At 34.7% G+C, this 141921-nt stretch overlaps 16 protein-coding genes, 1 long non-coding RNA gene and 1 other non-coding gene across 20 annotated transcripts in view; 9 read left to right on the forward strand and 9 right to left on the reverse strand.

Annotated features, from left to right (window-relative positions):
* Positions 1-1333: 1333 nt before the first annotated feature.
* Positions 1334-15422, forward strand: LOC113697435 (protein SEMI-ROLLED LEAF 2-like). Of its 2 annotated transcripts, none has more exons than XM_027217043.2 (20): positions 1334-1786; positions 1998-2363; positions 2687-2761; positions 3521-3636; positions 4760-4874; positions 4987-5115; positions 5974-6021; positions 6924-7111; positions 7235-7431; positions 7532-7824; positions 8084-8233; positions 8339-8746; positions 9084-9233; positions 10725-10800; positions 11431-11558; positions 11928-12128; positions 12219-12359; positions 12434-12559; positions 13675-13911; positions 14741-15422. In XM_027217043.2, exons 2-20 carry the CDS (start codon positions 2217-2219, stop codon positions 14897-14899), a joined length of 3084 nt encoding a protein of 1027 aa, XP_027072844.1. In that variant the 5' UTR covers positions 1334-1786; positions 1998-2216; the 3' UTR covers positions 14900-15422. The 2 variants fall into 2 exon arrangements, with proteins under 2 accessions (XP_027072844.1, XP_027072845.1); XM_027217044.2 differs by having other exon boundaries at positions 2044-2363.
* Positions 15423-16878: 1456 nt separating this feature from the next.
* Positions 16879-19215, forward strand: LOC113694837 (uncharacterized). 2 transcript variants are annotated; one of them, XM_027213730.2, is made up of 3 exons: positions 16879-17026; positions 18644-18753; positions 18834-19215. In XM_027213730.2, the coding sequence occupies exons 2-3, from the start codon at positions 18660-18662 to the stop codon at positions 18980-18982; spliced, it is 243 nt and encodes an 80-aa protein (XP_027069531.1). In that variant the 5' UTR covers positions 16879-17026; positions 18644-18659; the 3' UTR covers positions 18983-19215. The 2 variants fall into 2 exon arrangements, with proteins under 2 accessions (XP_027069531.1, XP_071911543.1); XM_072055442.1 differs by lacking the exon at positions 16879-17026 and adding an exon at positions 17155-17173.
* A 1401-nt stretch (positions 19216-20616) lies between these two features.
* LOC113695202 (uncharacterized) lies at positions 20617-24019 on the reverse strand. The gene is made up of 3 exons (XM_027214220.2): positions 23812-24019; positions 22821-23050; positions 20617-21246 (listed from the first exon to the last, which is right to left on the reverse strand). The coding sequence occupies exons 2-3, from the start codon at positions 23001-23003 to the stop codon at positions 20899-20901; spliced, it is 531 nt and encodes a 176-aa protein (XP_027070021.1). The 5' UTR covers positions 23004-23050; positions 23812-24019; the 3' UTR covers positions 20617-20898.
* A 478-nt stretch (positions 24020-24497) lies between these two features.
* Positions 24498-28561, reverse strand: LOC113695773 (leucine-rich repeat receptor-like tyrosine-protein kinase PXC3). The gene is made up of 2 exons (XM_027214918.2): positions 25504-28561; positions 24498-25396 (listed from the first exon to the last, which is right to left on the reverse strand). The coding sequence occupies exons 1-2, from the start codon at positions 27845-27847 to the stop codon at positions 25074-25076; spliced, it is 2667 nt and encodes an 888-aa protein (XP_027070719.1). The 5' UTR covers positions 27848-28561; the 3' UTR covers positions 24498-25073.
* A 20407-nt stretch (positions 28562-48968) lies between these two features.
* Positions 48969-54453, forward strand: LOC113696485 (uncharacterized). Its single transcript, XM_027215892.1, has 4 exons — positions 48969-49160; positions 53348-53468; positions 53585-54048; positions 54145-54453. The coding sequence occupies exons 1-4, from the start codon at positions 48969-48971 to the stop codon at positions 54451-54453; spliced, it is 1086 nt and encodes a 361-aa protein (XP_027071693.1).
* A 934-nt stretch (positions 54454-55387) lies between these two features.
* LOC113697399 (uncharacterized) lies at positions 55388-56423 on the forward strand. Its single transcript, XM_027216999.2, has 5 exons — positions 55388-55477; positions 55576-55623; positions 55792-55821; positions 55936-56046; positions 56146-56423. Exons 1-5 carry the CDS (start codon positions 55410-55412, stop codon positions 56339-56341), a joined length of 453 nt encoding a protein of 150 aa, XP_027072800.1. The 5' UTR covers positions 55388-55409; the 3' UTR covers positions 56342-56423.
* A 5478-nt stretch (positions 56424-61901) lies between these two features.
* Positions 61902-64073, forward strand: LOC113696484 (protein TEEBE-like). Its single transcript, XM_027215891.2, has 3 exons — positions 61902-62031; positions 62567-63064; positions 63553-64073. The coding sequence occupies exons 1-3, from the start codon at positions 61944-61946 to the stop codon at positions 64071-64073; spliced, it is 1107 nt and encodes a 368-aa protein (XP_027071692.1). The 5' UTR covers positions 61902-61943.
* A 7726-nt stretch (positions 64074-71799) lies between these two features.
* Positions 71800-75639, reverse strand: LOC140009744 (uncharacterized). Its single transcript, XM_072056039.1, has one exon. It carries the CDS (start codon positions 75637-75639, stop codon positions 71800-71802), a length of 3840 nt encoding a protein of 1279 aa, XP_071912140.1.
* Positions 75640-80544: 4905 nt separating this feature from the next.
* On the forward strand, positions 80545-82809 carry LOC113696481 (protein TEEBE-like). The gene is made up of 3 exons (XM_027215889.2): positions 80545-80632; positions 81169-81666; positions 82153-82809. The coding sequence occupies exons 1-3, from the start codon at positions 80545-80547 to the stop codon at positions 82671-82673; spliced, it is 1107 nt and encodes a 368-aa protein (XP_027071690.1). The 3' UTR covers positions 82674-82809.
* A 6365-nt stretch (positions 82810-89174) lies between these two features.
* On the reverse strand, positions 89175-90298 carry LOC140009745 (uncharacterized). The gene is made up of 2 exons (XM_072056040.1): positions 90219-90298; positions 89175-89820 (listed from the first exon to the last, which is right to left on the reverse strand). Exons 1-2 carry the CDS (start codon positions 90296-90298, stop codon positions 89175-89177), a joined length of 726 nt encoding a protein of 241 aa, XP_071912141.1.
* A 6015-nt stretch (positions 90299-96313) lies between these two features.
* Positions 96314-96420, forward strand: LOC113697676 (small nucleolar RNA R71). The gene has a single exon (XR_003449951.1). It is a non-coding gene; the product is annotated as a small nucleolar RNA R71 (small nucleolar RNA).
* Positions 96421-106527: 10107 nt separating this feature from the next.
* On the forward strand, positions 106528-107544 carry LOC113696449 (receptor-like protein EIX2). Its single transcript, XM_027215860.2, has one exon. The coding sequence runs from the start codon at positions 106528-106530 to the stop codon at positions 107542-107544; it is 1017 nt and encodes a 338-aa protein (XP_027071661.2).
* LOC113694985 (uncharacterized) lies at positions 106844-109927 on the reverse strand. Its single transcript, XM_027213928.2, has 2 exons — positions 109284-109927; positions 106844-107935 (listed from the first exon to the last, which is right to left on the reverse strand). Exons 1-2 carry the CDS (start codon positions 109925-109927, stop codon positions 107860-107862), a joined length of 720 nt encoding a protein of 239 aa, XP_027069729.2. The 3' UTR covers positions 106844-107859.
* Positions 109928-110117: 190 nt separating this feature from the next.
* On the reverse strand, positions 110118-112169 carry LOC140004107 (putative disease resistance protein RGA3). Its single transcript, XM_072056041.1, has one exon. It carries the CDS (start codon positions 112167-112169, stop codon positions 110118-110120), a length of 2052 nt encoding a protein of 683 aa, XP_071912142.1.
* A 2089-nt stretch (positions 112170-114258) lies between these two features.
* On the reverse strand, positions 114259-116575 carry LOC113696450 (zinc finger BED domain-containing protein RICESLEEPER 2-like). The gene is made up of 2 exons (XM_027215861.2): positions 114432-116575; positions 114259-114304 (listed from the first exon to the last, which is right to left on the reverse strand). Exons 1-2 carry the CDS (start codon positions 115833-115835, stop codon positions 114281-114283), a joined length of 1428 nt encoding a protein of 475 aa, XP_027071662.1. The 5' UTR covers positions 115836-116575; the 3' UTR covers positions 114259-114280.
* Positions 116576-119868: 3293 nt separating this feature from the next.
* Positions 119869-120790, reverse strand: LOC140009547 (uncharacterized). Its single transcript, XR_011816992.1, has 2 exons — positions 120060-120790; positions 119869-119979 (listed from the first exon to the last, which is right to left on the reverse strand). It is a non-coding gene; the product is annotated as an uncharacterized lncRNA (long non-coding RNA).
* A 3860-nt stretch (positions 120791-124650) lies between these two features.
* On the forward strand, positions 124651-126405 carry LOC140009746 (uncharacterized mitochondrial protein AtMg00810-like). The gene is made up of 3 exons (XM_072056043.1): positions 124651-124762; positions 124913-124978; positions 125474-126405. Exons 1-3 carry the CDS (start codon positions 124651-124653, stop codon positions 126403-126405), a joined length of 1110 nt encoding a protein of 369 aa, XP_071912144.1.
* Positions 126406-139375: 12970 nt separating this feature from the next.
* Positions 139376-141921, reverse strand: part of LOC113695032 (disease resistance protein RGA2) — a 3076-nt gene continuing 530 nt past the window's right edge. The window contains exon 1 of the mRNA XM_072055443.1: positions 139376-141921. This exon is cut by the window's right edge and continues 530 nt beyond it. Coding sequence (XP_071911544.1) covers positions 139792-141921 — 2130 coding nt within the window. The 3' untranslated portion in view covers positions 139376-139791.

The following is a 141921-nucleotide window of genomic DNA, read 5'->3' on the forward strand; positions in this document are numbered from 1 at the left end:
GGATTTTTTTTTTTTTTTTTTAAAAAAAAACCTAGTTACTCCCTATATCACTACAAATTCTAATTTGATGCAGCTTTCGGTTAATAGAAATTTAATTTAATTTCAATGATGAAAATTTTTTCAAAATAATTTAGCTATTCCCAATATTGCTATAAATTCTAATTTTGAGCAGCTTTTGGTTAATCATAATTGCATTTAATTTTTCTAATTATTAGCTTATGGCTACTGTTTTTTGTACCTTTTTTTATAATTACAAAACGTATAAAAAAATATAATTTTTAAGTAAATGCGCTCTATCTTTCATAATTTCAAAAGTTTTTACAATAAGTGTAATATTCACATTACGTCTTAATTTATTTTATTAGTTCAAGAATTTGTTTAAAACTTTTTTGTAAAACCTTATACAGCATGGGGAGGGTAGGTTAGCCAGTTCACAAAATCATAAACGTTACACATGCCAAATCCAAGTCGAAACTGGGATATTCAACCCAAAGGGACTTGATTGAGAAATTTTTAATATATGGCAGAGGAGGTGAATTGATTCACTTACATATTCAAGGGGACAATGTGAGAAAGAGGCAGTTTGTGAGGGGCCGGGGTTTATTAGAATCAACCCTTAACAAAATACTATATAACATAAAGATTAATTTTTCATTTACTCACAGTCACAATGCATACACTATATATGGGTTGGATGCATGAATATTAATTTCAATTTGAATTTAAATTTTAAATTTTACATATGTAACATGCATCTATAATTGCTAATGTATATATACAATATTAGGGTTATAAAAAGATTAATTCTTACATTATAGATTCTTTATTGGACCGATAACAAATCAAAAAGAAGAAAACCTTGGTTGGAACCTAGAACTAGAATTCCTCAGCCAATTGGAAAAATTAAACTCACAAATGTCAAACAACGATCTCTTTTATTTCTATTTTCAGTTAATTGCAATATGTCTTCTAAATTTCATCATCTCTTGGAATTATTCACTAGACTATTAATTATCATCATGCTTTAATACTTTAAAATATAAATTTCTAACAAATTACCTCGGGTCATTGAGACCAAATGAGTTTTGCTAGTTACCAATGTGTCACAAAGCGATTGATTTTCAGAGTTATTTATGCAAATTGAAAGCATGAACTCTATAAAGTACTCTAGTTTACGATAAATGGCTCAGGGGTCGAACTGCAAGTTGGTGATAGTTCAGGGAGCAAATTGCACTAACCAACTTATATTTCCTTTATAAAGAGTTTCTATTCGAACGAAACAAAAAAAGGACTGCATTTCGAAAGTCAGTTAAAAGCAACAGTCAAAGGACCTTTCCGGAATAATAATTCTGCTGATTCTGAATATGCTGTTGCATTGCTTCATAATCCTACATCCAGCTGTTTCAACGGCTCTAATTTAAAAAATTCCGATTAAAACATTCCACATTCCATTCCATGTTATGCTAGGCGTCCCACGTTTGTCATTATACAAGATAACATGTACCCAATTTTCAATATTTCCAATGATTAATTGTCCGGCCGGATGTATTTTATAAAGATCAATAGCTAAATACATATATAAAAGAAAATCTCATAAATTAGTTTGTAAGAGAGAGAAAAAAAAGGAAGGAAGGAAGGAAAAAATGGAAGGCAGTTATAGAAAGAGAAGGACACAAGTTTCGGGTTATAGGGGGACTGAAAGAATGCTGGAGATTCGGTACATTGTTGAAAATCTTTGATGGGCTACCAGCCTTCTGGTCTGCTCTTTTCTGGAATTGATCTGGAGGTAAAAATTTTTGGACCCTTTTAAGCTTTCTCGTTATAACTATCGTCACGTTTTAATAATCTTGATGCCTGTTTGATCTTAGTTTCTTGAGGAATTGAAGGAGCTTAGATTGGTTTTTTGGATAATTTGGAAGGAACCCTTCTGTTTGAATTGTTTGTTTTTGAGGTTTTGATGTAAGTTGGCCTTAAATTTTCTTGATAATGCAATGTAGGCTGGTACCAGAATTTTCTTGAAAGTACCCTCATTTGTTCCTGCAGAAAGAGCTTTGCTTTGATTTCCCTTCTGGAATCCTTTTTTGGGTTTTGAAGAATATTGAAATTTGGTTCACGATAAAGAAGGGAAAGAAAGCATTCACATTGTGGGGAAACAGGAATTTTGGAAGACAATTTCGTTCGTTTGATCTGGAAAGAGCTCCATTTAGGATCTAATAATGAGTGTTGTTTCTGGTGTAATCTCAAGGCAAGTATTGCCAGCATGTGGCAGCCTTTGTTTCTTTTGCCCAGCGATGCGGGCTAGGTCTCGCCAACCTGTTAAAAGATACAAGAAGTTGATTTCAGATATATTCCCGCGGTCCCAGGTGAGCTCTGTAGATCTTATCTTACTGCATCAGATTAATTCCATGATGTTGAGTGCCTAATCTTGACTTCTGCAACATTAATTCTGTGCTGCGTTTGAGATTGGTGCATTAGCGCTGTGATTTAATGATTACCAGTGGTGTGTGTGTATATGTGTAGAAGATCAGCTAAGTATATCTCCCCTTTCGCATAACTGTTGCTGAAATGTGATTTTGTTATTTTTTTCGCCTAGCATGATGTAGTTAAATTTGAAGTGCTACTTTGACATAGATAAATAGCTACATAACTTATGAGCATAGGAAATTTATCTCCTGTTACATTTCAGGAAGAAGAACCAAATGAGCGGAAGATTAGCAAACTGTGTGAGTATGCAGCAAAAAATCCTTTGCGCATCCCTAAGGTACTACTACTTTGTATAGTGATTTGAGGTGATATATGCAGTTTTGTTGACTTAACAACAATTCATATGTGTTAGGACTAGTACATTGATCTATTCATTCTAGTCAATCTCATAAATTGATTGCATTTCACCTCTCATGTTTTTTGGTAGCAAAAAATGAATTAGCTATGGTTAGAAGCTAATGCAATCATCATCATCACAAACCTCTCTCAGGATTTTACTGTTTACTAAAGAGTTTAGGAAAGGTCAAACAGACAACTTAATTCTGGTTGTTAAACAGCAAAACAATTTAGTAGGTAATAGGTCGCTTGTGTTCCCATCTAAACCAATTCATCATAAATCTCCATGAGGAGGACAAATGCAAATGGCTTCTTATACTCACTGTACTTTGACTTTGACATCTTATCGAGGGGAATCAGTTCATGTCAAGATCCTATGCCAACCCATCATAGGTTTCCATGAAACTCATCATTGTTCAATTGCTCTTTCTTCTTCTTTTCTAGCAAAAGTTCCTTCTTGTTTTGTCAGAAGAGTTGGTGACTGGTATCTGAGCTATTGATTCTTGTGAGATTTACTTAGCAAACGTGTTAATCTTGGATGATGTCTCAATAGACCACTCCTTTGTGTAGTCTATATCTTTTTAGGAAAAAGCTGGTTATAGATTACTTTCTGCTTTCAGAAGAAGTTCTCAAATTCAAGTATAGGTCTCTATAAAATAGCACAAATTTTGAAATTAGTTGTTTGATCTCTTATGACCAGATAACAACTTCGCTCGAGCAAAGATGTTACAAGGAAATAAGAAACGAGAATTTTCGGTCTGTGAAAATAGTCATGTCTATATACAGGAAGTTATTGATTTCCTGCAAGGAGCAAATGTAAGTAATTTGTACACTTTTACTTTTACGGGTTTGTCCTTGTAATATTTCTCTATGGTGATTGATAAACCTGTTCATTTCCTGTTGAAGAGTTGTTCCCTTGTAATTTGCCTTGATCTAAGTTAGTGCTCATTCTTTCTGTATGTAGAGTTGCTGCATCTAAAATTGCACTGAACTTCTCCTTGTTAAGTTGGACAGGGATTCAATGATGTTTTACTTAACTTGAACCTAAAGCATGGAACTTTTTGCATTTACATTCGTGCAAAACATTGTCAAGTTGGCTAACAATTTTTCTGGTCCTTTAATTCACCTGTATCTATAGCTAATTCCCTTAATAATCTGCAAGTTTCATGCATGCTGTTATTTCAACTTTAAAGTCATAGTGGAGTGCTTCATGTCGTTCATCTGAATAATCTCTATTGTCTCAATTGTATTCTGTTATAGTATATTAATCTTAGTTGTTCTAGAGGCATTCTTGTCATCTGAGCAGGTGAAACATGAAGGATATTTCACCTGATTGCAAGTAAAACCTGGGCAGTGGGTGATAACTGGAGAAAGGAGCGTGTAAGAACTGGGTTTTTGGAAGGGGGGGAGGGGGAAGACAAGATATTTATTTTGCTAGATATCAGATATTCACCTCCAGAAGTTAGAATATCTTATCAGATTGCTCTTTCTTGAGTGTTTTATTTTTGATAATGCCTTCTATAAAATTATACCATGATTACAAGAATCACTTTGTTTCATATTATTTGAGGCTTTTTTTCCCTTTTTTAAATTTCCATTGTCTATGCTACAGTTTAGTTTTGGCTTAATACATGAGCTATGAGTATAGCTTATTAAGAAACTTTGTCTATTCTTCAGGATTTAGAGGTCCTGGGTTCAAATCCTTTTGCCCCCTCCCTGCTTCTTAAATCCCAACCCTCCCCTGCCAGAAAAAAAAATTATAGAAGAAAGATGCTTTGAGCTATTTATGTTTGCTGAATTTAAAGAAAAGCTTCAATTTATGAATATGTAATCTTTTGACAGGCCTCTTTTTGCAAATAGAAGAAAGATGCTTTGACCTGTTTATGTTGGGTGAATTTAAAGAAAAGCTTCAATTTACGAATATGTAATCTTTTGACAGGCCTCTTTTTGCAAATAGTTTATTAAGCATAATTCACACTCTGCTGGAGCAGACACGCCAGGATGACATACTGATCACAGGATGCCAGTCTCTCTTTGATTTTGTAAATAACCAGGTTGTTTTTTTTTTATGAGTAAGCTTTTGTTATCACGACGATTATTAGATGACTCATGCCAAGTATCTTTTGGCCTAATAAAATTTGCATAATTTTTTGCTCTTTTTGACAGAAAGATGGGACTTACATGTTTAACTTAGAAGGGTTCATTCCTAAGCTTTGTCAATTTGCTCAAGAAGTTGGAGATGATGAGAGAGCAAAGCATCTCCGTGCAGCTGGGCTCCAATCACTTGCCGCCCTGGTATTCTATTGATATATCCATTATGTTGCTAATTCAGCTTTCAACTGACAGTCATAGCATTCCACATGTATGGGTTTTTGTAAAAATATTTCTGGGAACAATAACCTCAAGTTACTTTGGAAGAGGCAGATAATATTCATGGAAATAAGAGTTCTTGCATGTGATTGCCTCAACAATTCAAATGAGCCATCTATTCTGACCAGCATTAAGTGTTTATTACCCTTGTAGCAGGTGTTTCATAGAAAATTGATGGTGTTCTAGACAGTGGTAGAGCAGCAGCCTGTGCACTCTTTGGGTAGATAAATATGTCTACCAAATATACAGAGAATACTCAGCAATTTTCATTTTCTCTTTCTTCATGATTAATATACCTCTCACAAATTACTTCTCCATATTCATTAATTGTTAACTCTTGCTGTTTGAAATCTACTTTCGTTGTTTGAGATCACAAGATTAAATCATGGATTGGAGATATAATTATTTAACATAGTCTAAAGGAACAAGAAAAGTTCTCAAGGACTAACTTAAACTTTATCAGGTATAAAAACTTTAACTTGGTTTGTAAGTTACATTTGTGTTTAGCCAATCCCTAGATGATAGTTTTCATGTGATCAGGTTCCAATTCACTTGTACATTGTCTATTTCAAACACTTGACATCATCAGAATATTAATTTATGCCTTATAAAGTTACTTGAAATGAAGGAGTCCCATGTAGGAAAGCAGATCCTGCCCAAATTTTTCTGAGAACTGACATTTTTATGTATATGCATATTTGTGAGTTCTGATGAACACCCAAAGCTTAATATCTGCATCTAAGTTCTATTGTCTACCTTGTCACATCATTTGTTGTTGTACAGGTCTGGTTCATGGGTGAATATTGCCATATTTCAGCAGAGTTTGACAATGTAAGCAGATTCTTCTGACATACTTCTTACCTCTGTCTCTCACTCACTCAGAATTGTTGACTGTCAGGTTTTCAATTCTTCTAGCTCTCATGGTTGTTGAGAGTATAACATACTATCTTATGCCCCTAAAATAAGTTTTACAATTTTTTTGTTTATGTTTACAAAATAAAGCAAGAAAATTAGTTTGTGCTTATTTGCCTCCTCATTCCACAGATTAAATAAGAGCACCAGTAAGTTAAATCAGAAATCACACATTCTAACTTTTCAGAAAGCTTAATCTGATGTGACATTTTTGTTACTTTACGTATCTTAAGTTATGAGTATCCATTAACTGATGCTTGGCATATACCTATAAACTTCAGAGGGCTTTGGGTATTTTTATTATGTTTAACAGGCACTGCTACATACAAAACTATCCTTTAGAAAATTGGGTGATTTATCAATATGAATGGAAGAGGCAATTTAATAATTTTAGCTTTACAAAGATTAATTTGCATCCAGTAGTTCACTAGTTTAGTAAAGCTCTTCCCAAGAAAAAAAAAAAAAGGCTACTATGAGAGTCCTACTTCAATCTTGCTTTGGATTTCACCAATGGTGTGTGAAATTAGAAGTGTATGTGAGGCTATCATTCTCCTTCTACTATGAGAGGCCATCATTCTCCTGAAAGCTAGCTACCCATGTTTTCTTTTTTGCAGTTAGATTATCTTGTGTTTTCAACCATGTAAACAACATTTATATTACAGAATTCGCCAATTTGCAGCTAATATGAAGTCAAATTGTTATGTGAATTGTATCTTCTGTATTGCCTGATCCAGTTTACTAAACTTTTTACTGTAAAGTTGGAGCTGGACATTTTACTATTTTAATCTGCAATAGATATACTAACAACTTTTAGTAATCAGATTGTTTCAGTTGTCTTGGAAAATTATGGAGCACCATGTAAGGAGGAGCTGCAGGACCCTAACCAGAATAAGTGGGTGCAAGAAGTACGTAAGGGTGAGGGCCATGTTTCGCCTCCACTGGACCTTTTGACAAAGGTTCCGTCTTGGCGGATGATTGTGAATGACAAAGGCATAGCAAATGTCCCAATGTATATCTTTCAGATGACAAACTCTGCCTGAACTTACTCTCTTTCTGATAATTTTCTTAATTATGGTGGATATTTTCTGTTTTTCACGGTATCCTCACTGTGCTGGTTTGCCTTTTTATATAGGGAAGATGCACAGGATCCCTGCTTTTGGTCTCGGGTGTGCCTTCATAACATGGCCAAGATAGGCAAGGAGGCTACAACAATGCGACGTGTTCTTGAGTCTTTATTTCGCTATTTTGATAATGGAAATCTATGGGAATCTGGATATGGGATTGCTTTTCCTGTTTTAAAGGACATGCAGCTAATAATGGATGGTTCAGGTACTAATGTTTATTTTTAACCATTGTTCAGATAAATTATCACTTACCCGTGGCGAAAAAGACATTAATGAGCACTTTTTTCTGTATTTTTATAACACAGGGCAGAATACACACTTTCTCCTGTCGATATTAGTCAAGCATCTTGATCATAAAAATGTTCTTAAACAACCTGATATGCAGCTTGACATTGTTAAGGTTGCCACCTCCCTTGCTCAAGACACAAAGACTCTGGGTTCAGTAGCTATTATTGGGGCAGTAACTGATATTATGAGGCATCTTAGAAAAAGCATACATTATTCACTTGATGATGCAAATCTGGGCGCTGACTTAATCAAGTGGAACAGAGAATTTAGAGAGGCAGTAGATGAGTGCCTTGTACAGTTATCATGCAAGGTGAGACTACCATCAATAATGGATAAGTATCACTCACTACAGATATTCAACTGTTAAAAGATTTGTTTCTTTGCAAAAATAGCTTTTGATTTGTGAGAGAAGCGCCACACTGACACGCATAGTGTGAATATGCTCACAATTATTTGCTGAATTCAATTCTAACTTAATGGAGATTTTCAATGAAAAAAGCTCAATTGAGTTTTGTCGTTGAGCTGGACTTTCCAAAGTTTAACGTTTGTTTCCTACATCTGTAAAACAGGTTGGTGATGCAGGCCCTATCCTTGATGCCATGGCTGTCATGTTAGAAAACATCTCAACCATTACAGTCATAGCAAGAACTACTATTGCAGCAGTTTATCGGACAGCACAAGTTGTAGCTACAATGCCAAATTCGTCTTACCAAAATAAAGTAAGGAAAATATAAGGCAGAGTCTCTTCAAAATCAAAATTATATGTCTTCTTTTTCTTATTTTATTTTACAAAAAGCTCCATTCTGATATTTTTTTCTCCTCAGGCATTTCCTGAGTCTCTATTTCATCAGTTACTCCCTGCCATGGTTCATCCAGATCATGAAACACGGGTTGGAGCCCACCGAATCTTTTCAGTAGTGCTTGTGCCATCTTCAGTTTGCCCGTACACAGGCTCGGCAGAGCCTGAGTCAAAGAAGCCTACAGATCTTCAAAGAACACTTTCAAGAACTGTTTCTGTTTTTTCGTCTTCAGCTGCTCTTTTTGAAAAGCTGAAAACCAGAAGCTCTTCACGAGAAAGTGTGGTTCAGGAGGTCAAGGAGAAGCCTACTGGTGATGAAGTACAAAGTAGAGTCAACGAAGGAATGCTAAGCAGAATTAGATCAACATATAGTAGAGCCTATAGCTTCAAAAATCCACCTGCAGATGCAGATTCCAAAAACAAGACATCAGTGGTTAGCCTATCAGATATTTTTCCTATCTAATTATTCTGGACATCTTAATCTTTTGTAGCATGGTTGACCTAGGCTTTTATTTCCTCTGTTTTTCTCTTCAATTCAAGTTGGAAGGCCCAGTATTTGCTAGCTCTCTAAGTTCTTTACTGCATGAGATATGTTGAGTCACACACTCTTTATTTATATTTGGGAAACTGAAATTGGATCCCCTTATGCCAATAGCTCATTTGCATAGTAGCTTTAGTGTTAATTTGAGAAGTGACTCTCTTTATCCATTGACAAATCAATGTATTTGGTTCATCGAGTACTATGACTTACATCCTCCTTTGTATTTCAGGACCCTATTTCTCTTCGTTTAAGTAGCCACCAGATCAGTCTGTTGCTTTCATCAATATGGGCACAGTCCATATCTCCTGCAAATATGCCTGAAAACTATGAAGCTATTGCTCACACATATTGCCTAGTTTTGTTGTTCTCTCGTGCCAAGGTAATTTCTTTCCTTTGGCCTGTTGGTTTTGATTTTATTGTATTCATTATGATATTTTTATACTTTGAAAAATAAATGTTTTTCTCATACAATTTCTATCCTGTAAGTTCTGTTCAACTTAAAGTAACACCAATGACTGTGTCCTTGCCTCAACCTGATTCACACTTCTGTTAGCTTCTGTAACTTAAGTAGCTTGCCTTGCTTTGTACTTTTAAAATGAGTTCTCCTTTCCCCTTTGTTCGGATGTTGCTATTAATTATTCACTTCCAACTTCTGGAGAACAGTGGTCTCTCAAGTTTTGCTTGTTGAATTAACAGACTCTGGACACTTCTTTCTTATATTATTTTCTCTCTCATTTAATCTGGTATAATTAATATGGTGAAATTACAGGAATACATTAATCCTCAAAGCTATGATGATTTGCAATATAACAGATCTGATTTAAAGTTTGTATATGACACCACGGTTTCCTCAGAGTTGTTGCAAGTTAGGCTGGATCCAAACATTCTGGCTCTGCCTCTTTATTTATATGTACAAATTTTTAAGGATTGCTCTTGGAAAGAGAATTCCTTTTCAATTTTTTCCATCTTAAACATTGAACTTTACTACTCATATTTTTACTAGTAGTCTGATTTCACATTTTGATTTCTTCAATTAGTGAGTCTCTCTACTTCCTTTGTTTCACATGTTTGGACAACAATATTGCCTCCAAGGAGAAATGCCAATAATGCTTTTTAAATCATGCTTATCCTTAATAGGTAACAATGGAAGAGACATAATAGATTTTGAAATTAATCTTTCTTTAACCACTGGGAGAACTAGGACTCCAAGGTAAGGAAGGTGACTGCTTCAGTGTACATACATTATCACCAAAGGAAAAATCTAACTATGCAATAAATAATAGTATAGGAAATATGATAACTAGCACGATGATTGTTTCACATTTTCTAAACTATAAAAAGTTTCACAGACAAAAATAATGTGAAGCAATGATATGATCAATGATTTGTGCACTAGACAACTATCTTTCCTGGAAAATGAACTTAGATGAAGATCATTCATTAATTTTTACGTACCGAAAGTTCTAAAATACTTATTTTGTTTTCAACTAATGTCTTATTTATCATTTTGAATGTGTTCATGTTTAAAGTAGGGGATAAATATAATTACTATGTAAAGGTCAAAAGGAAATTTGAGAAATATCAGGGGTGTAAATGTAAGACAAAATTAAAATTTTTAATGTTTTTCAAGCCAACTTTAAGAATTTTTCAAAGTTAACGGGCCAATTGCCCATCCTCATTTCAGCATGGCTTCACCCTTGTGTTTAACTTTACATGTAGCTACACATCTGTAATGGGATGCTTTTTGTTTTGGCAGTTATTTATGTTACTAACTATTCAAAATGCAACAAAATAAATTCTTGCAGAATTTGCTGGTTATTGGTGTTCAGCTTTGAGTTACAAATCTTATTCCACTTGATGTTTCTTGCAGAATTCATCTCGAGACCATCTAGTTCAAAGCTTTCAACTCGCGTTCTCATTGCGTCACTATTCTCTGGCTCAAGGAGGTAAACCTGCAAGCTTAAATGTACCCACATCTGTTGACTAAGTAGGAAAGGATTGAATTTTCTAAACCACTTTTTTCAGATTACTGTTGTGGTGTATAGGAAGTCGGGATACTGACTACCTCAACTGCACTAGAACACAAATAGAATATCAAACATACATTTGCCATTTTTACATTAATTCTTCTGGAAGTTACTCACACTGGGGCCAAATCAAGTGTTTTCTGAATTAGCTGAGAAAGTTGTATCATTTGAATGACTGGAATGGTAGAAAATTTTGGTTTCAAGCTCTACTGAATTAATAGCTTTAGTCACGCATAAAATTCATTTGGAATTAACTATACTAGTTTGTCTGAGATCTTCTAACTTTGATGGATGGTAACTGATGATGATGTATAACCATCATAACCTTTCCATTCTGTATAGTACACAACACTCTTAGCAATTTAATTATTGCAATGATCTAAGTTGATTGAACGTGTATTGAAATTCATGGTGTTGAAAACAGCTCCTGGAAGTTGCCTAGATATGAACACAAGTGTAGGTTGATCATGTCTTTTGAACTTGATATGTTGCTTTGAGAAAAATTTGACATCCAAAGTTAAGCTCAGGTTTCATCCATTACGTTTTCAGGGCCTGTGCCACCATCAAGACGCAGATCTCTTTTTGTTTTGGCAACCTCTATGATTGTTTTTTCATCAAAAGCTTACAGCATTATTCCCCTTGTTCCATGTGCCAAGGCTGTATTTTCAAAGAAAGTGGTATGTGACTTACTGCTAATTAGATATTCTTCGTATCTGCATGTTGCCCTGTTTCTCTATTGATGGGTCTCAAATTTGAAATTAATCTCATACTCTAATAATGAATCAAAATGATAAAATATGCCAAGGCTGTATTTTCAAAGAAAGTGGCATGTGACTTGCTGCTAATTCGATCTTCTTCGTATCTGCATGTTGCCCTGTTTCTCTACTGATGGGTCTCAAATTTGAAATTAATCTCATACTCTAATAATGAATCAAAATGATAAAATATGTTGAAAGGCATTTATCTGGTTCCACTACCCATAAAAGTTAATCTTAATTGCAAATTTCATGAGCAAAAGGTGACAAATGCCTTAACTATTGTTGCAGATTGATCCATTTCTGTCCTTAGTTGGAGACTCGAAGTTACAGGTAGTAGATACTGGATCCAGGCTTGGGAATGTCGATTATGGATCCAAGGAAGATGACAGTTCTGCTATGAAATGTCTTTCGGAGATTGAAATTACAAAGGATCAGACCAGGGAACACATGGTTTCCATTATAGTGAAGAGTTTGGACAATTTGCTAGATGTAAATGTCCACTTAAATTCTTTTGAATCAATGAATTTCCTTTATTTTCTAATTAATGAGACAATTTTACCATAATTCTGTCTTTTGCAGGGAGAGGTTTCCAACATAAGAGAGCTGTTGCTGAGTAACTTTTTGCCTGACTATGTTTGTCCACTGGGATCCCAGTTTCTTACTGAAACTTCAGAATATGCACATCAGTCTAATGAGAAAAATGATGAAAATCAGGAGAAGGTAGTGGTTATTAATGGGAATCTGAATGTTTAATATGTCAAGTTTTTAACATGCCTTTGTTTCTGATTGTGCAGGCTGGTCCAATTTTCACATTAGAAGATGATCCTGTTCCAGATTCATCTGAAATCATTTCAAAACAAAATCCAGAATTAGCTATTGAAATTCCTGACCTATTGAGTGTCAATCAGCTTTTGGAATCTGTAAGTTTCTTTTGCATGTAACTTCAGCTGAGAGCTATCATTTTATGAATAGTAAAAATACAACTAGGGGATTTTAACCTGGCATGTCAATTTTATCTTTTTATGTTGTATCTGAGGAGTATGTCAACTAAATCTGCTGTTCCTCTAGTGCTTTTTGTTGTTCATAAGGACCACAGCAGGCAGACTAAGCTTTTAGTTTCCATCTGCGGAAGCATTTAAACCAGATGGGTTATTGGTGTCAATGTCCAAAGTTTTTTCAGTGATTGACACAAAATACGGAATTTGATTGTATGAAACTCAAGCTGACAATTTGTCTTGAATATTATTAGGAATAAACTGATGAGCCGGGCTTGTGAACATGTTTATCTTGCTGTATATAAAATGAGATTACCCTAATAACCTAATAACTTTTGGTGTCTCCATAATGTTTTACTGACAATTAGTTTCTGGTGTAAGGAAAAAACTCTTCTACTCCAGACACCCTTTGCCGGTGTCTCCTTGATGTTTCACTGTAAGATCAACATGATTCTAATGTCTCATAATGTGCTTAGTAAATTTTTTCTGGATCCTCCTTCAATGCATATCCACATTTACTGACCTCATGCAACTGGTAAACGTGAATATGTTTATGCACGTTTGCGTGCCTGGGTTTAATTTGGAAAATATTAGAAGCAGATCATGTTTCTGGAACATCTTCTAATGTTAACTGACAAGCTAATCCCGCACACACCCACCCACCGACAACATACAGACAAGGTTTTTATACCCCATTATATTTATGTCTTGCTAGTTTTGGAATGCGTCAGAGTAACAGGTACCTAAGCATTGGATTTAATTTCATCAAGCTTCTTAAATGTCATTTTAAATCTTCTATTCCTTAGCCTGTTTCCTAAGGATTGGATTTAATTTCATCAAGTTGCTTAAATGTCATGTTAAATCTTTTACTCCTTGGCCTAGAAGTTCTTTTATCTCATTAAGAAATAGAATGAAGAGAGCTGTATTGGGTGCCTAATCTCAGACAAGGAAAGCTAATTGGATATAAACAGAAAAAATGTTGTGATTTATGGTTATATTCTTCACTAAAACCTAAAACCTTTTCTGTTAAATGCGAACAGGTGTTGGAAACTGCACATCAAGTGGGAAGACTATCAGTGAGCACAGCATGTGATGTCCCTTATAAGGAAATGGCCCATCACTGTGAGGCACTCCTGATGGGAAAGCAGCAGAAAATGTCCTACTTGATGAACAACCAACAGAGACAGGAAAGTTTGTTGATCAGAGTTTCTCAGCACTCTGATGAAAATGATAGAGGAATGGTTTCGCATGTACATACTGATATAAGTTTAAAACTGGTAATTTCTTTTTCATCTTCTCTGCTGCAGCATAGATTGATTTCATTTGCCTGTTCATTGGTTGGTGTGATAATCTGACTATAAATCTACTCTTCTGGCCTATGGTGTCATTTGCCTATTCATATATGAATAGGGCTGGGTCACATGATCTGTACATTTCCTTTTTCCCATTAACTGGTGGATGTTATCTACTAATTAAACGAAGGTTCCGGAGTTCAATATTGTTATCTGGACCAGCATCTTTTCTGGTCTTTTTTTTTTACTTTTTTGATATTTAAGTTGAAGTCAATTTCTGACTTTAAAGTCGATTTTTAGGTAATCAACTCCCTTTCTGGTCTTTATAGCCCATACAGACATACATGTTTTGATGTTATCTTTTAATTTTTGGTTGATATCGTCAACCATTAAAGCATTGCAAGTTTAATGTGCTCAGGCAGTTTGTCCAACAGTACTTTATCTTCATATGCAAAAAGAATTTTTTTTGTCTATTCGTATTTATTTCGCTTTCAGCATTACAAATCCATGTGTTCTTCGGCAATCTAGCAATGGGCTGCAAATTTGACTACATAAGCGAGATGATAAGACTGTCTAACATATCAGCATTTGACAAGCTTGCTCTTATTTTTGTATGTGACAACTAACATTGAAATGGGTCCAGCATTGTGCTGCATGACTTGATATGCCTTACAAAGTCCAACCTAAACAACATTAATGCAAAGCAAAACCAGTGTGAACAGGCTCCTGATCTTGTCCCACACACTCACTGCAAGATCTTACAAGTGACTGTTTTACTGTAAATTGCTTAATATTTTTTGCATAACTTTTGCAGGTAACAAATCCATTCTTGGACATGGATACTTTTGGGATGGCAAGCAAACCACCAGTTGTGCCCTTGTTGTGTGCAGCTGAATACCAACATCGTCCTCAGTCTTTCAAGCTACCAGCATCAAGCCCATATGATCACTTTTTAAAAGCTGCTGGATGCTGACAAGAGAAGGTATTATGTATATTAATCGAATCAATCAAGGCGTCCGCGATACTCTAAAAAGTGGATTAAATTGGATGCTAAGATGCTCCACAGTGAAGCTCTTCCTGCTTCTGCGTGTCTGCAGATCTGATATACACAGCATTCGGCATAAAGGCAGCCAGCACCCGATCTTGAAATCGATTGAGCTTGTTTCTTGTCCCGGTAAATTCATTCTTTTGTTCTTTTTCTCTCATGTGGTTCGAGACATGTATAGTTCTTGTGCAAGGCATGGAGGAGCCAACGTCCAGATTTTGTCTTCTGTGATAAACAAATGCAGCAACATTTGAGGAATGACCATACTAGTTCAGTCACTGGTATGCTATGTATAAAAGCAATTTCAACTTGAGGTTGATCTTTGGACCTTCGGATTGTAGAGGAAAGGGGCTACTCTTCTCCTTCCTCAGTTGGTCGCTAGATGGCCATTTTGTAATTACCATCAATCTTGAAAAAAAAATTTGTTTATTGGACGAACCACATTTGTTAACCTGCCTCTTGCTGCATCTTTCATTATGTGCAAAACTTGTGGGATCAAGATTGGCTTCAATGCTAAACAGTACAATGCTTGCATGGTAAAGATTCATTTGCTCCCTAACAAGTAAGATGTGGAGGTTTCTACTTTCCACCAGTAGGTACATCTTATTTCATTCTTTATTTCGGTCAGTCAAAATGGAGATTCAAATGAAATCACAAAAGTGCATGACTTTAATGAATCGAATTTATCATCTTAATTGTCAAATGTAGCTTAACCAGACCAGTTGCTGGATTGCTGCAGCTGAAAATTATTGGTGAACAAGTTCTAATTGGGAGAAATGTATTTTAGATTCTTTTTTCATGTTTAGACTCAAAAAAAAAAAAGACTCTAACTTGGCCAATGCACATAAAACATTGTACAAAATAAAATTATCCTAAATTTAAGAATCCTTTATTTCAACTGGACCCAATGCGTGTGCGTTTTAGAAACAATTATTAGTTTTTGTGAATACATTATTAATTTTTTTTATACAATTGCATTTTATATAAATTCTTCAACACAAAAACCGCAATTCTTGTAGTAATTTTTTATATTCGATACGATTACGGTTAATCTGTAACTTATAGATAACTATATTAACAAATTTAACAAACCCTTTATTAACTAAATGGCCACACTACCCAAACCCTTTGTTAACAAATTTAACAAACCCTAAACCATAAACCCTTTAATAATAAACCATAAATCCTAAACCTTGAAACTTAATAAAACCCAAAACGTTAATATTTTAACTAACTTCTCATTTAAGTGATTCTCTTAAACGTGAATATTTTATATTTTTTCATGGTCCAACAAAACCATCATGGTCGCAATTGCAATGTATCTTGGCTTGTCCTTTTCCTTTTCTGTAGTAGACGTTGAAAAAATTGAAATCATCAAATGTAGTATTCATATCTGTTTGTGCAATATAATTAGGTTGTTTTTTTTGGGCCGCCGCGTCATTACTTTTCAAAAAAATTAGTTTTGGATCGTTGCGCCTACACCCATTAGGGATTTTAAAAAAATTTGTTGGCCCGTCGTGCCATGTCATAGATAGAGGCACCAACTCTAAACATCAATATTTGACTGATTTTTTTTCCAAATATAATACAGTAATATTCTCAAATATCTCAAATAATATTTCGCTTGTATCATAAACACATTTTCCAACCCATCTTTTTATATTTTTAATTATTTTTTTATCTCACATACATCACTTCATAAAAAGTGTTACAGTAATTATTCCAAATAATATTCTATCCAAACAAACCAATATTCTAAGGAATTTGCCCCTAAGTATTGGATTTCTACAAATCTAAAATACAGTAGTAGGCCTAAACCTTTTAGAAGCCCAATTTGGGTCCAAGTAAAAAACTCCTCGTTTCACAATTCTCAGAAGCCCCTGGCCCTTTTTTTTTTTAATGATAAAAGCATCTTTAGGCACCGAAACGGCGCAGTTTCACTGTAATCGACCCAACAAGTTTCACACCTTCTACACAGAAATCTTGTAGTAGTATCATTCAACAGCTCGCCCTTTTCTCTCCCTCTCCCTCAGTTTCCTCCCAGAATTCATAGCAGTAAGTTTCTGTTACACACACACACATTTATCCATAAATGGTTGAATCAGGTTATGGCTTTTATGATATGTCTTTAATTTTGAGCGATTAGGGTCTTCATTTCCTGAAGTATTTGCGGCCTACGATTCAAATATTGCCCTTTTTCCTGTATGTGGTATCAAGATCTGTTCAAGTGTTTAGGGTTATAGCAGAAACGTATTGATTTCTTTTAGTTTTGATTTTCTTGGTGTTTTTGGGGATTTATCTATTTCTACTTGGGAGAGGGTTAGTTGTGAATCTGGTAAAGTTTAAATGAATTGGTCTTTCAATAGAAATTATTGGGGAATACTGGAATTATTGTTTTTGGCTTGGCGTTGGGGATTACTGCTTTAGGTTTCATAGTTTACCGGGGTGCTGATTTTTTCATCAAGAGACTTACTTTAGCTTTCATGGGCCTTTTACCTTTTCTGTAACTGATCTTTATGTATCCTTGTGGCTCGTCCCGTTCGATTATTTAAGGGATGAGGATGTTGAAAGATAGCATTTTTGTACGTGCTGTCTTTGGATTTTTTGGTGGGTGGAAATTCTTGTTCGTTCGGGTATGGAACGTGCTGTCCCATTCAATTTCATCGGTCTATTTTGCATGATTTGGGTACAAGATCATCATAATACGTGTTTTATCCCCCAAGCCAAATGTAAAATGAGTATACATGTGCTGGGATTAAAAGGACGGAGGGAGGATTGGTATATGCGAAGCAAGCTACGGCTATTTTGTGCAGGGGAAGTCCTCCCTGCCTCCTTAGGAAAAGTAAAAGTGCTGAAATTTTCTTTAACCCCATAATAGAGTTCAAATGGTTCTGTTAGAGTCCCTTTCTTGGCCCCTGTCCTACACACTGACCTTAACACTATAAATTTGGCCACTCCTAGCTTATGCTTAACTGTTATCTTATTTCTGCTTCTCAAATACTTCTGCACTTGATCTTCGAACAATTCTATGTAATTTTGGCTGTATTTTAATTTGAGATGTTATTAATGTGGTTTCTGTGCCTCTTTTAGCAGTCATTCATGTTCACGCCTAAGAGAACTCTGGTTATTATGACCTATTGTAATGGTGATAAACTTTCTGCAATGGTTTCTTAGTTAGAAATTAAGGCCAGTCAAAAGATATGAAAACAGGAAATGATTGAATTGATATTGTAAAAATGTTTTGGTATTGGGTGTTATATCGAGTTGCATTTTGCTAGACCTGCATACTTTTAGACTTTGTGGAATCTAAAGATCCACGTAATGCAATCACAGTGGTGTCATATCTACTGGAACATTTGCAGTCATCACATGTAACAATTTACTTGATTTTCTGGACCTTCTGATTACATCATTGGCCAGGAAAGTGACAATTATATCTTTATTAATGTTTTTGTTGATTCATTATCCTTTCTTTTTGTTTCTTGATCAGTTCTGTTATCAAAATTATCATTTATTCATGTAATTATTTTGTAATACATGTCCGCTCTTTTTCCTTTCTTTCTTGTGTTATGCTTCTTTGAATGCTTTTTAGTAAAGACGTTTACTGGATAGAACTGGATTTTAAGGTCCTGGATTATTGCACCTAACTGGGAGTTTGGTTTATTGTGTCAGTTGTTGATTTTTGAAGATGTCTGCTAAGTACATACTTTCTGGTTTGGTGGGATCATTTGCAATTGCATATGTTTGTGATCATTTAATTGCCGATAAAAAGATTTTTGGAGGTAAGTTTATAGGCATTTTATCCTTACTTTGGCTTTGATTCGCCTCTGTTTTTTATATCATTTCTGTCATTTTCTATTAGGTAAGACTCCGCCAACTGTTGAAAACAAGGAGTGGTGGGAAGAGACTGACAAGAAGTTTCAGGCATGGCCTCGCACTGCTGGTCCTCCAGTGGTCATGAACCCCATCAGCCGCCAAAACTTTATTGTGAAGAACCGTATTGACCAGTGAAGCTCCACCCAATGGCCTTTTTGTTTCTAATATCATCTTTATGGAAGATTACAATTTTTACTCTGAAGTAATGGTTAGCATGGATGTAAATGCAGAAACAGTCACTCTTTTCCTATTTCAGCCTTAAGGCTTTCTTTCTGCCATCGCTTTTCATCGTGTGGTCATTCTGCAATTAGACATTATTAATAATTTCAGTTCAAAAGCATGAAGTGTTGGATATAATTTTCACACAAGCCTCTTGATTCATCTGTTGTCTTTTCTAATCTATATGTAATTTGCTTGATGGCTTATGAATTCTTTCTATAGGGTTTTCCTTGCTAGATATAGCATTTTGTCATTTAGGTGCATATTATGCATAAGATATATGGAAGTCTACTTTTGAAAGGAAGAATTGAAGTTCCTTTGGTTTTTTTTTTTTTTTTGGGGTGGGGGTGGAAGAACTTGGATTGCATGGTGTTTGGGGACTGATGTTTTATGTTTCTTCAGCCCTGGTTGCTTGAGGCATTTCTCTTTTAAACAGCCATTACAAGTACCCTTTTGAAGTCTGATTGTAGCATTTCTTTCACCTATGTCAAGGAACTGTTGTTTATGAACACATCTGGTGGCCAGGATTGGGTGAGGTTTTATGGGTTATGGTGTCAGTTTTATGCATACTTGCAGGAGTCAATCAGTATAGCATTTGCATGGATTAGAACAGAAATGCCCAATGCAGAAGGGGAAATTGAGTTCCTCGATTCAATCACTGGCCAACCTATCATCTTTTTTTTTTTGGGAGTGATGACATGAATGTTAGATATGGAGTTGGTTGAACCATTCATTAGCTTTTATTCAACGGAAAGAAGTTGAAGTTGAATGCTCTATCCAAAGGAATGGACCATCGAGAGAAGCAAATTCTAGTGTTTCTCTGTGATTCAGTTTGATCTCCACTTGAGTGCTTACTCTGTGTACATTCACACAATGTGTCGTTAAAAAATGCCCTAGCGAAACTAGTGAACTGTGGTTCAGAAAAATTTCTGAAGCAATGAACTACTAGCAACACGTATTAAATCACTTCTTATCTTTTTCTCGTCTACTGTTCCAACGGAGCCTATACCAACTTGCCATTCAAGGACTTAAATGAAACGATTATTTCCATTTGCAGTTTTCTCAAAAATTTCTTATTCTGTCAAAAATTTCTTTGAACAAAGAGGACATTGTTTCTGGTACAGATGGGAAGGCTATGCTACAACCCAATTGAGCGCTTCTTGAGTGGTAAAACAACTGACTGAAGTGCTGTTTATCTCAATTGCCTTGTGTGAAGGATGGAGTCCAATATTTTTCTAATACACCTTTCAAGTTCAGTTAAACTGAATGGTTTTGGTCTTAATGAATCAGAGTCCTATCATTTTCCGTCTCTTGCAGTAATTACGTTCTTAAGCTATGATCTTCCTATTTATCTCAACTTCTCATCCGAATGACCCTACATCTTTATTGTCACATCTTATGTGTTCAAATACCGTTGAGTTGAAGATTACCACGAATAAAACTATAAGATGTTTAGTCCATTCTTGACCTGAACAGACATTTTGCAAGAAAATCAAGAATCATATTCGTGCGAACAAGTTAGCTAGCATATTATTGACCCGCAAAAGAGATTAAAACGCAGGAAAAGTACGTAGGCATACCAACTGCATATATTCCTTGTAAATTACGTTCAATTAGGGACTAGGCATATACTCCTTGTACATTGAAAGGGCTTAGTTCCTTGTAAATTAGTTCCAGCAGCTCCATTTTGAACTAATACGTCAGCATTATGTGATTTCCGCCCCGTACACCTTATGAACAGCATAAAGAAGACTCCTGAGATAATCAAAAAAAATAAAATAAAATGCAAAAGCTAACAGCCATGTAGACTTTGAATAAGATGCATAATCATTTTAGCCTTCCTTTTTCTCTCCTTGGTCCGCCTCATACTCATCCTCATCATCCTCATCATCATCATCACCATCATCATCCTCATCATTATCATGCCCTTGGTCGGCATCATACTCATCATCATCATCCTCATCCTCACTGTCATCCTTGTCATCCTCATTGTCAAGCAAACTGCTCCCATATCTTCTTAAGTCAGCTTTAGGATCACCTTCACCCAGAAAGTCCAGCCCATATTTCATGTCACGATGTTTGACCAGAAGCCAGCGAAGCAATCGGTCTTCCTTGTTAAGGTAATGCAGCTCTTCATTAAAACTGGGCGGTGTCATCATTGTCATTTGCATCAGTCGGCCCTAAACAAGACCAGTATGTCATTTGTTTGGAGAAAGGGAATGCACTTCTTCATGGAAGATACATAATAATGCTCTTCAAAAGCGTAGAAACAAGACTACCAGATATCATGATGAAACAGATAGCAAGTTACATTTAGTAAAGAGGGCATAAACAGCTAACCATCTCAGCTTTTAAGCGAATTCTTAACATGTGATACCTACTAGCAGTCACCATAATAGATACCTAGCTGTTGTGGATCATTACTTGGTCTAATATTGTTTTTCTTTGATCATTCACTTTATTCCACCAGCAGTTCTGCGCCTTGCACTCAGATTTTAGAATTTATTTTGATATCATGTTGGTGGTATCGACCTTTGTAAAATTTAATATACTCTTAAAATGAAGATCTTATCTGTCACCAACAGGAGAAAGGAGGGGACTGGTTTTCCGTTTTTTATTGGGGGAAGGAGGAAGCGAGAGAATTTTGGGTCTTGCAGATAAGGTCCAAAAACATTACATAGTATTTAAAATCAAAACAGTATTCTAGAACCATAACAACTGTACTTTAAGGGACAGGCCAAATCAGCATTTAAATTTGATTTCTAATGCTCAATCTCCAATTTTAACAAAAGCTACCAGAATATCATTTGATCTCCTTGCTTTATCTATATTTTACCATTAATAGCTAAGTAATCCCACCTCCCTTGTTTCAAACTAATAGGGGAAAATGACTAAGTTATCCATCAAAACAAATTTAGGTTTGTATTGACACTTGACATTTCCTCATTTTTAAAAAAAGCACATATGAAATATACAAGACAGTTGAGATTCTATGTTATATTTTGAATGAGTACTTTTTCCATGCATTAACTAATAAAATTCCACGGTGCATGACTAAAAGAAGCCAACTTATAAAATTTCAGAGGATAATTAGAATTCTAGCTAATAATATCTGCAGCATGGTCAGGAAAACGTAATAAAAAATAAATCCAGAAGTTGAGTGTATCAGATAAATATGACAAAAATTTAGTCGACTAGAATGATGCAAGGATGTTATGACCTTCTATCGGAGTAAGATGCTGTCCATCTTGTGTTTTCAATCCTCCACAGCAACTAAGAGTTCATGTATCACAGCTCGCTTAGGTTATTCCACACCCAATTTTCAGACATATGACTTAGCATGTGCTAACTATTTCCTTGTAGTTAATTTACTTCATAAATTTACAAGCATTACAAGAAACCTCAACTGGAGATGCTACAAGGTAACAAAATCCTACGGCTACTTTCTTGCAAAACTTTTTCCTGGGAAAAAAAAGGCAGCTGGAGTAGATATGCGGAGATTTCAAAGTTGAACCTAAAATGAACCCTAATTCTTAAGACTGACGAAGCTAAGAAATTCATTATGCGTTGGCTGATCTGTAAAGAAATTCAATGGCAAACAGAATTCAAATTCAAACATGCACTCAAAGCATGAATGAAAACTTTATGATAGCTCCCAAACAAGTAAAATTTAATAGTGGAAGAAACTGAACTTAAATCATATAATGAAGAAGAAAAACGAAAGCGAAGTGGAGTGCCACATCAGTAGACCAACCTGATAGTACCTCCCATCAAGCTTCCTGATGCCATAACCCAATTGAACTTGTCCAAATGACTTGATATCAGTAAGAACCCCATTTCTTCTGTAAACATGTTTCCCAACTTTAGCAGCCAAGTCCAACAATGCCTCCTTCGTTACATGGGGTTTCAACAAAAGCATGCAGTCATAAAGAGGCATCTTGTCAGTTCCCTTTCTCTTGGCTCAACCAACTTTCTTCTTAAGATCTACAGAAAAATAAAGCATTTAGAAACTTGAACCAAGAATATGCAACAATCCTTTTTTGTACTCAATGTTAATCAATTCAAACCCTTTAACCTCCTCACAACATTATTCTATCATCCAGGAAAAATGAGGTAAACATCAACTATCAAGGCACTTATCACAAGCTCGACATACTTTTAACTTCCATTAATACTTAACTACATTGGACTTCTCAAGAATTATCTCCTGTTCACCTTCTTGACCAATCCCTTTTCAATTAGAAAGGAAATTACGTAAACCAAACTAGATTACGACGTCAAAATCTTCAAATGCATTAAACAGCAATCGATCTTATTAAAAAGGAAACATACATCAATTGATTCAAGTATAAACAAACGAAATTAGATGGTTGAAACTCGAAATCCTAATGTATGAATAACTATGAAACTGAAAGGTATTCAGGCAGACAATTTTACAAACAGGTAGAAGACAACCAGAAGCCCACCTAAATTATACCAGTATTCACGGATCAAATAACCAAAAGATCAAGAATCAACTGACCCTTTGTTTCTGAGCTTCCATTGAGTGCGTAATTCAAGAAAACACGTTAAAAGCATGAAAATGGCAAATCTAGTGACATTAACATTTATCTCACCAAAAAAGGAAACAAAAAAAGAGCTGAAAAACTAATTCCTTAGAGATGAAAAAACAGAGAAGAAGGAAGAGAAAAGCTTGCATACGGAGAAGAAAATTGCAGAGGCAACGGAGTCTGTAACCCACTTACCTGGGATCAAGGAATTCACCCTAGGAGAAGACGCTTCAACTCCGGAGGATGAACGCAACAGGGTTAAGTGAAAACCGGAAGCAAAATGTTTTTCCGCGGGGTTCAGGGTTTAAGATGTAGAAATGTGTATTTTGCTTCCAGGGAAAGTCGAAACCCAAACTCCAACAATCTTTCTTTCTTTTTTTTTTTTTGTGGATTCAAATTTATTTATTTATTTTTTAAAACTTGGGCACTATTTGAAGTCATTAATCAGCATGTGCTAATAACATTTTGGAGTTGAATTTATGATTTGTATGTAGTGAATTGCTTATAAATCTTGTTTTAAGTAATTGCTTATAGTTTAATTTTGGAGTTTAATTTATGCTTGAATTAAGTAAATAAATCAAAGCTATGATTCTATGAAACAATTTTGGCAAGAACATGGGTAGGGATTAAATGGCCCCTTAACAAATTAAGGGGCCGTTTGGCATATGGCTTTTTTGCATTTGGGTATGGGTGTGAAATGGGATGTTACAGATATGGACTGATGGTAGGATTGGGAGGCACAGGTAACAACTGACAAGGCTTTCATCATTTCTTGAACGTAACAAAAACTCCATTGCCTCCAAAACACTTTTATCATTCCAATGAGAATCCTCTTCATACTTCACCTATAATGGAAAATTATGCAATTGACACTTGTAGCATCTCAACAAGAACATTTTTAAGTCATAGTGCATTCGCAAATTACATTCTTTCTCAACGAGAAGATAGAAGCTAAAGAAAGGTATCATCACCAAGATTATACAGAAGAATGACTTCTTTTAAGAGGGGAAGAGTGATAACTGAATACTGCTAACCATGCAGAGAAACAGTTCTCTGGACAGAAATGAAGAGCATCTTCGAACAAAGATCTCATCCATGTAATTGAACACCTGATACATGATAGAGTACAAAACTACCATAATTGGAGTGGAGGAAGGCTTTTGGTTTTATCCTCCATCTAATTCTTCTGCAGGCTTTTACTTTTCTCCTCGATGTGGATAAGGTTACATAGCTGAGTTCCTCTTAAGCTCTTTAATGCTAGACAGAGGAGCAGATTACCATTAACAGAAGCTACACCAACACATGTACAGAATCTCTCCCCTTCTCCAGTGATGATAAATTTCAAATAGCAGATAATATTTGGCGTGGTGTCTTTTCAAATGTGACTCGAGGATTCCTGATTTAGAGGGAAGAGACGAAAAACCATTTCTGAATAAACAGAATTCTGTGCTGTGCAGTTATTCTGTTATTTCTTGAAGCATTTCAACCACCTTCTTCATCTTTGGTCGTTTCGCTGGCGTACTGTCTGTACAGAGCAAAGCAACTTTCAATGCTGCAAGCATTTCTTTTCTCCAAGCAAATGAGACGGTACTAAGCTTTGCATCAAGTATCTGCTCTGGTGTTTCACCTCTTAAAGGTGCTCCCTGAACCCACTTCACCAAATCTACACCTTCACCAAATTCTTCATCTACTGGTAATCGGGTAGTAAGGATCTCAAGCAAAACTACCCCATAGCTGTAAACATTTCCAGGTGCTGTAACTTGCATGGTATATGCATATTCTGTGTCAAAAGGAACGAGAGGAAAGATTTAAATTTTCAGAAAGAAAGAGCATAACTTGGTCATAAAGCATCAGTGAGTGGAGAGAGTAAATATGAGAGTTACAAACCTGGGGGAATATATCCAAATGAACCTGCAACAGCGCTGATGCTTGCGGTCCCTCTTGATGGGTCTAAGAGCTTTGATATTTCGATTTCACCAACCAACGGGTTAAAATTGGAATCTAAAAGAACATTACCTGAAGAAATGTCAAGGTGAATAATTGCGACATGATGCAAAAATGCTAAGCCTTCTGCTACTCCAATGGCAATGGAGAGTCTTGTTGGCCAGTCAGGTTTATATTCATGTTTCTTAGAAGATTCATGCAGAAACTCTGCCAATGTCCCATTCGGGTAGTATTGATGTAGCAGAAGTGCAACATCTTCATAGATTATGAACCCAATAGGCCTTATCAGATTGGCGTGGGTGAGTTTACTCAGCCTTTCAACCTCTCTAATCATTTTGCTCTGGTGATGAATCAACGTTCTGTCCATTGATCTCAACTTCTTAACAGACAGAATCATTCCAGATGGCATGTCTGCTCTGTAAACGGTGCTAAAAGTGCCAATGCTAAGTTTATTTGATTCTTTCATGGTCGCCTTCACTGCTGCATCAAAATCTATGGCTTGCCTAAGGTTTTCAATGAAAACATTCCCTGCTATTATGACTGGTTTGCCAGTGGTTTCATCATCAGCAGTTACACCACCTTTGGCAGCTTCCTCTTGCCTCTCCCTCATCATATAGAGCAATACAACAACGGTCACAGATGCAAAAACAGCCAAACCAGAACCAATAACAGCCAATATGATCCTGTAAGAAACCTTGTGATGATAATTCACATTACCAGACCCATTCGAATTTCCACAGGAAGGACTCAACGGCTCGCCACAGAGAGCTTTGTTCCCAAAAAAGCTTGAATTTGGGCTTTTTTGAAATGGCACAAAGGTTGGTATTGGTCCAGTCAGCTGATTGTTTGAAAAATCAACCTCTATCAAACTCAGCATGCCCTTCAGTGCAGCTGGAATATTCCCGGAAAGCTGATTATTTGAAAGATCCAGAGCCACCAGCTTGTCGAGTCTTCCCAACTCTTGGGGCAACAATCCACGAAGATGATTGAAGCTCAAATTCAACGCAATCTGCAAGTTCTTCATGTGACCGATCTCAGGAGGAATACTTCCAGTCATATAGTTACTGCCCATCTGCAATTCAAGCAGCTTAATGCAATTTCCAATCTCATGAGGTATCTCCCCTCTAACAAAATTCTGACTCAGTAGCAAGTATTGCAGCCTGGAAGTACTGCAGATCTCTTGTGGTATAGTGCCATTGAGTCTGTTGCTGCTTAAGTCAAGCTTGTTCAGATTCTTGCAAGTTAGAACAGTTATCGGAATCTCTCCAAATAGGCTATTTCCAGAAAGAATCAACTCCTGCAAATTGCTAAGTTGACCAAATTCTGGAGGGATGATACCACTAAAACCATTTGAGGCCAAATTAAGGAGAGTGAGATTAGAGCATTGTGCAAATTCAGAAACTATCTCTCCAGAGAGATTATTATTATCAGCTTCAAAGTATGTAAGGCCAGTAATATTACCAATCTCTCTGGGAATGTTACCTATTAACTCATTATTCCCAATTCTAATACTAGAAAGGCCTTTGCAATTGCCAACTGATGGAGGAATACTGCCAGTCAGCTTGTTTTGTGTCAAAACCAAAACCTCCAATTTTTCCATAGCAAAAATGCTCTCAGGTACGGGCCCTTCTAGCTGATTAGAGTGGAGGTTCAACAGCTGAAGTTCAGAAACTGAGCCCAGATTATCTGGAATATTACCACTTAATCCATTCTCATAAGCAGTAAAAGATCTCAAATTGGTTAAATTTCCAACCCACCGAGGGATGGAACCATTCAGCCTGTTAGTATATATCTGAAACTCTTGCAGCTTTTCCAACCCCTCAAGCTCATCAGGTATGACCCCGCTTAAATAATTATTTGACAAGTTCAATGACCTAAGGTTCTTGAGCCTGCCCAGTTCTACAGGAACTGAGCTCTCAAACTTGTTAAATGATAAATCAAGAACTTCAAGCAGCGATAAATTCCCAAATGCTTGTGGGATTGATCCATGGAAATTATTAGAAGACAGGTCAAGCCATTTCAATGCTCTAAGCTCAGAAATTAGAGTCACATTACCTTGCAACCCATGGCGAGAAAGATCAAGCCTCTCCACCATAGATTGGTTAGAGCTGCAACCAACACCAGGCCAAGAACAGAAATCTGACTGGTTTACATTCCAGGAAGACAAACTAAACTCTTTTGCAATTTCTAGCAAAATAGCATGATCATCAACAACTTGAGCAGTTATGAGTCGGGAACTTGATAGCAACCCAAAAAGTATAGCAGTTACTAGAGTTAAAAATTCCATTTTGGGCTGCTGGAGCAACAGAAATATCTCTTTCTTCAGTCCCGCTCAGGAACCAAATAAAGAACTAAGAGAACAAAATGAATAATCAAGAAACCATGAGTCCAAGAGGAGAAAAATTCAAACTTTCCTCAATTTTTTACAACAATAACTGCTCTACTCCACCCCATTGACAGTAATGAGTGTATGAAGCCAAAAAAGACTAAAACTTTTTAAATCCACAAGGAAATGCACTTTTAAACAAAGCCCATTTCAGAAATCCACCAATTTAAGGGGAAAAAAATGAACTTTACCATTGAAACACAATACAGGATTGTATCACTAGAACCAAAGAAACAGAGCTCAAGAAAAGGCTTATGAATGTGGGGTTAGAGTGAAAAAAAGACAAAAGTTGAGAGAAGGGGAGTAATTTTTGTTGCAAAGAATGTGCAGAAAAGTCAAGTGAGAGTGGTTGTAGAATGAAGAAGAAAGAAGAATGAAAGAGTTTTGTTGTATCGCTTGTGTGAGAAAGTGATTTGAGTGATGAAAGAAGTATGGTTTGTACAATGTTTTAGGTAACTGCTTTCACGGGTCAGGTGTTTTTTCCTGTCAGAACTCAGAACTGAGAGAAGGAAGAAGAGTTGAGGAGTTAATAAGTTTTTGGGGGGGAAAAATGGTTCAGCAAAATAGATGGCCTCACGAGAAATGAGCAGTCATGAGTCAATGAAACCGTACGGATGAATAGAATGCAATTGTTGTTTTCCCTTGCTCTTGCTGATCTGTTGCTAAATAGTGCTCTACTGCAGCTCTTGCATTCTTCCAAGTAGGAGGATTTTTTTTTTCTTTGTTTTTTCTTAACTTTATTGTTGCCCTTTTTACAGGAGAAAAAAAATAGAAAGGGGAAAACGAGAACTTTTTATTTACAGAAACTTGATTTATATTCCTAACCCAAATTTACAACATTTTGACAGTTACTAAAAAAATCAAGAAGTTATAGTAATTTTGTTTGTCCGCCCGAAGGAATATTGCAATTGATAAAAGTGCTAATACTATTCTTGAAAATTGCATTGGTTCGTTAAATGTTAGTACCTCGTTGGATTTTCTTTCAAAGATTAGTCTAAGTTGGTAAGAATTGTTCTTATTGTGTTATAGAACATGAGGTCAATTTTAGCTAGCCTTTCCAATCTATTAAGTATTTTATTTTGAATGACCCTCTCATTGATGCCATAATCCAATGGAGTCTCATAATTTTCTATAGAAGGCTTCATTTTGTGAATATGAAACCAAAAAAAAAAAAAAAATTGTGATACTAGTAGATGACTGATTTTAAAACAAAGTTACCTTGTTAATTATAATGTTGTCTGGTTATCAATACTTTAGCAGACAAACAAAAAAATTTTTGGCTGGCGCTAACATATTAAAGTTGTTTGTTATGTTTAGATGGTGCATTGGTATTGGACCAACAATTTTTTGAGGTTTTAGAAAAGAATAAAGAAATAAGTTCTAGAAGAGAAAAAGGGGGGGGGGGGGGGGGGTAGGGGGGTGGAAAATAAAACTAAATAGAGGAAGGAAGGGACAAAAGCTGTAGACATTGTTACAATGCTTGTATTGGAATAGGCAATTTCTTGAATATTAGGGACTTGTGGGGTATAAAACTCCTGTTTTGATGGTTTTTGTTTCCATTCAAGAATCTTAAAATGACACTTTATTGAGGAATCAGAATTGAGTTCTTTTCTTCATCTATCGGGTGGTTTTAGATCATTTGCTATAGTAATGTTGTCAGCTAACATATCTTATCCTCAATAATTCCTAGGTTCACTTGGGAAAGCACATTTTGTCACTTAACTGTTCCCTTGTAGTACTAATTATTCGCCCCATTCCCAATTGGTTGTTTAAACACTACTAATCTAGTCATCCATTTAGATTATTATGTTTTTCCCATGGTACTTAACAACTTTGCATTAATTTTATAAAAAAAAAAAAAAAAAAAAGTTTGGTTTGTCTATAATAATAGTGGTGTCTTAATTAATGCTCTCTCCGGCCTTCCCACTCCTTGGGGACATTACAATTGGAAGTCACAATCACAAAGAAATTAATGAAAAGTATATGATGCATTAGCCTGCATCAATATGGAATCCGTATTGAGAAATTAAATGAACTATAGTCTTGGGTTTTGTCATTTTCTTTCTTTTAAACCCTTTTTTTTTATAAGCACTCTTGGGTTGTCTTGACCTTTTAATAGGTGTATACACCAAAATACTAGAGCACAAAAAGCGATGATGTAAAACACTTATTATATTTGAAGTTGATGAAACACCAACATGGAATTGGATTATGTGTTTGTATTTGTATGTAGAAATGAATCTCATTTACTTTTATGTTTATCACTAATTGAGACTATGAGAATCTTATACCTTGTTTGGATTGCATTTTTCTAGATTTTTTGTAGAAAAATTACTGTAGCGATCTGACGTATGTGAGGTAAAAAAGTGATTGAAAAATGTTTTCACGAAAACGTAGCTAATTCGTTTTATGAAATCAGCATTCTGGCGTTAGTCATTATACAAAAATTAAACGTTTTTCTTTGGTTACGAAAGTTTTAGGAAGAGTGGAGGTTACCTGCTCACTCCATGAAGACCAGATGCCAAATTATGGCGTTCAATGTACATAGGATCTATAAATTCCCTACAAATGATGAATTACAGGGCATGGGGTTAAAATTTAGAATTCTATTAGGCAAGTTGTTCGAACCTTAAAGGCAAGGTATTTGTTGTATTTTGATGTTTCTATTCCAACAAGTTAACCCTATAAAGGGAAATCAATGCTTCTGTTATTTTAGATTTTAAACGAAAACTTGGAAGAAATTAGTTCAAGAAAGTATAGGAGGATGTGTCTAATTTTGTAGTAGAGGTTGTAATAGTAGTATTTTGTGGGAGTTTAAATCAAGTAGATTACCCAACCATTCATTTCTTTCCAATGGTATTTTTGGTCTTGCCCTTGATAGAACAATTATTCTTAATTTTTTTCCGAGTTCTATTGCAAATTTAAAAAAAAAAAAAGAAAAGAAAAAAAGCTAGTTGATGCATTAAAGATAGGACTAATTCTATTTTGCACTCTTTATATTTTCAAGCATTCACACCATATACCCTTTATGTTTTGATTGATTCCAATTCCCACCTCATACCTTTAGCTTTACTTCTAGGTCTTTTGTACTCTAAAGTTATCAAAATGTCTCAAATCATCCTAGCCACCCTATCTTAATAAAAATAAACAAAAAAAAGTAAGAATTAGGTCATTTTTTGTGAATCTTCAAGGCTAACACTAAATTAACACTAAATTTTGAGCATTGTAAAATTAAGAAATTGGTATGGTATATATTTTTTTTTTGTCAGAAGTGACAAGAATAATTTCTAACCTTAAATCCACAGTAATACCAAAAGCCGGTAACTTCTGGTACCACTGAGGAGACTATAAACTACACTCACACACCCAACTCAAACGATGTGGGATACGGGGAAGGGAACAAGGGGACTAACCCACTCACTCTGTTTTTTAAACCCTACCACTGATCTTGTTTCTTTTTTGTCAGAAGTGACAAGAATAATTTCTAACCTTAAATCTATAGTAATACCAAAAGCCGGTACTATAAACTACACTCACACACCCAACTCAAACGATGTGGGATACGGGGAAGGGAACAAGGGGACTAACCCACTCACTCTGTTTTTTAAACCCTACCACTGATCTTGTTTCTTTTTTGTCAGAAGTGACAAGAATAATTTCTAACCTTAAATCCACAGTAATACCAAAAGCCGGTAACTTCTGGTACCACTGAGGAGACTATAAACTACACTCACACACCCAACTCAAACGATGTGGGATACGGGGAAGGGAACAAGGGGACTAACCCACTCACTATGTATTGTTTCTATAATTTCATCGATAATGTGCAAGACTATGGTTTGTTGAGATGAATTAGTAACTTTAAAGTGCAAGTGTCTAAAGTAAATGTTTTGACATGCAATGTGGTAATAATTGATAATTTTAGGTTGCAAAATTTATAGATAAAAGGTACAAAAGTGAGAATCCTTGAAAAAAAAAATCTTGCCTCCCACCTTTGGCCACAAAAATGTGGCAAGTCACTTTAAAGTGGCTTCCAGACGAGTACGTAGTGCACTCGTTTAGCCCGGTAAGTGGTTCAGTCTTCTGCGATATTCTCGTGACCTATTCAGGTCCCCCTTCTCCATAGGATAAAATAGATGTAGATCTATCGCATTGGCAAAAAATAAAATAAAATAAAATGAGAATCCTTGAAAAGTTTTAGGGCTGCAAGTCTACGAGGGGTGAGGTTTTCAGAAATTGTTTGCTTCACTTTTTCTTCCGTAGGGGGAGAAGTGGGTATTAGCTGGGAATTGCTTGTCAACTTTATGTAGCACGAGTGCTATTCTTATTTTGTTCAAGGAGCATCTTCTTGTTATTCTGAGTCTAACCAAGGAACAGCTATACAATTTGATTTCCCCCTCCACTAAAAGAATCAAAGCAATGAAAATGATTTAATTTTTCACCCTGTTTTGTAATTTTTTTCTTTTCAATTCATAAAACTTTCACCTTTTTGTCAAATAAAGTTTTGTTTGCGTATTTGAGAGAGAGATAACTGATAATAATATTTAATCTTTTAAACTTTAAAGCATATAATTGTTCTCAGCTTATAAGAAATCATCGAAAAGGGTCAGCAGTTAAATGCATGCATGTTGGATCGAAGTTATAGAAGTGCATCATCAGAATATACTTCAAGATGTAGCGCAATGATCACTAGTTATGAGGCATGAAAAGATAATTATTTATAATTCTTCCTAGCTTCAAAAAATCCTGGCGTGGTCTACAACAGATCTCTTTTTTTTTTTTGAATTTTACAAACGGGTGCCTATGGGTACTCGTTAACACATTTAATATTTATCTAATCTATCATATATACATATATACTAATAATTATTATCTTCTCTTATATATATATATATTATTTAATCTTGCCTATCCTTTTTTGTATTTATTTACTTTCCCTAATTAATCTTATATTTTATAAAATATAACACTCGAAATATATTTTAATGAGTGCTTTAAGGTCACCCGTTAGACAAACCGTGTTTTTTTTTCCCACTTTAGCACTTGTTATGCTGCAATGTAAATTAATAGATTAATTAAATTTGTTTCCTATCTTGAATAAGTCCATCTAGCAACGGAAGCTATTAAAAACTATGTTTAATTTACTATCTTTTGGTTCCCAGCTGTTTGTTCTCATATCCATATAGTATCTATTTCTTATGTGACATTTAAGTCCACACCACTTCATTTTAGTCCACATCTCTATGGGAAATGAATATCTTTTTTTCTTATTATTATAGTATTTTGTTGGGTAAAGAGTATCTTATACTGTAACAAAATTGCCCTTTTAACTAACCACTATTTGGAAGATATCAAATTTGGGAAAGTCAATGAGGACAATACATAGGAGTACTTGGTTGTGTTTGGATTGCATTTTTCATGATTTTTCATGGAAAAATTACTGTAGCGATTTGATGTATGTGAGGGAAAAAAGTAATAGGAAAATGTGATCACGGAAAATGATGTAATTTTACACCTAATTTTGTAACTTAGAGAATATGTTACACCTAATTTTGTCCAAGTGAGCAAAACAACTCGATGTACTTATGTTGGGTAGGTAATCCCCTTCATTATTGTACTCTTTTCTTGATAAAAGTAGCTAAAAAAGATTATGAAATATAAATTGATTATTTGAATGTGCTTATATATACAGCAAGAGCGTTGATGAGATTAACAGATTTACCACATAAGTAATTGTGATAAAAGTTAATTGTTACGATCATATATACCTCTTTTTTTTTTTTGTGGGATAGAAAAACAACTAGATTTCATTGCATCAAAAAAAAAAAAAAAAAAAAGGTTAGCTAGCTATGTTTGTAAAAGTGATAGAGTTTTCATCTTCAACTCCATGAGATCAAAAATGATGTTATGATGGTATATAGCTAAACACAAAGACTTGATGTTGATCATGAGGAAAGAAAAGGATTTTAACCATCTAGATCCTCTATTTCCCACCACCCCCCCCCCCCAAAAAAAAACCAATGCCCAAAAAAAAACTTCAAAAGAAAAGAAAAAAAAAACCCACTAAAAGAACTTGCTTCTAGATCTTCTACTGACGGCCAAAAATACTCCCTGCAATCAAATGTAGTAATTCTTTGACTTATACCCAAAAGTAAAAAAGTGGTAATTTTTCTTGGTTTATTTTTTCCTTTCACTTTTGGCAGGCTGCCTTTTTTTTTGGTCTATCGTCATTGAAAACTCCTCCATGCTGGAGCCACATGCAAATGGGAAGGGGACAATTATTTCTATCCCGGTGCTTTTGTTACTTTGTGTATAATTGAAGAAACTTTCTGCCACTTTCCCTTTGAACTCTAGTTCCTAGCATATATGTCTCAAACAATGCAATGCCCATTCAAACAGAAAAATCTCATGAAAAATAGAAGGTGTCTTTTAACTATAGACAAAGAACAAAAGATACTACAAAACATGCATCAATGGTCTAGAAACACGACCTTTTAGCATTCCATATAGATAAAGAATTTTGTAAATTTTACAGTTGGATTTTTGAAATGTTAATTATCAAATATTGGATAATCCAATGATTAAAGAACAGTTCATATTCATCCAACCAAAACAGGATTTAATGTGCAAGAAGTTTATAGAACTGTAAGCATATTTGGAGTTGCATTTTTAAAATTGTTTTCAAAAACTTTACAGACGTGGTTTCATCGTCAATTTTATCTCATATACACACTTATCTGCAATATAGTAAGCCACATTTTCTTTTAAAAAAACAAAATCTCAATAGAGATCTAAAGGTAAATTTCATCATACTTAATCTGTTCATTAGAACATTTATGAAAATACTACTACTACTATTTTTAATTATTTTTCGCAGAGTGATAGACTGATTCTTATCTAGGAATTTTGTGCAACCAGTTGGTTTGATGTGGATAGGATGGTGTAATGTAATGGAACCTAAAAGGATAAAAGAAAAGAAAAGGACCCACAGTTATGGGTTGGGGTGTGGCATCTCCATGACAAGCAGGGCCTTGACTCGACAGGTCCGTGTGTGATTTGGTGCGAGGCATAAATCTACTAGCTATCGGATCAGTGATCTCCACCGTCCTAAGATAAGAAAGCAAAAAAAAAAAAAAATGCAAATTTGTGACTGTAAAATGTCTCAACTTTCCTTCCTTGGATACTTTTTTTTTTTTTTTCCGAAACGGAATTAACACACTCACGCATAATTAGAACAAACACAGGAGTTAACGGATAAATCGACCCCAAAACAATTTAAAGGAGACCCACAAAGAACTCACATTTAGCCAATTGGTGACAGAATAAGGTCCCTATGGACCTTAAATCCAGAGTAAAGACCCCACGATCTTCCGATGTGGGATGGTGACCCAACCCCCTCCCGTGCACACCCTCACCATCTATGGGTTTGTTTTTTTCCGAAACAGAATTAACACACTCACTCATAATTAGAACAAACACAGGAGTTAACGGATAAACCGGCCCGAAAGCAATTTAAGAGAGATCCACAAAGAACTCACGTTCAGCCAATTAGTAACAGAACGAGGTCCCTATGGACCTTAAATTCAGAGTAAAAATCCCACGATCTTCCGATGTGGAATGGTTTCCTTCCTTAGATACCATGATGGTTAAAATGTTCCCTCTCTGTTAAAAAGGCAAAGATAACACGTCAAATGGATGCCCTTTTTTGGTTCTTTTGTCATGATGGTTTTCGGAGGGGGGAAAGAAGGGGAGAAGGGGGCGGCGGGTTAAAATGATGACCAAGGCACACAAGAAGCTGATGGAGTTCGTGTTGCCGAAACAATAATTTGCGTTGAATAATTAAGGGATTAATCTTTTAAATGCTGATAATATATATATTATCATGATTAGAGGTACGATAATTAAATTAAATTTTAAATTTTACATATGTGTTATACATTCAATCTTAATAGTGTATATAAGATTAATTCAACAGTTAATGATCTACTTATTTTTTGGGGTAGAAAATTTTTTGTGGGAAGAGAAAGGAGGAGAGCAACTAGCTAGGGGAAGAAGGAATGTCAATAGAAGTGTACAACCCTAGTTGTAAGGATAGTGAGGGACGACAATTTATTAATTTGGTGTTGAGGGGCAAGCTGCTCAATTAAAAATGCAAATTGAATGGGGAAGTTTGTATTTTCAAGACTAATATTGGAGGTAATATATATGGATTAACTTTTCATACACTAATAGTGCAGTGAATTTTTTTTTTTTAACACTAGCAGTTACGGATGTATACCACATATGCATGATTTGAATTTATATTTGCGACATCGATCCAAACTTGTTAGTGTAAAAAAAAAAAATTTGTTCACTGACAGTACATAAAAAACTTACTCAGTAATTTTGCCCAAGTAGTAGTTAATTGAACATCTTTTAAACTCACGGGGGGAGCTGGTAAGAGGAATTTACCGGTCTAAGACCAAACACTCTTCATCACTCCATGGCACTTGGCATATAATTAAGCTGCATAGCCTTTTATCTTTTGCGCTTCTTTCTGCGGAACTTTTCTGCATAATCATCGACTTGCAGTAAAACAACGGTAAGAAAATCGTTGATCAAGGCGAGATTAGTGTATGAATTATGAATTGGAGACACAAAAGCTATATACAGTACCACACACACAACTAAATACATTATATGCACTGCCATGCATGATTGCCTGCATTGCTGCTTTACCGTAATCAAAAGCTTTAATCATTTCAACAACCTTTTCTTGCTTCCATTTGCTCTGCTTTTGTGTTTCAATTAGTTTGAACATTCTCTCTATCCCTGTACGTACATACATACATACTTATATGTATGAATAAATTTTATATATACGGATACTGATAATGTATATATATTATTACTATCAGATCTCTGACATATATACAAAAGTTAGATTTCAAATGCAGATTTTTATATAGTTGTCGTTCATTCAAAACTGACAGTATGTATGAAAAATTATTTTTATATATTTGTGTGTCTAACTGCACAATATGTTTCATTTTATGTTCCACATTAATGTGTTATTGAGCCCTTGATTTGATGAGAAGCAAGACCGCATAGGCTTCAAAAATAAAAGCTTTAAACATCAAAACCTAATGTGTGAGCTATCTATCATACAGGTCACTCAAATAACTTTGCCATTAGGATACGGTAGAGCTAACTCTATAAGGGAAAAAAATTCAAACTTTCAGAAAGAAAATTTTTTGGGGTGAAAATGTTAATATATAAATTCGGCTTCTTTTGTTGAATACATTTAAGCTAGCGCCGAAACTTTTGACTAATGTAATGTAATAATTAATTTATCCAGTGCGTTAAATAATCAATTGTACTTAACCAGCCTAATTGTTTTCGTTATGGGTGTACTAATTCGTATCAATTGGTTTACACTGGAGGAGGCAGGACTCATGATTAGGTTGCCCATTTTTCTTAAACCTTTTCCTTTTTCTTCTCATCATTTCATTTCTGCCCTTCCCGCCCTTCCTCCCCCCCCCCCCCCCAACCACCCAAAAAACACCCAAAAAAAAGTTTGTATGAAAAAAATAAAAAGTAAAAGTAAAGTGCCAAACACCTATTGCCTCTTAGTTTATGTAAATTATCAACGATTTTCATGAAATAAATTTGCAGTAGAAATTGCAAGAATAAATATTTTGTGCTCAAATCCTCATAAATGTACTAGCTGATTACTGTTATCATGGCCCATAGGAGCTGCTTAGTTAAAGGGAAGGATTTCTTCTTTTCTTTTTTTTTCTGGGGGGACAAACTCCTTAATGGGAAGGTTACCATATGTTAACACATAAAATACAGTTTTCAACCATTAGATTTCAGCATCTTAGAAATTTATGAAAGACAAAATGCGGAAGAAACACAAAAAAAAAAAAAAAATTGTTTTTTTCTTTCTCGAGGAACCTGAAGTTTGTATATGCAATTATATTTTACTTTGTGATAATCCTTTATGTAATTAAATTTCCCTAGACAATGAAGTGGGCATACTTATGAAAAAGCTTTTCTAATATGGATATTAATCAGAAGGCAAATCAACCTTCCCATCCCAATTGTACATAGAAAAACATTAAAGAATAAGGATTGGAGAACACTGAAGACGTCCCCTTCCAATGGCATGTGCAATTGTGATAGTGTGGGAACCCACTTTAGTTTTTTTTCATCAAGAAGAGCAAGAAAATTTGAAGAATTTTTTTTAAAAAAAAGAGACTCTAGAAAGCAAATTAATGGATTCAAATCAAGAATGTCTAATTGATTGAGACTGAGCCCTCTCTTTAGAAGACATGCATCATGGCCTTTGTATCATGCATTGTCTCACCTATCTCAAGCACTACGGGTCCCTCTCCCTCTTCTCCTATCCCCCTTTCATCTCTCTCTCTCCCTCTCTGTCTCTGGACTAGACTTTTGAGCTTTTGTTTGGACTGTTCAATTCTTTTACCCTCCTACATTCTTTGTGGATCTCAATATTGCACAAATTAGCTGAATTCTACTATAGATGCATCTTGAAATGGGCTTCTTCAAATGAGAAAATTCAATCGGAATTCATGTTTCACGAGCAATGTCGGTTGAGCTAGGCCCAATATAAGTTTCTTTATACGAACGATAAGGATGTTATGTATGATAATTTTGTTTCTACCGATCGACCGGCGGTGTTAGTGTTTTTTCTTTTTTTTTTTGGTGGAATAGGAAATTAAATAGTTAATCTTTTAGGCGTAGTTAAATGTAGTAAAGATAAGCAAAAAGTCGATTGGGTTCCCTATTAGTGCTTATGAAAAAGAAGAAGAGGAAGAAAAAGGTTAAAAAAAAAAAAGATTCTTGCCATTGGCAAGAAGTAATGATCATACAACATAGGTGACTGATGACGGTGGTTAAATTTTGGTCCACGAAGTTTATGTACTTCCAAATCCAATCATACAGCAGAGAATGCTAGAATTAGACCAGCCACAGTGTGAGCAATTTCAAATGCTTGTCAAATTGTGGCAATTGGCCCAAAGCATGAACAAGACAACCCAAACCCACAAACATCGATCCACGGTATGAGGGAGGGGGAAGCGGGCATGAGGTATGCAAATCGCAGGAAAACTAGAGTATTAAAATTGTGTAATTTGTATCTCTATACTATTAAAAAAATCTTTCTAGTTTCTAAAGTTTAGGCTTCAAATATTGCATAGGATCCATTTAAGCCATTCATTTTATTTGTTTTTTATGTCATTGGTGTGTAACGTTGAAAACAATAACCTTGGTTTGAAGCAGTTTTTTTTTTTTTTTGTTGCTAACATTGCATTTTTTAAATATCTTGATATTACTATAACCTTGGATTTAAGAAGTGTTTTTTTTGGCTAACATTGCATTTTTTAAATATCTTGACATCTATCATTGATGTACTTTTATTACGATTATATAAGAGATAATTTCAAAAACCTCCCTTGAGGTTTTTTCTAATCACACCTAACACCCCTCAAGTTTCTAAAATCACACTTAACACCCTTAGAATGACAACTTTTGTAACATGCTAGCCCTTTTATGTAAAAATAATATTCAAAAATATTTTTAGTAGAGGGACTATAGTATTCTTCCAATTTTGCCCTTTTGTTAGTTGATTTTTAAAATTTAGAAGATGAAAATAAAAACAAATAGAACTACAATATTTACATAGAAATTGAAGGAGTGTAAGTACAATAACTGCTGAATTGTATAATTTTTGTTGATTCATATAACCGTTATAAGATCTGTGCCAAAGTTTTGGATAGAAAGGAAATTTTTTTTTTTGAATACTGTTTGTTAACCAATTTTGTTTTTGATAATTGAACACCATTATAGGTATATTTAATATGCATTTTTTTTCATGATTTCAATTGCATCCTAGCATTTTTTTCACCAAATGAATTATTTTAACCTATTTTTCCTCACCACTTACTGATTAAACTGCATAACAAGATAAAATCGTAGTTAAAAAAAGATAGATTTTCTATGTTTAGATTGTCTAAGTACCTCAAAACCTATCTTCTGTTGCATATGCAAAAAAAATAATTAAAAAAAGATAGATTTTCTATGTTTAGATTGTCTAAGTACTTCAAAACCTATCTTCTGTTGCATATGCAAAAAAAATAATGCCCAAAATGTGCCCAAATTTTATGGCATTTTTGTTACTTTATTTTTGCATAATCGAACATAAATATTTTTTTCTTTTTTCTTGCCTTTTCCTGCATAAGAAATATGAAAAGGCAAAAAGGAATCAACTTTTTTCTATTTTCATCTTCTAGTTTTCAAAAATCAACTTGCAAAAGGGCAAATGTGGAAGAATATTATAGCCCCTCTCTTAAATACATTTTTAATACTATTTTTACCTAAAGAGGTTGATATGTTACAAAAGTTGTCATTCTAAGGGTGCTAAGTGTGATTTCAAAAACTTTAGGGGTGCAAGGTGTGATTAGGAAAAACCTCAAGGAAGGTTTCTGAAATTATCCCATAATATAATTTGAGTTATGATTTGATGTATCTGTTATTAGGATTATATAATCTGAAATATGATTTGATGTATGCATGTGTGTATGTATTTGTGTTTTTAAACGATTTATTCATTGGATTTGGATCCTGATTTTGAAAACTTGAATTTAGTATTTGGGTTGCTAGCCATTTTCTTTTTTCATTGGAAGGGAGAACATACTAGAGCTGTTAAACGAACCGAACTCGATAGCTCGATTCGTTTTGACTCGTTTGTGTTCGTGAAAGGCTCGTTCGAAACCTTAAACAAATCGAATTCGATCAAATTTTTTTGTTCGATTAATAATCGAGAAAACGTGAGCATGTTCGCGAGTTTTAACGAACGTTCGCGAACATGGACATAATTATCATTTGACAAATTTTAGGGTTCATTTGATGGCTGGACTTTTATATTTGGAGGGCAAATTGCTTTGTTTTATTTGTTGTTTTTATGTTAATGTTAGTTATATAGTTAATGAATAATAGAATTCAGTCACTTAGTACTTTTATTGTTTTTGAGAATGATTAATGATTTGCATCGCATATTTAAGGTTTAAAATAATTTAGATTTGAGCATTTCGAGCATGTTCGTGAACGGCTCGTTTATGTTAAACGAGTCGAATACGAACATGAACTCGAACACGAACTTTGCTTAATGAGTCGAACACGAACACGGGTTAGGAGTTTGAAAATTAACGAACAAAAACGAACGTTGTTCGAATCGCTTAACGAACAGAGCTCAAACATGAGATACTCGATTCGATTCGACTCGTTTACGGCTCTAGAACATACTGAATTAATGTAACCACCAAACCATGAATTGATAATGCATTCATTCTTTCCGTCATAGAGTTTTGTTTTAAAAGCGCAATCTGTCCTGATGACCTTCCAATTCTTTTGATTGCTCATGGTTATGAAATTTTTTTTAACTAATTACAATGTATTTATTTTTAACTAAAGACTAGCGTATGTGAAAATAATTTATAGGTAAGTTGTTTTGAAGGCTTGTAATATAGCTAACCATACTATGTGGAAGTATTCATGTTTGAAAGGAAGAAGAAAAATCGCAAATATACACTACACATAGACCATAAGAAAAAAACTCAACATATACATAAGTGAATAGTAAGTAAAGAAACAAGCATGGATTGTTACCCATATCAATCAAGACGAAATTAGCAATTAAAACCTGCTAAAATCCTTGTCCTTGTTTATACTTTGCATACAACAACACCACTACTGTAATCAAAATATGTGTGATACTTCTACTTATTGCCTGAATTCTCACCATCAATTTGGAGAGAGGTCATATTGACATAACCACCAGCACAACCATTTTGCCATGCTAAGTCGGACAAATCAGTACCACCAATAGCATACTTCGAAACATCCTCCATATTCAAATCAGAGGGGATCATGGTACCCCTTGATAAATGGAACGGTTCCATACTCAAATTAGAGGGCATCATGGTACCCTTTGATAAATGGAACGGTTCAGTGAACTCTTGAGTAATTGCTTCGAGCCCACCATGAGAATTAGTGTATCCTTGGAAATCTTGAAATGGATGATCAGGAAATTGGAAACTAGAAAGATCATAGATAACCTGGTTTGAAATGGCATCACCTCCTGTGTCTAGAGTGCTGGTAATATACTCCATACATTGATTGTTTGTAGAACCAGCAGAGGAAATATTGCCAACCGCCAAATCATTGTCCTCATTCTGCATGGGAGCTTCATTCACTGTAAAACACTGGTCAAGATTTTCCCTCATCAATTCTACTGTGTCACCTTCACTTTCATCTTTGTTTTTGCGTCTTATGTTCATATACAATCTACATAAAACTGGATCCGACTGTCAAAAATGAACAACATGTTAGTAATGTATAATGGAGTTTGTAAATGAAAAAAGCCATGCAAATGGACATCCTATATTATTTGAGAAGTGGTTACTGAGCACTTAGTATAATATTGTTGTAAAGACTTGTAGATTAAGAAGTGGACACCACTCTTTTACATAATAGTGTATGTATGTACTATACTGACAGAAATCAAGAAGTAAATTGTTCTTGACTTAGGTGGCTAGAGCTCGGTTGTCAAAGAGTTTTAATCGATTATAACTTCCCGAAAATTATAAAAAAAAAAAAAAAAAACTTGTTTCCTCTTGAAAACTTATTCTTATGCTATGAAGATTTCTACCTTCTAATGATTATATCTGTTGGACTCAAGCATGAAAACTGGGAGCGCAGGGAGAGGAAATCTCCTCCCATGTTCTACATATTCATATTTTTTTTGAAAAATTTTCTATGCATATTGAGCTATTGACGCCCCCTAAAAATTTCTGAATAATTTTATGTTGGTTCTGAAATTTACATGTGCATGCATGTTACATCTTCAAATCAAAAAAAAAAAATTTTTTTTTTTATCCTGTCGTTGATTGGGCTACATATATGTCTAGCTACCTATGCACACTATGTGTATAAACATCCAAAAATGTGTCTATATATCCAAACTAAGACATGCATAGATAACACATAAAAGACATTAAAATGTTTCATGAAATAATCAGATGAGAAGGAGAAGAGAAGAAGTGAGAATAAGCATAGCATGAATTGTTATTCTTATTACTGTCCATTGAAAAGATTATAAGAATACCTTGAAGCATAATAATATATAAAGCAAGTTAATCAGAAAATAAGTACTGACTTGTACCTTGGGGTTATTTGCATGAATTCTATATTCATGCATCTTCCAAGCCGTTTTTTCACCAGGCCCAAGTAAGAAATCTAGTGACTTCCTGTATCCGACGGTATTGCCATTGTAATAAATCTTCTTGTCTTTGCCGGTGGGTTTCCAAAATCCACCATCTCCACATGATCGAGAGGGACGGCTGCCTTTGGGGTATTTGTTCGTCAAATAGGTGAAGAAGTACCATCCGTTCACGTTATGAATGCTATCCGATATGTATCTATCTGCGCATATATAACCAAAAAAGAAAGAATCAAATATATAGCGTAGTTATGCAATATTACAACAAAATAAAGAAAAAGGGGATCGTAATTTATTTATCAAGGCTGCTTTTATTCAAATTTTGTTAGGAACAAATACCCATTTTTTAGACAGACAAGAATGTTAGTTATTAAATTAGATACATAGCCCATACCCTAAACTAATCACTTTTACGTACGTGCATCAATGAGAAACCCTCTAACCCCAAATCTCATCTCTATGATGATGGTGTTCTCGTGATCTACCGTCACTGAAATTAATGTTCAAAAAATTTCAAAGATTTAGCCTAATTAATTGGGGATTATGGAATTAAAAGGGGTTCAATTATGCTCTATCGTTAAACAGCAAATTAACACTTGTACATAGCATATTCGTTAGAAGAACATCAGACCATGTCAAACACTTGCCTTCGCATGGAGTAAAGTTCCCGGTTACAAACTAGAAAACCCCTAACAGATGTTTTCCGAGTTCTTTATCCGAAAACTAGAAAAACAACTGTTAAGAAGTCACGAGCGAGAATAACATAAAGTTTTTTCAATTGTATAGATACTAACTTGTAAGTTCTTGAGGATTGTGGCCGTAGACATTGGCTTCATGAATTCTGTTAAGTGGTAATGGAGCCTTGGCGATCCTTTTCCTCAAGTAGTGTACAATTAGCTCTTCATCAGTGGGGCAAAACCTGTAACCGCGAGGCATAGAATCCAGAAAATTCTGTGAATTTTCGTGGAGAATTATGCCTTGCGGAACCGGTTGCTGCTGATCATTGAGGGGATACAGCTGGTGTTGATGTTGCAGTGGCTGCTGCTGTTGGCCCTGCAAGGGCGGCCAGTGGTGGTGGAGGAGGTGATCATGGAGGAGGTATGGCTGCTCCTCCCTCTGCTGCTGGTGATTATCCATGCTTGTTGAATGTTGAAGAGGCTTCTTTTGCCGGGGGCGCAGTTACCTAAAATAAGCGCCAAATAAGGTATATATATATTTTTGTCGTTGGGGTGCCAACCTGGCACTAAATGTCCGGTACATCCGTACAAGTGGGGTCGGGTATAGACTTAGTTACGTAAAATTACTCCAGTTGCAGTACAATTCTACTTTTCTTTTACTTCTACCCGAATTATACTCAATTATTTTGAAATTTTGGATAGCAATAAGAACATTCTTCCATGCCGCTTGTCTATATATCATAATTTTTATAATTTAATACCTAAGGTAATAAAGTTTTAATAAATTTATAATCTAAGACAAAAGAATAAGAGTCAAAGTTGTCTTAATGTAGCATAATCTTTGAAAATTATAGTAATTTAATCCATATTTTTCGTTCCGTAACTTTTAAATATTGTTAGTCCACATATGGATTTATGAATTAATCTTCTATATATTGACACTTTCACTATTGGATGCGTGATACACAATCTGAATTTAAATTAATCCAAATTTTATATATGTGTCATGTATCCAATCGTGATAATGTACACATTATTAGTGTATATAAGAATAACACTAGATTTATACATTTTTTTTTGTCTAACTTATGGTTTTTACGTTAAACTTTAATCATATGGGTCCATGTCTGTATTACATCCATCCCATATAGCAATGGCGGAGCCAGAAAAAAATCTTAGTGGGGGCAAAAATAACACTAAAATTTTTTTATCTACTCTTTTTTAAATTTTTAAGCAAAAAAAAAAATAAATTCACCAACAAGTACAAATGATATGTATATTCCATGAAAAATATAAAGAGACAAACTCAAAATTATTAATGTAATAATCATGAGGTTGACATGGTCCCTTTTGTAAGTAATATCTCCGAATTTCATCTTGAAGGTTTGGATGATAATCCCCAATTTTTTTTTTGGGCTGGATCCGCAGGTAATTCATCTAAGTTAATCCCCAAGTAACTTCTTTTATTGTCATTTTTTGCACTTTCATTATCCTTGGCTTATTCTTTATTAGATGACTCTTTTTCCATTGATTTCTTCTTGAAATATCTCTCCACAGCTAAAGAAATTAAAATCAATATATAAGATACTACTCCAATTAAAATATTAAATGTACAATAAAATCTATCCAAGAACTATTTTACAAGTTAAAGTTATTTATTAAATGACTTATTTATTCATTACTATATCAAATCATTAATCACAACATATGAACCTAATCAAGTTAATTAGACAAAAGGATCCATACAAGAATAATTTAAAAGTTAAAATATATGTCAAATGGTCCTCTATTCATCATTACATTAACTCCAATATAAGAAACTAATCAATGAAAATAAAAAATAAATTATAAATCCATAAAATCACCATTTCACAAGTTAAAATATTTATCAAATAACCCATTTATTAGTTATTACATTAACTAATCAATTTTCAAATTTCTTTAAAACAGTAATACTCTCATGCTCTAGCAATATATTTGCAAACAAATTCAAAATAATAATAATAAGTAATTGTTTAAAACCTGATTTTGATGGTCTCCTAAAGTTGGTAAAGAGAGCTGCAAATCAGTGGCGGACCCAGGTCCCAAAAGATCAATTGATTCTGATGCAATCTCTAAATCGAATGAAGTGATCAAGAGAAAGAGTAACAAGCTTTGGTTGTGGAAGAAAAAGTGGCAATCGTATTTTGGCGAGTGGGGACAACCAAAAGCCAGAGGAGTAAATGGAACTTGGGGAGTGGGGACAAAGGAAGTAAATGATTAATAATGATTGGATGAAGTGATAAATAAAAAGAGTTGTTAGTTGGGTGTGGAAGAAGAAGGGTCATCGTTGTGAAAGGAAATGAGGGACCAGAGGAGTAAATGGAACTTGGGAAGTGGGGACTAAAAGTAATGACTTATATAATTGGTACTTGGCCCTGTTGGGGGGAAAATGAGGACCGGGGGAAGAAAGTGAATGATATAAATTTTATGATCTATTCTTTCACATTTTTTTAAAAAAAATTCTGGGAGCACCTTTAAAATTATATCAAAATTATAGAACTATTATAGGAATTTAAGGCCCCTAGTGCCCCCAGTGCCCCCCCTTTAAATCCGCCCCTGCCATATAGGTCCATACCCGTATTATATCCATCCCATATTTTACTAACTATGCTTATCACTTTATTGTTGAAACTTAATATCACACTTGTGAAGCTTACCCATAATATTCATGAAAATAATTTTAAGTTTTTTATGGACAAATAGTATGTAAATGGCTAAAACTATAATTTTATAATAATCTTAAATTTACATACCATAATCGAGTGTATATTGCTTCTTGTTTTGAAATTTGCACTAACTTCACTATTCCTATTATTATTATTGGTAAAAATGCTTCGATTTAAAGCACAATAAAATCAAATTTTGTGGCCTTTCTAATATAGTGGTTATTTTTACTAGAAAATTAGTAAATCTTGCTTAGATTACACAGATTTTATGCTTTTTCACCAATATAATCAAAAGAATTTTATACCTTGACAAAACAAATAGAAAAAATGACAACACCATGAGTATAATGGTGTGCAACTGCCATACATGTCACATTATGAGTTTAGGCATGATTTGTATAAATAATAACTAATCTAATAATTGGTTGACATGCGATGCATATGACAGGTTAGGGGATTTCAATTGCAACATGAAAATGAAAATGTGATTCTTTTTAAAGAAGATCAATAGTGGTTTTCTATAAATGGAAATATATTGTAGCATATACCACTTATGCATTAAGGAATTTGTAGTTTGAATCCTAGCAATTGAGTACCTATTGCTTTTTAGTTTTTTAAGTACCTATTATTTATTCATTACAAAGATTAAATATTTACATCCAGATAGAGTAATGCTAATGACACTTCAATTATTGTTAACGACACTAAGTTTACCTTTATAAAAGTTGGTCAAGAAAATGAAGTGTCAATGACAACAATTGTTATACTAAAACAATTTTTTTTTCTTTTGGGAAAATCAATAACTACTTTCCCAAGTATTTCACTTTTATGTTTAAAAAAATCTCAACCTGTTAATTAAATTCAAAATGTTGCTATTATAAAAAATATTCCTCCTCGAATTAACATCAATGAGTAGATGTGAGATATAAATGTGGTAAAATATCTCTCATACACATGTCATGGATTTTTTAAATTTTCAACAAAAAAAGATTTTGTTGTTAAAATAACATGGTAATCTGTTGTGGTAATTATTTTAGGATTCTTTTGTACATGAAATGAATTTAATTTAAATTACACAATAGATTATATGGGCATGTGAATTTTTTTATTGGTTGAGGTAATTAATATCTTTTTATTGAACCGTTAGTGGTGATTGCTAGTCAAGGGTGAAACTACAATAAAAAATAAAGTTAGTGAGAAAAGTGCAAAAGGCTAGGGGTTTTAGTGCTTAAAACCAAAAAAAAAAGGATCAAATTTTATAGTCATTTTGCCTCCAGAACTAACAATCAAATTTAATGGAGTATGTTAATTAAAGTTAAAAGACATGTTTAGCCCTTAAAATTATTATCACTTTATCCCCTTAAACTATAAGCTCATTATCAATTTACCCCATAGAGTTATTTTTTAGACAATTTATCTCACTATTAAATTAACTTAGTAAGTTAAAGAATTTTAGAAGAAAGTACCCTCCTCTCTGTATAATAAAAATAATAAAAAATTTAGAGTGACTCTTCTCCTTTTCAGTATCAAGAAAAAAAAGTCAAAGTGTTAATCTCTTTTTTCTTGGCAATTTTATTAATATTGAAAAAAATAGAAAGATAGGGAGGGGAAGGGGAGAGGGAGAGAGAGAGAGAGAGAGAGAGAGAGCTCAATTCTTTTTTTTAAATACAAATAAGAAAGAATTAAATACTTTTATTATATAAAAATTATTTCTCTTTTCTGTTTACGACCAAATTTCAATCCTAATTCCGACAACCTTAAAGTAATATGATAATGCTAGACTCTTCTTTATTTTCTTTCTTTGCAAAATCCAATTTTTTGTCTCATTCTTTCCTATCTTCTTTTCTTTTCCAAATATTAATAAGTGTGAAAAAAAATATGAGAAAACCATTTTATTTTTATGTTTTTGGATCTCATAAAGTTAAAAAAAAAGGAAGAATAACCATTTCAATTTTTTTATTTTTAATTATATACAAAAAAGAGTAAATATATTAAAAATTTTTTGACCATACTAGTTAGATTAACAATGAGATAAAATGCCTAAAAAATAATGTTTGGAATTAAAACGATTGTATCACTATAATTTTAAGGGATAAAGTGATAATAATAATAATGTGATAATGCAATAAAATAACGGAATATTTTTGTCTAAAATTTCTTAACATGTTGAATTGAATTACTTATGGGGTGAAATGACTAAAAGATAATGTTAGGAGTTAAATTGATAGTAGTAATATAGTTTAAAGGGATAAAGTGATAATAACCCAAAAAAAATTAAGCACCAATTAAATCTATGAGGTGTATTTTAATCAAAATTTTAACTAAACTACTAGGGGAGGCACCTATTAAATCTACTAATGGAGATTCGATTGAGGGATCTGCTTCAGAAATTTATACTCATCACCGTACCCAAGTACAGACACGTGCTCGCTATTCTTGGAGTTGGTATTTTAAGGATGATGTTTTTGGATGTTGCTGCAGTATGTTTAGTAATCAAAGAAGAGGTGTGGAAAGTAAAGCATATGGCAAAGAAGCAGGCACGTGAAAAGGTAAAGAATATGTCAAAGAAACTGACATGTACGGATCAAGAAGGGTTATTTTTACAAAAGTAAGTGGTGACCTATAACCGGGATTTTGGAAATGTTGCGTACTGCAGAAGCTAAAAGTGTGTTGGGATGTCACGGAATTAACATAAATATAAAGGGCCTAAGAATAAAACATTTATGAAGAAGCATAAGCAGTACTAATTACTAAACAAAGCCATCCTGGGGCCACCGATTATGGGCATTACATCAACAAAATACTATCTATTTATTGGCATTTTACTCTGAATCATTATATTTATGTAAAATACATAAATATTTTGGATAGCACGGATATTCACACTAGCTATCCTTGTACTAAGTTTTATGAGCATTTTACTCTGAATCATTACATTTTGGATACTACTTTGATTAGAATTTAGTTTAAAGACATTCACTGGAGTTTGGACGCATCCAAAGAGCACCGATCGATGTATGTTCAAGCGTAAATTGAAATAAATATGCAACTTAAATTTTTTAAAAATAAATTACTACTGCATATCAGAAATTTACTTTTTGGAGAGTAGGTTTAGTTCATACTATTTTTCATAGTATTTTAAAATATATAAGTACAACAAATTTTAAATTATACCTATAATAATGTATTATACGAGTATATTATGAGTACTTACTAACTAAGGTACTAAGTTTTAATCATTGATAAAACATCTTATCGTTATTTCAAATAAACTTCCTAATATTAGTTTGAAATAAGTTTTAAAGTAAAATAGTACATGCGTCCCATAAATCAATAAATCTTGATTATTAATCAAATTTGCTATGTTATCAGTAATAATTACTATTTATGTATAAAAACTTACTATTACTTGAATTAAACTTACTAAGGTATATTATGAGTGCTTACTAACTAAGGTACTAAGTTTTAATCATTAATAAAAACATCTTATCATTATTTCAAATAAGCTTTCTAATACTACTTTGAGATAAGGTTTTAATGTAAAAATTGTACATACATTCCAAAAAATGGTAAATTTTGATCCTTAATCATTTTTATTGCCATGTTATTAGTAAGAATTACTATTGATGTATAAAAACTTACTGTTATTTGAACTAAACTTACTCTTTTAAAAGTAAGTTTGGGATATCAAGTAGTAATCTATTTATTTAAAAATTAAGTTTAATATTTATTCCAATTTACCTTTTGAGGTATAAAAGTTACTAATCTATTACACTTAACTTACTATTTTAGATAGGAAACTTACTTCCATAATTTTAGGTGTTATTTTATTTAGGCGAATATGTCCAACAATAAATCAAATGATCGCTAAAAGTGTAACAACGTGTTATATCAGGTAAAAACTATTGCGCTATCATAACTATCGCTTAGTATCTATATCTAAATGTATTGCTGAGGGGGTTTTGGATAAGGAGCTTTCAAAATTATCAAAAGTCTGAATGCTATTTTAATAGAATTTTACATTTTTTAATTAAAAAATATTTATCTCTTAACTAATCATGTAACCGGCCCTACAAATCCTATAATCATACTTATATTTTTTCCACATTTCCCTTATGTTTTTTCCACTACCCCATAAAATTCAAACTCCTAAACTTTAACTAACGGATAATAACCACCCCTGTAAAATGATATCTGCAAATTCTAATTCACATCTCACATTTATTACTGACACTTACCATATCACTTAGAGTAATAACTAACCGTTAATTTAAGAAATTCGCAACTACGAAAGTCAAATATCCAAAATTTAGGGGCCTGTTTAAATTACAATTTTCACAATTCAACGTATCTTATTGTCATAATATATTTTACTCTCACAATCATTCACAAATTATAAAGGCATTAAAAATAAATAATTTTTTTAAAAAAAATTAATTCAAAGGTAGTTAATTCACACACACACAGATATATACATACATATATATATTCTCATAATGCATATATATATATAAGATTATCAAATCGAATGCATAATATTGGTAAGTATTTCATTTTAAAATAAAAAAACATGAAATTACATTTATTTCTATCCATATATCATTCATTTTCTAATGTAAATTATTATTATTATTTTAAGATCCATCTTTTGCAAAAACACAATTCTTGAATGATTTACAGTTTTTGTCATATTTTGAACTATTGTTAGACAAATCTTAAATTTGAATTATGTTGGTATAATTTTTTTAACTTTTTTCAAATTAAAATGGTATAATTTTTTAATTTATTTTAATAATGTAAGTACCGTGCGTAGCACGGATATTCACACTAGTTGTCCTTGTATGATCAAGCCTGAGAGTTTGAGCATGTTTTGGTTGAATGTTATAATTCAAAATTTGGGGTTTGGAGGGAATAGGTTATATCCATTGTAATCAAAACTCAAACAGAAGTGGGGATAAGCCTGGTTGTCACAACGAACCATATAAAGTGGATTTTTTTATTTATTTGCAGAATGCTACCTTATTTTTTCATGCATCAGAATGGATTGATTACAAGTTGCATTTGCTTGCCTTTTGCTAGAATTTTGGCTAATTAACAAATTATACTAATTGTAGAATAGTAAGTTTGTAATCATTTTCAATTTTTGAAAAATTTGAAAGTTTGGATAACAATAACAACAAATCTTCCTAGTTACATATAGAATATCACTTGTTTCTATATCACAATTTTTATAACTTAAAACCTATGAATATAATAAGATAAAATTATTATTTTATAATACGATAAAATTTTATTATTTTCTAAGGTTATGTGAAAGGTCAAAATATTTTTCACAAAATATTTTAAAATATATAAGTACAAAAGAATATTAAATTATACATATAATCATGCATTATACAAGTATGTTACAAGTACTTACTAACTAATGTACTAAATTTTAATCATTTATAGAATATTTTTATTGTTATTTCAAATAAGCTTCCTAGTATTCATTCGGTATAAGCCATAAAGGATTGAATAATTTGAGTCAGTTGCTTCTGTGTTAATTTTGACTGTGGTTAACAAACTCAATGATTTAGTCCGTCTAACTTAGGTTAATGGGAAAATGGGTCACAGTTGGCTGGAAAAAAATAGTAATAAACCCGTTTTTCAATAAAAAAAATAAACTCTTTATGACTTTTCTCTATTATAAGAACAGAGTACCCATTTTCTTAAAAAAAATTATTTATCAGATAAAATAAAAATAAACCCATTTTTCAATAAAATCCTAACTCTTTATGCCTTTCCTCTATTATAAGAACCGTGTACGCATTTTGCCATAAACAAATTTATTTATCGGATAAAAAAATTTTTATTTATCGAAAAAATAAAAATGAACCCATTTCTCAATAAAACATCAGCTCTTTATGGCTTCCCTCCCTTATAAGAAAAGAGTATCCATTTTGCCATAAACAAATTTGTTTATCGAATAAAATAAAAATAAACTCTTTTTTCAATAAAAAAACCAGTTCTTTATGAATTTCCTCCATTATAAGAATATAGTAACCATTTTTCTAAAAAAAAATATTATTTATCGAATAAAATAAAAATGAACCCGTTTTTCAATAAAACACAAGCTCTTTATAGTTTTCATCTATTATAAGAACAGACTACCTATTTTTTCATAAATAAATTTATTTATCGGATGAAAAAATAAATATATTTTTCAATAAAACACCAGTTTTTTTATAGTTTTCCTCCCTTCACTACAACAAAAAAGGGTATTAGCGACAACAACTTTAGGAAGAAGTAGAAAGCTTGACGCTCTTAAGAGGCTTATAGCAAGGAAAAGGACAATACCTCACCAAAAATTGGAGCCATCATATACTCTGCGAGGGCAAGGACTTTTCTCGCTTAAAATTCTCGCCAAAAGGAGAGCGGGAAAGCTTCCCTCCAAATACTGATTCTAGTGGGCCAAAGTTTCTATTTTATTGGTGAGAAATCATGGGTGTTTTTTTGTGAAAATTTCAAAATTTTGCTCCCTTTCAATTTTTAGCAGAGCCGCGCATTGAAAATTTTTTAAGCATTCCCGGCACAGCACTTGTCAAGCCTAGCACCACATGAATTTCAAGCCTTCCACACTTGCAAGGCTACTTTCCCAAATATTGTTCTCAGATCAGAGCGCTCGAAAGTTCAATTGCAACCTCCCCTGCACCTTTCTCCTTCTATCTCTCTTTCCCTCTCTATCAATTTTCAGTTTCCCATAGACATATGGTTCCCCTCTTCCTCTCTAGCATCCAGATCTGAATTTATACAATCATGGACACACTTTAAAGACCCTTCCGATGCAATGGCAGACTTCAAGGAAAAGCGATGGTGTAGGTTTTTTAATATGTTATTTTAGAAAATGGGTCCGTGATCCCGATTTTGTTAGGAATTGTTGGGGTATGTAGATTGTTAATTTTGATTGCCAAGCTTTCATTTGAGCGATCAGCTTCTAAAAGGTCAGAGAGGCTGTTGAGTCTTGTATTTGGGGTTCTTGGGTTTTTCTGGGGCCTCGCGATTGTTTTGGAGATGGTTCCCGGTTGGGGTCTTGATTTTGATTTTGAATCGTTGGACGGATTTGGGAAGTTCTTTATTGCTGTTCTAATGGGCTGCATTGTGGGTCTCTTTTACATCCCAGCTACGAGGAATGCTCGTGCCTTTTGGCTTGGAACTGATCAGATTCGTTCTAATTTGTCCATAATTTCCTGTGGATGGTTTGGAAGAATGCTTCTTTATGGCAATTACTTGTTAGTTGTATTCACTTCCACGCTTTGGGTTGGCCCATTTATTGAACTCCTCGTCTGCGATAAATCTGATGGAATCAAAGGGCTTCATTCCAATGGTAGGAACAGATATACTGAGGAGTTGATAGGTAGATTGGGCATGTTGCGATCAGATTTCTACAAGTTCAGGGTTTGGTGCATGTTCAGTTCTGGTATTTTGCAAATTTTGTCTTTGCGGCCAAATGTGTAGATGTTTTTAAATGAAGCGGTACTGTGTTGGTACCAGAGATTGCATGCCAGTAAGGTCCCTGACTTGGATTATAGCAGGGCAAAAGTTTTCTTGCACAACCATTACATGTTTCTTGTAGTTCTGCAGTTCTTTGCGCCTGCCACGATTGCACTTCTCCTTCTTGGATTATCCCATATTGATGTTAACTTGCTGGCAGATTTCAAGTTGCCATGTAATCTACTGCCTAGCTCTGCTTTGGTCAAAGAAATGGCCTTGTTTCTGGCTTGGTGGATAACTTTTGTTTGGGCTATATTTACGTCAGTGAGCCTTACTCTTTATAGGCGTGGTTTCCTGTTCGTTTCTTGACAATCCCTGCTCTTCATTGGTGTGCTTTGTGTCTGTTCCTTGAGGATAGAGTTGATTGTTTTCTGGTTTCATATGCAGCCATGTGATTGGTCGACTAAGGAGAGTTTGTAGCAACAATTGTTATATGAAAACCATGGCCCTCTCATTCTGCGTTGACTAGTTACAATTTTCCAATGAGCATTAACATTTCTAACAGGTTTTATTCATAATCTTACTTATTTTTAGATTGAGGACAGCTTTGTAGAAACATGTATTGTATTAAAACCATGGCCTTGTCATTCTGCATTGATGAGTTGCAATTTTCTGGCAAGCTGTAACATTTTTCACAGGTTTTATTTGCAACATTCTTCATAATGCCAGTTTGTATTTTATTTCACTCCGCTTGGGTAATTCAATGAGGCAAGACATCTTTGACAATGCATAATTTTCTTAAATAATTTAGGATTGAAAATTTGCTTGCTTCTGATATTCTTCTTCATGTTAATGTTCAAGTGATAACTAATTATGGTTGATTTGGGGTTATGATCTCGGCATTGTGAGGGTAAATTTTTTATAGTCCTACTATGGTAATGCTTTAGCAAGCTAGAGGTTCTTGAATCTGATCCTTATCTGACTTACAGTAATATATTTACGTAATGTTTGTTAATGGCAACATGGGCTTAGAAGTAGGTTTTTCAACTGTTTTAGCTTTAAGAAGTTGACCGGTGAGTGGAAGAAACAATTATTCTTAGCTGTGTTGAAGTCATTAAAGGGAAATGTAGAGTGTTGGCCTTTGAATAATGTACCATTACAGGTTAAAGTACCTCTTTTTTTTTTCTCTTCTTCTGGTTATTTTCATCTCTGTTTTGTCAATTGCCTTTTTCTTGCATTTTTGGTCAATTTAACAATCGCAAGAAAAACTCTATTTGACAATATATTGGTATCTCTTCAGGTGAAATCTGGAACTCTATTTGACAATGTATTGGTATCTGATGATCTTGAATATGCTAAGTTGGCTGAAGAGACATGGGGCAAGCATAAGGATGTATGTGGAATTTTTTTTCCCCAAGCGATGCACAAAAAATAAAAAGGTTTAAATTACTTTCGTCTGCTTGTTGACACATGAAAATGTTCATGTTGTAGGCTGAAAAAGTTGCTTTTGATGAGGCAGAAAAGAAGAGAGAGGAGGAGGTACTTTTCATTAATTCTCCTCTGTTGCATGATGTCTTGAGTACATTTGAATTCCATTTCTGTATAGTTTGGACTTTGGACTTCCTTTATACTGCATTATTTGAACAGTGATCATTTGATTATGAAGAGACAACTTATATCTCAAACTCCTGTCTGATTTTGTTTCAGGAAGCAAAGGATGACCCAGTCGATTCTGATGTAAGTTCCTGACTAAAATGTTGTTCTCAAAAGAGACTCTTTTTGCTCCAGATTTTATCTGTGATATGTTCTTATTACGTGCACTTTCTTAATGGGAAAAACTTGTTCTTTTAGGCTGAGGAAGGCGATGATGATGATGCTGCTGATGAAGCAGATAGTGATGATGCAGACGCCAAATCAGAAACAAAGGAAGATGTTACTGCCGCAGCTGAGGAAAATGTTAAAGTAAGGGCTTTGTCTGATCCTTCAGTGCTGAGTTAACCATGATGATTTGTTATCAGAAATTTCAATTGTTTTAACTCTCTTACTTCCACCCTTTTGCAGGACGAGCTGTAGGAAAATACGTGCGAGTGCTGTGGTTGGCCCAACATGCTGCTGCGAAGAAGAGCTTTGTTGGCAATTGAGCTCTCGACATTTTTCATTTTTCTTTTGGCTTTTAGCTGTAGAATTGCTGTTTAGGGAAAAAAGATATTGGCTTTTGGCTTTTGGCTTTGAGTATCTTTGTGCTTTGTACCGTTGAAAAATGGTTGAAAAAAAAAGTAGCAACTACAGTCACAAAGCTGCTTTTGGCAACTTTCTTGCAAGAAAATCATTTAGTTGCATTTGATCGTCTTTGGTAAGGGGTCGATGGTTTCTAATTAAAGAAGTTACTTGTTTATGACAAAATGGGCACTCTTTTCTTATAATGGAAAAAAGTCATAAAGAATTGGTGTTTTATTGAAAAATGAGTTTATTTTTATTTTATCCGATAAACAAATTCCTTTTTACTTTCAAAATGGGTACTCTGTTCTTATGATGGAGGAAAGTCATAAAGACCTGGTGTTTTATTGAAAAAATGGGTTTATTTTTATTTTATTTGATAAATAAATTTGTTTATGGAAAAATGGGTGTTCTGTTCTTAAAATGGAGGAAAGTCATAAAGAGCCAGTTTTTTATTGAAAAACGGATTTATTTTTATTTTATCCGATAAATAAATTTATTTATGAAAAAATGGGTACTCTGTTCTTATAATGGAGGAAAGTCATAAAGAACTGGTCTTTTATCAAAAAATAGATTTATTGTATTTTATCTGATAAATAAATTTATTTATGAGAAAATGGGTACTCTGTTCTTATAATGGAGGAAAATCATAAAGAGTTAGTCTTTTATTAGAAAATAAATTTATTTTTATTTTATTTGATAAATAAATTTAGTTATAAAAAAATGGGTACCCTGTTCTAATAATGGAGGAAAATCATAAAGAGCTGGTCTTTTATGGAAAAGTGATACTTTACACAAAGTGACCGCAATTTGGTTTATGAAATAATCCCAAATAAAAATTTAGAATGAATTTATTTGTTTTGAAAGTTGTATAACGATCGTTAAAACTCCAGAGAATGAATTTATTTGTTTTGAAAGTTGTATAACGGTCATTTAGTTGCATTTGATCGTCTTTGGTAAGGGGTCGATGGTTTCTAATTAAAGAAGTTGCTTGTTTATGACAAAATGGGCACTCTTTTCTTATAATGGAAAAAAGTCATAAAGAGTTGGTGTTTTATTGAAAAATGAGTTTATTTTTATTTTATCCGATAAACAAATTCCTTTTTACTTTCAAAATGGGTACTCTGTTCTTATGATGGAGGAAAGTCATAAAAACCTGGTGTTTTATTGAAAAAATGGGTTTATTTTTATTTTATTTGATAAATAATTTTGTTTATGGAAAAATGGGTGCTCTGTTCTTAAAATGGAGGAAAGTCATAAAGAGCCAGTCTTTTATTGAAAAACGGGTTTATTTTTATTTTATCCGATAAATAAATTTATTTATGGAAAAATGGGTACTCTGTTCTTATAATGGAGGAAAGTCATAAAGAGTTGGTCTTTTATTAAAAAATAGATTTATTTGTATTTTATCCGATAAACAAATTCCTTTTTGCCTTCAAAATGGATACTCTGTTCTTATAATGGAGGAAAGTCATAAAAAGCTGGTGTTTTATTGAAAAAACGGGTTTATTTTTATTTTATCTGATAAATAAATTTGTTTATGGAAAAATGGGTACTCTGTTCTTATAATGTAGGAAAGCCATAAAGAGCTGATTTTTTATTAGAAAATGGATTTATTTTTATTTTATTCGATAAATAAATTTAGTTATGAAAAATGGGGTACTCTGTTCTTATAATGGAGGAAAACCATAAAGAGCTGGCCTTTTATTAGAAAATGAATTTATTTTTATTTTATTCGATAAATAAATTTATTTATGAGAAAATGGGTACTCTGTTCTTATAATGGAGGAAAATCATAAAGAGCTGGTCTTTTATTAGAAATGAATTTATTTTTATTTTATTCGATAAATAAATTTAGTTATAAAAAAATAGGTACCTTGTTCTAATAATGGAGGAAAATCATAAAGAGCTGGTCTTTTATGGGAAAGTGATACTTTACACAAAGTGACCGAAATTTGGTTTATGAAATAATCCCAAATAAAAATTTAGAATGAATTTATTTGTTTTGAAAGTTGTATAACGGTCGTTAAAACTCCAGACATTGGCAAACAAATTTTGGGGTTGCATAAAGGCAGAGCGAAGAAGGAGAAGAATTGAGCTTTTTGTCCGTTGCAATTGTTCCGTTAAAAATGGCTCTATTCGATTTTACCTATTTTTTGTTGGGTAAAATCGTTGGTTCTAACGATCAATTCTTCATTTCCCGTCAATTGTCCTTAATTGGCCAAAATTACGAAACTTTGAGGATGAAAAGTGCATTTTTTCCTATAAAATATTTAATCAAATGTTATTTCTTGTCTTAATTTTTGTTATGACTATATTACATATTTATTAAATAGACATACCTTTATAATTAAAGTTAATATTTGATATTTTAGGATGCCATATATTTAAATAGATGAAAATTATTTTGAATATAACATATTAAAATAATTTTATTTGTCAATCATTTTGGCCCCCCCTCCAAGGAAAAAATCTTGATTTCGTCACTGCTTAGGAAGAAATTGGGGTCTATTGCTAATAAAAGATTGTGAAAATTTACCTTTATATCCTAATTATTTGAAAAAATCTAATGAACAAATTTTGCAAAAAAAAAAAACCTTGTTTCTTACCAACAAATTAAGTAACTAATAAAATCACCTGTAATGTTGTTTTAACATATTTAATTTATGTTAAATACAAATTTTATCAGTTTCTCTTTCGTAAAAATATAAGTATAACACCTTTTCAATTTTAGTTACAAACATTTATTTATTTTACATAAATATAGTGATTCAGAATAAAATACCCATAAATAGCTAGTATTTTGTTAATGTAATGCAAAAAATTCATAAAGAGCTGGTATGTTATGGGCGCAATCTTTTTTACTTTCACATATTTAAATTTTGTTAAATACAAAATCTACCAGTTTCCCTTTCGTAAAAATATAAGTATAATACTTTTTCCATTTTAGTTACAAACATTTATGTATTTTACATAAATATAATGATTCAGAGTAAAATACCCATAAATAGTTAGTATTTTGTTGATGTAATGCAAAAAACTCATAAAGAGTTGGTATGTTATGGGCAAAAACTTTTTTACTTTCACATATTTAAATTTTGTTAAATACAAAATCTACCAGTTTCCCTTTCGTAAAAATATAAGTATAATACTTTTTCAATTTTAGTTACAAACATTTATGTATTTTACATAAATATAATGATTCTGAGTAAAATACCCATAAATAGTTAGTATTTTGTTGATGTAATGCAAAAAACTCATAAAGAGCTGGTATGTTATGGGCAAAAACTTTTTTACTTTCACATATTTAAAAATTGTTAAATACAAAATTTACTAGTTTCCTTTTTGTAAAAATATTAGTGTAACGCTTTTTCAATTTTAGTTACAAACATTTATGTATTTTACATAAATATAATGATTCAGAGTAAAATACCCATAAATAGCTAGTATTTTGTCGATGTAATGCAAAAAACTCATAAAGAGCTGGTATGTTATGGGCAAAAACTTTTTTACTTTCACATATTTAAAAATTGTTAAATACAAAATTTACTAGTTTCCTTTTTGTAAAAATATTAGTGTAACACTTTTTCAATTTTAGTTACAAACATTTATGTATTTTACATAAATGTAATGATTCAGAGTTAAATGTCCATAAATAGCTAGTATTTTGTTGATATAATGCAAAAAAAATTATAAAGAGCAAGTATGTTATGGGCAATTTATTTTTTACTTTCAAAATCAGTTTATGCTAAATACAGGACAATCAGTTTACCTTTCACAAAAATATTAGTGTAACAGTTTTTCAATTTTAGTTATAAACATTTATTTATTTTACATAATTGTAATTATTCAGAGTAAAATGCCCATAAATAGATAGTATTTTGTTGATGTAATACCCATAATCGGGAGAATCAATTGGAATCCATTATTCCTCAGTCTTGGACGCTTTATGTAAAGTAGAGATATTTGTATTCAATTAAATATGAAACATGCAACAATCTGTCTTCCCATAAACCCAGTTTCCACAAATGTTAATATTTTACTAATATAACAATTCAAATCAATTTCAATAATTCAAATTTAGTAGGTTAGATAAAAGTTGTTAGAAAAGTGAGAAACCAAAAGAAAAATAACTCAAATTTATTAAAAGTCCAAAAAGAATTTAGTACTTCAGCTCTAGAAATCCTCCAAATGACTATATATTAGAACAGCGATAATCAAAATAGATTACATAATTAAAAAACTTAATGTTTCAAACATTTATTTTCTTAAGTTTCACTTTTTAAAGGCTCTCAACTCGTTATTCAATAATGTCCATATGTTGCTTCAAAACCAAGCATGGCTGTGTTTAGTACTGCTTACGCTTCCTCTTCGGTGTTTTATTTCTAGACCCATTATATATATGTTAATTCCGTGACACCCCAATACATTTTCAGCTTCTGCCATACACAACATTTCCAAACCGGCCCGTGCCTGTTATAGGTCACAATTTGCTTTTGTAAACATATTCCTTTCATCATCTGTACATGTCAGTTTCTTTGACATATTCTTTACCTTTCCACGTGCCTGCTTCTTTACCATATTTTTTACCTTTTCACACCTGTCTTTGGATTATATGAATACACTACAGAATTTACCGATGTTTTTACCCGATCTTCAACATTGCCAAAAACTTCTGACCATAACCAGTAAAGTACATAGTACAAATCACGCTAACCTATGAAGACTTCAGTCCCCTTTGGAAATGGAATTGCAGACTTTATCACTGATTTCAACGGCTAGATTAATGTCCAAGATGGGCCTAATATTTGTTTTTTGTTTTGGGAACGAGAAATTGAGACAATCCGACACATCTCAAGCCTGATTTTATGGCGTGATAACATGTCCCTCTTATCTATTCTTAGACCTTCTAAGCTCTGTTTTCAAACTCGGACCGGACCGGCCGGTCGAACCGGTCGAACCGGGAACCGGCCAGGTAGCCGGTCCGAGTCACATTGAAAAACCGGAAATTTAAGACCCGGTCAAAGCCGGTCAAAAACCGGATTTGACCGGGAAAAAATTGGTTTTTCCGGTTCAACAGTAATTTTTTTTAAAAAAATTTCAAACTTTTTAATATTATGTTTTGGCCCCCTAAATTGTTAAAACTTATTGATATACCTCAAATATTTGATACTTTATAAATATTGTCCTAAAATTTGATGTTATTTTTCAATTAAATTCATAATTTTAATTCTAAACTTGTTAATATTTATTAAATAATATAAATTGCTACTTGATTGTTCTAATTTCTTTGTATTTTCTTGTTAAATATATTTGAAACATCAAATATATATGAATATACCTTTATTAATATCAATATATTATTAGATATTATATATATAATATTTTAATTTTTAAATAATTTTTATTTATGACGTCATCCGGTTCGACCCCTATCGACCCCCGGTCGAACCCATTGACCCCTGACCCCTGACCTCGGCCGAGTCGCTATCCGGTCCGGTTCTGAAAACATAGCTTCTAAGTTCTAACTTAAGTTTTACATATAAGCATACATGCTCCAATGTTATGCTTTTTGAAGTGAAGAGTGCGTGCATTCTCATTTGCTTTTATCCTGCGTCACATTGGCAGTTTCACTGCTAAAAATGGCTTCCATTCTCTCCCTCTGCATTTTATTCATAATGTGTATTTACCAAAGCCTTTCTTTCGCGGCTGTTGCGCCATTTCTTGATGGTATGCTTTAAATAGTCTTTAATTTTTTTCATATAAAATTGCTAAATGAAATTTTCTTAGGTACGAGATAACCTTGGTACGATTTTTTTTTTTTTTTTTGGGTTTATGCCAACTAAATTCACTTTACCATATCATTTTTATGTCAGCACTCAGTACATGACGGAGGAAATATCAAATCTTACCTCCTAATTTCACTTGACATGCAAACATGATCCACGTAAATTGTAGAAAAATCAAATGCACAGCGTTAATTTTCTCTAACATGTTCAACATCAAGAACAACATGGACCCGTTTGAATTTTTTATTTTGAATCTTATGGTGTTTGACTTGTCTTTCCGATACTTGGAAAAGGTTTTTCGCTCTGGACTTCTTTTTAATCATTGATATGAACCGACCTTCTATGTACTCTTCCTCTTTATTATTATTTTTTCTGAAAAATTCGAACAATGGCAGGATACAAGAACAGGGAGAAAAATTTACTCATAACTAGAAGTAGTATGTTTTTCTAACCATATTCCTGTTTACATTTTGCAGGTCTACTAGAAAATGGTAACTTTGAGGAAGGGCCAAAGGTATCAAACCTTAAGAAAAGACAGATCATAGGAAAATACTCCTTGCCCAAATGGGAAATTCATGGCATAGTTGAATATGTTTCAAGTGGACCGCAACCTGGTGGTTTTTACTTTGCAATCCCTCGTGGGTCTCATGCAGCGAGGCTTGGAAATGAGGCTTCCATATCTCAATATGTTAAGGTGAAACCTGGAGCAATGTATTCATTGACCTTTGCAGTCACCAGGACTTGTGCCCAAGATGAGAAGCTAAGGGTTTCTGTCCCTGGTTTTTCGACTGAACTCCCAATTCAAACACTGTTTAGCAGCGATGGTGGTGATACTTATGCATGGGCTTTTAAGGCAACTTCTGATGTTGTCAAGGTTACATTTCATAATCCTGGAATTCAAGAGGATCCTACCTGTGGACCTCTTCTGGATGCAATTGCAATCAAGGAGATACTTCCTCTCAGATACACTAAGGGTAAGTCCTCTTCCAAATTTGGAATTTTTTTCCAATGTCATCTGCCTCCCAGATCTTTAAGCAGATATGTGAAAGCTCGATATTGGCCAGTACAAGAAAAATGTTAATGGCACACACTTATCTGTTAATGATACTCCTCTTGACTTTTCTAATGGCAGTTGTAAATTCAAAGAAAAACATGGCAATTTTTATCTGATTCAAATGGCAAAAGGTTGAAAAAAAAAAAAGGTGCCGTTCACAGAGAAAGGAGTGCCATTAACATTTATCCCAAAATAATTGTCTGAATTGTTGGGCTATGGTCGTAAGTTGATCACAACCCAACTGCCTTTTTGTTCTTTTTATTATTGACTGTTGATATTCGTTCACGAACACACTTATCTTTAAAATATAATTTTGTAGTTTCTTCTAAATATATAGTAAATGTTAACCAATGCAATGAATATTTTATAATTGATAGAAAGCTCCTAATTTGCACTGAAACTATGCAGGTAACTTGGTCAAAAACGGTGATTTTGAAACCGGCCCTCATGTGTTCAAGAATTTCTCAACTGGGGTGCTGCTCCTCCCTAAGAGGACGGACATCTACTCATCGCTCCCTGGATGGATTGTTGAATCCCTCAAACCAGTTAAGTATGTTGACTCGAAGCATTTCTCTGTTCCCCAGAGACTTGCAGCTATTGAATTGGTTGGAGGAAGAGAAACAGCTATTGCACAAATCATAAGAACAGTACCTAACAAGTTCTACCTTCTTTCCTTCGCTTTGGGGGATGCTAGGAATGGTTGTCTTGGATCAATGACGATTGAAGCTTTTGCAGCTAGGAAAACCATAAAAGTTTCATTTACATCAACTGGAATTGGTGGATCCAAGACTGCCATCCTCAAGTTCCAAGCACTTTCAAACAGAACAGGAATAACTTTTTATAGCCCAAATTATCACACAAAGCTTCATGACTATGGTCACATATTTGGTCCTGTTTTGGATGATGTTAAAGTGTTTCCTCTCAAATAGTCATTGTTAGGGTGAAGATCAAAGAGAGTGATCAAAAAGCAACATAGTTTTGGAAGCTTTTTCTTTTCTTTTCTTTTCTTTTTTGTTAGTTCATGAACAAGACAACCCAAACCCATAAACATCGATCCACGGTATGAGGGAGGGGAAGCGGGCATGAGATATAAATTGTGTAATTTATATCTCTATACTATTAAAAAAAATCTTTCTATTTTCTAAAGTTTAGGCTTCAAATATTGCAGAGGATCAATTTAAGCCATTCATTTTATTTGTTTTTTGTTTTTTTGTTGTTATGTCATTGGTGTGTAATGTTGAAAACTATAACCTTGGATTTAAGCATTTTTTTTTTGGCTAACATTGCATTTTTTAAAATATCTTGACATTACTACAAGTCTATAACCTTGGATTTAAGAAGTGTTTTTTTTTTTGCTAACATTGCATTTTTTTAAATATCTTGACATTACTACAAGTCTATAACCTTGGATTTAAGAAGTGTTTTTTTGGCTAACATTGCATTTTTTAAATTTCTTGACATCTATCATTGTTGTACTGTTATTAGGATTATATAAGAGATAATTTCAAAAACCTCCCTTGAGGTTTTTTCTAATCACACCTAACACCCCTCAAGTTTCTAAAATCACACTTAACACCCTTAGAATGACAACCTTTGTAACATAATAGCCCTTTTATGTAAAAATAATATTAAAAAATATGTTTAGTAGAGGGACTATAGTATTCTTCCAATTTTGCCCTTTTGTTAGTTGATTTTTAAAATTTAGAAGATGAAAATAAAAACAAATAGAACTACAATATTTACATAGAAATTGAAGGAGTGTAAGCACAATAACTGCTGAATTGTATCGTTTTTGTTGATTCATATGACCATTATAAGATCTGTGCCAAAGTTTTTGATAGAAAGGAAAAAAAAATTTTGAATACTGTTTGTTAACCAATTTTTTCAAAAATTTTGTTTTTGATAATTGAAAACCAATATAGGTATATTTAATATGCATTTTTTTTTTCATGATTTCAATTGCATCCCAGCATTTTTTTCACCAAATGAATGATTTGAACATATTTTTCCCTCACCTCTTACTGATTAAACTAGATGGCAAGATAAATCGTAGTTAAAAAAAGATAAATTTTCTATGTTTAGATTGTCAAAGAACCTCAAAACCCATCTTTTGATTGCATATGCAAAAAAAATAGTGCCCAAATTTTATGTGCATTTTTGTTACTTTATTTTTACATAATCGAACATAAATGTTTTTTCTTTTTTCTTCCCTTTTCCTGCATAAGAAATATGAAAAGGCAAAAAGGAATAAACTTTTTTTTATTTTCATCTTCTAGTTTTCAAAAATCAACTTGCAAAAGGGCAAATGTGGAAGAATATTATAGTCTCTCTCTTAAATACATTTTTAATACTATTTTTACCTAAAGGGATTGATATGCTACAAAAGTTGTCATTCTAAGGGTGCTAAGTGTGATTTCAAAAACTTTAGGGGTGCTAGGTGTGATTAAGAAAAACCTCAAGGAAGGTTTCTGAAATTATCCCATTATATAATTTGAGCTATGATTTGATGTATCTGTTATTAGGATTATATAGTCTGAGCTATGATTTTATGTATGCATGTGTGTATGTATGTGTGATTTTAAACGATTTATTCGTTGGATCTTGATTTTGAAAACTTGAATTTAGTATTTGGGTTGCTAGTCATTTTCTTTTTTCATTGGAAGGGAGAACATACTGAATTAATGTAACCACCAAACCATTAATTGATAATGCATTCAGTCTTTCCGTCATAGAGTTTTGTTTTAAAAGCGCAATCTGTCCTGATGACCTACCAATTCTTTTGACTGCTCATGGTTATGAAAATTTTTTTAACTAATTACAATGTATTTATTTTTAACTAAAGACTAGCGTATGTGAAAATAATTTATAGGTAAGTTGTTTTGAAGGCTTGTAATATAGCTAACCATACTATGTGGAAGTATTCATGTTTGAAAGGAAGAAGAAAAATCGCAAATATACACTACACATAGACCATAAGAAAAAAACTCAACATATACATAAGTGAATAGTAAGTAAAGAAACAAGCATGGATTGTTACCCATATCAATCAAGACGAAATTAGCAATTAAAACCTGCTAAAATCCTTGTCCTTGTTTATACTTTGCATACAACAACACCACTACTGTAATCAAAATATGTGTGATACTTCTACTTATTGCCTGAATTCTCACCATCAATTTGGAGAGAGGTCATATTGACATAACCACCAGCACAACCATTTTGCCATGCTAAGTCGGACAAATCAGTACCACCAATAGCATACTTCGAAACATCCTCCATATTCAAATCAGAGGGGATCATGGTACCCCTTGATAAATGGAACGGTTCCATACTCAAATTAGAGGGCATCATGGTACCCTTTGATAAATGGAACGGTTCAGTGAACTCTTGAGTAATTGCTTCGAGCCCACCATGAGAATTAGTGTATCCTTGGAAATCTTGAAATGGATGATCAGGAAATTGGAAACTAGAAAGATCATAGATAACCTGGTTTGAAATGGCATCACCTCCTGTGTCTAGAGTGCTGGTAATATACTCCATACATTGATTGTTTGTAGAACCAGCAGAGGAAATATTGCCAACCGCCAAATCATTGTCCTCATTCTGCATGGGAGCTTCATTCACTGTAAAACACTGGTCAAGATTTTCCCTCATCAATTCTACTGTGTCACCTTCACTTTCATCTTTGTTTTTGCGTCTTATGTTCATATACAATCTACATAAAACTGGATCCGACTGTCAAAAATGAACAACATGTTAGTAATGTATAATGGAGTTTGTAAATGAAAAAAGCCATGCAAATGGACATCCTATATTATTTGAGAAGTGGTTACTGAGCACTTAGTATAATATTGTTGTAAAGACTTGTAGATTAAGAAGTGGACACCACTCTTTTACATAATAGTGTATGTATGTACTATACTGACAGAAATCAAGAAGTAAATTGTTCTTGACTTAGGTGGCTAGAGCTCGGTTGTCAAAGAGTTTTAATCGATTATAACTTCCCGAAAATTATAAAAAAAAAAAAAAAAAACTTGTTTCCTCTTGAAAACTTATTCTTATGCTATGAAGATTTCTACCTTCTAATGATTATATCTGTTGGACTCAAGCATGAAAACTGGGAGCGCAGGGAGAGGAAATCTCCTCCCATGTTCTACATATTCATATTTTTTTTGAAAAATTTTCTATGCATATTGAGCTATTGACGCCCCCTAAAAATTTCTGAATAATTTTATGTTGGTTCTGAAATTTACATGTGCATGCATGTTACATCTTCAAATCAAAAAAAAAAAATTTTTTTTTTTATCCTGTCGTTGATTGGGCTACATATATGTCTAGCTACCTATGCACACTATGTGTATAAACATCCAAAAATGTGTCTATATATCCAAACTAAGACATGCATAGATAACACATAAAAGACATTAAAATGTTTCATGAAATAATCAGATGAGAAGGAGAAGAGAAGAAGTGAGAATAAGCATAGCATGAATTGTTATTCTTATTACTGTCCATTGAAAAGATTATAAGAATACCTTGAAGCATAATAATATATAAAGCAAGTTAATCAGAAAATAAGTACTGACTTGTACCTTGGGGTTATTTGCATGAATTCTATATTCATGCATCTTCCAAGCCGTTTTTTCACCAGGCCCAAGTAAGAAATCTAGTGACTTCCTGTATCCGACGGTATTGCCATTGTAATAAATCTTCTTGTCTTTGCCGGTGGGTTTCCAAAATCCACCATCTCCACATGATCGAGAGGGACGGCTGCCTTTGGGGTATTTGTTCGTCAAATAGGTGAAGAAGTACCATCCGTTCACGTTATGAATGCTATCCGATATGTATCTATCTGCGCATATATAACCAAAAAAGAAAGAATCAAATATATAGCGTAGTTATGCAATATTACAACAAAATAAAGAAAAAGGGGATCGTAATTTATTTATCAAGGCTGCTTTTATTCAAATTTTGTTAGGAACAAATACCCATTTTTTAGACAGACAAGAATGTTAGTTATTAAATTAGATACATAGCCCATACCCTAAACTAATCACTTTTACGTACGTGCATCAATGAGAAACCCTCTAACCCCAAATCTCATCTCTATGATGATGGTGTTCTCGTGATCTACCGTCACTGAAATTAATGTTCAAAAAATTTCAAAGATTTAGCCTAATTAATTGGGGATTATGGAATTAAAAGGGGTTCAATTATGCTCTATCGTTAAACAGCAAATTAACACTTGTACATAGCATATTCGTTAGAAGAACATCAGACCATGTCAAACACTTTCCTTCGCATGGAGTAAAGTTCCCGGTTACAAACTAGAAAACACCTAACAGATGTTTTCCGAGTTCTTTATCCGAAAACTAGAAAAACAACTGTTAAGAAGTCACGAGCGAGAATAACATAAAGTTTTTTCAATTGTATAGATACTAACTTGTAAGTTCTTGAGGATTGTGGCCGTAGACATTGGCTTCATGAATTCTGTTAAGTGGTAATGGAGCCTTGGCGATCCTTTTCCTCAAGTAGTGTACAATTAGCTCTTCATCAGTGGGGCAAAACCTGTAACCGCGAGGCATAGAATCCAGAAAATTCTGTGAATTTTCGTGGAGAATTATGCCTTGCGGAACCGGTTGCTGCTGATCATTGAGGGGATACAGCTGGTGTTGATGTTGCAGTGGCTGCTGCTGTTGGCCCTGCAAGGGCGGCCAGTGGTGGTGGAGGAGGTGATCATGGAGGAGGTATGGCTGCTCCTCCCTCTGCTGCTGGTGATTATCCATGCTTGTTGAATGTTGAAGAGGCTTCTTTTGCCGGGGGCGCAGTTACCTAAAATAAGCGCCAAATAAGGTATATATATATTTTTGTCGTTGGGGTGCCAACCTGGCACTAAATGTCCGGTACATCCGTACAAGTGGGGTCGGGTATAGACTTAGTTACGTAAACTTACTCCAGTTGCAGTACAATTCTACTTTTCTTTTACTTCTACCCGAATTATACTCAATTATTTTGAAATTTTGGATAGCAATAAGAACATTCTTCCATGCCGCTTGTCTATATATCATAATTTTTATAATTTAATACCTAAGGTAATAAAGTTTTAATAAATTTATAATCTAAGACAAAAGAATAAGAGTCAAAGTTGTCTTAATGTAGCATAATCTTTGAAAATTATAGTAATTTAATCCATATTTTTCGTTCCGTAACTTTTAAATATTGTTAGTCCACATATGGATTTATGAATTAATCTTCTATATATTGACACTTTCACTATTGGATGCGTGATACACAATCTGAATTTAAATTAATCCAAATTTTATATATGTGTCATGTATCCAATCGTGGTAATGTACACATTATTAGTGTATATAAGAATAACACTAGATTTATACATTTTTTTTTGTCTAACTTATGGTTTTTACGTTAAACTTTAATCATATGGGTCCATGTCTGTATTACATCCATCCCATATAGCAATGGCGGAGCCAGAAAAAAATCTTAGTGGGGGCAAAAATAACACTAAAATTTTTTTATCTACTCTTTTTTAAATTTTTAAGCAAAAAAAAAATAAATTCACCAACAAGTACAAATGATATGTATATTCCATGAAAAATATAAAGAGACAAACTCAAAATTATTAATGTAATAATCATGAGGTTGACATGGTCCCTTTTGTAAGTAATATCTCCGAATTTCATCTTGAAGGTTTGGATGATAATCCCCAATTTTTTTTTTGGGCTGGATCCGCAGGTAATTCATCTAAGTTAATCCCCAAGTAACTTCTTTTATTGTCATTTTTTGCACTTTCATTATCCTTGGCTTATTCTTTATTAGATGACTCTTTTTCCATTGATTTCTTCTTGAAATATCTCTCCATAGCTAAAGAAATTAAAATCAATATATAAGATACTACTCCAATTAAAATATTAAATGTACAATAAAATCTATCCAAGAACTATTTTACAAGTTAAAGTTATTTATTAAATGACTTATTTATTCATTACTATATCAAATCATTAATCACAACATATGAACCTAATCAAGTTAATTAGACAAAAGGATCCATACAAGAATAATTTAAAAGTTAAAATATATGTCAAATGGTCCTCTATTCATCATTACATTAACTCCAATATAAGAAACTAATCAATGAAAATAAAAAATAAATTATAAATCCATAAAATCACCATTTCACAAGTTAAAATAATTATCAAATAACCCATTTATTAGTTATTACATTAACTAATCAATTTTCAAATTTCTTTAAAACAGTAATACTCTCATGCTCTAGCAATATATTTGCAAACAAATTCAAAATAATAATAATAAGTAATTGTTTAAAACCTGATTTTGATGGTCTCCTAAAGTTGGTAAAGAGAGCTGCAAATCAGTGGCGGACCCAGGTCCCAAAAGATCAATTGATTCTAATGCAATCTCTAAATCGAATGAAGTGATCAAGAGAAAGAGTAACAAGCTTTGGTTGTGGAAGAAAAAGTGGCAATCGTATTTTGGCGAGTGGGGACAACCAAAAGCCAGAGGAGTAAATGGAACTTGGGGAGTGGGGACAAAGGAAGTAAATGATTAATAATGATTGGATGAAGTGATAAATAAAAAGAGTTGTTAGTTGGGTGTGGAAGAAGAATGGTCATCGGTTGTGAAAGGAAATGAGGGACCAGAGGAGTAAATGGAACTTGGGAAGTGGGGACTAAAAGTAATGACTTATATAATTGGTACTTGGCCCTGTTGGGGGGAAAATGAGGACCGGGGGAAGAAAGTGAATTATATAAATTTTATGATCTATTCTTTCACATTTTTTTTAAAAAAATTCTGGGGGCACCTTTAAAATTATATCAAAATTATAGAACTATTATAGGAATTTAAGGCCCCCAGTGCCCCCCCTTTAATGCCCCCAGTGCCCCCCCTTTAAATCCGCCCCTGCCATATAGGTCCATACCCGTATTATATCCATCCCATATTTTACTAACTATGCTTATCACTTTATTGTTGAAACTTAACATCACACTTGTGAAGCTTACCCATAATATTCATGAAAATAATTTTAAGTTTTTTATGGACAAATAATATGTAAATGGCTAAAACTATAATTTTATAATAATCTTAAATTTACATACCATAATCGAGTGTATATTGCTTCTTGTTTTGAAATTTGCACTAACTTCACTATTCCTATTATTATTATTGGTAAAAATGCTTCGATTTAAAGCACAATAAAATCAAATTTTGTGGCCTTTCTAATATAGTGGTTATTTTTACTAGAAAATTAGTAAATCTTGCTTAGATTACACAGATTTTATGCTTTTTCACCAATATAATCAAAAGAATTTTATACCTTGACAAAACAAATAGAAAAAATGACAACACCATGAGTATAATGGTGTGCAACTGCCATACATGTCACATTATGAGTTTAGGCATGATTTCTATAAATAATAACTAATCTAATAATTGGTTGACATGCGATGCATTTTTTTTTTATTATTATAAATTTGTAGTATTTTATTGATGAGAATAATTGTTACACACAAAGAAACACCATTTTGAAGTACAGGATTGAACTATAAAGACAACAAATGAACCAGAAATGTTTGGTGCTTAGTTGAAAAGCAAAATAGCTCCAATTCTCTATTATCCTCAGCCCTTCATACGCTTAATTTTCCGAATTGAAGGCATCCCTAATCTATCGAGGCGAATTGCTCCACGAGCCATAGTTGGGAACATGTGGAAGGAGTCGTATAACTTGAGTTGATGCTCTGGATGAGAGACGCCCACATTGGACAATGCATCAGCGACTGTGTTAGCTTCCCTATAACAATGTGAAAAATGATCAGGATCTTCCACGAACTGCCAAATATGCCTAATCTCTCGTCGAATCTTCCAAGGGCAGTGAATACGTTTCTGAAGAATTCCAATTAATACCAAAGAATCCGATTGAATATAGAGATTCTCAAAACCCCAATGTATGCATGTTTGAATGCCAATAAGAAGAGCCCGGGCCTCTGCACTTAGACATGTAGTTTCTCCAAGATATGCCGAAAAACCAATCAAAGGAATGCCATGTGAATCCCGAAGAACCCCACCTCCTCCACCCAATCCTAGATTACCCTTAGAACAGCCATCGGTATTTAGTGTAAACTGACCGGTTTCCTTTGGTTCCCAACAAACAAGTTTGTACGTGACATAAGTGTGAGATGAATACGGCCAATCATACAAATGATAGAATGAATGAGCCTTGAAAACTTGTCTGAAATAAATTTCCACAATGGTATGGATTTCCAAGGAAATGGCAACACAAATGGCGGGCGATCTCATATGGACATCCTCAAAAAATGCTTTATTTCTTGCTTTCCAAATTTGCCAACATACTATACTGGGAAGAATGCGTCCAATGAATCGCTGTATCTCTGAATCATATGAGTGCAACCACCAACCCACTATACGGGAGCGTAAAGAAGAGCCTGGAAAAGTCAATCCACATGAAGCTCCAAAGTAATTCCAAACTGTTGAAGCTATATGGCCTTTGAAAAATAAATGTTCAATTGACTCCTCAGATACGGAATCGCAGCAGAAACACTTTGATGGTAAATGTAAACCAAGTTTACATAACCTATCCGGTAAAGGCAGCCTTTCCAGCAACAATCTTAACATGAAGAATGAAATTTTGAGTGGGATCTGAGGATGCCAAATGCTATCAAAAACCATAGACTTGTTTCGTGCTTGCCTAATATCCCGGAATGCCGAAGCTAGATAGAAGTTGCCAGATGTTGTGGACATCCAAATGACTTCAGCTTCACCCCAGTCTTCCGGGACTGGATGCTCTAAAATAGAGGGAACCAGATCCGTCGGCAATGTCTGATATAATCTAATCACATCCCAGTGTCCATTGATGATAAAATCACCAAATGACAAATTAGAGACAGCCGTCGTACGAAGAAACAAGGCACCCCCTCCCAACCAATTGTCGTACCAAAAATGACAAGCTCCGTTTTTGATATCCCATAGCATAGATAGCTCCACTTGTCGACTTACATTGACCATCCTTCTCCAGATTGCGGAGTCCATTGACCTGATTTCTACCTGACAAGGATGTAGTAGTCTACAATACTTAGCTTTCATGAACGAAGCCCACAACGAGTATCCCTTTCTGAAGTTCCACCAAAGCTTGAATGAGAATGCTGTGTAGATGTCCTGTAACCTCCGGAAACCAACTCCTCCCTCATCAACCGGATAGCACATCTGAGACCACCGTATCCAGTGAAATTTAGACTCCTCGGAGGATGACCCCCATAGGAAGGTCGAGAAGGCTTTTTCTATAGTTCTAAATACCTTACCAGGGATAACCGCTGCTGACAACAGATGTACTGGCATTGTTGCCAACACATGTTTGATTAGAACTATTTTGCCTCTAAGAGAAAGCATCCTTGATTTCCATGACCTTATTCTCCCTAGGATAGATTGGCAAACTTCCCCAAAATATGATGATTTACATCTGCCAAAGTAGAGGGGGAATCCCAAATAACGTATCGAAAATGGTTGATAATTAAATTTGGTGATACGTTCAATCACCATTCTTCTTGCCGGTGATATCGAGGGATGTACTAAGTAACAACTTTTCAGCACATTTATCAATTGTCCAGAACACCTTTGATACGCATCTAGCACCTGCATGATAAGCTTTAGAGAATAAGAGGATCCATTTGAAAAAATTAGAATATCATCCGCAAAAGCCAAATGAGTTATAGTAGGACATGCCAAGGGGACTTTGAAACCCACAAACCCCGATTGCATAGCAAGATTATTCAATCCTCTAGATAACATCTCAGCTCCTATAATGAATAAAGCAGGAGATAATGGATCACCCTGACGTAGGCCTCGTGTAGATTTAAAGAAACCATGCGATGCCCCATTTATAATGATAGAAAACCAGACATTGGAGATCAATCGCCAAACCAAATCAATGAATCTTTCTCCAAAGCCAAATCTCCTGAGAACACCAATGATATGATCCCATGCCACTCGGTCATATGCCTTAGACATGTCTAGCTTCATTACCACATTACCACCTCTAGTTTTTTTTCCAATACCCGACACTACCTCCTGTGCTAGCAGAAAATTTTCTGTTATATTACGGCCCTTCACAAAGCCTGTCTGCTGGGGCGAAATAATTTTGGGCAATAGAGAAGCCACTCTGTCAGCTAAGATCCTGGATAGCAACTTGTTGAAGAAGTTACACAGACTGATTGGCCTATAATGAGAAAACTCCTGAGGATTTGGTTTTTTTGGAATTAATACAATTGAGGTAGAGGTGATAAAACGAGGTAACTCTGCCCCACAGAACAAGCTGAGAATTGCCTTGTAAACATCTTGGGCAATAATTTCCCAGGCGAATGTAAAAAATTTGCCTGTGAAGCCATCGGGGCCAGCAGCACTATCTCCATCCATTGACTTCAGGACTCGATGAATCTCTTCAATCGAAGGCATTTCTTCCAATTTTCTGTTTTCCTCTTCCGATATCATGTGCGGAATCATATGTCGCATATCAGAAGATGACTCAAGATATCCAGTGAAGAGATCAGAGAAATATGATATGGCCTCAGTTGCTATGTCAACATTGGTGTCCACCCAAACTCCGTTTGACTTTTTGATTCGGTGTATCATTCCTTTAATTCGTCTCTGTCTTACAACCGCATGGAAATATTTTGAATTGTGATCTCCCTCTTTAAGCCATTTTGCCCTGGCTTTTTGGCTCCAAAATTGCTCTTTTATTGACAATGCATTCCGCAACTCTGCCTGAGCCTTACTGAGCTCAACCTGAGATTCCTCCGATGCATATTGATCCATCGATTCTTCTGCTTGTTGGACCACCACTTCCGCAGAACGTACAGCATCAAATATATTTCCAAAATGTTGCTTGTTCCATGTATGAATAGCCCTCCTCGTTGCCAATAATTTAGAGCACAAAACACGTAGCGGAGATCCACTCACATCTTGATTCCAAGCCTGTCGAATCACATCCAATAGTTCTGGTTTGCTCGTCCAGACATTAAAAAATCTGAAAGGTCGTGGACTATTGTCTGATCGATCAGAAAAAGTAATTTTCAATGGTGCATGATCCGAAGGATGTCTTAGCAGATGGAGTACAGAAATCACGTCTGAGAGATCCAAACAAGACCCATTAATTAAAAATCTATCTAATCTCTTTGAAACCCGAGCTCTACCTCTCCGATTATTAGACCACGTGAAACTAGCTCCTGAAAAGCCAACATCCAAAACCCCTGCCTCTTCCATAAAAGACATGAAATCCGCTCCTTCCGCTATAGCAAATGGACGTCCACCTCGTTTTTCGTGAGGGGCTAAAATAACACTAAAGTCACCCCCAATACACCAAGGTAGTGAAACAGGCTTGTCATTTAATAATGAACACCATAAGCCACACCGGTCCTCTAATGAACATTTAGCATGGACAAAAGACATGATGATTGGAGAAGAAAACAATTGACTTTGAACATGTATGGAAATATGCTGATCCGAACTACCAATAATGGAACACACAAAAGGGCTACTATAGAATATCCAAATATCACCCGATAAGTTAACAAAGGAATAATCAAATAATAATCGTAGACGAATGGACTCAATTTTGGACACGTCTAACTTCGGTTCACAAATGACAACAAACTTCAAATGATGAGCACGAACTAAATTTATCAATCTTCTTAGATTAGGGGCTTTTGCAACCCCTCTGATATTCCAAAATAAACCACTAATCATGAGAAAAAACCTGGAAAGAGTTTTGAGATGATGTCGCTGAACGTAGCTGTCTGTCAGATGGGAAGCCAGCTCGCACACCCTTAACACGATCTTGTCGGCAATCCATTTGAACACCTACAGATTGGTCAATGTTTAGAGTGTGTATTGATGGCTCAGCCGACTTCTCACGTGGTATAACCAATCGCGGAGATAAATTTCCTGCGTTAGTTGGCAAAGCTACTTCATCAGCCGCATTGGATTTGGAATCTTCATCATCAGCTCCACGCAAGTCGACATAAAGATTATCTATGTCAGTGGTGTCGGACCTTTCATTATAAACTAATCCCAAGTTATGCGCCTCAATAAGCTGGGGCCCCGCTGAATTATTCCCATTGGAATTGTCGGGCAGTTGATTAATTGCGCTTGTGGTGTCGATCATTTGATGCTGAACCATTCCCACGTTATGTTTCCTGAGACTTTGTGGCCCCTCACAATCATTTGCATAGCAAACTGTCAATTGGTCTTCCACTACCGAATGCTCCTTATGGACATGCATGGCGACATCAGCAACCGACTGTGGATGTGCATCAGTTTTTGAAGCTGCTGTTTTTTTTCCCTCCTTGACCGCGTAAGCGTCGGCAACTGCATCGTTTTGCTCAGATGCTCCAGAATGTTCCATTGCACCTATTGACGTTCCTTCAATTTCAATTACGCCTGTAAGTCGAGCCTCTTCAGTAGCTAACTTGAATTCCATTGATGCTTTCCCTTTGGCTTCAGTGTTGCATTTATCTGCAGTTCCCTCAGATTCCTTTGTTACAGCTGTTGTAATTCCTTCGTCTTCTTTCTCATCAGAACTTTGCATTTGTTCAGGAGCTGTTGTACCCTCTTTTGATAATTTATCTTTAGCTTCTAAGTCATTACATTCATTTGTAATGACTAATTTATGCTGAGTATTTCCAGATAGCTTTGAACCATGCTTAAGCCTTTTGGTTTGATCGTTTTGGTGTTGATGTCCACCATCAACGAAGTTCTTCTTGCATTTTTCAGATGAATGACCCAATCTCCAGCAAGCTGAGCAATATCTTGGCATATCATCTGGTACAATTTTTTGCCAAAAGCCGGTTTCTCCTTCAACCGCCACCCAGATTCTCGATAAAACAGGCTTTGCTACATCGATCTCCACGCATACCCTCGCCACACTAGGACGCGTCCCAGCAGCCGTTGCCGAATCCAAAAACAATGGTCTTCCTACTGGAGATAATATGGAAAACAACGAATGTTTATCAAAATAATGGATAGGTAAATTTGGAAGTTCAACCCAAACTGGAACCAAAGAGGATTCTCTGAGCACATGAAATTCCCGGGACCATCGAAATACACGCATTGGAAATTTGCCTAATTGCCAAATCCCTCTCGTCCAAATCCTGTTAAAATCTGCTTCAGCGGAGCACTTGATCAGAACATGCCTGTAATCCATCAAGCCAATGAAAATGTGGTCTTTTAGATTTAATGAAGCAAAGAACTTGCGAATATCTTCTAAAGAAGGTCTCCCATGAGAGAATTTTCCAACTAAAGACCATCGAAAAGGCTCCGCAAGTTTTTCTGCATCTGCTCTGGAGAAAATGACTGCAGCTTCACCTTTGTAGACAGTCGCTTGCCGAATTGGGATAACAGATGTTGAAGGTTGTGAAAAAAGTTGGGAGAAAGATTTTTTTTCTGTAGGAGATCCTTGCCCCTCAGCCGACGGCTGAAGGGCAGCCATGAAACGTAGAGCAAACTGAAGAAATTTTTAGAGAGAGAGAGAGAGAGAGAGGAAGCCTTCTAATAGGCATTCATGCGATGCATATGACAGGTTAGGGGATTTCAATTGCAACATGAAAATGAAAATGTGATTCTTTTTAAAGAAGATCAATAGTGGTTTTCTATAAATGGAAATATATTGTAGCATATACCACTTATGCATTAAGGAATTTGTAGTTTGAATCCTAGCAATTGAGTACCTATTGCTTTTTCGTTTTTTAAGTACCTATTATTTATTTCATTACAAAGTTTAAATATTTACATCCAGATAGAGTAATGCTAATGACACTTCAATTATTGTTAACGACACTAAGTTTACCTTTATAAAAGTTGGTCAAGAAAATGAAGTGTCAATGACAACAATTGTTAAACTAAAACAATTTTTTTTTTCTGTTGGGACAATCAATAACTACTTTCCCAAGTATTTCACTTTTATGTTTAAAAAAATCTCAACCTGTTAATTAAATTCAAAATGTTGCTATTATAAAAAATATTCCTCCTCGAATTAATATCAATGAGTAGATGTGAGATATAAATGTGGTAAAATATCTCTCATACACATGTCATGGATTTTTTAAATTTTCAACAAAAAAAGATTTTGTTGTTAAAATAACATGGTAATCTGTTGTGGTAATTATTTTAGGATTCTTTTGTACATGAAATGAATTTAATTTAAATTACACAATAGATTATATGGGCATGTGAATTTTTTTTATTGGTTGAGGTAATTAATATCTTTTTATTGAACCGTTAGTGGTGATTGCTAGTCAAGGGTGAAACTACAATAAAAAATAAAGTTAGTGAGAAAAGTGCAAAAGGCTAGGGGTTTTAGTGCTTAAAACCAAAAAAAAAAAAATGATCAAATTTTATAGTCATTTTTCCTCCAGAACTAACAATCAAATTTAATGGAGTATGTTAATTAAAGTTAAAAAACATGTTTAGCCTTTAAAATTATTATCACTTTATCCCCTTAAACTATAACCTCATTATCAATTTACCCCATAGAGTTATTTTTTAGACAATTTATCTCACCATTAAATTAACTTATTAAGTTAAAGAATTTTAGAAGAAAGTACCCTCCTCTCTGTATAATAAAAATAATAAAAAATTTAGAGTGACTCTTCTCCTTTTCAGTATCAAGAAAAAAAAGTCAAAGTGTTAATCTCTTTTTTCTTGGCAATTTTATTAATATTGAAAAAAATAGAAAGATAGGGAGGGGAAGGGGAGAGGGAGAGGGAGAGAGAGAGAGAGAGAGAGAGAGCTTAATTCTTTTTTTTAAATACAAATAAGAAAGAATTAAATACTTTTATTATATAAAAATTATTTCACTTTTCTGTTTACGACCAAATTCCAATCCTAATTCCGACAACTTTAAAGTAATATGATAATGCTAGACTCTTCTTTATTTTCTTTCTTTGCAAAATCCAATTTTCTGTCTCATTCTTTCCTATCTTCTTTTCTTTTCCAAATATTAATAAGTGTGAAAAAAAATATGAGAAAACCATTTTATTTTTATGTTTTTGGATCTCATAAAGTTAAAAAAAAGGAAGAATAACCATTTCAATTTTTTTATTTTTAATTATATACAAAAAAGAGTAAATACATTAAAAATTTTTTGACCATACTAGTTAGATTAACGATGAGATAAAATGCCTAAAAAATAATGTTAGGAATTAAAACGATTGTATCACTATAATTTTAAGGGATAAAGTGATAATAATAATAATGTGATAATGCAATAAAATAACGGAATATTTTTGTCTAAAATTTCTTAACATGTTGAATTGAATTACTTATGAGGTGAAATGACTAAAAGATAATGTTAGGAGTTAAATTGATAGTAGTAATATAGTTTAAAGGGATAAAGTGATAATAATCCAAAAAAATTAAGCTTGATATGTATTTTAATCAAAATTTTAACTAAACTACTAGGGGAGGCACCTATTAAATCTACTAATGGAGATTCGATTGAGGGATCTGCTTCAGAAATTTATACTCATCACCGTACCCAAGTACAGACACGTGCTCGCTATTCTTGGAGTTGGTATTTTAAGGATGATGTTTTTACCCGATCTTCAACATTGCCAAAAACTTCTGACCATAACCAGTAAAATGCTTTCATATCAATTATGAGATTAGTTATCAATTGGGATCAATACGTCGGTTCCTTTACACTGCCATGCATCCATTCTCATGAGACATCCCATGTTTATTAATTTGACATTCAATTAATGTCTCACTCAATAGATAAGTGAAGCAAATGATCTACACATGCTTATATAGTTCATTAGAAGATGCCGTTAGAATAAAGAAACTCAAGATCCAATCTCAAGTGCCAAGCAAGACCTTGAAAGTACTTTGAAGGTATTTGAGTATCAAGAACTGAAATAAGAACAGATAAATGAATATATAGGGTCAGTTGTTCGAGACATATCAAGTGGGATTAAGGAAATGAAGCTTCGTCATGTGGGATATCCAGGGATTCAAAGTACATAGTACAAATCACGCTAACCTATGAAGACTTCAGTCCCCTTTGGAAATGGAATTGCAGACTTTATCACTGATTTCAACGGCTAGATTAATGTCCAAGATGGGCCTAATATTTGTTTTTTGTTTTGGGAACGAGAAATTGAGACAATCCGACACATCTCAAGCCTGATTTTATGGCGTGATAACATGTCCCTCTTATCTATTCTTAGACCTTCTAAGTTCTAACTTAAGTTTTACATATAAGCATACATGCTCCAATGTTATGCTTTTTGAAGTGAAGAGTGCGTGCATTCTCATTTGCTTTTATCCTGCGTCACATTGGCAGTTTCACTGCTAAAAATGGCTTCCATTCTCTTCCTCTGCATTTTATTCATAATGTGTATTTACCAAAGCCTTTCTTTCGCGGCTGTTGCGCCATTTCTTGATGGTATGCTTTAAATAGTCTTTAATTTTTTTCATATAAAATTGCTAAATGAAATTTTCTTAGGTACGAGATAACCTTGGTACGATTTTTTTTTTTTTTTTTTGGGTTTATGCCAAATAAATTCACTTTACCATATCATTTTTATGTCAGCACTCAGTACATGACGGAGGAAATATCAAATCTTACCTCCTAATTTCACTTGACATGCAAACATGATCCACGTAAATTGTAGAAAAATCAAATGCACAGCGTTAATTTTCTCTAACATGTTCAACATCAAGAACAACATGGACCCGTTTGAATTTTTTATTTTGAATCTTATGGTGTTTGACTTGTCTTTCCGATACTTGGAAAAGGTTTTTCGCTCTGGACTTCTTTTTAATCATTGATATGAACCGACCTTCTATGTACTCTTCCTCTTTATTATTATTTTTTCTGAAAAATTCGAACAATGGCAGGATACAAGAACAGGGAGAAAAATTTACTCATAACTAGAAGTAGTATGTTTTTCTAACCATATTCCTGTTTACATTTTGCAGGTCTACTAGAAAATGGTAACTTTGAGGAAGGGCCAAAGGTATCAAACCTTAAGAAAAGACAGATCATAGGAAAATACTCCTTGCCCAAATGGGAAATTCATGGCATAGTTGAATATGTTTCAAGTGGACCGCAACCTGGTGGTTTTTACTTTGCAATCCCTCGTGGGTCTCATGCAGCGAGGCTTGGAAATGAGGCTTCCATATCTCAATATGTTAAGGTGAAACCTGGAGCAATGTATTCATTGACCTTTGCAGTCACCAGGACTTGTGCCCAAGATGAGAAGCTAAGGGTTTCTGTCCCTGGTTTTTCGACTGAACTCCCAATTCAAACACTGTTTAGCAGCGATGGTGGTGATACTTATGCATGGGCTTTTAAGGCAACTTCTGATGTTGTCAAGGTTACATTTCATAATCCTGGAATTCAAGAGGATCCTACCTGTGGACCTCTTCTGGATGCAATTGCAATCAAGGAGATACTTCCTCTCAGATACACTAAGGGTAAGTCCTCTTCCAAATTTGGAATTTTTTTCCAATGTCATCTGCCTCCCAGATCTTTAAGCAGATATGTGAAAGCTCGATATTGGCCAGTACAAGAAAAATGTTAATGGCACACACTTATCTGTTAATGATACTCCTCTTGACTTTTCTAATGGCAGTTGTAAATTCAAAGAAAAACATGGCAATTTTTATCTGATTCAAATGGCAAAAGGTTGAAAAAAAAAAAGGTGCCGTTCACAGAGAAAGGAGTGCCATTAACATTTATCCCAAAATAATTGTCTGAATTGTTGGGCAATGGTCGTAAGTTGATCACAACCCATCTGCCTTTTTGTTCTTTTTATTATTGACTGTTGATATTCGTTCACGAAGACACTATCTTTAAAATATAAATTTGTAGTTTCTTCTAAATATATAGTAAATGATAACCAATGCAATGCATATTTTATAATTCATAGAAAGCTCCTAATTTGCACTGAAACTATGCAGGTAACTTGGTCAAAAATGGTGATTTTGAAACCGGCCCTCATGTGTTCAAGAATTTCTCAACTGGGGTGCTGCTCCTCCCTAAGAGGACGGACATCTACTCATCGCTCCCTGGATGGATTGTTGAATCCCTCAAACCCGTTAAGTATGCTGACTCGAAGCATTTCTCTGTTTCCCAGGGACTTGCAGCTATTGAATTGGTTGGCGGAAGAGAAACAGCTATTGCACAAATCATAAGAACAGTACCTAACAAGTTCTACCTTCTTTCCTTCGCTTTGGGGGATGCTAGGAATGGTTGTCATGGATCAATGACGATTGAAGCTTTTGCAGCTAGGAAAACCATAAAAGTTTCATTTACATCAACTGGAATTGGTGGATCCAAGACTGCCATCCTCAAGTTCCAAGCACTTTCAAACAGAACAAGAATAACTTTTTATAGCCCAAATTATCACACAAAGCTTCATGACTATGGTCACATATGCGGTCCTGTTTTGGATGATGTTAAAGTGTTTCCTCTCAAATAGTCACTGTTAGGGTGAAGATCAGAGAGAGTGATCAAAAAGCAACATAGTTTTGGAAGCTTTTTCTTTTCTTTTCTTTTCTTTTTTGTTAGCTCATGAACAAGACAACCCAAACCCATAAACATCGATCCACGGTATGAGGGAGGGGAAGCGGGCATGAGATATAAATTGTGTAATTTATATCTCTATACTATTAAAAAAAATCTTTCTAGCTTCTAAAGTTTAGGCTTCAAATATTGCATAGGATCAATTTAAGCCATTCATTTTATTTGTTTTTTGTTTTTTGTTTTTTGTTGTTATGTCATTGGTGTGTAATGTTGAAAACTAAAACCTTGGATTTAAGCATTTTTTTTTGGCTAACTGACGGGATTTTTACTATCAATGCAAGTTTAATTCCGAATTTACACCCGTTGGACTGCAAGTATACAGGTCGCAATTGTGGTACAAGATGTGTATCGGGTCGATCCCACGAGGAGCAATTTAAACAATTACTAAGCCCTTATTTTCTCTATTATTTAGACTTACAATTAATTTGAGCAGAGAAAATATAATGCTGTAATCTACAAACCTGATCTACAAATCTAGTTTAACAAATGCTGAATGCAAATAGCGAAAATTCACTTAAGGAAGATTCTAGGGATGTAGATTCCACTTATGGCAATAAACAACACAAATTAATGGATTTACTTCTTGCTATTATTCTTGTTTAACCAGAGATTAATTTCCAAAATTACCAAGTCTAATTTTCATGATGAAATGGCCTAGAGCAATATAGATTTCCCTATTTTCATGGTGAAATACTACTACTACTCTGTTTTATTTCATGAAATGCTAAATAATCCACCTAAGTGTATTTCTATTTTCATGAACATACAACTCAAGCTCTACTCATGTGTTTCCATTGTTATTACCAATCCTCATTGAACAATAACAACTAATAACAAGCTATTGGTGATCAATCAACAACAAGTAATCACAGCTACACAAGTAGACAAGTTAATAAAAGATCTAACAAGTGTACATCACCTTCAATTCATATTATTTAGCCATAAGTTTCATCTACTCCCTAGATAAAGAAAATTAGCTACTCATGAATGATTTAACAATCAAACTCACAAGTTTATTAATGCAAAACATCATGAAGTACAAGTATAAGAAAGGTAAAAGAAAGCTTAGCCAATTGAAGGTAAAGCTCTCCAATTCCTGCTATGTTCTTGTACAAGATGGTTACAAGTGAAACTCCAAATGCTTCTCTAAGAACTCTTAGCTAGAGAGAAAACTTGTTACAAGAAGGAAAACTAGCTACGTATCCCCCTTTGCTTCTCCTCTGTGTTTCTGCATAAAAGGTGGTAGAAAGTTTATTCTTTTTCCTTCATAATTTCTTCCACTCAGACTTTGTAAAAAGAAGTCAAAGATACGATGTTTCTTTTTTTTCTACACTCATTTGGTCTTCTCTTTTGTTGCAGAAGCATGTGCCACCGATTTCTGGCCCTCAAAATAGCTGGAAAAGTTGTGAGAAAGATAAAGAAAAACGGCTGTGCCACTTGCTGAGGAGAGAGACAGATCCGAGCCTCTTATCCGAGGGCTGAAAATTGATCCGAGCTCGGATCAGTGGATCCGAGGACTTCCCATGATGGATCCGAGGTCGGATCGTCCTGACCTCGGATACACTCCGCCAGAAGTACAGACGAGGTCTCGGATCTCTCTTGTACACACGGATCCGAGCTCGGATCCGTGTTGAGCAATTTTCCAGTTTTTCACCTCTTCCCATTTTCTACATTTCAGCTCCCAATTTCTTGTGTACTTTGTCCTCTGGATAACCCTTACATTTCTTTCAGCTTGTGCATGAATTTCATACATCAATAACCTTCACAATTTCACCAAATTAACGCATTAATCCACTCATTTATCAAGTTTTGAACCTTTAAACAATATTTAAGCAATTATCACCAAAAGAGTCCAAATATGGCTTTAATTTTCTCAAAACATACCAAAAATTCATGCCAAATTTGTACAAAATGTACGCTAAATATTCACTTATCAAATTCCCCCACACTTGAATCATTGCTTGTCCTCAAGCAATTTTACACAAAACTTCAATGATTTAATAAATAAATCAATATACGTATTTTTGTCAAATTTAATTCCTCAAAAACCTAGAAACCAATCATTATGCCATTTCTCAGATTACACTAAATACTCATAATATTCAATTTAAATAAAAATAATTATGCCTTAATTTCAACAAATTCAAATCAATTCTCTCATTCTATCCTAATTCCACAAATAAGTAAATCACATAGTCAATTTTATGGCCTTCCTCATCCCAAAACTTAACAATTTAGAGGGATTTATTCACATTTCATCTTATTTAAATAGTGAAAACATCTTTTTACGCGAAAATCAACACTTTTAGGTGAAAATTCCCGGTTACTCAACATTTCACTTATTTAAATTGCTAAGCATACTCTTAATTACAATACCTTTTTACGTGAATGTCGACATTTGTAAATGCCAACCCCCGGTTACTTAGTATGTGAATCATTGGAGTAGAAAATTAATAATAATATATATATATATATATTTTTAACAATCAATTTCTTTTTCCCTCTAAATATAATTAAAGGAAGAATTTGGCCTTGTTTTTGACTATATCAATCACTTACTTATAAAATTAAGTAAAAATGAGAAATATCATTAATCTTGCAAAATTCTAAGCATAATTTTTCTTATTTAACCAAATATACTTTTTTAAAATGTAAAAAATCCTAATTGCATAATAATTCATTCCAAGTCAAATAAGAACTAAACTTTTTCAAAATACACATATCATTTTATCCAATGAAAGAATTAGATACTTAAAATATTAACATTTTGGCCATTTAATTGGAAGAATTGCAATGAAATATCGGAAAATATTTTAGAAAAAATTTTGACAGAGTTTCCCCATAAAAATGGATGAAATTCCCTGCCAACAACCTCAATTTCACAAAAATTATCCTCATGACAATATCTCCAAATATAATTCCAACATTTTTAAGCCATAAACAACTAAAATCAAGCATTTCAAGACACAATCACCCATAAGATAAAGTAATCCCTCCCCCACACTTAAAATCTACAATGTCCTCATTGTAGAGGAAGGTAAAAGAACTGAAACTTCCCTCAAATAGGTGGTGATGCAATTTGAAGCCCTTAATCATCACGATCATCCAAATTCTGCCCAAAATGAGACAACAAGGGTACCAAACACCATAAGTAGCACAAGATGATTCAAATAAAAGAAAACTAAAATCACAAAGTTTGTCTTAACAAAAGAAAAGAAAAATAAAGAAATAAAAGATCTAATCCGCTAAAAAGCATCATGGCTGCTCGGAACGAGGGTCTATTGCCTCCTCGGCTCCATGAGGACCCTGTGAGGTACCAATATGGCCCTCCTCCTGATGAGGTGTCGGAGTAGGGGACCGTCGGATATGGAAATGATCCTCGATCGCACGAAGACGGCGATCATGTCGGTTGAGGCGCTCAGTCATCATCCGCTCCGTCTGGTCAATGCGCTCGACGACTCGCGTCTCCATACAGCACATGGCATTGAGGAGCTCTTGCCACTTGGAGCGCGGTTGAGGAGGTGGTCGCGGAACCGGAGGAGGAAGAGTCTGTTGTGCCTCCGTCTCTTGAGTTTCTGCTTGTGGTTCAGTGTGAGGCGGAGGTTGAGTGGAAGTCGATGCTTCTCCTGTGTCCCGGATCAAAGCAGCTCCAAAATTCGTAGAAATACCCAAAGCCTTGAGTATAGAAGCATTTACCTCCTCGGCAGACCTAGTTACCACCGCTCTCTGGGTTCCAAGAGGAACCTTGAGCTTCTCAAAAATGAGGGATAGCAGTCGAGGGAATCCGAAGCAAGTCTCGCCGGCCCTCATGCGAGCTGTGGTTCGCATATAGCTGATGATAATGCTGGGTAGAGGAATACCGGTCAACTGCGCACCCACACCATGCATCATCTTGTCCAAGAAGTAGAGATCACTGTTGCGGAGCACCCGTTTTCCACTTCTTTTTGGTACCACATTGAAGGCAAAGAGGTAGAAAATCAAGTGGTACCTATGCTCGAAGGAATCGGCATAAACTGTAAGCTTCTTCGCAGTTCCTCTCTCTCGATACTGGCCCTTTAGGCGTCCAACCGCCTCTCCCACCTGCCAAGGGTCTCGAGCCGTGAACTCCTTGGTCAATTTGACATCTTCGCCTGCGTCTTTGAGTTGGACGAAGCGTCTCAGTGTATCTCGATTGAGAGCCACTCTCCTGCCTTGAACCCATGAGACGATGAGGTTGCTACTGTGGCTCTGTTTGTTTTCTACATTAGCGTAGAACTCCCGGACCAGATTGGGATAGTAGTGTTTGGGCAACTGAAGGATGTTCTCCCATCCAAGCCTCTTGAATGCTGTAGAAATGTGATAATATGCGTCCACCTCCGGTGCCAAATGCTTTTCTATTATGATCTCCTTGTCCAGTCCGGCTTCATACCACTGTTGGTTTTCAAGCGATGTGAATCGTGTGGTATCGTAGTCCGGAGGTGGCTCGGCACGGCTAGTAGACGCGGTCTTCCGGCGAGAGCGAGGTGGCGGCTCCGGCGAAGGAGATTCTTCCTCAGATGACTCCTCATGCAAAGAGGGTGTGTGTTCCTCACTTGAGGAAGGAGTAGGAGTACGAATGCGAGCCCTCCTTGTGCGAGTCATAGTTCCTATACAAAAATAAGATGAACGTTCATTAGAAATCATAGAAACTTACTCACATATGTGAAATGAGAATTTAAGAAAATTTCGACAGAGTTTCCCCTTAAAAAAGGGCTAAACTCCCTGCCAAAATGTACCCAAATTTAAACAAATAACTTCCTAACAATTCTCAAATCCAATTCCCATATTTAGAAAGGATATTACCAATAAGGAAATCATTTCATGCATATTAAGTGCAAACAATTGAAAATTATATCCATTTGCAAGAATGAACACTCAAACACTTGAGAATATCTCCAATCCAATTCATAACACTCATAACACTCAATTTACATACACATGATTTCCAATTCATCCAAACAAATACTAATTATCTCAAGTAAAAGTGGTTCAATGTGCTTAACTTAATTGGGAACACACTCTTTTACCCCATGGGCTATTGCTCTAATGATAGCATATCATTTTCAATTGGTATAACAGTGATGTATACTCCTCGGAACAAGTTCATATATTCAATGAAAGCAAAATTCAAGAGTATAAATCACTAAAATGCTCAAGGCCAAAAATTGAGAAAAATTCTTAAAAATATCACCAAATTCACAGTTTTCTCAAAAATAAGCATGAAAATAGTTGTAACAATCTAATTAAGCACAATGTAGCACTATTGTATCAAGAAATTTCAACAAATATGCATTTATCATAATATTCCCAAAAACTAGAAATATGTAGAATAAGAAATTATAAAATGTCAAAGAAATTCGCAAATTGTTACCTCAAATGTGTAGGAAGATGATAGAGGATGATAATGATGAAGAATGAGGAACAAACAAGTCCAATTTCAGTCAGAAATCAAAGAATTTCCGTGCGGCCCAAAATCCCCTTTTGAAGATCAAAATCCATTTTTGATGATGTGTCGTGGTGAAATAGTTTAGGGGTTCTGATCATACAAGGGTTGTGGAGGTGTTTATGATGAAAGATTGGAGATTTGATGGTTAAAATGGAAAATTGGAGGGAAGAGGTAGGGTTTCGGTGAGAAGAGGGAAGAAGAATTTTGAAAAGTGCAGAAACGAAGCCTCGTTTCTGCTATATCCGCGAAAGGATCCGAGGTCGGATCGTTTCTAGAGGGCCTCGGATCCGACATGGCTCTGATCAATGGATCCGCGGTCGGATTGGTCTGGGATTTTAGGATCCGAGCTCGGATCCTTTTTTTCTCTGCACTAATTGCAGAAACTGCAATTTTTCAAACCCTTTTCCGACCAATTCCAAATCACACATAGGACAAACTTTTTATCAATTCTAACCTCCCACGCACATGTAATATACCATAAACACAATATCCAACTTCTCAAAACACAACAAACACATTTACATTGAAAATCGAGGAGTGAGGTTCTTTGATCATTTTTGCACTTTTACACTAAAATGGCACTTTTGGACATTAAATATACATCAAATAAGTCGATGAGCCTTTATAACCATGATATCACCAAAACTCACTTAAATATACTTGAAATGCACAATGTATGTATATGCATGGGGATTTTAAGCACTTAAAACAAAATTTGGTAAGAAAGACTCCATTTTCACACATGTTCTTCAAGTGCACCTCCAAGATGGATGATAAAACTCCCGTACCTCCTACAAACAAGTGAAATACATCTAATTAGTCAATTAAATTACACCAAAATGTAAGAAACACACAAATACACTATTATTATTGGGTTGCCTCCCAACAAGCGCTTTTGTTTATAGTCGTTGGCTCGACTCTCCTATAACTTCTTTAACTCTCCATTGCATTTCCTAAGGAGTAAATTACCCCTTTAGGAACTTTTTCTCCGGCCAAATAGAGCTTCAATCTTTGGCCATTTACTTTGAATGGAGCACCATTTTCTCCTTTTATTTCCACTGCTCCATAAGGAAATACTTGAGTAACTTCAAATGGTCCCGACCACCTTGACTTCAATTTTCCTGGAAATAACCTCAAGCGTGAGTTGAACAGAAGTACATTTTGTCCTACCTGAAATTGTTTCGGAATAATATGCTTGTCATGCCAATATTTGATCTTTTCTTTATAAATTTTGGCATTTTCATATGCATGTAGTCGGTGTTCCTCCAATTCATTTAGCTCAAGTAATCGCTTTTCACCTGCAAGATTAAAATCCATGTTAATAGATTTAATTGCCCAATAAGCTTTGTGCTCAATCTCTACAGGTAAGTGACAAGTTTTTTCATAGACTAAACGATACGGCGACATCCTTAGGGGTGTCTTAAATGCCGTTCGGTAAGCCCATAGTGTATCATCTAACTTTGTAGCCCAATCCTTGCGTGATTTATTCACAGTTTTTTCCAAAATGAGCTTTATCTCTCTATTAGCTAGCTCTGCTTGCCCATTAGCTTGAGGATGATATGAAAGTGATGTCTTGTGCCTACAACCATATTTAAACAATAAGGAATCCAATTGTTTGTTACAAAAATGTTTCCCTTCATCACTTACTATGGCCTTGGGTATACCAAATTTACTGAAAATATTCTTTTTAAGGAATCTAAGTACAATCTTAGAGTCATTAGTAGGTGAAGCGATTGCTTCTACCCATTTAGAAACATAATCCACTGCTACTAAGATATACTTATTATTAAAAGAACTAGGAAATGGTCCCATAAAATCAATACCCCATACATCAAATAACTCAACTTCCAAAAATGTAGTTAGGGGCATTTCATTTTTTCGAGATATATTTCCAGTTCTTTGGCATGCATCACAATTTTTAACATATTCCATAGCATCTCGGTACATAGTTGGCCAATAAAACCCTGATTGCCATACCTTTGCCACAGTCTTGGAAGTACTGAAATGACCACCTGTTTCAAGGTTATGACAATGATATAAAACATTATGTACCTCATCTTCGGGAATACATCTACGTATCATACCATCGGCACAATGTTTATATAGCAATGGTTCCTCCCAAAAGTAACTTTTGACATCATGTAAGAATTTCTTCTTTTGATGATAATTAAACCCCTTTGTAATCTCTCCACTGACCAAATAGTTAGCAAAATCTGCATACCATGGAGAATTTCTAAGTGTTAGGACAAACTCATCCGAAAAATTCTCTTGAATTGGAACCTGATCTTTGATTGGAATATATTCCAAACGTGATAAATGATCTGCAACTAGATTCTCCGAACCCTTTTTGTCTTTTATCTCCACATCAAATTCCTGCAATAAAAGAATCCACCGAATTAGTCTAGGTTTTGCATCCTTCTTATGTAGCAAATATTTAAGAGCTGAATGGTCCGTATATATAATAACATTAGATCCTACTAAATAAGATCTAAATTTATCTAAAGCAAATATCACTGCCAATAGCTCTTTTTCTGTCGTTGCATAATTGAGTTGTGCCTCATTTAGCAACTTGCTAGCATAGTAAATGACGTGCAATCGTCCTTCTTTCTTTTGTCCCAAAACTGCTCCAACCGCATAGTCACTTGCATCACACATCAATTCAAATGGTAGTGACCAATCGGGTGAAGTTATAATTGGGGCCGAAATCAATTCCTTCTTCAACATTTCAAATGCAACCAAACAATTGTCATCAAATTGAAAAGGAGTATCTTTACATAATAAATCACATAATGGCTTTACTATTTTAGAAAAATCTTTAATAAAACGTCTATAAAAGCCAGCATGTCCTAAAAAACTCCTTATCCCCTTGACATTGCTTGGAGGTGGCAATTTTTCTATAACTTCTATTTTGGCTTTATCCACCTCAATTCCCATGGAGGAAATCTTGTGTCCTAAGACAATTCCTTGTTTTACCATAAAATGGCATTTCTCCCAATTTAGTACAAGATTTGTTTCCTCGCATCTCTGCAAAATCAATTCCAAATTATGAAGACAATGATCAAAAGATGAACCATACACAGAAAAATCATCCATAAATATCTCCATAATTTTCTCAATATAATCAGAAAAAATAGCCATCATGCATCGTTGAAAAGTTGCAGGAGCATTGCATAAACCGAATGGCATTCTTCCAAAGGCAAAAGTGCCATAAGGACATGTAAATGTGGTTTTCTCTTGATCCTCTGGAGCTATAGCTATTTGATTATATCCTGAAAAACCATCAAGAAAACAGTAAAATTCATATCCAGCTATTCGCTCCAATAATTGATCAAGAAATGGTAAGGGAAAATGATCTTTTCTTGTTACCGTATTTAACTTACGATAATCAATACACACTCTCCATCCTACCACGAGTCTAGATGGAATTAATTCATCATTTTTACCCATGATTGTAGTCATTCCACCTTTCTTTGGTACCACATGAATTGGACTAATCCAAACACTATCGGAGATAGGAAAAACTATACCTGCGTCAAGCCACTTAAGAATTTCATTTCTTACCACCTCTTTCATGTTTGGATTCAGTCTTCTTTGTGTTTCCACCACTGGTTTGCAACCGTTCTCCAATAAAATTTGATGCATACATATAGAAGGACTTATACCTTTAATGTCTGAAATTGTCCATCCAATTGCTTTCTTACGCCTTCTTAGAACTCTTAATAACTTTGCACACTGCTCATCATCAAGGTTAGCACTAACAATTACAGGTAAAGTGCTATTTTCTCCAAGAAATTCATACCTTAGATGAGTTGGAAGTGGCTTGAGCTCTAACTTTGGAGGTTCAATTTCTGAAGGTTGTGAAAACCCTTTTCCTTGGCCAAGACTTTCATAAAAATTACCCCTTTTATAAGGTGCTTGAAAATCCAAATACTTGGCCAATTCTTCAATTTCTTCACAAACATATTATTGCTTACCTACACTCATTAAACAATACTCAAGAGGATCTAAGTCAAAGTTGACTTGACTCATCTCTTGAGTTAGTTTATCAATTGTGCCAATAGAATAAGCATGATCGGTAAAAGAAGGGTATTTTTTTATTTCATGCAAATTAAACTCTACCTCTTCTTCACCTACTTGAAACTTCAACTTGCCATTTTTGACATCAATAATAGTACCTGCAGTAGCTAGAAATGGTCTACCAAGAATAATTGGCATAGATACATTTTCTTCCATATCTAATACCACAAAATTCACTGGAATGATAAATTTTTAAACTTTTATCAATACATTTTCCAACACTCCTAGTGGATATCTAATAGACCTGTCCGCTAGTTGCAAAGTAATATTAGTGCTTTTAAGCTCCTTCAAACCCAATTGTCTAGCCACCGTTAGAGGTATTAATGATAGACTAGCACCAAGATCACACAATGCCTTAGAAAAATCAATGTTACCTATGGTGCAAGGTATAGAAAAACTCCCCGGATCCTTCAACTTCGGTGGTAGCTTATTTTGAATAATTGCACTACATTACTCCGTTAATGCTATTGTTTCACAGTCTTCCAACTTTCTTTTTCTAGTCATGATTTCCTTGAGAAATTTTGCATAAGACGGAATCTGCAAAATAGCATCGGCAAAAGAAATGTTAATGTGCAATTGTTTGAACAGTTTAACAAATTTTTCAAACTCTTTATCAAACTTATTTTGCTTTAATCTTTGTGAAAATGGAATCGCAGGATGTGACGCCCCGAAAAGAATGAGTGTGAGAACCCGGAAATTTTCTAAATTTCTAGGGTTTATTTTATTTAATCGCCCGCCTTTTCTACATTTTCTTTATTAGAAAAATTCCCCAGATAAAGTTTATGAGCAAAGATAGGTTTAAAATGATTTTTCTAGTATCGGTTAGTTTTTGAGAAATTAAGAGCGTATTTTGAACGTGGGACCCGCAAGTGCGGTAAATGCATTATATTTTTGACAACTTGTTGAAAATTTGTATTAAGTGATATTATTTTACAAAGTGTTAAGATATTTGTATTGGAGAGACAAAAAGATAAGTTTTAAACCTAAAGGTGACAAGTGTCACCATAAGATTAAGTCTTGGACTTTGACTACACTATTCACTACTTTACTAAATAAATCAAAAAATTGCCAAAAATCATCCTTATTTCTAAAGCTTCATAGCCGGCTCTCTCTCAAAGGAAAAGAAAGAAAAGCTCTCAATTTCTTCCTTCTATTTCTTGCTCAATCTTCAAATCCAACCAATAAAACTCCAAATCATTCCATAAAATCTCTTTGCTAAGTGGTCTTGAGGTGTTTTGTGGAGTTGTTTGGAAAGCTAAGGTGATTTGTTGCTCTATCTCTTGTATGGCTAAGATGAGTTGTGAAGAACCACTCTCCTCCCTTAATTGATGTTCAATTCATGATTGGTGGTGGTATGAGATGCAATATTATGGATTAATTCTTGATTTGTGGTTGAAATGATCAAGTTTTATTATTTTTGGGGATTTTTCTGTTTTAATATAAACATGATTGTGTGGCTATCTATGATGATTGGAAATGGTGTACAATGACTTAAGGAGGTGGGAAAAGTGATTAATTGCAACCAATTTCTGGTTTGGAAGAAATTTCAGAAAACTAGGGTTCTTGAGGGAGCATTCTGTCCGAAATTTTAGGTCCTAGATAGAGGCCGAATTGGCCTTGGCTTAAAACATGAAAGTTGTAGGGAATGACATTTTATAGGTTCCTACAAAATTTCAGGTCAATAGGAGTAGTTTAGAATGAGATAAGTCGAAATTACTATTGCTGTTCTGGTTTTACCCGAATGTAAGAATTGCGCCTGTAATTGGTTGTTTTGGCTGGAATTGCTTCCGAATTGGTTGTTGAGGCCTTCTGATGAAATTTTTCCCTATTTCTTAGCTTTCAGCTGGTTTTGGAATTTCTGGATTTGGACTTGGAGAGCCTGAGTTATGATATTTCCGCTAGAATGCGTTCTGTGAATCTGTTTTTGTGATTCTGGTATAGTATCTTGCATTTTTGACCTGGTTACACTCGAAACTGGGTTGAGTGACCTTCTGTAATATTGTAGTCCTGTCTCTTAGCTTCGAAACGGTGTATCTTGTCCCTTCATCCGACAATCGTAGCGCCTTTGGTACCATTACCGCAAAATGACGTCAAAACCTGTTTTTCTGGTTTTGAGCTTAACTTTCATTTCCGGACTTTTCCCTAACTTGACTTGTCCTAGTACTACTTGGAGCTTGCTGAATGGCTATTGGATGAACTTTTTGTTGTGTGTGTACCTTTGGGTTGGAATGAGGAAATAATGAAGCCGTGATGGCCGGAAAAGTTAGCAAATTCAGGGGAAGTGCTGTCCGAACTTTTAAAGGACTTGTTTGCCTTGAGTTTGTGATCTAAGACTTGGATTTGAGCAAGGCAATGATATATGATGGATGGTTTCTGAGCCATGGAGGTGAGTGACCCTAAACTATTTCCAAAGTACTTGTGAAATGTTTCTTGCATTATGTACTCGATTGCATATCATGCGTGCTTGCATGTGAGTTCATGACATGATTTGGCTTCAATGAGTTCTGGGAAAGTATTGTGCTGGACACCAACGTCTCCACTCTGTTTATGGTTGATGTTCATGTTTATCTGGAGCTCAAGAAGGGGCTCCCTCTTAATGTTAATGTTAATGTTAAATGATCTATTTGAGCGTTGGGTGTTCAAGTGCTATGATTTCCCTGGCTCACGAGAGCACTAAACGTACATTTGATCTCTGAATCATGACATCATCGAAATGATCGAAATGCAACATTGTGAAATATATTTGTTTAATGATTTTCCTGGTTACTCGCTGAGCTTCTAGCTCACCCCAAAAATATTTTATTCCCCTCCACAGGGCTCAAGGCGAAGGAAGGACTTGTAGTACTTGTGCACGTGACTGGATGGCATATATCTTGTACAATTTGGATTTGGAAATCATTTTATGTATAGTTGAGAATCGTTTCCGCTTCGCTTATGACATGTAATTATTGGAGACTGTGATGTATTTTTGAGATTTATATTGTAATTCATTTGAGGATTGTAGTGAACGACTGAGTCCCGGCGAGAGTTGGGCAGGCGGCCCGCCGAACCCTCTGGTTCGCCTTAGGGGGAGGTGGGGCTGTCACACAGGAGGTATTGGAATGGTAGTGGAAGATGATGGTTGCTTTTCTCTTGGATTCTCCCAACTATTTTCCTCCACAATCGCCTCTTGGTTCCTCTGCTTTTCTTCTTGTTTTTCATTCTCATCTTTCTCAACTTCCACCACTGGAGGATCTTCTAATTGTCTACCACTACGAAGAGTAATGGCTTTCACATGCTCCTTAGGATTGACCTCTGTTTTACTAGGTAATTCTCCTTGATTTCGATTATTCAAAGAACTAGCAATTTGACCAATTTGGACCTCTACATTCATGTACATTGTAGTGAGTTGATCCAGTCTCCCTTCTACTCGTTCAAATCTGTCCGAGGTAACTTTAGCAAGTTTTTCTACTGCAATCTCCCAACTCGGTTTAGTTTCAGCTTGTGGTTGCCTTGATTGGAACCCCGGTGGATTGGTTGGCCTTGGTTGATTTCCTTGGTCCTTCCATCCAAAGTTTGGATGATTTCTCCACCCTGGATTGTAAGTATTCGAGTAGGGGTTATTTTGAGCATTACGATTGTAATTATTAACGAATTGTACCTGCTCAGAATCAACACACTCATTAGTATCATGTTCACCTCCAATAGAACAACACGCTACATGTGCATTAGATGAAGTTGGACCAACTCCACCTTGTCTACTTAGCAACTTCATCACATTATTCATTTGAGCACTCAGCATATTGAGAGTGTCCATTTCTATCATACCTGCGTGACGTCTTGTATTACCTCTCTCATTGGCCCATTGGTAGTTATTTGCTGCCATTTCTTCTATCAAATTATGAGCTTCTTGGGGTGATTTACCCATTAAAGCTCCACCTGCAGCTGCATCGATCATAATTTTAGTAGAAAAAACTAAACCATTATAGAAGGTTTGTATGATTAACCACTCCGGCAGTCCATGATGTGGACATTTCCGAAACAAATCTCTAAACCTTTCTCATGCCTCATATAATGATTCACCTTCCAATTGGCTAAAACTAGTGATATCCATTCTGAGTTTAGCAGTCTTTCCTGGTGGAAAATACTTATTCAAGAATGCTCTTGATAAATCATCCCATCCGGTGAAAGTATTAGGAGCATGAGAATGTAGCCAAAGTTTGGCCTTATCTCTCAATGAAAATGGGAACAATCTTAGCCTTATAGCATCATCACTAATTCCATTCATTTTAATTGTATCACAAATTTCCAAGAATGTAGCTAAGTGTGTATTAGGATCTTCTACTGCATTACCTCCAAATTGAGACTGTTGAACCATTTGGATAAGTGATGGTTTAATCTCAAAATTATTAGCATTTACCGAAGGCCTTGCTATGCTCGTTTGAGATCCTTGTGTTCCCGGTACAGCAAAATCTCGTAGAACTCGCCTGTTTGCTTCGTTTTCTGCCATTTCTTCTTCAAATGGAAGCTCTATTAAGATTTCCTTTATTGGTTGCCAAATCCCCTGTTCCTCTTGCTGTAATGTGTTCCTCCTTTGTCTATGTAGTGTCCTCTCAATTTCTGGATCGAAAAGTACAACTTCTCGAGACGCCCGGTGCATACACTACAAATAAAATCAAGAGAAATTTTGCAGTTTTAATTCAACAAATTGAATAAAAACAATGAAAATATCTAAATTAATAGAGATGATTAGACCCTAATATTGCCGCTCCCCGGCAACGGCGCCAAAAACTTGACGGGATTTTTACTATCAATGCAAGTTTAATTCCGAATTTACACCCGTTGGACTGCAAGTATACAGGTCGCAATTGTGGTACAAGATGTGTATCGGGTCGATCCCACGAGGAGCAATTTAAACAATTACTAAGCCCTTATTTTCTCTATTATTTAGACTTACAATTAATTTGAGCAGAGAAAATATAATGTTGTAATCTACAAACCTGATCTACAAATCTAGTTTAACAAATGCTGAATGCAAATAGCGAAAATTCACTTAAGGAAGATTCTAGGGATGTAGATTCCACTTATGGCATTAAACAACACAAATTAATGGATTTACTTCTTGCTATTATTCTTGTTTAACCAGAGATTAATTTCCAAAATTACCAAGTCTAATTTTCATGATGAAATGGCCTAGAGCAATATAGATTTCCCTATTTTCATGGTGAAATACTACTACTACTCTGTTTTATTTCATGAAATGCTAAATAATCCACCTAAGTGTATCTCTATTTTCATGAACATACAACTCAAGCTCTACTCATGTGTTTCCATTGTTATTACCAATCCTCATTGAACAATAACAACTAATAACAAGCTATTGGTGATCAATCAACAACAAGTAATCACAGCTACACAAGTAGACAAGTTAATAAAAGATCTAACAAGTGTACATCACCTTCAATTCATATTATTTAGCCATAAGTTTCATCTACTCCCTAGATAAAGAAAATTAGCTACTCATGAATGATTTAACAATCAAACTCACAAGTTTATTAATGCAAAACATCATGAAGTACAAGTATAAGAAAGGTAAAAGAAAGCTTAGCCAATTGAAGGTAAAGCTCTCCAATTCCTGCTATGTTCTTGTACAAGATGGTTACAAGTGAAACTCCAAATGCTTCTCTAAGAACTCTTAGCTAGAGAGAAAACTTGTTACAAGAAGGAAAACTAGCTACGTATCCCCCTTTGCTTCTCCTCTGTGTTTCTGCATAAAAGGTGGTAGAAAGTTTATTCTTTTTCCTTCATAATTTCTTCCACTCAGACTTTGTAAAAAGAAGTCAAAGATACGATGTTTCTTTTTTTTCTACACTCATTTGGTCTTCTCTTTTGTTGCAGAAGCATGTGCCACCGATTTCTGGCCCTCAAAATAGCTGGAAAAGTTGTGAGAAAGATAAAGAAAAACGGCTGTGCCACTTGCTGAGGAGAGAGACAGATCCGAGCCTCTTATCCGAGGGCTGAAAATTGATCCGAGCTCGGATCAGTGGATCTGAGGACTTCCCATGATGGATCCGAGGTCGGATCGTCCTGACCTCGGATACACTCCGCCAGAAGTACAGACGAGGTCTCGGATCTCTCTTGTACACACGGATCCGAGCTCGGATCCGTGTTGAGCAATTTTCCAGTTTTTCACTTCTTCCCATTTTCTACATTTCAGCTCCCAATTTCTTGTGTACTTTGTCCTCTGGATAACCCTTACATTTCTTTCAGCTTGTGCATGAATTTCATACATCAATAACCTTCACAATTTCACCAAATTAACGCATTAATCCACTCATTTATCAAGTTTTGAACCTTTAAACAATATTTAAGTAATTATCACCAAAAGAGTCCAAATATGGCTTTAATTTTCTCAAAACATACCAAAAATTCATGCCAAATTTGTACAAAATGTACGCTAAATATTCACTTATCACTAACATTGCATTTTTTTAAATATCTTGACATTACTACAAGTCTATAACCTTGGATTTAAGAAGTGTTTTTTTTGGCTAACATTGCATTTTTTTAAATATCTTGACATTACTACAAGTCTATAACCTTGGATTTAAGAAGTGTTTTTTTGGCTAACATTGCATTTTTTAAGTATCTTGACATCTATCATTGCTGTACTGTTATTAGGATTATATAAGAGATAATTTCAAAAACCTCCCTTGAGGTTTTTTCCAATCACACCTAACACCCCTCAAGTTTCTAAAATCACACTTAACACCCTTAGAATGACAACCTTTGTAACATAATAGCCCTTTTATGTAAAAATAATATTAAAAAATATGTTTAGTAGAGGGACTATAGTATTCTTCCAATTTTGCCCTTTTGTTAGTTGATTTTTAAATTTTAGAAGATGAAAATAAAAACAAATAGAACTACAATATTTACATAGAAATTAAAGGAGTGTAAGCACAATAACTGCTGAATTGTATCATTTTTGTTGATTCATATGACCATTATAAGATCTGTGCCAAAGTTTTTGATAGAAAGGGAAAAAAAATTTTGAATACGGTTTGTTAACCAATTTTTTCAAAAATTTTGTTTTTGATAATTGAAAACCATTATAGGTATATTTAATATGCATTTTTTTTTCATGATTTCAACTGCATCCCAACATTTTTTTCACCAAATGAATGATTTTAACATATTTTTTCCTCACCTCTTACTGATTAAACTAGATAGCAAGATAAAATCATAGCTAAAAAAAGATAGATTTTCTATGTTTAGATTGTCTAAATACCTCAAAACCTATCTTTTGGTTGCATATGCAAAAAAAATAGTGCCCAAATTTTATGGCATTTTTGTTACTTTATTTTTACATAATCGAACATAAATGTTTTTTTCTTTTTCTTGCCTTTTCTTGCATAAGAAATATGAAAAGGCAAAAAGGAATCAACTTGTTTTTATTTTCATCTCCTAGTTTTCAAAAATCAACTTGCAAAAGGGCAAATGTGGAAGAATATTATAGTCTCTCTCTTAAATACATTTTTAATACTATTTTTACCTAAAGGGATTGGTATGCTACAAAAGTTGTCATTCTAAGGGTGTTAAGTGTGATTTCAAAAACTTAAGGGGTGCTAGGTGTGATTAAGAAAAACCTCAAGGAAGGTTTCTGAAATTATCCCATTATATAATTTGAGCTATGATTTGATGTATCTGTTATTAGGATTATATAGTCTGAGCTATGATTTGATGTATGCATGTGTGTATGTATGTGTGATTTTAAACGATTTATTCGTTGGATCCTGATTTTGAAAACTTGAATTTAGTATTTGGGTTGCTAGTCATTTTCTTTTTTCATTGGAAGGGAGAACATACTGAATTAATGTAACCACCAAACCATTAAGGGATAATATCAGAAACCTCCCCTGAGGTTTCTTGAAATATCACTAAGTTCCCCCCACATTTTGAAAATCTCTCTTACCTCCCCTCAAGTGATTGTGGGGTCAGAAGTCACTAGTTGACTTCATCAGTTGCCAATAATACCCTTGTTTCTGCTGTTACCTTATTTAGCTGATAAAAGGAAAAAAAATTAAAGTAAAGAAATTAAAACAATTAAATATTTTACTCTTAAAGCTTTTTGTGGACATTTTACTCTCAAACATTCACTTTATAATAAATATATAAATGTTTTAAAGTAAAATTCAAAAAGTGTTATAGTAATTTCTTACGAATAAAAAATAGTAAGTTATCTATTTAACATAAATTAAATATTTTTAAAAAAAGAAATATATCATAAAGTACCAACTCTTTATGGCTTTTCTCTATTACATGAACCAAGTATCAGGTTTGTATAGGCATTTTATTCTGAATCATTTAATTTATGTTAAATACATAAATATTTGCAAATAAAATTAAAAAGCCATTACACAAATATTTTTACAGAAATAGCAGTAACCTCCCTTAAATATAAATGAAGCATTTGAAAGTAAAAAAAAATTGTCCATAACATACCAGTTCTGTACGAGTTTCTTCCATTATATGAATAAAGTAATAGCTATTTATGAGCACTTTACTTTGAATCATTTAATTTATATTAAATACATAAATGTTTATAAGTGAAATTCAAAAAGTGTTTCACTAATATTATTATGAAAGGGAAACTAGTAAGTTTTGTATTTAACATAAATTAAATACATGAAAGTAAAAAAAGAAATTGCCCACTTTTTACTAGCTCTTTACGGGTTTCTTCTATTATATGAATAAGGTACTAGCTATTTATGGGCATTTTACTCTGAATCATATAATTTATGTTAAATACATAAATGTTTGTAAGTAAAATTTAAAAAGTGATATACTAATATTTTTACAAAAGGAAAACAAGTAGGTTTTGTATTTAACATAAATTAAATACATGAAAGTAAAAAAGAAAAAAGAAAATGCTCATAACATATCAGGTCTTTATGGGTTTCCTCTATTACACGAACAAAGTAATAGCTATTTATGAGCATTTTGCTCTGAATCATTTAATTTATATTTAATATACAAATGGTTGTAAGTAAAATTCAAAAAGTATTACACTTATATTTTTACGAAAGGGAAACTGGTAGGTTTTGTATTTAACATAAATTAATTATGTGAAAGTAATACTCGCAGGTAATTTAATTAGTTTAATTAGTTATTTAATTAAATGCATTCATTTCATAAACCCTAAAGGATGAGTTTAATTAGTTTAATTGTATGAGTGTCCTAATTAAAGGATGAACTAGCCATTTCTTTGCCTAGTTACCTCTCCATCTGCGCAGCTATTTCAAGCGGTAGTTTCACCTTTTAAAGGAGAAACTGGAAGCACTCAAAGTAGCCGTTGTATGTCCAACGGTCATGCAACAGTGCTCATGCCAGAAAAATACTCTCCAATTCACATTTTCGACCTACTGCAACTTTCTTATGTCATTGTATCAGTCAACCTAAGGGTATTAAGGGAACTAAAATACTCTCCCTCCTCCAAAATGCATTTTTTATTGTTACTTTTGCTTAGAGGGGCTGACATTGTTAAGAAAATGTCAATTCAAAGGGTGGTAAGAGAGATTTCCAAAATGTGGGGGGAGCTTAGTGATATTTCAAGAAACCTCAGGGGAGGTTTCTGATATTATCCCAACCATTAATTGATAATGCATTCAGTCTTTCCGTCATAGAGTTTTGTTTTAAAAGCGCAATCTGTCCTGATGACCTACCAATTCTTTTGACTGCTCATGGTTATGAAAATTTTTTTAACTAATTACAATGTATTTATTTTTAACTAAAGACTAGCGTATGTGAAAATAATTTATAGGTAAGTTGTTTTGAAGGCTTGTAATATAGCTAACCATACTATGTGGAAGTATTCATGTTTGAAAGGAAGAAGAAAAATCGCAAATATACACTACACATAGACCATAAGAAAAAAACTCAACATATACATAAGTGAATAGTAAGTAAAGAAACAAGCATGGATTGTTACCCATATCAATCAAGACGAAATTAGCAATTAAAACCTGCTAAAATCCTTGTCCTTGTTTATACTTTGCATACAACAACACCACTACTGTAATCAAAATATGTGTGATACTTCTACTTATTGCCTGAATTCTCACCATCAATTTGGAGAGAGGTCATATTGACATAACCACCAGCACAACCATTTTGCCATGCTAAGTCGGACAAATCAGTACCACCAATAGCATACTTCGAAACATCCTCCATATTCAAATCAGAGGGGATCATGGTACCCCTTGATAAATGGAACGGTTCCATACTCAAATTAGAGGGCATCATGGTACCCTTTGATAAATGGAACGGTTCAGTGAACTCTTGAGTAATTGCTTCGAGCCCACCATGAGAATTAGTGTATCCTTGGAAATCTTGAAATGGATGATCAGGAAATTGGAAACTAGAAAGATCATAGATAACCTGGTTTGAAATGGCATCACCTCCTGTGTCTAGAGTGCTGGTAATATACTCCATACATTGATTGTTTGTAGAACCAGCAGAGGAAATATTGCCAACCGCCAAATCATTGTCCTCATTCTGCATGGGAGCTTCATTCACTGTAAAACACTGGTCAAGATTTTCCCTCATCAATTCTACTGTGTCACCTTCACTTTCATCTTTGTTTTTGCGTCTTATGTTCATATACAATCTACATAAAACTGGATCCGACTGTCAAAAATGAACAACATGTTAGTAATGTATAATGGAGTTTGTAAATGAAAAAAGCCATGCAAATGGACATCCTATATTATTTGAGAAGTGGTTACTGAGCACTTAGTATAATATTGTTGTAAAGACTTGTAGATTAAGAAGTGGACACCACTCTTTTACATAATAGTGTATGTATGTACTATACTGACAGAAATCAAGAAGTAAATTGTTCTTGACTTAGGTGGCTAGAGCTCGGTTGTCAAAGAGTTTTAATCGATTATAACTTCCCGAAAATTATAAAAAAAAAAAAAAAAAACTTGTTTCCTCTTGAAAACTTATTCTTATGCTATGAAGATTTCTACCTTCTAATGATTATATCTGTTGGACTCAAGCATGAAAACTGGGAGCGCAGGGAGAGGAAATCTCCTCCCATGTTCTACATATTCATATTTTTTTTGAAAAATTTTCTATGCATATTGAGCTATTGACGCCCCCTAAAAATTTCTGAATAATTTTATGTTGGTTCTGAAATTTACATGTGCATGCATGTTACATCTTCAAATCAAAAAAAAAAAATTTTTTTTTTTATCCTGTCGTTGATTGGGCTACATATATGTCTAGCTACCTATGCACACTATGTGTATAAACATCCAAAAATGTGTCTATATATCCAAACTAAGACATGCATAGATAACACATAAAAGACATTAAAATGTTTCATGAAATAATCAGATGAGAAGGAGAAGAGAAGAAGTGAGAATAAGCATAGCATGAATTGTTATTCTTATTACTGTCCATTGAAAAGATTATAAGAATACCTTGAAGCATAATAATATATAAAGCAAGTTAATCAGAAAATAAGTACTGACTTGTACCTTGGGGTTATTTGCATGAATTCTATATTCATGCATCTTCCAAGCCGTTTTTTCACCAGGCCCAAGTAAGAAATCTAGTGACTTCCTGTATCCGACGGTATTGCCATTGTAATAAATCTTCTTGTCTTTGCCGGTGGGTTTCCAAAATCCACCATCTCCACATGATCGAGAGGGACGGCTGCCTTTGGGGTATTTGTTCGTCAAATAGGTGAAGAAGTACCATCCGTTCACGTTATGAATGCTATCCGATATGTATCTATCTGCGCATATATAACCAAAAAAGAAAGAATCAAATATATAGCGTAGTTATGCAATATTACAACAAAATAAAGAAAAAGGGGATCGTAATTTATTTATCAAGGCTGCTTTTATTCAAATTTTGTTAGGAACAAATACCCATTTTTTAGACAGACAAGAATGTTAGTTATTAAATTAGATACATAGCCCATACCCTAAACTAATCACTTTTACGTACGTGCATCAATGAGAAACCCTCTAACCCCAAATCTCATCTCTATGATGATGGTGTTCTCGTGATCTACCGTCACTGAAATTAATGTTCAAAAAATTTCAAAGATTTAGCCTAATTAATTGGGGATTATGGAATTAAAAGGGGTTCAATTATGCTCTATCGTTAAACAGCAAATTAACACTTGTACATAGCATATTCGTTAGAAGAACATCAGACCATGTCAAACACTTTCCTTCGCATGGAGTAAAGTTTCCGGTTAAGAAGTCACGAGCGAGAATAACATAAAGTTTTTTCAATTGTATAGATACTAACTTGTAAGTTCTTGAGGATTGTGGCCGTAGACATTGGCTTCATGAATTCTGTTAAGTGGTAATGGAGCCTTGGCGATCCTTTTCCTCAAGTAGTGTACAATTAGCTCTTCATCAGTGGGGCAAAACCTGTAACCGCGAGGCATAGAATCCAGAAAATTCTGTGAATTTTCGTGGAGAATTATGCCTTGCTGAACCGGTTGCTGCTGATCATTGAGGAGATACAGCTGGTGTTGATGTTGCAGTGGCTGCTGCTGTTGGCCCTGCAAGGGCGGCCAGTGGTGGTGGAGGAGGTGATCATGGAGGAGGTATGGCTGCTCCTCCCTCTGCTGCTGGTGATTATCCATGCTTGTTGAATGTTGAAGAGGCTTCTTTTGCCGGGGGCGCAGTTACCTAAAATAAGCGCCAAATAAGGTATATATATTTTTTTGTCGTTGAGTTGCCAACCTGGCACTAAATGTCCGGTACATCCGTACAAGTGGGGTCGGGTATAGACTTAGTTACGTAAACTTACTCCAGTTGCAGTACAATTCTACCGCAACGGGTCTTCTGTGTCACACCCTGGGCCATTCTCTGTCCTATTTTTTATTATATTGCGATTTCTCATTCATAAACATCATGTTTTACTTCTTTTTTGTTTCTTTAAAATCCAATAACTATTAATTCAGTAAAAAATAAATACAACAGTTTAAAAAAAGCAATATATAATAGAAAATTAAAAAATACAGTAGAAAATTTAGAAAAAAATCTCATTTTTTATGCATTTTGATTTTTTGAGTTTGTTAAATTTTGTGTATTACTGAATTAATAGTTATTGGATCTTAAGGAAATAAAAAAGGAACTAAAACATGATGTTTATGAATGAGAAATCGCAATATAATAAAAAGTGGCACAGAAAGTGGCACAGGTTATGGGACAGAAGATCTGTTGCACAATTCTACTTCTTCTTCTACTTCTACCCGAATTATACTCAATTATTTTGAAATTTTGGATAACAATAAGAACATTCTTCCATGCCGCTTGTCTATATATCATAATTTTTATAATTTAATACCTAAGGTAATAAAGTTTTAATAAATTTATAATCTAAGACAAAAGAATAAGAGTTAAAGTTGTCTTAATGTAGCATAATCTTTGATAATTATAGTAATTTAATCCATATTTTTCGTTCCATAACTTTTGAATATTGTTAGTCCACATATGGATTTATGAATTAATCTTCTATATATTGACACTTTCACTATTGGATGCGTGATACACAATCTGAATTTAAATTAACCCAAATTTTATGTATGTGTCATGTATCCAACCGTGATAATGTACACATTGTTAGTGTATATTAGATTAACTCTAGATTTATACATATTTTTTGTCTAACTTATGTTTTTTAGTTAAACTTTAATCATATGGGTCCATGTCTGTATTGCATCCATCCCGTATAGGTCCATACCCGTATTATATCCATCCCATATTTTACTAACTATGCTCATCACTTTATTGTTGAAACTTAACATCACACTTGTGAAGCTTACCCATAATATTCATGAAAATAATTTTAAGTTTTTTATGGACAAATAGTATGTAAATGGCTAAAACTATAATTTTATAATAATCTTCAATTTACATACCATAATCGAGTGTATATTGCTTCTTGTTTTGAAATTTGCACTAAATTCACTATTCCTATTATTATTATTGGTAAAAATGCTTCGATTTAAAGCACAATAAAATCAAATTTTGTGGCCTTCGTGTGCGATGGAGCTCGCCCAAATGGGAAAAGAACGATAGAGGCTCTTGATCTTGGAGAAAATCTTCTTTCGGGTGAAATTCCTGATTGTTGGATGAATTGGGCAATTCTAGGCTTCATTAGTTTGTCAAACAACAATCTGAGTGGAAGTATCCCAATGTCCATCGGATATTTAAGTACTCTGCTCTCTTTGCACTTGCGCAACAACAATCTCTCTGGTGACATACCTTCTTCCCTGGAGAATTGTACGGAACTAATTACAATTGACGTTGCAGGAAACAAATTAGGGGGGAAGTTACCAACTTGGCTGGGTCCAAGTCTTTCCAAATTGAGGATTCTCATCCTGCGCTCTAACAAGTTTAATGGTGAAATTCCCCCTGAACTATGCCACCTGTCTTCCCTGCGAGCCTTAGATGTTTCCAACAACTATTTTGTGGGTGTGATCCCGAGTTGTTTCAAGAACTTTACCTCCATGGCAACAGAAGAGAGCGTTTACTTGCGCAATAATGAGACAACTTACTTCTATTCTGGTTACCCAGAGAGTGTACAATTGGCAATTAAAGGAAATGTATACGAATATAACTGGATTCTTGGACTTTTCTGCAGCATTGACCTCTCAAACAACAATTTTTCTGGCAAGATCCCTCTTGAACTAACCAATCTTTTGGGGTTGAAATCTTTGAATCTGTCCGGCAATCAACTGGGAGGAACGATTTCAAGCAACATCGGCCAAATGGGACGGCTAGAATCTCTTGATCTATCAAGAAATCATCTCTCAGGGACAATTCCTTCTAGCATTTCAAAACTATCCTCCTTGGGTTTCTTGAATTTGTCTTTCAATAACTTGTCAGGGAAAATTCCGTCAAGCACACAAATGCTAAGTTTTGATGCTTCTTCCTTTGCTGGTAACCAACTTTGCGGCCGCCCCCTGACAGTGCATTGTGGCAGCAGCAGCACTGATGGTGTGACTGTAATCCAAGAAGAAAGTGTCGAAACTGCTGTGGATTATTGGCTTTATATCTGCATTGGTGTGGGGTTTGTCATCGGCTTTTGGGCTGTTTCTTTTACTCTAATACTGGAGAAGACATGGAGATACGCCTATTTCCGCTCTGTGGATGAAGCTTGGTACAGGTTACAGGAACACTTTCTCTCTATTAGATTCATGTTAAAATAGCAAACAACTGTCTTGTGACCTGCATCATGATGTAAACGAGTTGTTCCGCTATTTATATATTTTCTCATACCCAATTTACAGATTGATTACCCCTCTCCAGTAATAAAAATGTTTCTTAACCAATCTTTTGGGCTCGAAACCTTTGAATTTATCCAGCAATCAATCGAACGGAATGATTCCGAGCAACATCTGCCAAATGGGACAAGTGGAATCAAGAAATCATCTTTTTGGGCCAATTCCTTCTAGTATTTTTCAAAACCATCCTCCTTGAGTTTCTTGAATTTGTCTTACAATAACTTGTCAGGCGAAATTCCATCAAGCACCAAAATGCAAAGTTTCAGTGCTTCTAGCTTTGCTGGTAACCAACATTGCAGCCACCCCCGATCCAGAACTGTAGTAGCAGCAGTAATAATGGTGTTACAATAATCAAGGAAGAAAGTGCTGGAGCTGTGGTGGATTATGGGCTTTATATTTCCACCGGTGTGGGGTTTGTGGTCGGCTTATGGGGTTTGATGAATAAGATCAGAACTGAAGAATACATTAGACTTAATGCGAAGTGGATAAAATGGAAAGTAAATGTTAATGAGAACCCACAAGTGATGATTAGAGTCAATGTCTCCTGCTACGATACTTTTGATTTGAGTGGCAATACCTTTGAAGTCCCAGTCCTAAAGGTCTCTTGGAACTTGACTTGGATTTGTTATTAAACAGCTTAAAGGATGCATTACCCTAGAGAGCTGTAGCACCCAATCTTTCCGATTCGGGGGTTTGATATAAATTTAATTAGTCTTGTTTGAATTAAATTAAATTATGAAAGTCTATGTTTTGGACTAATGAATTGGGCTAGTATTAAATGGACTGTTAAATCAAATTAAATTTATAATGTTCATGTAAATGTAAGCGGACTAATTGATTTATTAGTTCACAATGCACTATCTAAACCTACCTGTTACTAGAGCTCAAGCTAAATGGATCTTTAGACTTGCAAGTCACCCAAATGCAAGAAGGTTCCGAAGAATTTTCTTGAAGACCAGACACATTGAAATTCTAAATTTCAGAAAAACTCTATCATGAGTTGAAGTCAAGTTTGTAGTCGTAGGTGTTACTAATTCATCACGCTAAACTGTTATTGTTACTCTTACAGTTCCCAGCAGTATACATGTTTTCTCTATCAGATAATGACATTGATTTACTCCTTGTTTACAGCAAAAATTTGAAGCTTCAGTCACTTTTCAGAAGAAGTTGACAGAAAGCCGGGACAGGGGCCAAATATAACATTTACATGCGACCAAGACCTGTACATTGGTCCATTCAATCGAAATGTTATAAGCTGAAGGCAACTATACGGCTCATATCCATCAAGAAACATGAGAAAACACACAAGTATTAAGTTGCAGGCTTTCTTTCCCAGAAAAGCCATTAACCTGCAGACAAAGCAGGAATTCATGCGATCTTATTGTCTTTATGGTAATCTTTGCATTTTTTATTTTCATTTTTATTTTTCCTGTCACCTCTCTAAGACCTTAACAACAGGTAGGTTACTTGTCAAGCACCAGAGAGTGAGGGAAACTTAAACAGATTATTCAGGAGGACTAAAGACAAATTTTATTTTAACAGTAAATAAAGAAAGATTCAAGGGACAAACAGCTACTGAAAAGATCAAACCACACTCAAATTTGGAAATGGACCAAAAAGGGTGTTACTAGCATTTGAGATGAGATGAATACACGGATACTCACTTATTCTGAATCTTTTGAACCTGCAGTATGCCATCGAGGTAAGTTTCTTTTATTTGAGCTATCTTGGCTCTGTCCTTTTCTCCACAATCTACACTCAACTGCGGGCAATTGTCAATCTTCAGTTCCTCTAATTCAGTGAGGCGATGCATTCCTGCAGGCAGGGACCTTAGCCTGGGACATTCCGCAATTTGAATGCTTTCCAGTGCCGTAAGATTCTTCAGCCACTCAGGTAACTCCAGAAAGTTGGGACATCTCGCAATCCTCAGGTTTCTCAAGGTAAGAGCACTACCCTCAAGCCACCGAGGCAAAACAACCAACTTTGGTAGTCCGTCAATAACAAATGACTTGAGGTTCTCGAAGCATTGAACATCTTTGGAACTCAATTCTGGTAGTCCTCCAATAACAAGTGATCGCACCATCTTAATCCCTTCTATATCTTGCCATTCAAACAAAGTGAGCTCGTCACAATCAGTAATGTAAAGGTTTTCCAGAGCAGTGAGGTACTTCATGCTACTTGGAAGGAAGGTCAATTTTGGGCAATCGACTATAGTCAGTGTTCGAAGGTTCCTAAGATGTTTTAGTTCATCAGATAAGGAAACCAGATTCTTACAGCTATATAGGGATAATGACCGAAGAGAGGACATGCATCCAACACTTTTATCTGGAAAAGATTCTTGTTTGGTGGTTAGATATAAATGCCTCAGGCTGATCAAGTCTTCTGCATCTTTGGGTAACTCCGTTAGTTGTGTACAAAGAGCTGCTCGTAATATGAGCAAGCAATGTAACTTGCCAATGGAATTTGGTACAGTTTGAATACTGCAATTTGAACTAAGATCAAAATACTTCAAACCGCTTCAACTCGCCAATGGAACTTGGCAACATCTCAAAAGATGAGTGACTTAAATCTAGTGTTCGCAGATGCATGAATCTTGAAACACAGTTATCAACAAAAGATGTACTAGTTGGCCCCACTTCATCAACCGGAAAAAAGATGGTCCTCAGACCATGATTTTGAAGTAGGGAAGTTGGTAACTGCTTCCCCGACTCATCATAATCAGAGAATGCTACATGTTTCACCTCTTCTGAAATGTTCTGTGTATGGGCATAAACAGTTGAACACTCAGACCCTGCCACTGACAGCAGAAAATCATGCACAGTGTCATTCATTTTGCACATTGAGCTGAAAAACAGGCCATTTTCCTCGATATCCTGAAAGAAAGATTTGAAGGACAACTGATTAAAATACTCCAAACCTATCTCTTCAGGTTCTTCAAAATGAGTAGACGTGTGAATAAGCCCTTGAGATATCCATAGCTGAATCAGTTTATCTATCTCAATCTCACAACCCTTCGGAAATATTGAGCAATAGGCAAGACAAGCTTTTAGATAGGATGGCAACTTTTCATAGCTCAATTTCAATACTGGAAACATTTTGCCATTCTCTTGCGAGTCCCATACAGAATGATCTCTGATGTCCGTCCACTCAATTTCTCTAATTCTCCCACGCAATGAACTCCCTAAAAGAATCACACCCAAGGGAACTCCTTCACACTTCTGCACTATATCAGCCCCAATCCTCACAAGATTTGGATACTTTTCCTCTTGTCCTTCTTCAAAAGCCATTTTCAAGAACAATGACAAACAATCATCATTTGCCAGCCTTTCTACACAATAAATGGGCATTGTCCCAATTGCTGATGCAACTGATTCATCACGAGTCGTCAGAACAATCTTACTTCCCTTAGCACCAGCCACCAGAAAATCCTTCAATTGATTCCACTTCCCTTCATACTCGTTCCACACACCATCCAGAACAAGCAAATAAACCTTTTTGCGCAGAATGTCCCCAACCTTCTCGTAATTCCTAAATGGCATTCTTTTGTTTGCTGTAGCAGATTGAATAATTCTCTCAACCACTTTCCTCACACTAAAGCAAGGTGAAAGGTTTACCCAAATCCTCAGCTGAAAATGCTTTACTACCCTCTCATCGTTGTACACCAATTTCACAAGAGTACTTTTTCCTATCCCACCTACTCCAACAATTGGCAAAATGGAAAGAATCCCTTCATTGCTCCATTCGAGCAGAGCTTCCACAATCCTGTCTTTGTCATTCTGTCTAATATCCCTATCCGGCAATATAAATTTTCTACGTTTTTTAACTATTTCTGACGAGTAAGCTGCATCACTTGCACCCACACTTCCACACATTTGGGACCGAGCATATAGGGGCGACTGGAAGAAGTATGCTGGACCACTTGCACCCACACTTCCATCCACACTTGATGCCACCGATGAATGAAGAGAAGCACCGCCACCACAAGGACGAGATACAGAAACAAACCCACCATATAGGAGCGACTCTGACAAGTAAGCTGCACCACTTGCACCCACACTTCCACACACACTTGATGCCACCGATGAATCAAAAGCAGCACCACCACCACTAGGAGGAGATAAAGAAACAAGATGGAACCCACCATATAGGGGGTCGCCAGCATTTCTGGGCTTACCATACATATCAATTTTGTGCAATCTATTTCCTAACCTTTGCATTTCATATCCCATTTTAACTCGAAACGCGAAAGAACGTATCTTATAGAAGATATGCCTGACCTGAAGAAGTTTTCTATGATGATTTTGCTGTTGCTGGGATTTCAAGGTGTAGAATCCGCACTCGTCAAAGATATCTTCGGCATCGTACAAAATGTCTCTCAGCATCTTTGCTGCTTTGTCGTTGTCTTCTCCGAAGCATTTGCTCCTTATGGTCACGACGGATTCTTGAAGCTTCTTCAGCTCATCATCCAAATTCCATTTCAGTGCGATGTCACGAACCGAAGATGATGAGAATTTGTCCTGAAATATGTCTGAAAGAGCAACTATATCCATGTTATTGGATGATGGAGAGGGTTGGAGACTTGGAACAGATATACTTTGCGAGTAAAAGCAGATGAATTATGAAAGGCGATAAGGTGAGATCTTATAGAAGGTTAGGAAGAGGAAGCGGAGAAGAAGATGATTGCTTCAGGGGTTGAATTGAGAAGACTTTGAGTAAAAAGCTTTTCCTTTTTTTTTTCTTTTTCCTTTTTGGAGATTTGACTGGAAATTTTTTATTTTTTTATTTGACTTAAACGAACTTTTTCTTACAAAGGGGAAGGCGAACGGTGGAGTCAACGATGTACCCTAGTAGATACACATTTTTATTTGTTTCCTAGCAAGGGGTGTAAAAGAAATTAAAATTTGTTTTCCTAAAACAAGAAAGTGAAAATTTGTTTAATTACTCCCTCGTCCCATTCATTTGGTTATATTTGGGGAATCCAACTTTTTAAGTAGTGATTTGATTGTGATGTTTGTGTTTCTCTTTTCAATTTTACCCCTCAAATTCAAATTTTAAATTTGAATGTATGATTAAAAAGAAGGGTTATATTGGAAAGAGAGTGTAAAAGTAGCTTTGACTTTTCTAACATGACAATTGTTTTTGGACATCTTAAAATGGAAAGCATAACCAAATGAATGGGATGGAAGGAGTATTTTTAATAGCTTGAAATTGTGTTTAAAACATCAAGTCAAACTAAAGTCTGACGGGGTAAATATTCCAAACTGTTTGCATACAAATTCTGATCATTTCAGAAACCTCCTTTAAGATTTTTGATAATTATGCTTAAATACTCTCTAATATTAAAAATTACACTCCCCTCCCCTTGAATGACTTATTTGATAACTATTTTAGTGTCTGTCAGTAAAAGCTTTCTTAAAATTTGATACATAATTTTGTACCAAATTTGCTCTCACTGTAAGTAGGAGGAAACATGTACCACTTTTTTATGAAATTAACAAAAGAAAAAAACTGTAAAATAAGTACAATAATAGCCTTAAAAAGCATAAGCAACAATATTTGCCAATATGTTAAGTTATAAAATTTAAGTGCATACTAAGCAATTCAAGCCACAAAAGAACCATCTCAACAATTTCAAAGTTGATCAGGACTAAACACTCTGCACATGTAGAGTGTTCAATGCAAAAAAGAACTACTGGGTATGCTAAGCAATCCACAAAACCCAAAAACACCATCTCAAACTACTTGTCCAGATAGTGAGGATTGCCTAGCCTATGAGACCATGCACTAACAATGTTTATACCTATTTCTGATACACATAGAGCTGTTATTCGAGTCGAGCCGAGCCCGAGTAGTAGTGGTTCCAGCTCGATTTGTACGAATTTCGAGCTGGCTCGAGCTCGCTCGATATTCGATAACATTGTCGAGTCGAATAACTAGCTCGAGTTCGAGCTCGTTAGCTCTATATTTAACTCGAGCTCGACTCATTTAACACAATCGAGTCGAGCTCGAGCTCGAAATATTTACCATAGCAGCCATCTGTTCACTGCAAGTCTGTAACCATTCAGAAGATGCAAATTTGGCATACATATTTGTTGCTGAGTGGGGATTATGGACTTAATCCAATTTAGCAAAAGAGAAAAGATCAAGCAGTCCCACCAAAAGAGAGCATATGTAATTTTCTATCAGTCCAACAGTCAAAAGAGCCATGTTTGACTTGGTATGAATGTCCAGCAACTTAGAAATGTGAAAATTACTCCTCTAAATTGATGAGAATTCACTTTGGCATTCATAGTACCTCAGCCATGGCTGCTGATGAGAATTCACAAGTAGTCAAGTACTCATATTTTGTTCACTTACAACAAACATCAAAGCAATAATCAAGTCTAAAAGACAGCAAACAATAAGAGCTACAGAGCAACAGCAGTAGCAATTTCTAAAATTTAGCCTTCATTTTGAGGAAGCTCAATTTCATGACACGTAAAATGTCTCGACAACATCCGATTGATCCTACAGAATAAAAATGTAAAAGTCATGATATTTTCTAAAAATAAGAGCTACTGAGCTAAAAAAAATGAAGTAGAATACCAAAGGACAACAGCAGCAATTTCTAAAATTTAGCATTCTTTCAATTTTGAGGAAGCTCAACTTCATGATACGTAGATTACTCGGCAACATCAGATTGATCCTACAAAATAAAAATGTCAAAGACTCAAAGTCATGATATTCTCTAAAAATAAGAGTTATAGAGATAAAAGATGAAGTAAAATAATCAATTAACCACATATTACTACTAGAAAGTGTAATACACTTACACGAGACTTGGTTTTTATTCCATGAAGATTGCGAATCCAATTACTACCGCAAAGTAGCATTTGCACTGTCTCAACAGACATAGAAGCTCGCCGATCATCAATTACTCTTCCCCCAGCACTGAAGGTAGATTCAGAAGCCACAGTTGTAACTGGAATAGAAAGTAAGTCACTAGCCATCCTTGACAATATTGGAAACCTCCATCTTTCTCCTTTCCACCACCCCAAGACATCCAGATTAGCAGATGCGTCACAAGCATACCTACCTTCTTCTAAATAAATATCTAAATCTGATTTTTCAAGTGGCGCCTTGTCAATTTCACTAACATGCATTTGAAATTTTTTCTTGCCAGTAAGAATTGGAAGTCCAAGTTTCTTAACATTCCCCTGAGATTGAGCCGAAGAACTACTCACTTCCTTATGTTTACGCTTTACCGACTGCCTCGGTGGTTCCCCGGCATGAGAGGAGAAGTGAGTATCAACATATTCATTGTAAAGCTCATAAAGAAGCTGTTTAATTTCATCAATTTTCACAGCAGCTTCTTCCTCACCATAAATAATTGGAAAAGCATGATAAATGAGTACCATTTTGTACCTTGGATCAACAATAGCACCTAACGAAAGCACCACATTGGTTTCTCCCCAATATTTGTCAAATTTTGCTGACATGCTCAAAGCCATGGCCCTAATTTGATCAGAAATATCAAGAGCTTTTTCATTTAAAAGATCTTTAATCCTATAAAGCTCCACAAGAAAGATGTTAGAAGTTGGATAGTCGGATCCAGAAATCATGTTAGTGATCTCATGAAAAATACCCAAAAATCGGCACACTTCTACTACTTGCAACCACTCGTAATCACTTGGAACATAGTGAAACCCAGGGTCAATGTCCTCATATCTCGGGAAAACGTCCTTGAACTCCAAAGCCGAAGCCAACATGAGATATGTGATATTCCATCTAGTTGGACAATCTAGAATCAATTTCCTAGAGGGCAACTGTAGCTGTTTTGTAATTTTGGCAAATTGATTTAGGCGACCCTCAGAGTTGTTCAAGTACTTGATCCCCTCTCTAACAGTATCAATCACATCAACTAGTTGATTGAGGTCATCTTGCACTAAAAGATTAAGTATATGTGCACAACACCTCACATGAAAAAATTTTTCAGCAATACTTAACCTCTTTCTTAGAGAAAAATCCTCCCTAAGTCTCCTAACACAAGCATCATTATAAGAAGCATTGTCTACCGTGATGCTGAAAATTTTATTCTCGATCCCCCAATCAATAAAATATTTACTCAAAGCATCAGCAATAATTACTCCCGTATGAGGAGGTGGCACATTACAAAAATTCAACACACGTTTTTGTAACACCCAATCAGAATCAACAAAATGCCCTGTTACAACCATATATTGAATTTTTTGACCAAATTTCCATAAATCTGTAGTTATGCTAACTCAACTAGCACTCTTTAATACAGATTTCAGCTTTCTTTTTTCCAGTTGATAAGTAGAAATGCAATCCTCTTTGACAGTTTGCCGGGTAATTTTTTTATAAAATGGGGACACAGCTTTCATAAATTTATTGAATACAACATGATCCATCATAGAAAATGTGTATTCATGTGCAAGCACTATATGAGAAGCAAGCTCTCGTACCTTGGCATGGTCATATGAAAAATTTGTGATCGAAGTAATTCCATCGGATGGCCCTTCGGTAAAAGACAACACTTGCTGTTTCATCCTATTTTGCTCTCCCATTGCCATCTTCTTTTGTAAACATGCTTTTAGATGACGCTTGTGTTGAGATGTAGCTCCAGTTGTACTATTGGCAAATAACTCCTTACAATGATTGCATTGCACCTTTTCTATTCCATTGTCTAACTTCACAATTTTCATATCGTCCCACACCGTTGATTTCTTTTTCCTTTGCTTTTTCTCAAAGGGCATTGTTGGTTCTTCATTTTCGCCATCACCTTTTTGCTCTCCTACTCCTCCTCCTTCATTGTCATGTTCTTCTATTATTTCTAACTCATCTTCAGTCATCTCAACCGGATTTTCTTCAATATCCAGTTCTTGATCTACTACTTCATTTAATTGCTCCATAGCAGGACTTGAAGATGAACCTTGGTGGGAATTAAGAGGGCTGTACATACCTATATATTAAGAAAAAAATTTAAGACATAATTATAAATCAAAGGTTGCATGTCAAATTTCATTATAAATAAAAAAATTCCAATAATTTCAATTATCTATTACAATATGAAAAAATAATTACTGCTCATATTGAAGGCCAAATCCACTTGACACCAAGCAATCTACATAAACTGATTAAGCAATCAATTCATCTAGTTGGTCATGTGGTAGAAATAAGAGTTTATGAAAAATTGGATAAACTGATTAACAAAGAAACTAATGTACTGTAATGGACAAAATTTTTTAAAAGATTCAACCAGTCAAACATAAACTAGTCAACATCCAATATCTATAGGCTGCATATTTTTTTTCGTGTCATTTTCAAAGTTTCTTTTTGGTTTCTTTAGCAGCCCCTCCATGGAAAGGTTTTGTCAAATCTTCAAAATACTACCTGTCTCCACAATCTAAAAAGTCCGCGCAGAAGCCCATTGCATCATTTGTCAGCTTCCACACGAATATAGAGAGTATCAAACAAAACCCACATCCCAATAACCCCTCAAAAGCACAATATTTTAGCAAAATACCAAAATCCCTAAATCCTAATTACCAAATGGAAGAAGATAATGCACCTTAATTTTTTTTTTGGATCTCAGCTCTATATGTACGTAACTCCAAAATCAGAAATCAAGTACAGAAAAATACACAGGTTCACCAGGTGGCGGCTGGTGTTTGCGCAACCAAGGCGGTGGGCTGGTGCGACAAGTCAGCTCCTCTGAAGAGTGATTGCTGCTGCTCCCTGCTAGAGCTATTACCGAAGGGTGAATAGTGATTTAGGGTTGACGCCTGACGGGCCAAAGTCTGGACGGAAGAGATTAGAGCAGAGCCGAAGAGAAGGCAAAAGTCCAGAGGTGAAGGCGGAAGAAGAATGAGCGAATGAAGGATTAGGGATTCGGGAGTTTGACTCTGAAAACTAGAAGTATTTTATTGAAATAGCCATAATTAATGAATTGACATTTTTATCCCTCAAATTCGAGCCTTTCGGGTAGCCCACGAGCCGAGCTCGGCTCGGCTCGTTTAATTAACGAGCAGTCTTTAGGCTCAAACTCGGCTCGTTTATTCTAATAAACGAGCCGAGTTCGAGCCTTAACGAGTCGGGTCGAGCCCGGCTCGCGAGCTGCCCGATTCAAATAACAGCACTAGATACACAAAAGATTTAGAGGAGGCAATTGAATTGCCATAGAGCAACACATTGCAACACCCTATTCAAAATATGCCTACACTACTACATAACTTGGTAATTACAATCCTATATTTAATTAGATCTGTTAGGAGAATATCAGTATTCTTGTAGATAATATTAGTAAGGGTATTCTTGTAAATAGTTGGTTAGCTTTGTACTCCTATAAATACTAGTTGGTCACTCATAGGGATGGCAATGGGGTGGGGGTGGCGCGGGGGATCCTTCCCCCGTCCCCCGTCCCGTTGTCAAATAACTCCCCCCGTCCCCCGCCCCGTCCCCCGCCTCTTGCCCCCCCGCCCCCGCTCCCGCTCCGTTTCCCCCGCGAGGAAAAAAATCAACTTATCATAAATATTCATTTACAATAATACAATTGTAAATAACGTTAAATAAAATTAAATAGCTGTTAAGATGAAAATAAAACATAACAAGTCAAGTTACATTCATTCTTGTATTCAACAAATTCAGTCAAGTTGATTTCTCATATTCAACAAACTAAAAACACTCAACAATAAATCCAGCTTTTCTCTTCATTAATATAACTCAACAACTTCAGAATATTTTCTCTTCGTCTACCTCGAGATGTGATAACTCACTTGATAAATCAACCCTGACATTTGATATTAAAATAAAAGAAGAATCTTGTCAACAGAGTATAGTGTATAACAAATAATTGGAGAAAATCAATTTAGATGAATCAAATTTCTTTAATACCTATTCAGTAACACAATCAACATCATCTTCTTCATCAAATAATGTATTACATGACATCCCTTCCGAAGTAGAACAAGTAGCTGCATCAAAAAAAAATAGCCACTGATTTACTAAATAAAGAAATGCAAAAAAAAATTGTATAAACTTAAAAGTAAAAGTTAAATCTTTTGTATACCATTTATTTCATTCCAGAGCCAAGTGCGAGTACACATCAATGCTTCCAAGGTATTGGCATGAAGTTTACATCGATGAGGACTAATTATTCTTCCACAAGTACTAAATGCAGATTCAGATGCCACACTTGAGACGGGTACATCTAGAATATCCTTAGCCATTTTTTGTAAAGTGGGATATTTAACCCCATGTGTTTTCCACCAACCAAGTATGTCAAAAGTCGGAACTCTTGGTAACACATTTTCCTCAAAATAAAAATCCAATTCCGTCTTAGAAGTAACATCAATAGAGTTAGAAGCCACAAACTTATCAAAATCAGCAAGAGGATCCGCTTCAACTTCATTCTTATCATGACTCCCACTAACATACTCACTATGTAAAGTCATGCACTGACTATCAACTCTATTTCCACCCAAACTAGATCGGTATTGATAATCATGCAACAAAGAATAACAATTTTGACGAATTGCTTCAATTTTCATGAATGATTCATCACCATAAATGATAGGAAAATAATACTCAATCAACTTCATTTTGTATCTAGGATCCAAAACTGCAGCAATACCAAGTATCACATTACAATCTTCCCAATATTTTTGATACTTTGCCATCATCTTTTCTGCCATTACTCTAATTAAACAATTTGAATTTTTCATCCATTGAGCCAATGATACCTTAATGTCACAAACTTTTGCAAAAAATTCATTTGATGTAGGATATCGAGTACCGGAGAACATTTCAGTGACTTGGTAGAATAATTTCAACTTCTCACAAATGGCATTACAAACTACCCAATCATCATCATTTGGCAAACTAGTGTAGTGTTTCTCACGCACTTTAACCCGTGGAAATACGTCTTTATAAATTGCAGCTGTTTGCAACATTAAAAAAGTCGAATTCCAACGGGTTTTACAATCCAGGCACAACTTATTAGTAGAAGAAATACGCAATTGGCGAGCCGCTTCTTCAAATTTTTCAATTCTAGCAGCAGAAGCAGTCCAATATACCACACTATCACGAATTCTTTCAATACCACCCGATATCATTTCTAAACCATCTTTGACAATCAAATTTAAGATATGGGCAGCACAACGCATTTGAAGCACTAGACCATCTATCAACAAATCACTCACATTTAACTTTTCCAACAGACAATTAATCATACCATCATTGGTGGAACAGTTATCTAAGGTAATCGTAGATATCTTACGATCAATATTCCAATCCATCAATGAACTAAGAAGCACATCACTTAACACTTCTTTGGTATGTGGAGCAGGAACATAGATAAACCTAAATAAAAGAAAAAAATAAGTTGCTCATGTATAACAAAGAATTAACATAATTCAAGTTTTTAACTTTTGAAAACATACCTCAAAATTTGACTTTGTAAGATCCAAGACTCATCAATATAATGTGCAGTGATAGCCATGAAGCCTTTCTTTGTGTTGCTAGAAGTCCACATATCGGTTGTAATTGCTATCTTACTTCCAAGCTTCTCCAAAATATTGCAATTCTTCAATCTTTGCAATTCATAGATCTTCAAAATATCTCCTTTAATTGTATTTCTTGACACAAGTTTAAAACATGGCTGCAAACTCTTAACAAATTTTCGAAAGCCTATATGATCCACAATAGATAATGGATACTCATGCAATACAATTGCAGATGCAAGCTCATGGCGTGACTGTTGTTGATCAAACACATAATTGTGCAATTCTTGTTTGCCATCATTCTTTTTAATACCACTTCGAAGTAACATTTGCCTAATATCTTGTTTAGGCCTTTTAGCACACCTATTGTAATGATCATGCAAGGTACTCGTCCCATGAGTGCTACCTGTCTTGTATTTTTTTTTTACAATACTTGCACACACCATAAACAATGCCATTTTCACCTTTCTCTCTATCAAAATGTGCCCAAACTTTTGATTTTAATTTTCTTTTTCCTCCTTCAATTTCATATTCATCTTCTCCTACTGTATCTGTCAAGTCAACTGATTCAACATTCATTGATTGTGGAGTTGATGAATTATCCCCTTGTTCAGATGCAATTAGATTTCCGGACTGATTCATTGTGATAAGAATTCTACAAAGACAAGAAACCAAATAGCACAATAAGTGGACACATGAAATACAACTATAATTTTTCACTTACACTAAAATTATAGCTCCTCTGTTTAGAATCTAGAGGAGCACAAATGGATCATTACTGATCTGAAATGCCGCGAGGCTCACGACCACTAACTATAAGAACAAAATTCTACTTTGTACATCAGGGATTCAAGGTTCAACAACACGTAGTTCGCAACATCAACGACTAGCTTCACATTGAACAAGATAAATCACAGGACTCATCAGCAATATAGTTCGCAACATGTTGAAGTATGTTTATGTGCAAATCAGGCTTCAGAGCTCAGTGCCTCGATAAATCACAGGTTCCATGTTAATCACTTAATTCAGTCAATTTAAAAGTTAATGAAAACAGAGTCTGCAACATTTTGGCAATTGCAGAGATCAAAAAGACTCTAGTACATGAAGCAAAAAAAAAAATCAGAAGTAAGCCTATATGAAACACAAAACAGCAGTCGATGCAATAGAAACAGAGGCAAGAGATAAGAAACAATATCCCACTACACCACAGCCCACAGGAATAATGATGTAAGAAAGACTATAATGTATCCTCACGCAATAGAAGTCGATGGAAAATCAATGCTTCCCACAGAAATGCTCTTCTAAAATCTAACTTGCTGCAAGACCAGAAATTCAGTTCACTTGGCAAGAAAAAGATGAAGATTTACTGACTGATCACTTGCCGACGAAGATTTGAGCTCGATCTGGGATTCTAGGTTGGGTAAAATTTTAGGAGGATTTAGACAGAGAATGGGTTTAGTTGAGTAGTGATTACTGATTAGAATTGAGGGGAATGGGACTATAGGAAGCGACGGAGGTGGCTGGCTGGCTGCGATTCTGCGAAGGAGGAAATGGAGGAACTGAGGGGGAAATGGGAATGGCCGAATGGGGGTTTTGTCTTTCTTTCTTTGCGACGAAGATATGGCCGAAGGAGGAATGGCTGCAATTTTAGGGGTTTTGTCTTTCTTTGTGTATTTAATATATATATTTTTTTTTTTCTTTAATGCGGGGGACGGGGCGGGGGATGGGGCGGGGGTATGTTGCCCCATCCCCCATCCCGTTTTAAGGCGGGGGTAAATATTTTACCCCCGCCCCCGCCCCGCCCCATCCCCTGCCCCATTTGTACCCCCGCGCGGGCACCCGCCCCCATTGCCATCCCTAGTCACTCATAATACGGTGACAAGATATTTTCTTCCCAAGATACTTGTTTACATGGTATCAGAGCAAAAATCTTAGGGTTAGCGTTAAACATCTAGCAAAAGTACTGTTCATCGCGGCACTGTTCACGGCGCACTGTTTACGCCGGCACGGTTCACGGGGGGATTACTGTTCACGCCGTACTGTTCACGGCACTGTTCGTCTCGAGTTTTGACCTTTTTTTGGTTTGAAATGCTATTTGCTATGGCTGAAAATATATCAAAAGGTACTGTGACGTCCACTAATATTATACCAATAATGATGTCTCAAATCACAAATTGAAAGTTAAATGACACCAATTATCAACAGTGGTCCAAAGCCGTTAAGATTTATCTGACAGGCTTAGGAAAGCAACGATATCTGACAGATGACTCTCCTACGGATGACGGCAAGAAACTAATGTGGATTCAAGAGAATGCTCAAATTCTTGGAGTAATATGGAATTCTATGGAGCCACGAATTGCTTAGATGTGTTCTCATTGTGAGACAACAAAAGAAGTTTGGGATTATGTTCGGTTATTATATTGTAGTAATCTCTCACGAATGTATAATATTTCTTTGGAATATTTTCAGTTGCAACAAGATAACAAGACAGTAACTGAATACTTTGCTGATTTTAAGCGAGTCTCAGAAGAATTAAATGTTGTAATGCCTCTCTCAAGTGATATTACGGTAATGCAGAGGCAAAGAGAACAAATGCTTGTGCTCAAATTCTTGGCTGGTCTCAAACCAGAATTTGAACCAATCAAATCTCAAATTTTAGCAGGTGAACAATTACCATCCTTTGCAGAGGCGTATGCTAGAGTCTTACGCTCTGCATCTAAGGACAATACACAGGGTAACGGTGCTCTAATTAATGACAAATCTGCTTTAATTGCTAACAACAATTGAACAAAGCAATTTAATTTTGGATGTGGCTCTCGTGGAGGAAGAAGTAGAGGAGGTCGTGGGGGTCATGGAGGTCGAGGCACCCGTGAGTGCAATCATTGTGGTTTAAAGAATCACACTCGTGATACTTGTTGGGATTTAAATGAAAAATCACATCGATTTGTTAATACGGTTACCACTGACCAAACTGAATCAAGTTCTTCAGCACAAGAGTCCCAGAAGACTTTTACCATATCTAAGGAAGATTATGTCAAATTTTTGCAGTACCAAATTGCAAATCACGCATCTCTTCCCTCTACTTCTTTAGCACAAAAAGGTAATGCTATGGCTTGTCTCTCCACATCATCTAATTTTGACTCATGGATCATTGATTCCGGAACTACTGATCATATGTCAGGTATCTCTAAAAATTTTTCTAATTTTCAAGAGTTTCCTTCCTTCCCTCATGTTACTTTAGCTGATGGATCCACAACTAAAGTTAAAGGATTAGGCACTGTAAAAATTAACACATCTCTTACGCTGCCTTCTGTTCTTTATGTACCCAATTTACCTTTTAATCTAATGTCAGTTAGTAAGCTTACTCAATTTCTACAGTGTTCAGTTACTTTTTCTCCTGATTTTATTGTCATTCAGGATTTGAAAACAAAGAGGACGATTGGTGGAGGACATGAGCATAATGGTCTTTATTTTCTCAACTCTAATGGTCCGATTGCGTGCCTGCTACTGTTTCTCCTCTTGAAATTCACTGTCGTTCGGGTCATTCGTCTCTACAAAATTTGAAAAAGTTGATTCCTACCTTGAGTCAGTTGTCTTCATTAGAATGTGAGTCTTGTCAATTAGAAAAGTATCATCGTGTTTCTTTTGCCCCTAGAATCAATAAACGGGTTTCGGAACCCTTTTTGTTAGTTCATTCTGATATTTGGGATTCTAGTCGAGTCACTTCAAAGTTAGATTTTAAATATTTTATAATTTTTGTTGACGATTTTCCAGAGTAACATGGTTTTATTTAATGAAAGATCGTTCAAAACTATATTTCATTTTTTGTGCATTTGTTACAGAAATAAAGAATCAATTTCGTGTGCCTGTACGCATTCTTCGCAGTAATAATGCGAAAGAATATTTTTCCACTTCTTTTGATACCTTTATGACTAAATCCAGTATTTTTCATCAGTTCTCTTATCCTCACACTCCATAACAGAATGGAGTTGCTGAAAGAAAAATTGGACATTTAATCGAAGTTGCTCGCACACTTTTGTTGCACATGAATGTGTCCAAATATTTTTGGGGTGATGCAGTTTTAACTACATGTTATTTAATTAATCGCATGCCATCCAATATTCTTGGAAGTCAATTATCTCACTCCATTCTTTTTCCTCATGACCTAATATTTAAATTATCTTCTCGTATTTTTGGGTATGTCTGTTTTGTTCATTAGCTTGCTCTCGGGGTGGATAAATTAGATTCTCGTACCATTAAGTGTATTTTCTTAGGATATGCAGGAGCGCAAAAAGGGTATAGATGTTACAGTCCAGTTTTAGATCGTTTTTTCACTTGTGTTGATGTAACTTTCTTTAAATCCACTCCTTATTTTATGAAGTAAGGTATGTCTTGTGAGTTAGATTAGTGTTCCTCTTTTCCTTCTCCTGTTTTGCCAATCCCTTCATCTTTATTATCTGAGTTATCTAATTCACCAGATTTCACAATTCGATTATCTTGTCCTAATCTTCAAATTTATTCTCGTTATTCCATGGTTGAGAAATCTCCTGATATGCTACGCACTTCACCAATTAACTCTCAATATTCAAATCCAGGTATGACGCCCTCCTGTGAGTCAAATCTTCCTATTGCTTTACATAAAGGTAAGAGACATTGTACTTCTCATCCTATTTCTAATTTTGTCTCTTATTCTCGTCTCTCTCTGTCATATTCTTCTTTTGTTGCTTCCTTTGATTCGGTATCCATTCCTAAGTTTATTACCCATGCTCTCAATGATCCTGGTTGGAGTTTAGCTATGCAAGAAGAGATGCTTGCTTTGGAGAAAAATGATACTTGGGATCTTGTTCCTCTTCCTTCTGGTAAGCCGATTGTTGGTTGTAAATGGGTGTATACTATAAAAGTACAACCTAATGGTTCTATTGATAGATTGAAAGCTCGTCTGGTAGCTAAAGAATTTGCTCAGGTGTATGGAATCAACTATTTCGAAATATTTTCTCATATTGCAAAGATTACCTTTGTTCGTCTTCTTATCTCTTTGGCAGTCACTTATAATTTGCCATTGCATCAGTTGGATGTGAAAAATACATTTTTGCATGGAGATTTGGAAGAAGAGATATATATGGAACAACCTCCTGAATTTGTTGTTCAGGGGGAGAATCCGCGGTTGATTTGTCGTTTGAAAAAATCCTTGTATGGATTGAAACAGTTTTCGAGGGCTTGATTTGGCCGGTTTAGTAGTGTTGTCATGGAGTTCGATCTGACAAGATGTGGAGTAGATCACTCTATATTTTATCGACATTCTAATGTTAGTAAAATTTTATTAGTTATTTATGTGGATGATATTATGATTACAGGTGATGATGTTGTGGGGGTCCAGAAATTTAAATCCAATCTGCAGGCAAACTTTCAGACAAAGAATTTAGGTTATCTACAGTATTTTTTGGGTATTGAGGTAGTTCGGTCTAAATATAAAATTTATTTATGCCAAAGGAAATATGTAGTCGATATGTTGAATGAAATTGGGATGTTAGGTTGCAGACTTGTGGATACTCTTATGGATCCCAATGTAAAATTAGTAGGAGATCAAAGTGCATTACTTGATGATTCTAGGCAATATCGAATACTTGTGGGTAAATTAAATTATTTCACTGTAACGAGACCTGACATTTCGTTTGCAGTGAGTGTTGTGAATCAATTTCTTGATACCTCTCGTACTAGTCATTGGGATGCTGTTATACGAATTCTCAGGTATCTTAAGAGTGCTCCTGAAAAAGGGTTTCTGTATCAAAATCACGGACACACTAATATTGAAGGATATAGTGATGCAGATTGGGCTGGTTCTGTCTCAGATCGAAGATCGACCACAGGATATTGTGTGTTTGTTGGTGGCAATTTAGTGTCGTGGAAGAGTAAGAAGCAAACAGTTGTTTCCAAATCAAGTGCAGAATCTGAATACCGCGCTATGAATCACACTGTGTGTGAGTTGGTTTGGTTGAAGAGCATGTTACTTGAAATTGGGTTTGAACATAAACAGCCTATGAATTTAGTGTGTGATAATCAGGCGGTTGTCCATATTACGTCTAATCAAGTGTTTCATGAAAGGACAAAACATATTGAAGTTGATTGTCACTTCATTCGAGAGAAATTGCTTGACGGAGTCATCAAGACATCTCATGTACCGTCTGTAGATCGATTGGCTGATTTGTTTACCAAGAGTTTAGGGTGCTCTAGGGTGAAATACATTTGTAACAAATTGGGTGCTTATGATATATATGCTTCAACTTGAGGGGGAGTGTTAGGAGAATATCAGTATTCTTGTAGATAATATTAGTAAGGGTATTTTTGTAAATAGTTGGTTAGTTTTGTACTTCTATAAATACTAGTTAGTCGCTCATAATATGGTGACAAGATATTTTCCTCCCAAGATACTTGTTTACAAGATCAAACATGTTGCAGATTCATCAAAACCTCATGTTGAACCTGCTACTAACATTCTGTGCATCAATAGTTGCTTCAACAGTGGCTTATACATGTATCTTTCCAAGCAGGTTCCACTCTCCTCTGTGCTCTAGATTCTGCTGGTCTCTCTCTATAAATGTGCCAAAAGAGAGCCATACAGTTATACTATTAACATCCCACAAAATTGTGTTAACCAGTACCAATTTGTGTGTGAAGACAACAAATAAAGATCATTAGAATAATACCTTTTTAATACCACTTGAAGTAGCTTGAATTTGAAGTTGAACATTGGTAGCACTGGCTTGAATTTGAACACCAAAATGATCCTTAGTAGAAACAGCACTTGTATTTACCTGAGTTTATGCAGATGACTAGGATTTCTTGACATTAAAAAGTAATCTAACAAATATCACTCGTGATAGGATATACCAGAGTTGGGATGGTAGTATTACTGCCTTGGCTGGAGAAAACAATAGGAACATAATTTAGATGAACTACATTTCTGCACTTCCAAGCTTCTCCCGTATGATTTTAATGTCCTGGTTGCTCCCTATATAAACTGCTCCAAAAGCCCCTTTTCCATTGGTCCAAATTTGCTGCATTTGTTTTCCAAATCTGAAATTGTTAAGATAGTCAATAGCCATTGTTTTTTACTTGAAAATATGCCAACTTTCTTGCCCTTTTGTCTGCTAAAGCATGTGCACCGAATTCTCTTGCAACTTATAGATGGAAAGTAGTCAGAGCACAAGAGAATTGACTGAGCAAATTGCAGAATTGCGGCCAGAAAACGCGCCTACACAAAACGCGGTTACAAGTCACGTTTTGTGTACTCGCGTATTCACTTTGTCCTTACTTCAACTACAATTTTCTCTATCATAAAGGCTGAACTGGCTTTTGTGCAAAACACCAAAGTTGTAGCCCTTTGAGTTAGCTTTCCAATGCTCTAAAAATCATCCAGATCGGAGCTTTGTAGCCTGAGATATGACCAAAATACTAAAGACTGGTCAGAACTCTGTTTTCCACTTTGGACAGCTGAGTTGAATTTCGGTATTTCAACTTTTGGACTATGAAAACGGATGAATTGGACTTTGATGTCTTCATACCAAATGTAGATATATCTCTTAGCTTCAAAATGGTACCAAGATCACCTTGATCCGATCAGTGTAGCTCCAGATATAGTCAAAATATCAAAACGTGTCAGAGTTGTCAAACCTGACTTTTCTTGATTCAAATTGCATTTTTCCTTTTACACTTCATATTTTATTTTCACCACTTTAATCCATCTTCAATCACCCAAATATCTTCTCAATGCACTTCATTTGATGATTGAATCATTAAACCTACAAAATATGAAGTTTTTACCATAAAAATCCATAAAAATGCAATGTTAGCCACTTTAACATAAAATGTAGATTTTTACCAAAACCTTAGTTATTTTAGTTATAAAACTAAATAATCAAACCAAAATTAACTAATAAAACACACTAAAAATACGTAAAATAAACTCTTATCAAATACCCCCACACTTGAACCATTGCTTGTCCTCAAGCAATAAGAAATACAAACCAACAATGATCCAAAATTTAAAAATAAACATATGTAGCATTTCAACTTCATTTCCTCAAAACAAAATAAATAACCATTATGCAATTATTCAATTAACCTCAAGTACTTATAATATCAAGTAAAGGAGAGCCAATTATACCATAATTATAACAAGTTTAATTCAATTTCTCATTCTTTCCCAATTTCACAAGCAAGTAATTCATATGGTCAATAATAATGCTTCCTAAACTCATGATCATCTCTTTATTCTATTTAAAAGGATATTTATTCGTATAACATAGCTAAATTTTACTTAAGTTGTGAGAATGCCTTTTGACGCGAGAATCGACATTTTTAGATGAAGATCACCGGTTACTCAACACTTCACATACTCAAGTTGCTTTGCATACTCTTAATTCAAGTACCGTTTTACGCGAAAGTCGACATTTTTAGATGAAGACACCCGGTTACTAAGTACGAGAATCATTGGAGTAGAATAATTTTTATTTATTTTCTTTTCTATTTTTTTTTTCTCTTTTTCTTCATTTTTTTCATTTTTCATCATTTTTTTTCTTTTTTTTTATAGCAAAGAGAATAATAATTTTCTAAAAAAATAATCATGAGAAGAGTATTGCACTTATTGACCATATTTATCACTTAACTATATAAAATCAAGTAAAGAAAAGAAATTTCATTAAATATGCAAAAAAATAGGCATAATTTTCTCCACTTCACAAGATATATTTTCCTACAAATGCAAAATTATAATCACATAATAGTCATTTCCAAGTTAAATGAGAAAAGAAGTGCTTAAGCCACATATATTTATCTCAAATGTAGAAGGAGTTTGAACTACTAATGGTGTGAAACTTTGTTACCCCTTGGATAAAATTGAAAAAATTTAAATATTTTTGGGGCAAGTTTGCAATTTTGGACAAGATTTTAGAAAAATTTTGAATTTTAACACAAGTCCAATATTTGCAACTAATAAGTCAATCACATACAATGTATATAATCTCAATTCTTCCCCCCACACTTAACATACACATTGTCCTCAATGTGTAAGAAGGAAAATCAAGATAAAAAAATAATACTCCCCTATTGTTGTGATTGAATATGAAGCTTCAAAATCCATTGTCCGTGTAACTCCAACGCTTCATAAGTTCCATTGAATAACCATTAGTAATAATAATTGAAACATAGAAAATAAGAAACAAAAGTGATAACAAAGGCTTAATAAAACAAAACGGCGATCCGTAATTTCAAACCTTTGTTTTGGTGATGTACCTATATAAATTATACAATAAGCAACTCAAGGTACAAGAAAATATATGAGGAAAAGAAGAAAAAGAAAATCAAGGAACTTGCATTTTTCTTTAAAAAAAAAAAAAAAAAATTGTGCTCAGAAAACGTGGCTCAATAAAACGCGCCTTTAACTCGCGTTTTAGAAGTCGCGTTTTATGCACAAATCTTGCAGGAACGAAAACGCGACAGCGTTGTAAAACGCGACTTTGAGTCGCGTATTTAAAGTCGCGTTTTTGTATTATGATCCAGGCTTGAAAACGCGATTTAGCTTATAAACGCGACTTTGTGTCGCGTTTTACAGCGCGTTTTCTTCAGTCCCGTTGCAGAATTTGAAACGCGTTTTGATAAAACGCGACTCAGAAGCACGTTTTCATGCTTGGTGCGTTTTCTTCTGCAATTTTTTTGCAAAAAATGAACTTTGAAAAATTACCATTGGTACCCCAATCACTCAAAATGCATCATAGATCATTTGTTTGCAAAAATACTCAATGCATGCACATGTAAAATGATCAAAATATTCATTTTAACCCCTTCTAACAAATCAAAAACAACAATTACTCAAATCGAGGGGTTGAGTTCCTTGATCAAATTTCGCCTTTTTCACCTCATTTGGTCACTTTTGCTTCCATTTCCAATACCTACAAATGAAACATAACAAAATAACTCAAACACATATTTTAAACATAAAATCACCCCAAAATAACATAAACTTAAACAAACATTGGGTTGCCTCCCAATAAGCGCTTTTATTTATAGTCGTTGGCTCGACTATTGAACCTCATTTTTCAAGGAGGCTTGGTTAAAGAATAATCCACCATTTTAGGTCGTGGTGGATCATTAAAAGGTGACTTTATAGTAAAAGTCACATAATCTAATGATGTGAGAAATGAAAGTGACTTACATATTCCAAGTGTTTCATAAATATTACCTTGAATATGCACCACTTGAGAACTTACCAAAGGAAATGTCATAAGAGTATCTTGGGCAGGAATACCTTTAGAACCTATACTTTCACTGCACTCCTCAAGAGGGGTGAAAAATGAGTCATTAAAACTCATCTCTTGAGGCTCAAAGTTAGTTTCAAAGGTATTATCATGTGAAATGGATATTTGCTCATTGAAACACAATTGAGATTCATCATTTTCATCAACATGCAATCCATTTTCACATACAACATTCCTACCATTCATGCTAGGATCATTTTGCAATTTATTAGAAGAAATAACCTCACACAATGCATTCAATTGCTCATTTATTCTGCCAAAGTGAGAAGTTAATTCATCTATTCTTTTCTCAATCCTATCAAAACGGTCGGAAGTCACATTAGCTAATTTTTCTATAGCTAACTCCCAAGATGGTTTTGCTTTATATTGGACATTTTCAGATTGGTAATCATAAAAATATGGATAATCACTATATGCACATTGATTTTCCCAACCATAAGAAAGAGAATTGCTCCAATTAGCACTGTATTGATCAAAATAAGGATTGTAATGCTCTAATTCATCATAGTAATCCACATTTTGTGCTTGCATACATGTATTAGTTGCATGATAACCTCCACACAAGTCACAAATCACATGATAAGAATTAAAAGCATTAAAATTCCTCCTTTGCTCAATTTCATGCATAATTGTGTCCATTTGAATTTGTAACATCATAACATCAAATTTTGCCTTTAAGCACTTCAAACCATCTTCAAAAGACATACCTTCAGTAATTTTTTGGTTACCTCTGTTGAAGGAGCTTTGCACTAGGTAACCATCCATTGCCAATTTTTCATTTCTCAAGCTTTGTCCTCCAAATTGATCTATCCTCCTCATCACCTAAAATTGCTTTTAAACAACTTAAGAGCAAAATTAGTAAGAAGAATAGGTGATAAAATGCATACACACAGAAAATACTAAAATGACAGAAAATAACATTCACACAATAACTAATAAAATGTCTAAACTAATAAAGTTGCTCTTCACACCGATATTGTCAAATCTTCCCCGGCAACGGCGCCAAAAACTTGACGGGTATTTTACATACGTGCAAGCTAAAAAATACCGAATTACACCCGTTCACTGCAAGTATACAGATCAACTAGTAGTTTAGGGTATATATCGGGTCGATCCCACAGGGAAAAGTGAACAATTACCGGTATTACTAAAGCTTCTCTATTATTTAGACTACCAATGAATTATAACAAATTTAACCTACTGAAATTATACAAAATAACAAATGAAAGCTCCTTGGGTTGTGGTATCCCTAGCTACTCATGCAAGTGTTATATTTGGATCATTGAGTACTACATCTAGGCTAATTATGGTGTAATTTCCTTATGCATTTGAATCCTACTTTCGTAGTGAATCAATTATACTTATAACTAATCCATACCTATTCTCATGGTTATGAAATTAGCTACAAGTTCATTTCTTCAGTGAAATTACATGAAATGAATCACTAAAAACCACATAGGTGCACCTCTACTTTCGTGAGTGTACTCCCTATGTTTAGCACTTCTTGAACTAATGTTAAATCTCAATTTTCATTGCAGAAATAACACCTTAGATAATCACAATTAATGGTACCAGATTAATCATGATTTAAAGAGCCAAAGTGCTAAATAACTTGCTCAAATACTAGCAATCAAATAGCCAAATAATTAACACTAACAATCATAGGAAGTTCAACCAAACCCAAGGCTTAAACTTTAGAGACACATAAATAACATAAATTCCAGAACTTGTATATTAACTAAACTTGGAATCAAATACAAAAGATAAAGAGTTTGGAAGGAATACAACCCTTGTCACATGAGCTTTCTTCCTTGCCTTCTTCATCCTCCATTTTCATCCTAATCTAGATAATATACAAGAGTGGATGAACTAACTAGCTAAACTATACTACACTAATCTAATACTAAGAGAATGGAAAAACTACATTTCTGCACTTCCAAGCTTCTCCCGTATGATTTTAATGTCCTGGTTGCTCCCTATATAAACTGCTCCAAAAGCCCCTTTTCCATTGGTCCAAATTTGCTGCATTTGTTTTCCAAATCTGAAATTGTTAAGATAGTTAATAGCCATTGTTTTTTACTTGAAAATATGCCAACTTTCTTGCCCTTTTGTCTGCTAAAGCATGTGCACCGAATTCTCTTGCAACTTATAGATGGAAAGTAGTCAGAGCACAAGAGAATTGACTGAGCAAATTGCAGAATTGCGACCAGAAAACGCGCCTACACAAAACGCGGTTACAAGTCACGTTTTGTGTACTCGCGTATTCACTTTGTCCTTACTTCAACTGCAATTTTCTCTATCATAAAGGCTGAACTGACTTTTGTGCAAAACACCAAAGTTGTAGCCCTTTGAGTTAGCTTTCCAATGCTCTAAAAATCATCCAGATCGGAGCTTTGTAGCCTGAGATATGACCAAAATACTAAAGACTGGTCAGAACTCTGTTTTCCACTTTGGACAGCTGAGTTGAATTTCGGTATTTCAACTTTTGGACTATGAAAACGGCTGAATTGGACTTTGATGTCTTCATACCAAATGTAGATATATCTCTTAGCTTCAAAATGGTACCAAGATCACCTTGATCCGATCAGTGTAGCTCCAGATATAGTCAAAATACCAAAACGTGTCAGAGTTGTCAAACCTGACTTTTCTTGATTCAAATTGCATTTTTCCTTTTACACTTCATATTTTATTTTCACCACTTTAATCCATCTTCAATCACCCAAATATCTTCTCAATGCACTTCATTTGATGATTGAATCATTAAACCTACAAAATATGAAGTTTTTACCATAAAAATCCATAAAAATGCAATGTTAGCCACTTTAACATAAAATGTAGATTTTTACCAAAACCTTAGTTATTTTAGTTATAAAACTAAATAATCAAACCAAAATTAACTAATAAAACACACTAAAAATACGTAAAATAAACTCTTATCAGGAATCACAGCATATATACTAGCTAAATGAATACCTTATTGCCGGCTTTATTACCCCCACTTTTTGCTCTAACAGGAGCTCTTTTACAAGCTCTTTTGTTGTAAAATTTACAAAAAGAGCACCTAAATGCAGATTTGACTGTCTGAGTTGATGAAGTTTCTTCATCTGCTTCCCTTCTCTTATTCTTCTTTGGTCTCCCCAGTGCCCTTCTCAATGGAGGTAGTAACAGTGTAATAGGCATCACCTCTGGCTTAATTTCTCTCGTTTGGAATTGGCATTATGAGTAAGTCTTATGGCATATGTCAATTGTGAAGGCAGGATCACAGTAATGCTCAAGCTTCTCCCTTCTATATATAATAGCCAATGCAATGCAGAATGCTTACATGGTAATTCTGAAATTTAAAATGCCCCACATTCACACTTCCTTTCTGATAGGTTGGCTATATATGTCTTGTCAAAATCTGTAACCTCAAACAATGTCTTACTTGCCATCGACAGTTCACACTATCTTGATTTTTCAGCTATGTCTTTCAATTTTTGTACAATATTGGGCAGCACATTAGTAGTGGATGTGCAAGTCTTTTGAAACCTTTTGTGCAGTTTCTTCATGATTTTCCTCCCCAACCCTTCAAGCATAGTAAGTATAGGCATTTGCCTAAGATCATCAACCCAAGCATTAAATGATTCAGTGAAATTATTTGTCACATTCTTAATAGTCACAGAAAATGAATGTCCTACCCAAACTGTGATTGGTATCTTTGTCAAGTATTTCCAAGCCTATATTTATATCCTTAATTTGTTGCATTGCCTCTTTGTGACCAGATTCATCATAGCTCTTAGTTGCTTGCCAAAAGTAACTTCCTAACAGCAGTCCTGGGAATAATTGCTTGAAATTGTTGTAGGCATGCCTACCGCAATACCTAACATCAACATTTGGTATCACTTCTTCATAAGCCAAGTTCAAACCCTACATGTTCATAGTTTAATTACCAATCACAGAATATGAGTACTAAAGTATTAAAATACAGAATTGTAATAGTTAGCAGAAACTGAAACCCTACCTTTTGTCTATCGCTTATGAATGTCAGAGGCAACTGGTTATCAAATGGCCCAAAATATTCCTAAAAAAAATGAAAGAATCAGGTCCAAGTCTCTCTATTTTCACATTCAACCACAACAAAAGTAAGTGGGAATATACTGTTATTCCCCTCCAAAGCAACAGCAATGAGTAAGATTTCTCCATAGGGTCCTTTAAGAAAGCATTCGTCAAAGCCAAAAAATGGCCTGCATCCACTTAAAAATCCATCCTTTTGTGCTCTAAAACTGATGAAAATTCTCAAAAATCTTAGCTCTACCAAGAGATTCGGCCTGTCATAATGAATTTTACAAATGCTTTGAGAACTAGTTTTTCTTAACAAGAGATTTAGTTTTTCTTATTGCCTTGGCCTGTCATAGTGTGTTCCTTGAATCTTCTCTTCAGCCTTTTTTCTTCGCCCTCAAAATCCGCATGCTATTGGGGTGAACACCATATTTTGTCACCATCTTAGTCTCCACACATTTACTACTCATTTGAGGATGCAGCCTAAGAAGTGAGACTAGTTTTGTAGCTATCCAATTAGACATGGCTTCCTTACTCTTGTTGTCCATGACACAAATGTGTTGGGGGTTGTATGTCTTGATTTGGTACATTGTTGTTTCCCTAACAGGAGATGTGTGAATTCTCCATGGACAGCCTTCAACACCACACTTTGCAGTGCTCCTTGTCTTCTCATTTTTCAGACTTTTTAGTGGCAAATCTTTTTGGATAACATAGTCTTTCAAAGTAGCTCTAAAAGCATCTACATTGGTGAATAATATACCCTTCTCAAATTCAATATCCTCTTGAGGATTGTAAGTGAACATTTTTGCCCTTGAAGCTATCCTTACTTTATTACCAATGTCATTAGACTCTAAATCTAGAATAATCTCACCTTCATCATTCTCATCATAATCTGAATATGCATTGTCACTGCCTTCCTTATCAGTTTCATTGTCAAAACTTGGGCTATCCTCTTGGTACTATTTCCAGCATACAACCACGACTCATCATCACTTAAAATGAAAATATCATCCTCATCTCTAGTTTCAGCTTGAACATGCCTAGCATTATCCTGAATTCCTAGGTTTTCTTTAATACTAGCAGAGTTGTTGTTCACTAGATTATCATCAGGAGGAATTATATCTATTTGATCTACATACACATTGACAACCAACTCATTTTCATGTCTCTTGGACATTTCAAAAACAGCTTCTTCAGTGTTCACATCCATAGTTTTGCTACTTCTTGGAATAACACATCTCATATGTAACAAATAATTAAGATTCCTAGGAACTTCATGAAGTGCTCTTTCATAAACATCATTTAGAAGCACTATGTAAGAATACTCATCAAGATCCACATTGGAAATTCTAATTTTCTTCCCTTTGTAGTGAAGACTAATGTCATGGACAACTACACGCGGCATCCTGTTTTGTACACTTTCAAGCATTAGAATTGCATACAATGATTAATTCCAGCTTAATGATGCTCATTGTCCATTACATAGTCATAGAATAAGAAGTTTTCTTGCATGAATAGAAAATAAAGCTATTCAATTAAACATGTAAGGTCCAGTTGACTAAGGCCCTAATCAATGATCAAACATTTTTATTTCTACTAAAATCTCAGCACAATCATTCAGATCATCAACAATGAACTATCAAAACAATATAGTGTATAAGTAGACTTCATCATTAGTCTATGTCCAGAACACTTGCTCACAAAAACATCAAGCACACCACATGCATGTCAAAATCAACCACAATAGACATAATCTCTTATTCATCTTCATTGGACAATGAACACACACAAATGAGGATTATTCCTTTGGCTACTTTTACAAGCAATCTAGCACCTATATCTTGGCCACATGTTACTGTTAAGAGCTCCAATGGTAATATGACAAGTATTAAGATGATCAAAAAGATACGGTACTTAAAAAACTTCTAAATAAGTTCAATAAATTAAAACAATTTGATTATTTACCTATAGTGATGTTGATGGAGCTGAAATAGCTATATATCATGCACTTTTTTGCCCAGATTCTTCACTGGATGAAGGATCACCAACTAGAAAAAGCTTTGGTTTCTTAAGTCCACTCCTTTCAAAAGTTGTTTGGTTTCTCGTACTATATAACCAATCGGCGCCTCAAGTTCTATACCACCAACAAATTGCGCCAAGAAGCATTAAAAATATTTTTAATTGACGCAATTTCATTTTCTCATTTTTCTAATAGCAGAAAAATATGTTTTCAACTAGAAGTAGTTGATCACCAAGAAAGTTTTAAAAGCTCTACATGGGTATAGGTTAAAGGATCAAATCCCTTGACCTACATTTTAATATCCAGATTTTCCTGGAAATATTTCACCAGTGGGTGTCAATGCACCTGTCTAGACCGGTGGTGGTTCACCGGATTCCCCTTAACCTCTTTAGGTCCCCCTCCCCCTAGTATAGAGTAGAAATAGAATCTATCTTATTGATAAAAAAAAGTAGAAAATGTACAATTTTTTTAGGGCAATTTAGTCATTTGGAAGCTATTGATGGTGACATTTGGTCACATCCATCCATCTGAAAGGAGGAGAGTGTAATTTTTATGATTAGAGGGCATTTGAGTGTAATTATCAGAAATCTTGAGGGAGGTTTCCAAAATTATCTCTTTAAAAAATTTACTGAGTACAAAATATTATTTAGGTTTGACTTGATTAGTTGACAAATCAAAATAGAACAAACTATTAGCTAATCAAGTTTAATTTGAATATCGAATCACTTGGTTCGTCTTTCAACTATATTTTCTCACGTAAACAAGTCCAAATTTAGGTGAATAATACTAGTGTCTAACTTGTACATCAAAATTTTCTTTTCTTTCTTAAGTTAATTGGTGCAATACAGTTTAGTAATTAGCCTATATCAAAAAAGAAAAAAAAAAGGTACAAAGAAGGAAGAGGGGTAAAAGATAAGACATGAAGGGCTGTATGGACAAATTATGCATCCAAACATAGCCTCGCCCCATTAAGTGTAGACTCGAAAGTTAGAAGAGGTTGATTCACTGCCAGATCCAAATAACTTAATGGGGCTAGTAAGGACATATCATCAAGTATCTAACTCTTATCTTTAAGTTCTTTCAATGTCCTTTCCATCTTGCAAAGAATCTTTCTTGAACCGGAAAAAGGAGGTCATCCAGAATAACCACAATTTGTATGTCTTGCAAAACCTTCTTTTAGTTGGGAGCGAGAGGGGTAAAAATTTTAGAAGAATAGTGAAACATAAGGACACTGAAATGATATCAATCTTGTCATAAAACCATGTCCTACAGGAAACGGGATATAGCATATCGTCGCTCTCTCAGGACTTCCTAGGTAAATCGAGTATGTGAAAAAATTGTCAAACATACGAAAATAAAACTTTATAATATACACTGTCAGTGTATATAATGATATTATATACACCGTCAATGTAGAAAAAATTTACTCTGTAAGATTATAGTCCGCATCTATAGTTGCTTGAAGCCCCGAGAACACTCTTTTTCTTCAACTACATTCATTCAACTAAACTCTTCTTTCTTGCCACAATAAGAGCTTTTTTTCTGCTGTGGTTTGACTATCTTCCGCTTTCATTTTAGCATAACCAATTTCCAACCCAAAGAAAGGACCATAGAATTGGAAGTAGCCAGCCTTTTTTGTTTTCTTTTCAGTATAAAGGTTAGTCGTGAACATAAAGTGCTATAATATCTTCAATCAATCTCAAACAGCTATAATATGCCAAAATAGTTGTTTTGTACATAGATTATTTTGTCAAGTTCAACTCTGAAGGGTGTTTGGTAGGCGGTTTTTAAAGCTAATCGTGGTGATACTTATAAAACGGATAATAATATTAGCACTCCAGAAAAATCTGCCGGCACTGCATTCCTTTTTATGTTTTTTAAACGAAAGATGAAGCGCTAGAGGTTTTTCTAGGAGTGCTAATAAGATATGCCTTGTGAATTGGTTAACGTTAATGAGTTAGTGGATATAATAGGTCCATTTTATGAGTTTTGTAATTAATTTCTTTTAGTAGAGAATCAATATTTACCTACTCATGTGTCTCATATTTTTAATTAAAAACAGAAAAAAAAAAACTAAAACAATACTAGAAGAAATAGAGATAGTGGTAGAAAAATTAGAAGAAAAAGAAGGAGGAAAAAAAGAAATATATAAAATTCATACCTAAATTTTAATTGCCGAAAACTCTATAGGTTTCAACAAAAATTCATTACCATTAACTGATTAATCATAGTAATAATAATTGTGATGAGTGAATTTTTACCAAACGGCTCCTAACTCTATATTGACACGGAAATTTTTTAGCTCACTACTCCGTACCATTCTTACTCTCTGGAAAGGGCAGCAAATGCCAAACATTTTCCTCCACCATAAGACCAAGTTAAACTATGAAATGGTCCACCAACACGAGATGGATCAGAGCTCGAATAATCTAAGAAACACAAACATGCTCATATCATTTTATAATCCCTTGTACAATACCACCAGGATATCAAGGATCAAAACAAAGTTTCACTGAAATGCTAAAAAAGTCACAGAAGGATGAGCAAAAACTGTAAAAAAAATACTTGCATTTTTCTTTATTGTAGCTCTGTTTAATTTACTACCACAAGATCAGGCACTTATATTACCTTAAATACCATCAACCCCTCAAGCAAAAATTAGGACTCAAAAAGTTAAAAAAGCTGACAACTGAAACTTCTGTTAGCTAGCACAAAATCATAAGCTCTTCTTGCGCTATTTTTCTCAGTAGCTTCCCAAGATGCATGCGATAGAAAAGAATATCCATTCAGTAAACTATCGCTGGCACTTCCAGTGTTGCACTTGTTCTTCTAGACAGACAATAATCATCTATGACATCAAATTTGAGAAAATGTAGACTACACAGTTTCAAGCATCTCGCTTCTTTTATGGCATATGCTGTTATTTGTCCATAAGACATTCTAGAAAACAATGAACATAAAGAGGGCTAGCATGGAAGTTAACACAATCAAAGTAAATTAGGAGATAAATATCCTATCCAAATGGAAATCAATCACAAATGTTGTTGGATCTATGCTCCACATAGACCCATGAAGAATTTGATTCGACTTGTGCAGTGCTAATGATCTCCCCTTCAGGCAGGTCAACTTGAGCTAAATAGCTTCATACACCCACAAAAGCAGCAGATGGCATAATTTAGAGCACTACAAGAACTACTAACTAGTAGCATTACATGTCAATTCATAGTCACATTAGCTAACTATTTTTCCGCATTAAAATAATATCTGCAGGTTTTTATATTTGGGGAAAGAATACCTCATTTCACAGTTTGACAACATTGAGACATATTTCTTGGACATGAGATATCTTAGACCAGTCCTCTCCTAATTCTTTATCACACCTTCTGCTCAATTCAGGGCATTTGTCAATTTTCAACACCATCAATCCACTGAGGCAACTCAAGATATCTGGCAAAGATGTCAATTTAGGGCATCCTATAATCTCAAGCTTCCTAAGCGAGCTGGCATTTTCCAGCCAAGTACGAAGATCCACAATGCCAGGGCAGGTTGAGATACGTACAAATTCTAGTTTGTTACTGTTAGTGCAAGCAAATTGGGGTAGATCACTCAAACGTGGTAATCCTCCAATCATCAATGATCGAAGACTTGTAAATCCTTGAAAATCTTGCCAATCTGAGAAGTTAAGCTCTTCACAGTTGATGATCATGAGGTTCTCCAAAGCTGTCAAAAATTTCATACCCCCTGGTAAAGAGGTCAACCTTGGACAATCTCCAATCACCAAGGTCCTGAGGTTAATCAGCTTTTCAGCTCCTTCAAACAGTGATGTGAGATTTTCGCATCTAAGAATCGATAGAGACTGAAGAGTGGTCAAGCATCCGATGCCTTTCTGGAGAAAGCTTGTTTCTCTAGTAGTTATGTAGAGGTGTCTCAGGCTTATTAGATACTTTATACCCCTTGGTATATTCAGAAGCTGCGTGCACAGAACAAGGCGTAGAGTCTGCAAATTCTGCAGCCTACAGATGGTTGTGGGCAGTGATTTGATGTTGTCGTTGCCACTAAGATCAAGGTACCTTAAGTGTTTCAGGTCACCAATTGACAATGGTACCTCCTCAAGACGTGAATGGCTCAAATCGAATACCCTCAAGTACTTGAATCTTGAAATGACACCACCAATTGCAACTGTACTCTCCTTTTCTGACCCTGCATGCGGAAGGAACAAAGTTCGTATTTTCTTCAGTTTGAGCACAGGAAGTTTATTTTTTATTGAACTATAATTATGGAGTGATATGTGACGCATCTTTTCTGTTGAATTTCCAAAATTCTTGTATGGGACTGAGCGCTCATTTTGAGCAACTGACACTGCAAGATCATGCACTAAGTCGTGCATTTTAAACGTTATGAATGATCCATATGCTTCAACCTCTTCCAGCAATGATCTCGAGCACAATTCTTTGACATATCGAGTGCCCATATCTTCCAGCTCTTCATTTTCACTGCATGACTGTATTAGCCCTTGGGCCATCCACAGCTGAATCAACATGATGCTTGCAATGTCTTGCCCTTTTGGGAACATGGAGCAGTAGGCAAAACACTGTTTCAAGTAACAAGGCAGCTGGTTGTAACTCAGTCTTAGTGCAGGCAAGATATCATCTTCCTTTTGTTCTAATAGCCATATTTCATTATCTCTCACTGACAGCCAATCACGTTCATTTGTTTTCATGAATAGCATGCACCCTAAAGTCCTTATCGCTAGGGGAACTCCTTTGCATTTCTTTACAATATCTTCCCCAATTTTTACAAGGTTAGGGTGATGTTTTTCTTGCCCATCTCTAAATGCCCATTTCACAAACAATGACAGACAATCATTATCTGGAAGACTGTTTAATTTGTGAGTGTAGGTAGACTCCATGACAGAAGCAACATATTCATTCCGAGTAGTCACAATGACCTTACTTCCCCCTCCACCACCACATAACCAGCTTCTGAATTCGAGCCACTTAGGCCTATCTTCATTCCACACATCATCCAAGATGAGTAGAAACCGTTTTCCCCTCAAAGAATCTTGAAGGCAAGTTATCACTTCGTTAAAAGTAAGTGACTCGTTACAAGGTTTATTAGTTGCACAACTGACAATACTAGCAGCTAATTTGCTACGATCAAAAGCTTGGGAAACAGATAGCCAAATTCTCAATTGGAAATGTTTAATTATCATCTCATCATTGTACACCAATTTAGCAAGTGTAGTTTTCCCCAAACCGCCAATACCAACAACTGAAATGACAGAGAGATTCTCCTCATTACTATTATTCTGCATAAGATGACGGACCATCACATCTTTTTCATGATTTCTTCCTATAACATCAGAAGGTTGGATCCAAGAACAAGTGGGATCCCTAGTTCTTTGCAAGTCAGGGCCATTAACAACCTTGAC

Source organism: Coffea arabica, chromosome 6e (genome assembly GCF_036785885.1).
Source record: "Coffea arabica cultivar ET-39 chromosome 6e, Coffea Arabica ET-39 HiFi, whole genome shotgun sequence".
Lineage (NCBI taxonomy): Eukaryota > Viridiplantae > Streptophyta > Magnoliopsida > Gentianales > Rubiaceae > Coffea > Coffea arabica.

What these genes read in the sequence shown, in the direction of transcription:
- LOC113697435 (XM_027217043.2), top strand. Translation starts at nt 2,217, where the DNA reads ATGAGTGTTGTTTCTGGTGTAATCTCAAGGCAAGTATTGCCAGCATGT. An exon ending in ATTCGTCTTACCAAAATAAA is followed by an intron (nt 8,234 to 8,338) that starts GTAAGGAAAATA and finishes TTTTCTCCTCAG; the next exon opens with GCATTTCCTGAGTCTCTATT. An exon ending in ATGATGAAAATCAGGAGAAG is followed by an intron (nt 12,360 to 12,433) that starts GTAGTGGTTATT and finishes CTGATTGTGCAG; the next exon opens with GCTGGTCCAATTTTCACATT.
- LOC113694837 (XM_027213730.2), top strand. Translation starts at nt 18,660, where the DNA reads ATGTCTGCTAAGTACATACTTTCTGGTTTGGTGGGATCATTTGCAATT. An exon ending in CGATAAAAAGATTTTTGGAG is followed by an intron (nt 18,754 to 18,833) that starts GTAAGTTTATAG and finishes ATTTTCTATTAG; the next exon opens with GTAAGACTCCGCCAACTGTT.
- LOC113695202 (XM_027214220.2), bottom strand. Translation starts at nt 23,003, where the DNA reads ATGCCTCTTTATGACTGCATGCTTTTGTTGAAACCCCATGTAACGAAG. An exon ending in TTGATGGGAGGTACTATCAG is followed by an intron (nt 21,247 to 22,820) that starts GTTGGTCTACTG and finishes GGTCTTGTTTAG; the next exon opens with GGCCGACTGATGCAAATGAC.
- LOC113695773 (XM_027214918.2), bottom strand. Translation starts at nt 27,847, where the DNA reads ATGGAATTTTTAACTCTAGTAACTGCTATACTTTTTGGGTTGCTATCA. An exon ending in ATTTGGATATATTCCCCCAG is followed by an intron (nt 25,397 to 25,503) that starts GTTTGTAACTCT and finishes CTTTTGACACAG; the next exon opens with AATATGCATATACCATGCAA.
- LOC113696485 (XM_027215892.1), top strand. Translation starts at nt 48,969, where the DNA reads ATGGAGATTCGATTGAGGGATCTGCTTCAGAAATTTATACTCATCACC. An exon ending in AGAAGCAGGCACGTGAAAAG is followed by an intron (nt 49,161 to 53,347) that starts GTAAAGAATATG and finishes ATCAATTTTCAG; the next exon opens with TTTCCCATAGACATATGGTT. An exon ending in CTTCAAGGAAAAGCGATGGT is followed by an intron (nt 53,469 to 53,584) that starts GTAGGTTTTTTA and finishes TTGAGCGATCAG; the next exon opens with CTTCTAAAAGGTCAGAGAGG.
- LOC113697399 (XM_027216999.2), top strand. Translation starts at nt 55,410, where the DNA reads ATGTATTGGTATCTGATGATCTTGAATATGCTAAGTTGGCTGAAGAGA. An exon ending in CATGGGGCAAGCATAAGGAT is followed by an intron (nt 55,478 to 55,575) that starts GTATGTGGAATT and finishes TTCATGTTGTAG; the next exon opens with GCTGAAAAAGTTGCTTTTGA. An exon ending in AAAAGAAGAGAGAGGAGGAG is followed by an intron (nt 55,624 to 55,791) that starts GTACTTTTCATT and finishes ATTTTGTTTCAG; the next exon opens with GAAGCAAAGGATGACCCAGT.
- LOC113696484 (XM_027215891.2), top strand. Translation starts at nt 61,944, where the DNA reads ATGGCTTCCATTCTCTCCCTCTGCATTTTATTCATAATGTGTATTTAC. An exon ending in TGTTGCGCCATTTCTTGATG is followed by an intron (nt 62,032 to 62,566) that starts GTATGCTTTAAA and finishes TACATTTTGCAG; the next exon opens with GTCTACTAGAAAATGGTAAC. An exon ending in TCCTCTCAGATACACTAAGG is followed by an intron (nt 63,065 to 63,552) that starts GTAAGTCCTCTT and finishes GAAACTATGCAG; the next exon opens with GTAACTTGGTCAAAAACGGT.
- LOC140009744 (XM_072056039.1), bottom strand. Translation starts at nt 75,639, where the DNA reads ATGTCTTTTGTCCATGCTAAATGTTCATTAGAGGACCGGTGTGGCTTA.
- LOC113696481 (XM_027215889.2), top strand. Translation starts at nt 80,545, where the DNA reads ATGGCTTCCATTCTCTTCCTCTGCATTTTATTCATAATGTGTATTTAC. An exon ending in TGTTGCGCCATTTCTTGATG is followed by an intron (nt 80,633 to 81,168) that starts GTATGCTTTAAA and finishes TACATTTTGCAG; the next exon opens with GTCTACTAGAAAATGGTAAC. An exon ending in TCCTCTCAGATACACTAAGG is followed by an intron (nt 81,667 to 82,152) that starts GTAAGTCCTCTT and finishes GAAACTATGCAG; the next exon opens with GTAACTTGGTCAAAAATGGT.
- LOC140009745 (XM_072056040.1), bottom strand. Translation starts at nt 90,298, where the DNA reads ATGAGGTACATAATGTTTTATATCATTGTCATAACCTTGAAACAGGTG. An exon ending in CTTCCAAGACTGTGGCAAAG is followed by an intron (nt 89,821 to 90,218) that starts GTATGGCAATCA and finishes ATATGGTTGTAG; the next exon opens with GCACAAGACATCACTTTCAT.
- LOC113696449 (XM_027215860.2), top strand. Translation starts at nt 106,528, where the DNA reads ATGTCCATCGGATATTTAAGTACTCTGCTCTCTTTGCACTTGCGCAAC.
- LOC113694985 (XM_027213928.2), bottom strand. Translation starts at nt 109,927, where the DNA reads ATGTCCTCTCTTCGGTCATTATCCCTATATAGCTGTAAGAATCTGGTT. An exon ending in GTTCAAAAGATTCAGAATAA is followed by an intron (nt 107,936 to 109,283) that starts GTGAGTATCCGT and finishes CTGCTACTACAG; the next exon opens with TTCTGGATCGGGGGTGGCTG.
- LOC140004107 (XM_072056041.1), bottom strand. Translation starts at nt 112,169, where the DNA reads ATGGATATAGTTGCTCTTTCAGACATATTTCAGGACAAATTCTCATCA.
- LOC113696450 (XM_027215861.2), bottom strand. Translation starts at nt 115,835, where the DNA reads ATGGTTGTAACAGGGCATTTTGTTGATTCTGATTGGGTGTTACAAAAA. An exon ending in GAATAAAAACCAAGTCTCGT is followed by an intron (nt 114,305 to 114,431) that starts GTAAGTGTATTA and finishes TTTATTTTGTAG; the next exon opens with GATCAATCTGATGTTGCCGA.
- LOC140009746 (XM_072056043.1), top strand. Translation starts at nt 124,651, where the DNA reads ATGGTTGAGAAATCTCCTGATATGCTACGCACTTCACCAATTAACTCT. An exon ending in TCCTATTGCTTTACATAAAG is followed by an intron (nt 124,763 to 124,912) that starts GTAAGAGACATT and finishes GTTGGAGTTTAG; the next exon opens with CTATGCAAGAAGAGATGCTT. An exon ending in TCTTGTTCCTCTTCCTTCTG is followed by an intron (nt 124,979 to 125,473) that starts GTAAGCCGATTG and finishes TTATGATTACAG; the next exon opens with GTGATGATGTTGTGGGGGTC.